The sequence below is a fragment of the Pagrus major genome, chromosome 10, assembly GCF_040436345.1.
Source record: "Pagrus major chromosome 10, Pma_NU_1.0".
Classification (NCBI taxonomy): Eukaryota; Metazoa; Chordata; class Actinopteri; order Spariformes; family Sparidae; genus Pagrus; species Pagrus major.
The window spans coordinates 1,111,619-1,255,361 of NC_133224.1; the positions used below are offsets into that span (position 1 = coordinate 1,111,619).

A 143,743-nucleotide genomic window follows, 5' to 3' on the forward strand; every position below is an offset into this window, starting at 1 on the left:
AAGAACAGTGACATTCAGTGTTAATGACAAAGTTATAATGATAAAGCCACATAAAATTGAATCACGCTGTTAAAAACAGTATAACATCAAAATATCAAAATATAGTTTAGCAACATAATATAACTTGGGAAACAGTGTAGAGAAGACAGTGTTTAGTGTACCAAAATGGCATACATGCTCAATCCCATTACAAAAAGAAAGAAAAGAAAGAAAAGTTAAGTCAAATTCTTTGTTTTGGCCATAGATTTTGCACTGTGGGACTTGGTAATAGGTATTCATTACAATTTCATAGACAAAACAGTTATAGATGATTTGACAGTATTATTGTCAGGTCAATCAATGTTCAAAACAAAACAAACAAAACTACAAACTAGCAATGACCTATGTTTATCATACCAATTAGAAAATACAACCTAACAACCACCTCAAATAACCTCAAAGCATCATAGTAACCTCCTATTAACACCTTGAACACCCAATCAACAACCACCCTAGCAACACCCCAGCAGCTACCCACAACATGGTAAACAATTTCCAACCACCTTACAACCTAGCAAACATCCCAAAACCTGGTAAACATTATAGAAACAACCTTGCAACACTCTGACAAATGCCTCACAACCAAACCAAAATCATAAACACCAAGCAACACCAAGGCCATTTACATGATTACCGTGATTTCTTTCAAAATGTGACGATGGCTTATGATTCACATTAGTTTAGCATTAGCATCACATTACACAGATACTTGAAATTTACACCGAAATGATTCAAAAAACAGTTTGTTGCTTGCAAATTGGGATAAATCCATAATCCTGCTGACAAACAAACAGCACCGAAGATATAATATATATATATATATAACAAACTCAATCTGTGTGGTGGCTGATGTTACCCCAAAACAAGGTCCACAATTGAGTAGATTTTATATCTGACATTATAAACTAAGCGGTACCTACTGTACCAGTCCAAGAGAAAGAAAGCCACATCTGGGTTAGGGGTCAGTCCCTTTTCTTCTTCTAGTGCTCTCCACCTTGGCAACGCAACGCCGATACAAACTCTGGTGGAGTTGCACCTTTTTCATTGTCCGTTATTATTGGGGTTTTTGTTGTTTGACCGCTCAATGCCAGCAGAGACCAGGACAAACAAAACCGTTATGTAGCGTGCTAACCACCTACTCTCTTTGGCCAATGAGCCACTGCTCACTGCTGGGTGAACGCATCACTAACTGTGTCGCCACCGACACCCAGTGTGCATCTTTGCTATTACAGCAAATGCAAGGGCTTTCATCAGTGGGCCATAGGCTTAATCATCATTGTGTCACCTCATTCGGGGATAGATAGTGACTTAACAGATATTTATTTACATGAAAATCTTCCCGATTATTACTTTAATCATATGACACGATCTCAAACAACTCTCACCTCCTGTATGATAAAAATTTACATGGGTCCAATATAAGTCCAATATATTCTGAATTCTCCCATCACATTTACTTTCTTCATATGTAATCCAATGCTTATATTTACTCACTATTATAACAGCAACATGAAAGTATTCCTGCCCTGTGTAGATACAGCAGAGGTAACACCGAACTACTGGGCAGACTAAACCAGAGTGTTGAAGCACTTAATATGCAGCCAACACTTGAGCCCAGTGGTGAGAAGTTCAGGGCGGCAGAAACAAAGAGCGCTATGAACCACGACCACAAAACTCCCATTATGGTTGTAATTGTGAGGAATGCCTTCTCCTTTGATTGGTCCACACGCTTCTTGTCCCGCCCCCCATCCCCTGGTCCTGGACGAATCAGAACACGGAGAATGGAAAGGCTGCAGAAGGAGATGGCAGCTAAACAGACAATCAAAGGACAGAAATATGGGACAGTGGGTAAAATTGGATAGTACAGGTATGTTATGCCCACCCATGCTAAGGATAGCAGCCAAACGCAACCAATGGTTATGTTTCTGATCCTGACCCCACGCGCCTTTCTTAACCCCAGGTAGGTGATGGGGTGAACAACAGCAAGGTATCGTTCAACACAAGTCAGGAGGTGAAAGAAGCTTTCTCCGTAGAAAGTGATGGAACATAGACAGGTTGCCACTATCATCATATCTGGCAGATCAGTGAAGTAGCCAGAAAAATAGAGGACTGACCCCAGGCCCCAGATCAGATCCATGGCAGCCATGTGGTAGGTGAAGATGTCAGAGTGGCTGGTTGAAGTGAATGAGCGTTGTTGCCGCCATCGCTGGTGCCCCAGATGGAGGACAACGATGGAGAGAGGGAGGAGGAGGATGGCTCTGGTGAGTTGAAAGGCAGCAGTTATGGATATATAAACGGCAGAATTGGTGCAATGGTAGACTGAAGAATTGAGGGGGGAGTTGGAGGAGGAAGAGTTGACCGACATATCTACTGTATGCAGCTGGAGGCCTGAGGAGGACAAGAAATGGAATTGTGCTGTAAAACAACCTCTGAAAAGTTGCCATAAAACAAAACCAACGACAAAACACATCCTTTGGCAACAACACAAACAATTGATCATATTATTGACCCTTTGTACACTCTTCACTTTTGATTAATTCAGATATACGATTTATTTCTTTGTTGGACTTTCACAGTAGGAAGACATGCTAATATTCCCAGCAAATGAGGCATTTTAGCAAATCTAGGGGTCTACAGCCAAGGTTGTCACTGTGAATTTGATGCTAATATCAGTGTGCTAACATACCGATGTTTAGTAGGAATAATAGCTTATTTTATAATTTTATCATGATAACTTTTGCAACATTATAACAATAATAATAAGGTGGAGGCTGATGGGAGTATCATTGGTTTACCTGACACATGACCTGACCTGATGATGGCACTAGATGGAAAATGAAGGGATGTCCACAGTTACTGCAAATCATCCTCAGCCGGGGCAAGAATGGACTAAAATTGGTGACAATCTATCCGATGGTTGTTGAGACATTTTCACGAAAATCATAAAACTTCATGGTGGCACTGCAGGGAAAGCCATAGGATCACCAAAATGAGGCAGATTCTTGTGATAAATTTATAATTATACATAATAATAATAATCTTTTAATACATCAACATACAATACTACATATTCTGTAAACAATATAGATGCTATTAACCTCTGTAGGAATGACACTAAGGCAGTCGGGAGTATCGTTGACGTACACTGTGGAACGGAACGCAGCTCATGTCTGCACACAAGCTGATGGAAATTCAACCAATGGTTGTTGAGATCTTTCAGTCTGGACCAAAGTGGTGGACCAACTAACCAAGATATATTTTAGCACGGCTCAGATCATTAATGGACACCCACCTTGTCAAAAGTGTTTGTGGTCGTCCTTCTCCTGCATCTCCAACCTCACTGACTGCTGCTCACAGCTTTTTGGTCCCTATACAATAATGTTTGTGTTGGTAGGTGTGGATAATTTATGATCATCTGTCAGAGTTACAGATGGGAGCAGGATGTGTTTTGCATGTTTTAAAACAAAGTACATGACAACTCAGGACAATAAATCACAGAAGGCAAATTCTCAAACGCGCCGACTGCAGAGCAGCAACACAGTCGAGACGCTACAGCAGGGTGGAAACAGGATTTATGGCTTGAAATATGTCAGCATCTCTAACTACTAGGGCCTGGGTACAGTGGTCAGTCGTGTGTGGGACCTTCATCCAGGAGACAGGGGTTCATGTCCAGTCTGGACGGAGGATTCTTTCCCAAACCTAAACAAACTGGGAACGAAGGTAATAAGGTATTAGAAAGACTTTTTGACAGGTGGGCAGGTTTAACCTTTTTCAAATCTGATAGAAAGCCTGGGACCGGACCGGTAATACCAACTTACACCACTGGATGTCACACGAGACTTGTCTTCTCCCGAGATGAACATAATGAGAGCCTATGAATGAGAGTGTTGCAGCACTACACATCTTCAGAAACACATTTTGCTGAGTTGTTATTGTGATATAAGTGAAAGTTTTCAGTTTTACAGGAAGGTGCAGCCTATTCTGATCAGGTGTGCAAAGCTGGGAAGGGTTGCATGGCCTCATGTGAAATGACTTCAGTTCTAACATCAAGCTGATAATAAAATAAGACCTCAGCTTTGTGAATCTGGAGTGAAGATGGCAGCAGCGAGATTTCAAGTTGTCATGTCCATGAATCTTGCAAGTCAGTGATTCTTCCACCACACTTTCCTGACAATGTTTCACAATAAACTCTTTGTTTGTTTGTTTATTTTATTATTCTGTAATAAATGTGATTCAAAACTGAGAATTATCTGGGATATTGGCAGACCTCGAGCCTCGTTTTTATTGAATGTGAACGTCAGCATCTTTGATCCACAACTTCTGTTTTGGATAACAGCCGCAACCATCCTCATGAAACAAGCACTCATAAACCCACACCGCCACAGCAGCTGGCCCTCTGTGGCAAAGTGTAGGATTAATGAGGGCGGTGTGGGCAGGAACAAACCCAAACTAATCCCACGTGGGCCCTTTGTCAGCTAGTATGTTCTGGGCCCACAGCCCTTTTGCCCTCTTGAGGCCTGTATGAGGGTTGTCTGTTGGCAACCCACTGTGGACTTGTCAACAGCGCAGGTCAGGGATAATCAAAAGCTTTTCATTTAAAGTCCACATTTAAATGTTGATAACAACAATGTAAAAAGACATTTAGAAAGAGTCAATAATAAAGACTTTTTAACAGAATAAGATATTTTTTTTAGGTAACTTGTATCTGTTTTTCTAGTTGTTAACAGTCAACATATATTTTTTACAATCAATGTTGGAGTCACAATATTCACTGAAACACAAGAAGTCAAATGTAACATCTGCCCCAATGAGTAATACATATAAATACCCAGGACCACAATACACTCACAGGAATATAGAAACAGTTAAAACAATTTAATATCATTAAATAATGAATTCCAGTTTAAGTTTTAAGTTTATAGCCTTGGTGGCAAAACTCTGACAAGTGAGACATCATGCTAACTGATTTCCATGTTTTAGGACTACGAACTACAGCATCTGGACCATTTGATGTTAAGTCTCCGGAGGATGAAGTCTGTGAAGCTTTATTGTCCTTAAATAAAAAAAATAAAAAATCCAACATTCATATAATCAGCGCTGTCACAAATCTCCATTGGTATTTATAGTATCAATTCATAGTTGATTTGAATCGATAAAATCCACAAATAAATGTAAAATGTCAAGATTTAAACAACTTATTATTACCTGGAGTTAAAAGTTGAGTTTAGTATAAACAGCCGAGTCACTGACAGCGCCCAGCGAGCTGCAGGCCAGTCAGGCCCAGCTAGCTAACAGTCCACTGTGGCAGAGGAGCGGTGATGTCCACAGCTTCACTTCATGCTCCTGGTTGAAGGTTAATACGAGTAAGTGTGTTTTTAATACAACACTAATTCAATGCACTTTGTAATTAGCAAGTTTAATGTGCTAATCGCGATTAGCGCGCTAGTATGCTAACCCGCTAATCGCGATTAGCGCGCTAGTATGCTAACCCGCTAATCGTTAGCATCGCGCTAGCACGTTAGCAACATATCGCCCTCTCAGTGTGGTAAGTTATCAGTCCACATTTCTGTGTATTGCAGTATCTTTGGTGTTGTTAGCCAAAACATGAAGGTAAAACCACCTCAGAATGATAACGTTTATGAGCTTTAGTTCGATTAAAGTGACTGAGAAGACATTTGCGTTAGCTAGCAGTGCTAGCAGGTGAGTCAGCAATTGGTTTTGCGGCCATTAGCTCCCAAGCCAGGACCCAGGCTCGTTTAAATTTTGGTAAGCTAATTTTTAATTTACCTGCAGTGAATATAGTGTATGTATGTGTGATAAACTAATGGGAGGTTTTTATCCAGACTTAATTTATAGGGTAATGCTTAAGAAGATCAATGAAAATGAACCTTTTGTGGTTAAAACGTGTGTTTTACTTTAATTGTTTTCTAGAATGTCACATTATAGAAAAGTATATTATCTGTGATTGCATTACTTTGAAACATAAGAACAGCCTCATAAGCCAAGAGACACTGAATAAATCAATTTAAAGTATTTCAGGTACAAAAGTGACTGCTGAGTGAAGGGAGAAAAAACTGTTGGTAACAAGTGAAAACACTTTCTTGGCCATTTCAGGGATACTGCCTGACTTTTATCTATACAAGTTAACAAAAAGCCCATAAAAAACTATTTTAAAGTACTTGGCAAAATCAAAAAGTTACTTTGTGATTTACTTGAACTCTTCTCTAGAAAGCAAGGTTACAAGGTAAATGTATTGTCATTTTGAAAAAACACAAGGAAACTATGTTTGATTCCTCCGTGCTACATCTATTTTAGAAAATGGAGTCTCACGGCCTGGGAAACGAAGCTGGTCCGTAGTCTGGTGGTATGGCAGATGGCAGCATGGTGAACAGACTGTGGATGGGGTGAGTCCTTTAGTTTTTGTCTTTTATACCCCTTTCCCACTGGTCAAAAATCCCACTTAACCCGGCTAAGATTGGGCTTTTGTGTGCAATAAGAATGTGTAAACTTGGCATTTACATCTGGGTCAGTTGACTCTGCACTACACACGAGTTTTTAAGTGGGGATGGGGTCAATAGGTGATTTTTAGTGGGTTGACCTGCATTTAAAAAAACAATTAATAAAAAACTCATTTTGGTGGAAAAGTGGTATTAGTATCCTCACTTCACGAATGTCACTGATGCTCTGTAGAAGAGTGCCAGTGATGTTTATGACAACCTTCCTGTCAAGTGCTGTAAAGGAACCATGCCAGTTTGTGATGTTTCCAGTCAGGATGCCTTCTATAGAGTGGTATAGTAATAAGTCCTGTTTACAGAAAACATAGTAATTGTGTAGTAAGCTTTTTTACTTTTACCAATTTAATTTATGCTTTGAAAATCACAAAAGTGGCCTTCATGTGTGAAGATTATCTTGCTGAACAAAAAATGTATATATATATATACATATATATATATACACATATATATATGTATATATATATATATATATATATATATATATATATATATATATATATATACATATATATATATATATATATATATATATATACATATATATATATATATACATATATATATATATATATATATATATATATATATATATGTATAGGGCGATGCTAATATCAGGGTTAGCCTGCAAAAATAAATCTTTTTAACCGGGTGGTGATATGTGATGGCCGAGGTAGGTTCTCAGTGACGGTAAGTGACAAAATACAAGTTACTATAATGACTCGCCATCCGCCGACAGAGTGAGTCTGAAGTGACTTTGCTAGCAGCACAGCTTCTTTTTGGGGAGGGTTGTGTCTTGGATCTTTCAAGAATTATACCCTGTTTAAGACACGTAAGTAGTTGATCCTTTACTGATTTTTAATGCAAGTTTTAGCTAGCGACATTAGCAGGTAAAGCAGCGATTATTTTAATCCATTAGCTCCCATGCCAGGACCCAGGTAACTTTGGTTAATGTAGAGTAATACCCCCTGGTTGAGGAATTAATGCAATATACAAAAGGTTAAGCGTGTATGTGTATTCAATACAGCACCAATTTGATACAATTTATAATTAGCAAGCTAGGGGGCTAATTGCAATTTGTGCATTAGCATGCTAATGGGTTAATCATGATTAGCGCGTTCGCATGCTAGCAACATTCGTGTAGCTGTCAGTGTGGTAGCAGTCCTCATTATTCTGTGTTGCAGTATATTATGTGTTGTTAGTCAAGACCTAAAGCTAAAACTACCCCAGTATGATAAAGTGTATTAGTTTTTAGTTGATTAAAGGGATTGCAGAGTCATTTGTGTTGACAATTTTTTTAGGCCATTTTTGTTATGTTAGTGTGATAAGCTAATGAAACGTTTTTGTACAAAACTTAATTTATAGTTAGCCTTGGAAATACAATGAAATTGTATTGTTTGTGTTAGTCTGTTTGTTGTAATGCTACGTTATATAAACATATTTTATATGTGATTGCAGGTAATGCATTATTGTGGAAAAGAAGAACAACTTTGGTAAGCCAAGAGATGCAGAATATATTCATTTAAAATATTTCACATACAACAAAAATATGACAAAAAACCCCTGTTGGTAATGAGTGAGGATTCACAAAGAACAATTCACTTGGCCATTTTAGGGAAACTGCCTGTTCCTTAACTTTTTTCTTTAGAAGTTGACAAGGAGCACTATACCAAATCAAAAGTTGGTATAATGACCAGCTGTGGACCAAACAGGCAAGTGTGTTTGCTATTGATCATCAATTTAGTGTAGTATACACTTTATAATTAGCAAGCTAGGGCACTACTTGCAATTAGTGCAATAGCATGCTAGCGGGTTAATCGTGCTAGGGTCATTAGTATAGCTCTCAGTGTGGTGGCAGTCCACATTACAGTGCAGTGTATTTCATGCTGTTAGCTAAGACCTGAAGCTAAAACAACTCCAGTGTAGTGAAGTTAAAGCAGTTTTTTTTTTTTTTTTATTAAAGTGAGGAAACGACATTTGTGTTAGCTAGTGGTACAAGCAGATGAAGCAACAATTTATTCTAGGCCATTAGCTCCCAAGCCAGGACTCAGGCTGGCATTGTATACTTTTTGGTGTAAGCTCAGTTTTTGGCTGGCCTGCAACAGTGGGGCCAGTCCTACAAACATAGTTTGAGGAAAGTAGAACTGAGGAAGCCTCTTGGATGAGAGGTAACCTAATTCCCTGTAACTCATTCCTAAGTCATCACGAGCTGACAAGGAAATATTTGGTGGGTCTTGGATACTGCTGACAACGAAATACATCAACCAGACCATTTTGTTCGTCCGTCCAAGGTAAGTGAAATGTTTCATTTGACTGAATGTGCTTTAATTTAACTTAACAGTGTTGTGGCTTTTTTGTTGACAAAACTGTGACTAGTCCACAAACTCTGGCATGTCCATGATATAACCTTTTTTGCCTACAACAGTGCAATCATGTCATGTGATCTGCTACTTAAGTAGACGTTACAACAAATATTACTGGGACCACAACAAAAAATCAGAGCACCATTTGAGGGAAAGTGTCTATTAGTAAACTTTTTTCTTTACAAATTAACAAGGAGCACCAGTTAGCAAAAAACAACGCAATCGCATTGTTTACTTTCTTTCATCTGCCATGAAAGTTGCATTTTATGTGTCCACTTGTTTGTTGGTTGGTTGGATTGTCAGCAGGATGACACAAAATCTACTGAACAGTTTTCCACAAACCTTGGAGGGGAATGGGCTGCAGCCTTAAATAGACCCCATTAACTTTTGGCAATGATCCGGAAAAAAGGGACAGATTCAGTCATTTTTTGTGACCTTCTTTAAAGTTGCAAGATTGGGTAAATTTAAATTGTGGTGAAGCATTCATGGGTGGTTTATAATTTAGGGTGATGCTGGGCTATCAAGTTTTATTTTAGGTTAGGTTTGACTGAATGAAAGGGGACTGTTGGGCCTTGGCACACTGAGTGCTATTCTAGTTATTATTATGATTCATAGTATCGACTAACCATTCAGTCTCCTATATTTTGTTTTATTAACAATTACACAAATATTTGCCATATTTAATAGCATTTTTTTTTTTCCTGAAACCAGGATTTTATTAAAACAATGAACTACTTCATATGTGATCATTCTTTCTTAGTTACACAGATTTGATGTATGATCTACACAAAGCTGTGAACAGAATAAGACACTGACATGTTCTCAGAAATTAACTCAGTTAAATTAATTCAGTTTGGCAGTTTCTGAAGTCGATATGTAGAGAGTGTGTGGGAAAAGCAACAGCTTCCAAAAATGAAAGGGTGCCGTCTGTAGACAAACACTGGACACAAACAGTACATTGAGGCATGGCATTGGACAAAATCTACCACCACAATTGTAATGAAGAATGACAACAGCAAAACAACCTTTCTATCACTGATGCAAATCCCCCCCCTCCCCGAGACCTTATTTGAGAAATATCTTAATTGAGATAGTTAAATAGTACATTATGTTTCAACTACAGATATAGTCATAGTTGAGGAATTTGAGCTAAATATTTTCAGAGTAACAATACAATAAAAACATTTTTTGAAGCAGGGATAAAACAAGGCATAAATGATTGGATTTAAGGTTGAATTGAAGTAACCCAACCAAACAAATGCTTCAAAGATAGCAGCAGGTGTGCTGAAGCCTGTGAAGGCATCACTTATTGAATTTATGAAAAAGGGCATCCAACAGAAGATGAATGCACCAAGCACAATACCCAGAGTCTTTGCAGCCTTGCATTCAGACTGTTTAGTCAGCCCACCTCTTCCTCTGTCATTTGAACAATTACCCATATTTCCAATCTTTTTTACATGTTTTTTCGCCACAATAAATATTTGAGTGTAAAGACAAATCATTACAGTGCAGGGAAAGAAGAAGCAGAAAACATTGTCCATGATTCCCCAAAGAGGGTTAAAGAGAAGGTTACAACTGCCAAGGCAGTTTATTGATGCCACATAATCCTCTATCCCAGCTACATTTGCCTTTGAATAAAGTACTCCATAAGAGTAGACAGCAGCCAGTGCCCAGCTGACACATACCATAATCATTGCCACTGACATTGTGATTTTTCTAGAATAATGCAGAGGATTGCATATTGCTTGATGTCTGTCAACAGCAATGCAAATTAGGTGGAAGATAGAAATAGTGGTGAGAAACAGATCAAAACTGGAGTGCAGCAGACAGAAGTCCTCACCATAGAACCAGCAGCCATAAACAGTCCGGATGGCGCTGAAGGGCATCACAATAACACCCACTAGTAGATCAACCAGAGCAAGAGATAAAATGAGCACATTGGTAGGACTATGCAACTGCTTAAAATGACATATTGACACAATGACAACAGAGTTCCCTAAAATGGTAACCAGCATGCCTAAAGCAAAAAGCAAATACAGGGCAAAGTTACTCCACACACCTAACTGTACAGTAACACACGAGGCATTGCTGCTTGGGAAACAGTACTGCTCTTGAGAATAGTCAGCAGTCATCATAAAGAGATATGCCAAAACCTCAGAGATAAACCTGACAGAACCCAGAGAGGGTGGAAATCTCTGTCTTGTAATCACAGTCACAGCAAAGAGGCCACCTGAAAGTCACCTGACACACTTAGACATCCAATCAAAAGCCTCCTATTAACATCCATGGAAAATAGTCCTAGAAACTTTTTTTTTCATTTACAACATGCAGTAATGGCTGAAATAACAATTAAAAGTTTAATTGAGATAATGTTTTTGTTTTGAGTAGAAGACATTGAATGTGCAAATGAATGAGTGAATTTGCCGAATTCCACAAAGAGCAGACAGGAAGTAACACACCAAAACAACATTGAAACATCCGGTTAATTTTCAGCACAACAAGCAGTGATGGCTCAAATAGACGTATGTCGTCTTAAAAAAGACTGACAAGAAACAAACAAATCCTTGTTTCCTTCACATTCATTCATTTTGTAATATTTGTTCAAGTGGTGAGAAGAGCCACAGTTTAATATATAACCTCAATTAAGTTAATAGGTGCTGTCTGTAGACAAAGACTGAAAAAAACCCAAAACACATGATGCAATAAGGCTATATTTTTAAAAAAGTTCTACATTTCTAAAAGCATTAATATTGTTTCAAGTGTAAATTGGTCAAGGGGCATTATTTTAATATAACTAGGAATTGAGTATACAAGGTATTATTTTTCAATTTAAGTACTGAAAAACTCAACATAAAAAAGTGATGGACAACCTGGTTTTGGAGTCACTTACAGGACGCACAATCCAAGGTTGTAAAGCTGAGAATGAATGGATCTGTGAACAAAGTTCAAAGAATTTTGTTTGGCTGATGTATTAAAGATTAAAATTTCCTTGAAGACACATTTTAATTAGAGATAGACCGATATGTTTTTTTCAGGGCCGATACCAATACCGATTATTAGTAGTCAAGGAGGCCGATAACCGATATTTGGAGCCGATATTCATCTGCAGTAAAAGAGAAAATATTAATATTAAACAGCAGATTTGCAACATAGACATCTTTGTTTTAAAATTCTAACAAAAAGTGCAGGGTGTTACCAGGGTCAGCAGCATCTCATAAATAAATAGTTCCCTGAAGTTTTATAAAGTAAATAAAACAGCTAAATAAAATTTGCACAGAAATGTGAGTCTTAAATCAATTAGTAGTCCCAATTGAGCAGCACCAGATTGTGGTGCAAAAAGCAGAGTTGTTCAGCGTGCTCTCCAGTGAGACGGCTTCTCTTGCTCTCATAAATTCACTGAGACTTCACTGAAGACGCACTCACTTGGGACTGATGAGGGTGGTGCACAAAGAAACTTTCTTGCTTGTTTCGCAAGTAGCTTGAAGCGCCCTTCATTCTGTCTCCACCACTGGAGTGGGTCCCCTTTACGCCTGTCGATCACTGGCTCCTTGAGGTACAGATGTAGCTCATCCTCAACGCAGCTATTGGCCAGCAGGTCACCAGTGTGAGGTGCCAGCAGAGAACTCAACATCTCATCAACACGGCTGCGGAAGGATGTGTGTTCTCTCCGTTGCCTTTTGTGGGTGTTTCCGTCATTCTCTTGTGTCCCATATGCAGCTGCCTGCTCCTCCATACTGGCTCCTTCTGTGGCAGCATGCTCCTCTCGAGTGGTCTGTTGTGTGGCAGCGTCCTCTTCCTCTTTCAACCATCCTTTGGCCTTGCTCAATGTCGTGGCAGAGGAGAATGCATGACTTTTATAACTTTTTGAACTTCTTGCAGCTTCTCAGTTCGGTAATACTTGTCACTTTTCAGTGCATATCGTGGCTCTGCTGCAGCCATGAGGCGCTTAAAGCCAACATCAGACACCACCGTGAACAGTTGGTTGTCAGTGACTATCATCTCTAGGACTAGTTTGTCCATTAGTTTCGACCTGTCATCTGAGTTTGTCCACTTTCTTTGTTTCTGAAACATGTCTATTGTTGGCTGAGATGAAGTTGCCTCATCCTGATGAGATTCAGATTCCTGTTTCTTCTGTGCTGTTTCATACAACTCAGGGTGATGAATCCTAAGATGGGACCACAGGTTTGAAGTATTTTTGTTTTTCCCCGTTGTTGCTCCCATGCTGACACCTTCATTGCATGTATTACAGACTACCTTCCCTGGTGTTGGTTGAGTGTAATACTTCCATACTGCACTTTTAAATTTAAGTCTATCCATCTGCAATAAGGGTTTGAAAGAAACAGAGAGAGTTAAAAGTGGGGCCACATGCTGACATATGCTCAACTCATCATGCTTAATTTACTACAGCATTTGGGAAGCCTGTAATTGATTTTATTATGTAAATGTTATATTTAAACAACATGTGATAGTAGGGACCCTGTCATTCAAAACTAGGCTGCTACATTACTTACGATTAATGTAACTATAGCTGAAAAAATAGTACAATAGCAATAGAAGAGACTATTCATCCCTGAACACCATGCAGTTCATGTAGGCTTTATGATGCAGTTACAGTATCTAACAATATGTCATTTTCTGCTGCTTGGGATCTCAATCAGCACAGAAAAAGGTCAAGTAAAATAACTTGGTAGTTAAACAGCCAATATTGCCCTACAGTTTTCTCTCAGACAGACGGTGCTTTGCTGTTAGTTTCTGCAGCTTCTCATGTGGCTTACACACACACACACACACACACACACACACACACACACACACACTATTCTCTATCCATCCCCTCAATGTGCTTCCCTGCAATAAAACTAACTGTATTTTACTCTCTCTCACACACACTTCTTACTTTTATCACTGACTATTTCCCTATCAATATTATCAGCAACCTTGTTTCAAGTGATTAAACCGTTAAAAACACTAAACAGCCTGCAGCATCTTCTCTTTAATAATCAGTGTTTAGGAACAGACAGCTGCCGCTAACGTATTGGGCCTCACAGTAACGTCGGTAGTCGTGAGTTGTAGAGTTTCGCTACAGTCTGCTGAGAAGGAGAAAGCGGACTACCGTTAACGCTAATGTTACGCTAAAAGCTAATCAGCCTTCACCTCAACGTGCTTCCCTGCAATAAAACTGGACTGAATTGAGTTCATTAGGTTTTTACTCTCTCACTCACACACACACAGACTTCTACTATCACAGACTATTTCCATATAGATATTATCAGCAACCTTGTTTCGAGTGATTAACAAGCACGTCTGGAGGGACTGCGAGCGAGCAGAGCTGCCGCTTATGTTTATATAACGTTAATGGGCTCACAGTAATGTTACTAGTAGTTGTTGATAGTTGTTGATTATAGAGGACTGGGATGTTTATTACAATTTCGGGAGAGTCTGCTGTCTTAACTTACCTACGAAACAAAGCCCCCAGGAACAGCGCCGGACTTTGAATCCAGTGTTACATGGTAGCAAAACTTTTTCTCCTCTCCGCTGTTTGTGTGAGCACTGTGCAATGCACAGCTTTCACTGCTGATTGGCTGTTACCCGTGCCGTGGCTCTGCATGTAACCAATCAGATGGTGCTGTGGGTGGGACAATGCTGGAGACAGAGTAGTGACAGCAGACAGAGAGGTGCGGCTGCATCAGAGCCAAAATAACCCAGTTTTAAATTGATCTCTTATCGGCCGTCGGATTAAAGAATCAAGGCGGATGCCGATATGCGTCAAAATGCCGAATATCGGCGCGGATAATCGGCCCGGCCGATAATCGGCCTATCCCTAATTTTAATTATTAGGCTGACATATAACTGCATGTTATTTAAATTACTCATAAATATTGACTAAATGGACATACAGTGTGTTGTCTTGTAAACACTCACACAGAAAGACAAACATGATGGCCCAGTAATAAAGCATGTTGTTAAACAAAATGTACCATTAATATCATAATAAAGACAGTGGTTTGTAATTATTGATGACAACTGCAAAACAGAGGCCTCTCTGCAGCTTAAGCAAATGCATACCTTACAACTTGTTTCAAAAATATATTATCTGAAAATGTTAAACAGTAATGTTTTTGTGCTAAGGTGTCATTTATCAGATAAATTCATTGTTGAAGAATTTGAGCTGAATATTTTCAGAGTGATTATACAATGAAAACCTTTTTTGAAGGAGGGATAAAACAAGGCATAAATAATGGGGTTACAGGCTGAATTGGAGTAATTCAACCAGTAAAATCCCTCCATTAGCATACCAGGTATTGTCAAGCCAATATTTCCTAGAACATAGTAAGGCATCAACGCTTTTAATTTAGCCTACTATTTTGTTTATTATTTTCTAATGGCACTTGTTGAGCAGAGGCAGCTAAATGTAAATTAAAGTCAGTAAGACTGACTGGTGTGATGGGTCTTCCCCTGTTTTCCTCTGTGGAATCACCTCAACAGTCCCACAGAGAAAAATATATGTATATATACGAAAATTGTCTTGGCAGAGTGGATTCAGCTGAAAGCATATTTTACCAATGCAGGGTTGTGTGCTACTTCAAGTCAATGTTTTGGGGGCCTGTAGGAAAGGTTATCTCACACTTAAAGGATCCACAATCCAAGGTTGTAAAGCTGAGAACCAATGGATCTGTGATGGAAATACGCACAAAGTTCCAGAAAAGCTAACTTTTGAAGGGATAGAACAGGTGAACAGGCAACAAGAGAATTGCTGGATTAGTGTTTGAGGGATCTGTGAAGAACATGACAACAGCTGCACAACTGGAGTTTTGAGTAACAGGAATTGAGGCTAGAAACATTAACTGATAATTCAAACTCTGTAAAGTATCAGATTAAACAAACTTCAAAGAATTTTGCTTGGCTGATGTTTTAAAGCTTTTATTGTTCTTCATGACACATTTTGATTATTAGGTTGATATATAACTGCATGCTATTTAAATTACTCATCTTATACACTGATCAGGCATAACATTATGACCACCTGCCTAATATTGTGCTAATATACAGCTCTGACCTGTCAAGACATGGACTTAAGACCTCTGAGGGTGTCCTGTGGTGTCTGGCACCAGGGCGTTTTATAGTGGATCCTCTGGGTCCTGTATGTTGGGGGGTGGGGCCTCCATGGATCAGACCTGCTCCAGCACTTCTTACAGATGCTTGATCAGATTGGGATCTGGGGAATTTGGAGGCCCGGTCAACACCTTGGGCCCTTTATTGTGTTCCTCGAGCTGTTCCTGAGCAGTGTTTGCGGTGTGTCAGGGCACATTGTCCTGCTGGGGGGCCACTGCCATCGGGTAATGTTGTTGAGGGGGTGTACTTGGTCCACAACAGTGTTTGGATGGGTGGTGCTTGTCAAGTGGCATTCACATGAATGCCAGCACCCAAGGTTTCCCAGCAGAACATCGCATTGTGATGAGATGATCAATGTTATTCATGTCATCTGTCAGTGGTTTTAATGTTGTGGCTGATCGGTGTAAGCAGTTCTGCATACCCTGTAACAGCATTAATATATGAATCAAGGGGAATTATTTTAATATAATTATGAATTGAGTATAGAAGTCATTATTGCTAGGTGTTTTTTAAGTACTGAAAAGCTTTACATGAAAAGTAGTGTGTAAACACTCACACAGAAAGAAAAGCATGATGGCCCAGTAATAAAGCATGTTATTAGACAAAATGTACCATTACTATCATAATAAAGACAGTGGTTTGTTATTATTGAAGACAACTGCAAAACAAAGGCCTTTCTGCAGCTTACGCAAATGCATGGAGTGTAGATGTGTCATTTCACAGATAAATTTATAGTTGAAGAATTTGAGCTGAATATTTTCAGAGTGATTATGCAATGAAAACATTTTTTGAAGGAGGGATAAAACAAGGCATAAATAATGGGGTTACAGGCTGAATTGAAGTAACTCAACCAGTATAATACTTCCAAGAGGAAAGGAGGAATGCGGAAGCCAGTGAGGGGATCAATAATAAATTTCATAAATAAAGGCATCCAACAAAAGATGAATACACCAAGCACAATACTGAGAGTCTTTGCAGCCTTGCACTCAGACTGTGTAACCAACCCACCTCTCCCTCTGTCATTTAAACATTTGTTCTTATCTCCAATCTTTCTTACATGCTGTTTAGCCACAATAAATATTTGAGTGTAAAGACAAACCATTACAGTGCAGGGAAAGAAAAAGCACAATGCACTGCTCAAGATTCCCCAAAGTGGGTTAAAGTAAACGAAACAACCACCAAGGCACATTATTGATTCCATTAAATCTTCTAACCCTGCCACGCTGGCCTTTGAATAAAGTACTCCATAAGCATAGACAGCAGCCAGTACCCAGCTGACACATACCATAATCATTGCCACTGACATTGTGATTTGTCTAGAATAATGCAGAGGATTACATATTGCTTGATGTCTGTCGACAGCAATGCAAATTAGGTGGAAGATAGAAAGAGTGGTGAGAAACAACTCAAAACTGACATGCAGGTGACAGAACATATCACCATAGAACCAGCAGCCATGAACAGTCCGGGTGGCACTGAAGGGCATCACAATCACACCCACTAGTAGATCAACCAGAGCAAGAGATAAAATAAGCACATTGGTAGGACTATGCAACTGTTTGAAATGACATATAGACAACATGACAAAAGAGTTCCCTAAAATGGTAACTAGAATGCCTGAAACAGTCACCAAATAGAGGACAAAATTGGTCCCGAAACTGAACTGTTCCATAACACATGAGGCATTGCTGCCTGGAACACAGTACATGAACTGCTCTTGAGAAAAGCCATCAGTCATTATGAACCCAAACACATATGCCAAAACCTCAGAGATAACCCAACAGATCCCAACAGAGAGAGGACAGGGGAAATGGGATAAACACGCTGACATCTCTGTGTTGTCATCAAAGTCACATCAAAGAAGCCACCTAAATAATTACTGGATACGCTGTGCCATCCAATCAAAGGCCTTCTATTAACATACATGTAAAATAGTTTAAGCAACATTATTATGTCATCATATTTGCAGTTTGCACAATATTGATCTAAATAATCATTAATAGTTTCACAAGGAAAACCATTTGGTTTTGAGTACTGAAGAAGTATAATTTTAAAATATGTCATATGTTACATTTATACATATACACATTTTAATTGCATTTTTGTTGATGTACACTGCACACTGAATGTACGTTTGTAAATAGTCAAACTGAGCTCCAAAATACACTCTGCTATAAACTGAACTGTTCATAAATTGGGAGCGCTGTTGGAGTTTACTGTTAATTTTCTTTTGAAAGCTCTGTTCTCTGGGCCTTTCTGTCTGAAACAGAGCAGCAGAGAGCAAAGAAAAGCTAGTGTTTCATGACCAGGTGAAATGGCAGCCACAATTTTAAAAAAACAACATTTTCGTCAGAATTTGAGGAAACTTTGTTGACGTTATGTCAAAAATGTCTATGTATTGTGTTGCAGAGTTGGTTGAAGTTAGCATAGAAAGCAGTTAGCCACGGCCTGCACTGACTCGGGGCAACAGCACGATAGCGCCCCCAGAGTTTCAGCTAGGACATGGTGCTCACAGCAAGTTCTTTATATTTGACACGCTCTTAACTTGTAGTGTAATGAATGAATAACATAACTTACAAAATGTCAATAAGTAAATATTCTTACACTTATTTAATATGATAAACAAAAGAAAAATACATCCATACACCCTCTGAATTCAGGCTTTTCTCTTCTACTGAACTAAGACAAGCTTAATTCCAGGGTCTATATGCTAACCCATCGGCCCTGACTGTACTAACTGCATTTTGGCTGTTAGAGGGTTAACCTGAAGACTCATATGTTAACATCTGAGTAGGAATTCCCTCACCTTTGGATTTTCTGAATGCAATAGTGTGATAAACTGGCTGGATATCAGCTGACTGCAGGAAAGTAGCCTGATGACCTGGCAAGATACAACCTTAGAGGCTACAGGACTAGACATGGACCCCGGCTGGTTACTGGGTGATTGAGGCACGTCTGTACTCCTCTTGGGAATGTATTCTTTCTGCATTTCAGTTTCATCTGGGGGTGGGATGGGTCTTCCCCTGGTTCCTGTGTGAGTCTCAGAGATTTATGGAGTATTATCATCCTCATCCGATTCTCCTAATAACTTTTTGAAGTCAGTTCCTCATGATTTCCATTGTTTTCCAGCCTTTTCCTTGTTTGACATCTTGTGATCCTTTTAATCATCACTTACTTGAAATATATAACAGCCATATCTGTTTTATTTGAGGAGGCAAAAATAGTAACACGTTCCAGGGGGTAGAGCATGTGTATGTGAGGCAGGCTTAACTGACACATGAAGTTTCAAATTTTTATTTGATTAAAGCACAAATCTGGTGGCTTCTGGCAAAAAATGACAGCTTGGGTTACTGCAGTGGTCAAAAAAGCCTAAACTAGTAAATGAGGTCGAAACTGGACATATACATGACAGTATCAGCTATCTCAGTGGACAAACTAAGTTGAAATCAGTGAATGAAGCCTACAATAGACATATGTTGTCTATTGAAAAAAATGTTTGACAAGAAACTGATATAAATCCACGTTTTCCTTCACATTTATTCTGTTTGTCATGTTTCTGGAGTAGAAATGTGTTTCTTTGAGCTTCTGGAATAGAACTACAGCTTCATACATAACCTCAAGTTAATATGTCCTGTCTGTAGACAAAGACTGAAAACAAAGCAAAATACATCATTTTGTAATGCTCATTTTTCAAAAAAGCCCTACATTTACTCTAACAGTATTAATGTATGAATTGGTACAAGTGTAAATTTATCATGGTGCATTATTTTAATATAATTAGGAATTGAGTATACAACTTGTTATTGTATATAAAGGTGTTTTTTAAATTCAAGTACTGAAAAAGCTTTATTTGAAAAACAGCGTATAAAACAATCACACAGGAGGACAAACATGATGTCCCAATATTTAAACTTGTTGTTAGACAACATGTAGCATTGATATCCTAATGAAGACAGTGGTGTCTTTAATTTAATTATTGTTTATTGATGACAAGTGCAAACCAAGGCCTTTCTGCCACTGATGCAAATGCATGCCTAACACCTTGTCTAAAAATATCCTATTTGATAATGTTAAACAGTTAATTTTTTGAGTGTAGATGTGTCATACTCTATTATTAAGAAGAAGGATCGGGTTGCCAGATTGTAAAAAAAATCACCTTAGCTGGTATTTGCCTAATTTGGAGAAATCTTATTTTGTAAATGTTGGTGATAAATTAATAAATCGTAGGTTTCTCACAATAAACCATCCAGACAGCAGCTGTGAATGTACGTGAATAAGTTGTTAATAAAAGAGATTCAAGTAACCGAGCCAGTAACTCAGCTTATCTTAAGGGGCATTATTTTAACATAATTGGGAGTCGACTATATGCCTTATTATTGCCAGGTGTTTTTCAAATTCGAATACTGAACATTTTTCCATGAAATGTAGTGTGTAAAACAATCACATAGAGAGGCAAACATAATGGCCCAGTAATAACGCATCTTGCATACATCATTAATATTGCAACTCAGATTATTGTGTTATAGTGGTTTGTGAAGAAAAAACATGTATTGTTTTATGACAACTGCAAAGAAAAGACTTTTATTTGCTGATGCAAACACTTGTCTTTCACCTAATTTAAAAAATGGCTTATTCGAAATCATTAAAAAATGCATGTTGTCGGTGTAGATTCGTTATTTAACAGTTATATTCATATTTGAAGAATTTGAGCTGAATATTTTCAGAGTGATTATGCAATGGAAACATTTTTTGAAGGAGGGATAAAACAAGGCATAAATAATGGGGTTACAGGCTGAATTGAAGTAACTCAACCAGTATAATGCTTCTAAGAGGTAAGGATCAATGCGGAAACCAGTGAGGGGATCAATGATGAATTGCATAAAAAAGGGCATCCAACAAAAGATGAATACACCAAGCACAATACTGAGAGTCTTTGCAGCCTTGCCCTCAGAGTGCTTAACCAACCCACCTCTCCCTCTGTCATTTGAACTATTGTTCTTATCGCCAATCTTTCTTGCATGGTGTTTAGCCACAATAAATATTTGAGTGTAAAGACAAACCATTACAGTGCAGGGAAAGAAAAAACACAAAGCACTGCTCAACATTCCCCAAAGTGCGCTAAAGTAAACAAAACAACCACCAAGGCAAAATGATTCTGTTATATCTTCTAACCCTGCCACGTTGGCCTTTGAATAAATTACTCCATAAGCATAGACAGCAGCCATTGCCCAGCAGGCACATACCATAATCATTGCCACTGATATTGTGATTTTTCTAGAATAATGCAGAGGATTGCATATTGCTTGATGTCTGTCGAAAGCAATGCAAATTAGGTGGAAGATAGAAAGAGCTGTGAGAAACACCTCAAAACTGAGATGCAGTTGACAGAACGTATCACCATAGAACCAGCAGCCATGAACAGCCCGTGTGGCACTGAAGGGCATCACAATAACAGCCACTAGTAGATCAACCAGAGCAAGAGATAAAATGAGCACATTGGTAGGACTATGCAACTGTTTGAAATGACATATTGACACAATGACAAGAGAGTTCCCTAAAATGGTAACCAGCATGCCTGAAACAAACACCAAATAGAGGACAAAATCTGTCCAAAAACCTTTCCGTACTGCAATACATGAGGCATTGCTGCCTGGAACACAGTACATAAGCAGCTCTGGAGGCAATGAGGCATGAGTCATCCTAAACCCAAAGACATATGCCAAAACCTCAGAGATAACCCAACAGAACCCAACAGAGAGAGGACCTTGGTAGAAACATACTGAAACCTCTCTCTTCGATGTCACAACATAGAAGCCACCTAAATAATTATTGGATACTCTATGCCATCCAATCAAAGGCCTCCTATTAACATACATGTAAAATAGTCCAAGCAACATTATTATGTCATCATATTTGTAATTTGCACAATATTGATCTAAATGACCATTAATAGTTTCACATGGAAATGATCTTAGTTTTGTGTAATAGAGAAGTATAATTTTAAAAGGTGTGAATAGTTACTAACATAAATATCAGAATGTTTAAGTTCTGGATAGATGAAGCACACCGCACACTGTAGGTGTGTTTGTAAAAAGTCAATCTGAGCAGCAGGTTGTACTCCGACACAAACTGGACCCATTGTAAACTCAGAGCACTGTTGTAATATACGGTTAGGTTATTCAGAGGACCACATTCTCGGATTGGCAAAGCACAGTCTCGGCAGTCCGTCTAAGGAGATGGACCCGCAGAGGGCCAAGAGCAGTCAGTGTGTCATGGACAGCTGAAATGGCATGTCTAGCCAAATGTATGACTGATGGGCAAATGAAGTAAAGCAACTCAACACACATGCTTGGATATGGAACAGCAAAATCCTAGATGTTATCCTTAACTGAGATAAGATAGGATTTCATTCTCAGGAAGTTTCCGTAATGAGGCCCCAGGTGTCTTTAACAACAATTTCTAAGACCTACATTTTGTTTTAAGAAGAAGTTGGCAGATATTTGCCATATTTAAGTGTTTATTTCCATAATGTAAATTTATGTCATAAAAATAATCATCCACTTAACATGTGACTATTCTTTATAAGCACAAACAAACGGTTTGATATTTGATCAACACAAGGTTGTGAATAAAATTATGAGTTAATCTCAAAGACACTCAAAGACATACTGAATCTCTACTTCTGTCTGGGCACAATGTGGTTTAATGACGTAATCGCAAAAATGAGCATGCTACAGCTTCCAATATGCAAGTATTTTCAAACCATTCCAATCCATGTTTGCTTTCATGTTCTGTCAGTTTGTAAAGATTCTCAAGTAGAAATTTTTTGATGCCATATAAGGAATTACAGCTTCCTTCACAGCAGTAGTCAAGATAAACCTAAATCAGTATGTACTGTAACCTACTAAAGTGAACGGGTGCTGTTTCTAGACATAAACTGAGACCAAACAAGGCGAGGCAAAACACACAACAGAGTAAGGCATAATATTTAAATATAGCCCAGCAATATTTGTGCATCGCTACAGGGGAAAGTGTTGAAGAGGCATTGATTTCAGTACAATTTGAAATTGACGATACAAATTCAACTGAAATTTCTGAAATTAGTTGCACAAAAGAGGTTTCCAAAGAAAATTGAACATGTAATTATTGATGACAGCAACAGAACTAAGACCTTTTTTATTGCTGGTGCAAATGCATGAACAAGACCTTGTTTCAAAAACAATATTTGAACATATCATAGTCATGTTTGAGTATGTCATTTAACAGATAAATTCATAGTGCAAGAAGTTGAGCTAAATATTTTCACAGTGATTATGAATTGAAAACATTTTTTGGAGGAGGGATAAAACAAGGCATAAATAATTGGGTTTAAGGTTGAATTAACCTCTTCCTTTGTCAGTTGATCATTTGTTCACATCTCCAATTTTTCTTACATGCTGTTTAGCCACAATAGATATTTGAGTGTAAATACAAACTATAATAGTGCAGGAGAAGATCTGAGAGCTGCTAGGGTCTCTGACCTCAAAGAGTCGCCATGGGAGAAAGCAGAGCTTGTAGCTTATGGAGATGATGAAATCAAGCATCTGTGTAGTCACTTCAAAACAGTCACAAAGAGAAAAATATCTGTGAATGGGAAAATTTTCTTGGCAGAGTGGATTCAGCTTAAGGCATGTTTTCCCAATGTAGGGTTGTGTGGATCTGTGATGGAAATCAGCATAAATGTCCAGAAAAGCTTACTTTTGAAAGGATGGAACAGGTGAACAGGCAACAAGAGAATTGCTGGATTTGATGAAACAAACCTTAAAGAATTCTGTTTGGTTGATGTATTTAAGATTTTAATTTTCTTTAAGACACAGTATAATTATTAGACTGACATATAAGTGCATGGTATTTAAATTACTCAAAATATGAGGTGACTAAATGGATATATAGTGTGTTGTCTTTTCAAAAAAAAGACTGGCAAGAAACAAATGTAAGTCCATGTTTTCCTTCATTTTAGTTCCATTTGTAATGTTTGCTGTAGTAAAAATGTGTTTCCAAAGGCTTCTGGGAAGAACTACAGCTTCATACATGACCTCCAAGAAGTCAAAAGGTGCTCTCTGTAGACAACGACCGAAAAAAATGCAAAACACGTGATGCAGTAAGGCTTACATTTCAACAAGGTTCTACATACCCTGTAACAGCATTAATACATGCATTTTTACAAGTGTAAATTGATCAAGGGGAATTATCTTAATATGATTAGAAATTGAGTTTAGAAGTTATTATTGCAAGTTGTTTTTTAAATGCAAGTATTGAAAAGCTTTACATCAAAAATAGTGTGTAAACACTCACACAGAAAGACAAACATGATGGCCCAGTAATAAAGCATGTTGTTAGACAAAATATACATTTCATATCATAATGAAGACAGTGGTTTGTTATGATTGATGACAACTGCAAAACAAAGGCCTCTCTGCAGCCTATACAAATGCATGCCTTACACCTTGTTTCAAAAATATATTATTTGAAGATGTTAAACAGTTAATTTTTTGAGTGTAGATATGTCATTTATCAGATAAATTCATAGTTGAAGAATTTGAGCTGAATACTTTTAGAGTGATTATGCAATGAAAACATTTTTTGAAAGAGGGATAAAACAAGGCATAAATAATGGGGTTACATGCTGAATTGAAGTAACACAACCAAGCTATTACTTCAGAGAGCAGACCAGGTATTCTGAAGCCATTGAGAGGAACAATTATTGATTGCAAAAACCATGGCATCCAACAAAAAATGAATACACCAAGCACAATACTGAGAGTCTTTGCAGCCTTGCATTCAGACTTTTTAAACAACCCACCTCTTCCTCTGACATTTGAACAATTGTTCTTATCTCCAATCTTTCTTACATGCTGTTTAGCCACAATAAATATTTGAGTGTAAAGACAAACCATTACAGTGCAGGGAAAGAAGAAGTAGATAGCACTGCCCAAGATTCCCACAAGTGGGTTATATAAAACAAAACAACTGCCAAGGCACTTTATTGATTCCAATAAATCTTCTAACCCTGCCTCATGGGCCTTTGAATAAAGTACTCCATAAGCATAGACAGCAGCCAGTGCCCAGCTGACACATACCATAATCACAGCCACTGACATTGTGATTTTTCTAGAATAATGCAGAGGATTGCATACTGCTTGATGTCTGTCGACAGCAATGCAACTTAGGTGGAAGACAGACAGAGTGGTGAGAAACCACTCAAAACTGACATGCAGTTGACAGAACGTATCGCCATAGAACCAGCAGCCATGAATAGTCCGGGTGGCACTGAAGGGCATCACAATAACACCCACTAGTAGATCAGCCAGAGCAAGAGATAAAATGAACACATTGGTAGGACTATGCAACTGTTTGAAATGGCATATTGACACAATGACAAGAAAGTTCCCTAAAATGGTAACCAGCATGCCTAAAAGAAACACCAAATAGAGGGCAAAATCTGTCCAGAAACCTAACCGTATCATAACACATGAGGCATTGCTGCCTGGAACACAGTACATAAGCAGCTCTGGAGGCAATGAGGCATGAGGCATCCTAAACTCAAAGACATATGCCAAAACCTCAGAGATAACCCAACAGAACCCAACAGAGAGAGGAACTTGGGAGAACCATACTGAAACCTCTCTCTTGTAATCAATGTCACAACATAGAAGCCACCCAAATAATTATTGGATACACTGTGCCATCCAATCAAAGGCCTCCTATTAACATACATGTAAAATAGTCCAAGCAACATTATTATGTGATCATATTTGTAATTGCACAATATTGATCTAAATGACCATTAATCGTTTCACATGGAAATGATTTTAGTTTTGTGTAATAGAGAAGTATAATTTTAAAAGTTGTGAATAATTACTAATATAAATATCAGAATGTTTAAGTTCTGGATAGATGAAGCACACCGCACACTGTAGGTGCGTTTGTAAAAAGTCAATCTGAGCAGCAGGTTGCACGCCGACACAAACTGGACCGTTCGTAAACTCAGAGCATTGTTGTAATATTCGGTTAGCTTATTTAGAGGACCACCAGTCAGTGTGTCATGGACAGCTGAAATGGCATGTCTAGCCAAATGCATGACTGATAGGCGAATGAAGTAAAGTAACTCAACACACATGCTTGGATATGAATTACAGAGGTCATTTTGTGTTTCTAGATTTAGATTGGAGGGATTGGAAGTTATTTTGTTGAAATGTTAACATTAGATAGCTTACCTAACCCAACATTCCACTATACTAAGCAGACATATTCAGCTAATTTTGCTTATCATTGCAGAAAATAAAAATCCTGTGTACCAATTTTACATGGTCTATTGATTTGAAAGTTAACATGCTAACCTCAGTGTTGGCTTCCTCAAAAGGCTAACAACAGAGTTAGCTACTCTCATAGTTAAAGTTTGAGAAATGTTCCCATTATTTCAGTGTACATGTTGGTTATTATCTTCGTTGTCGTCATACAGACCCAACAACAGTCAGTGGCAGTTATATGGATCTTAACTTTAGATATTCTCAAATGAGGATGGTTTTGTAGTAACTAATTTCTTATCCCCCAATAACATAGGATGGTATATTCCTTAAAGCAGTTTGGAAACATGTTTCTGGAACACCAAAAATCCTAGATGTCATTCGTAACTGATATAAGATAGGATTTCATTCTTGGGAAAGTTTCTGACTGGCTGGATATTAGCAGGCTTCAGAAAACTATCCTGATGACCTGGCGAGATACAAACTTAGAGGCTACAGGTATAGGCATGTGGGTCAGTGACATATACACCAGAAAAAAGTGTTTTTTCAAAAACTTCAAAAACAGGCATAAAAATGATTGACTTTTGTTCCATTAACTCTCATCTGTATAGAAACATATGTTGTTTTTAGATTCTCAATTGGAATCAGAAGTTATGTGACAAAATGTTGCATTAGTGCCTAAAATCGTCATATGGTGTGACATGAAAATAATTGTATATAAAATGAAAATGGATTATACCTTTCTTAAGTTACTCACTTTATCAAAGTCCTTTATCATAACTAAACTGTGATCCATTATAGTTTTGTGAAAATTAATTAAATTTGTGTATTATTTTCTAAATCATTGCTCAATGTGAGACCTATGGCGTCAGTCTTTCAACGTATTTTCTATTTATTGTGACAAACCTTGCTATAAAATTATAAAAATATTTGTGACTCTTGCTCAAACTATTTTCTATGTATTCCATGAACATTTTCACATTTTATCATTAATAAAAGTATGTTATTTTCACAATTTGGAATGTCACACCACATGATATAGTGTCACACCATATGATCATGTCGCCATGTGTCAATGCAAAACATGTATGAACCTACCTATTGGTGAGTACTGATCACTCATATGGCAGGAAATATTAATTAGGGTTGAGATGAGATGAGATTCTCTGCATTTCACAACTGCGTTCCTCTTAGTTGCACTGCCTACAGTGTTCTAGTCCAATGATATTTTAGATATCATGTATTGCCAGGCTTCAAGAAATCTGCCCCAAGGCCTTTTGAATCAACAATGAAAGCACCCTCTAAATACCTCCCTCAGACCTTCCTATTGGTCAGCGAATGGAAACAGACCGTTGTCGTTTACTTTTCTTTTCTTTGCCTCAGCAACTCCTCTCTCCTCGCAGGGTGTCATTATTTGCCTCAAGCTGACAAAAGAAAAGGGACTGTATGGTTTAAGACGAAGACAAAACATTGTTTAGACTTAAACAGCATTCTAAGGTTTCTGTGAAAGGGTCTGCTGTGTCTGTCTGATAAACTAGAAATCTGTATCACCGAATAAAACTAAACTAAACTAAACACAATCTATTGTGGATAATTACAGCTTTTATGTGATGATGGATGCAAACAAATGTTTAAAAGGACAAAACATACATTAGACTTTGTTATTTATTGTTATATCTGCAGGAAATTACAATTTGTATCATATGGTGTGACAGTCAAAATCATATGGCGTGACAGGCAGACAGGTCACACCATATGATAAAGTGTCACACCATAGTATGTTTTCTGCACTTAGCACAACCTTGAGTCTTGTAGCTACACATTAACATGCTAACAAGATGCTAGCTATAACAAAGCAACATAGATTTACATGTAATTATGACAAAAAAAATAAAATTTCTTTTGCATTTCTATGAAAAATGTGTCACACCAAAAGACATCTGGAAGTGGGACTTTTGTCAGAGTGCCAACAAAATCTGATTTATTGAACACATAAAAATGATAACTGACCTCAGAAACCTGTCATTGTCTGGTATTGATAGTATTGAACAACCTTGCTGAAGAAGGACCTCTCATTCCCAAGGATGTCAAAACAGTTGCCCGTTGAAATATCCCAAAATAGTGTCACACCATGTGATTTTGATTTGTGGGACAAAATCTTTTTGATCAGAACTGACTCAAAACATTATGCTTGGACTTTGAAAAGAATAGGCTCACAAATAGACATCTGTATTATTTTTCTGTATTGTTTTGAGAATTTTTGCATTTATTTTTCTTAGCTTTATTCAAGTTCTTACTTTGAGAAACGAGTGTCGGACAGTCACACCACATGAGTTTTGTTGTGTTTGGTTGACAATTCTGAAAAAATAAGTGATGAACTGTTTTAATGTTGAGTATGTTCACATAAAGCATACTCTTCTGCACAATATTGAGAGGGTTTTTGACAAATATATTTTATATTTATACATGTTTGACACTGAAGACAGCAAAATTGCCATGTCACGTCACACACCCATGTACCCATCCTGGTTACTTTATGGTTATTGAGGCAGGTCTATACTCCTCTTGTGACTGTATTCTTTCTTTCAGTTTTATGTGGGGGTGGGCTGGGTCTTCCCCTGGCTCCTGTGAGATTTCTGGACAGATTCAAGTATCCAGAGCCAATGACTCGCATTATCATCCTCATCTGATTCTGACAAATAACAGTTTGATAACAGTTTGAAGTCAGTTCCATATGATTTCCATTGTTTTCCAGCTTTTTTCTTGTGATCCTTTTAATCACCACTTACTTGAAAGATATAATAGCCATATCTGTTTAATTTCTCCCCCCCCACCGCCCCACCCCAAAAAAACAAAAACAAAAAAACGTATATGCACTTGTATGTTCTTACCCCTAGCACTTAAATCATAGCACTTACGTACTTAAGGTATCCTTGATAAATAGCAGCTCCTATGCTCAGACGAGGGCTTGAAGCCAAAAATCGACATATGCATATACATGACAGCATCAGCTATCTCAGTGGACAAACTAAGTGTAAACCTGAATGAAGCTCAAAATAGACATATGTTGTCTATTGAAAAAATTATTTGACAAGAAACTGATATAAAACCACATTTTCCTTCACATTTATTCTGTTTGTAATGTTTGTGGAGTAGAAATGTGTTTCTTTGAGCTTCTGGGAAGAACTCCAGCTTCGTACATAACCTCCCAAAAGTCAATAGGTGCTGTCTGTAGACAAAGACTGAAAACAAAGCAAAATACATGATTTTGTAATGCTCACATTTCAAAACAGCCCTACATTTACTGTAACAGTATTAATGTATGAATTGGTACAAGTGTAAATTAATCATGGTGCATTATTTTAATGTAATTAGGAATTGAGTGTACAAGTTGTTGTTGTATATTAAGTTGTTTTTTAAATTCAAGCACTGAAAAAGCTTTATGTGAAAAATAGTGTATAAAACAATCACACAGGAGGACAAACAGTGATTTGTTTCAAAAAATGCAAATAGTTATTGATGACAAGTGCAAAACAAAGGCCTTTCTGCCACTGATGCAAATGCATGCCTAACACCTTGTCTAAAAGATATCCTATTTGAAAATGTTAAACAGTTAGTTTTTTGAGTGTAGATGTGTCATTTAACAGATAAATTCATAGTTGAAGAATTTGAGGTGAATATTTTCAGAGTGATTATGCAATGAAAACATTTTTTGAAGGAGGGATAAAACAAGGCATAAATAATGGGGTTACAGGCTGAATTGAAGTAACTCAACCAGTATAATGCTTCCAAGAGGAAAGAATCAATGCGGAAGCCAGTGAGGGGATCAATGATGAATTGCATAAAAAAGGGCATCCAACAAAAGATGAATACACCGAGCACAATACTGAGAGTCTTTGCAGCCTTGCCCTCAGACTGTTTAACCAACCCACCTCTTCCTTTGTCATTTGAAATATTGTTCATGTCTCCAATCTTTCTTACATGCTGTTTAGCCACAATAAATATTTTAGTGTAAAGACAAACCATTACAGTGCAGGGAAAGAAAAAGCACAAAGCACTGCTCAACATTCCCCAAAGTGCGCTAAAGTAAACAAAACAACCACCAAGGCAAAATGATTCTGTTATATCTTCTAACCCTGCCACGTTAGCCTTTGAATAAATTACTCCATAAGCATAGACAGCAGCCAGTGCCCAGCAGGCACATACCATAATCATTGCCACTGATATTGTGATTTTTCTAGAATAATGCAGAGGATTGCATATTGCTTGATGTCTGTCTACAGCAATGCAAATTAGGTGAAAGATAGAAAGAGTTGTGAGAAACACCTCAAAACTGAGATGCAGTTGACAGAATGTATCACCATAGAACCAGCAGCCATGAACAGTCCGGGTGGCACTGAAGGGCATCACAATAACACCCACTAGTAGATCAGCCAGAGCAAGAGATAGAATGAGCACATTGGTAGGACTATGCAACTGTTTGAAATGGCATATTGACACAATGACAAGAGAGTTCCCTAAAATGGTAACCAGCATGCCTGAAACAAACACCAAGTAGAGGGCAAAATCTGTCCAGAAACCTAACTGTACCATAATACATGAGGCATTGCTGCCTGGAACACAGTACATAAGCAGCTCTGGAGGCAATGAGGCAGGAGTCATCCTAAACCTAAAAACATATGCCAAAACCTCATACTGAAACCTGTCTCTTGTAATCAATGTCGCAACATAGCAGCCACCTAAATAATTATTGGATACACTGTGCCATCCAATCAAGGGCCTCCTATTAACATACATGTAAAATACCAACATTATTGTCATCACATTTGTAATTTGCACAATATTGATCTAAATGACCATTAATTCACATTGAAATGATTTTAGTTTTGTGTAATAGAGAAGTGTAATTTTAAAATAATGTGAATAATTAGTAACATAAATATCACAATGTTTAGGTTCTGGATAGATGAAGCACACTGTATGTGTGTTTGTAAGTGGTCACTCCAAGCTGCAGGGTGCACTCCGACACAAAATGGACCGATTGTAAACTCAGAGCACTGTTGTAATATACGGTTAGGTTATTCAGAGGACCACATTCTCGGAGTGGCAAAGCGCAGTCTGGGCAGTCCGTCTAAGGAGATGGACCCCACAGAGGGCCAAGAGCAGTCAGTGTGTCATTGACAGTTGAAACGGCATGTCTGGCCAAATGCATGACCAATGAGCAAATGAAGTAAAGTAACTCAACACACATGCTTGGATAAGAATTACAGAGGTAATTTTGTGTTTCTAGATTTAGATTAGAGGCATTGGAAGTTATTTTGTTGAAATGTCAACATTAGTTAGCTTACCTAATCCAACATTCCACTAGACAAGCAGACATATTCAGCTAATTTGGTTATCATTGCAGAAAATAAAAATACTGTATACCAATTTTACATTGTCTCGTGAATTGAAAGCTAACATGCTAACCTCAGTGTTAACTTCCTCAACAGGCTAACAACAGAGTTAGCTCCTCTAATAGTTCCCAGTATTTCAGTGTACCTGTTGGTTATTATCTTGGTTGTCATCGTCATACAGACCCAACAACAGTCATTGGCAGTTATATGGATCTTAACTTTGGACATTCTAAAATGAGGATGGTTTTGTAGTAACTAATTTCTTATCCCCCAATAACATAGGATGTTATATTCCTTAAAGCAGTTTGGAAACCAAACCAAAAATCCTAGATGTCATCCTTAACTGATATAAGATAGGATTGCATTCTTGGGAAAGTTTCTGTAATGAGGCCCCAGCTGTCATTAACAACAATTTCTTAGACCTACATTTTGTTTTAGGAAGAAGTTGGCAGATATTTGCCATATTTAAGTGTTTTTTCCTATAATGTAAAATTAAGTTAAAAAAAATAATTATCCACTTCACATGTGACTATTCTTTATTAGCACAAAAAAACTGTTTGGTATTTGCTCAACACAAGGTTGAGAATAAAATTATGAGTTGATCTCAAAGACACTTAAAGACATACATATATCAGTTTGTAAAGATTCTTAGGTAGAAATGTGTTGATGTCATGTAAGTAACTACAGCTTCCTTTACAGCAGTAGTCAGGATAAACCTAAATCAGTATGTACTGTAACCTACTAAAGTGAACGGGTACTGTTTCTAGACAAAAAGTGTGACAAAACAAGGCGAGGCAAAAAACACAAGAGTAATGCATAATATTTAAATATGGCCCAGCACTATTTGTGCATTGTTACAGGGGAAAGTGTTGAAGACACATTGATTTCAATACAGTTCGAAGAAAACTGAACATGTAGTTATTGATAACAAAAGCAGAACTAAGATCTTTTTTATTGCTGTTGCAAATGCATGAACAAGACCTTGGTTTAAAAACATTTGAAAATATCATATTCATGTTTGAGTGTGTCATTTAACAGATAAATTCATAGTGGAAGAATTTGAGCTAAATATTTTCAGAGTGATTATGAATTGAAAACTTTTTGGAAGGCGGGATAAAACAAGGCATAAATAATTGGGTTTAAGGTTGAATTAACCTATTCTTTGCCATTTGATCATTTGTTCACATCTCCAATTTTTCTTACATGCTGTTTAGCCACAATAGATATTCGTGTGTAAATACAAACTATAACAATGCAGGAGAAGATTTGAGAGCTGCTAGGGTCTCTGACCTCAAAGAGTAGCCATGGGAGAAAGCAGAGCTTGTAGGTTATGGAGATGATGACATCAGGCATCTGTCTAGACACTTCAGAACAGTCACAAAGAGAAAAAATATCTGTAAATGGGAAAATTGTCTTGGCAGAGTGGATTGAGCTCAATGCATGTTTTCCCAATGTAGGGTTGTGTGCTATTTAGATGTTTTGGGGGCCTGTAGGAGATGTTATCCCACATAAAGATTTGTATTTGCTTTAAGACACATTTTAATTATTAGGCTGCCATAAAACTGCATGATATTTAAACTAACCAAAATATTAGGTGACTAAATGGACATACAGTGTGTTGTCTTTTAAAAAAAAAGACTGGCAAGAAACAAATGTAAGTCCATGCTTTCCTTCATGGTAGTTCCAATTGTGATATTTCTGAAGTAAATATGTGTTTCTAAAGGCTTCTGGGAAGAACTACAGTAAGAAGTAAAAAGGTGCTCTCTGTAGACAACGACTGAAAGAAATGTACACATAATGCAGTACGGCTTACATTTCAAAAAGGTTCTACATACCCTGTCACAGCATAAATATATACATTTTTCAAGTGTAAATTGATCAAGGGGAATTATTTTAATATAATTATAAATTGAGTAAATGACAAAATGTACCATTAATATAATAATGAACAGTGGTTTGTTATGATTGATGACAACTGCAAAACAAAGGCCTCTCTGCAGCTTAAGCAAATGCATGCCTTACACCTTGAAAACTCAAAAATATATTATCTGAAGATGTTGAACAGTTCATTTTTTGTCTTGACATTTGTCATTTATCAGATAAATTCATAGCTGAAGAATTTGAGCTGAATATTTTCAGAGTGATTATACAATGAAAACATTTTTTGAAGGAGGGATAAAACAAGGCATAAATAATGGGGTTACAGGCTGAATTGAAATAATTCAACCAGTAAAATACTTCAGATAGCAGAAAAGGTATACTCACGCTAGCGAGAACACCAATCAAATGTAGCACATATAAAGGCATACAACAAAAGATGAATACACCAAGCACAATACTGAGAGTCTTTGCAGCCTTGCTTTCAGACTGTTTAACCAACCCACCTCTCCCTCTGTCATTTGAACAATTGTTCTTATCTCCAATCTTTCTTACATGCTGTTTAGCCACAATAAATATTTGAGTGTAAAGACAAACCATTACAGTGCAGGGAAAGAAAACGCACAAAGCACTGCTCAAGATTTCCCAAAGTGGGTTAGAGAAAATGAAACAACCACCAATGCACTTAAATAATTCCAAATCTTCTAACCCTACCTCATTGGCCTTTGAATAAAGTCCTCCATATGCATAGACAGCAGCCAGTGCCCAGCTGGCACATACCATAATCATTGCCACTGACATTGTGATGTTTCTAGAATAATGCAGAGGATTGCATATTGCTTGATGTCTGTCGACAGCAATGCAAACTAGGTGGAAGATAGAAAGACTGGTGAGCAACACCTCAAAACTGAAATGCACATGACAGAATGTATCACCATAAAACCAACAGCCAGTAACAGTCCGGGTGGCACTGAAGGGCATCACAATAACACCCACTAGTAGATCAACCAGAGCAAGAGATAGAATGAGCACATTGGTAGGACTATGCAACTGTTTGAAATGACATATTGACACAATGACAAGAGAGTTCCCTAAAATGGTAACCAGCATGCCTGAAACAAACACCAAATAGAGGGCAAAATTTGGCCAAAAACCTAACCGTACCCCAATACATGAGGCATTGCTGCCTGGAAAACAGTCCAACAAGTCTGGAGGCAACGGATGAGTCATAGTATAACAAAATATGTATGTCAAATCCTCAGATATCACCCAACAGACCCCAACAGAAAGAGGACCTTGGGAGACGCATGCTGAAACATCTCCCTTGTAATCAATGTTGCAACATTGAAGTCACCTAAATAATCATCAGATTCACTCCGCCATCCAATCAAGGGCCTTCTATTAACATACATGTAAAATAGTCCAAGCAACATTATTATGTCATCCTATTTGCAATTTATTCAGCATTGATCTAAATAACCATTAATAGTTTCACATGGAAAATAATTTTGTTTTGAGTAATAAAGTATAATTTTAATTGATACCATATATTTATTGTAATACTAACTAGTAGTATTACTTTTACTTCAAAGTGCACTGTGCTATAAACTGGATTGTTTGTAGATTTGGAGCGCTGTTGGAGTATACAGCTCGGTTATTCCGAGTACCTCACTCTGAGAGCCACAGAGTCCACTCCTCGCCCTTCTGTCTGTGATGGAGCAGCAGATTACCAAGGGCAGTTTCATGAACACCTGAAATGGCAGTGCTAGCTAAATGTATGACTGATAGGTGAACTGATGATGCGAATCACATAAGTGATTTTGATTTCGTGTATTTAGATTTGAGGTAGTCATTGTTGTCATCATGTTGTATTAAAATGTTTACAGTGTTTAGCTAACTCAACATTAGATTAGATGAGATAAAGTAACCGGGCCGATTGACGTAGATCCATATTCCTCTCGTGACTGTCATCTCTTTGAATCTCAGTTTAATGTGGGGGTGGGCTTGGTCTTCCTCTGGCTCCTGTGTGAGTTTCAGAGATTTATTGACAGATTCAAGTAACCGAAGCCAGTAACTCAACTTATCATCCTTATTTGATTCTAACAATTAACTTTTTTGAAGAGAGCTTCTTCTGATGTCAATTGTTTTCTAACCTTTTTCTCATTTGACAGCTTGTGATCCTTTTAATCACCACTTTCTTGAAAAATATAACAGCCATATGTGTTTTATTTGAAGAGCCAACAAATAACAGTATCTAGGAGGTAGAAGGTGTGTATGTGAGGCTGATGCATGTGCAGACTGATCACAGCAACACATTAAACTGATTGAAGTGGTCATGCAGGATATGATTAACATGTTGGACAGTGACGTTGATGTGTCAGCCCCCAATTTGAGAGCTGCTCGGGACTCTGACCTCAAAGAGTAGCCATGGTAGAAAACAGAGTTTGTAGCTTATGGAGACCATGACATCAAACATCTATGGAATCACTTCAAAACAGTCCCACAGAGAAACATATTTGTAAATGGGAAAATTGTCTTAGCAGAATGGATTCAGCTGAAGGCATGTATTGCCAATGCAGGGTTGTGTGCTACTTCAAGTGGATTTTTTTGGGGGCTTGTAGGAAAGGTTATCCCACATTCAGATTTTACATGATGTGGCGTTGGCTACTCCAGTCTGTCCAGCTGTTTGTGAGAGGGCATTCAGCTGTCTGAACAGAGTCAAGACAGATTGGAGGTCATTTCTCCAAGTCGATGGATGGTCTTGGAGTCACTCAAAGGACCCACAATCCAAGGTTGTAAAGCTGAGAACCAATGGATCTGTGATTGAAATTAGCACAAAGGTCCAGAAAAGCTAACTTTTGAAAGGATAGAACAGGTGAACAGGCAACAAGAGAATTGCTGGATTTGTGTTTGAGGGATCTGTGAAGAACATGACAACAGCTGCACAACTGGAGTTTTGAACAACAGGAATTGAGGCTAGAAACATTAACTGACAAAGAATTTTGTTTGGTTGATGTATTAAAGCATTTAATTTTCTTCATGACATATTTTGATTATTAGGCTGGCACGTAACTGCATGGTATTTAAATTATTCATGATATAAGCAGTTCTACATACCCTGTCACAGTTATCACTTATCATCATATGCTATTATATTGTGCTTGATACCATAAAAAAAGGAATATTAAGACATACAAATATAAACATTGAATAAGTCATATTTAGAGTCATATTTAAAGAAATGCGTTCAAAATCTTTTTTATTGTCCATCGGTGATATTGATCATCTGGGATTTGTCTTTCAAAAAACTATTTTAGCCAGATGTGAAAATCAATCAATCTCACTGTAAAGAGTAAAAATAATGGATGTTTCAGGTTTCATGTCAGGTGATCTACAGAAACGACTGATTCACAGCGTTTCATTGTCACAACCTTTTTTTATAGAAGGCTTTGGTTCATGTGTGTCATGCAGTTTTCTGCATTGCATGTTATTCTACATTATGTTTAGTTTTCTTTGTCTAATGTGAGACGTGACTGTATGTGATTTACAGCAGTAGGTGGTATGACCAGATATTACAGGCTTTATGGTTAGAGAAGGTACTGATATATGCATTTTTAAAAGTGTAAATTGATCAAGGGGAATTATAATTATGAATTGAGTATAGAAGTTATTATTGCTAGTTGTTTTTTAAATGCAACTACTGAAAGGCTTTACATAAAAAGTGTGTAAACACTCACATAGAAAGAAAAACATGGCCCAGTAATAAAGCATGTTGTTAGAAAAAATGTACCATTAATATCATAATAAAGACAGTGGTTTGTTATTATTGATGAAAATGTCAAAACAAAGGCCTCTTTGCAGCTTACACAAATGCATGCTTTACACCTTGTTTCAAAAATATATTATTTGAAGATGTTAAACAGTTCATTTTTTGAGTGTAGATGTGTCATTTAACAGATAAATTCATAGTTGAAGAATTTGAGCTGAATATTTTCAGAGTGATTATACAGTGAAAACATTTTTTGAAGGTGGGATAAAACAAGGCATAAATAATGGGGTTACATGCTGAATTGAAGTAACCCAACCAAACTAATACTTCCAAGAGCAGAACAGGTATTCTGAAGCCAGTGAGGGGATCAATAATTGCTTGCATAAACAAAGGCATCCAACAAAAGATGAATACACCAAGCACAATACTGAGAGTCTTTGCAGCCTTGCATTCAGACTGTTTAACCAACCCACCTCTTCCTCTGTCATTTGAACTGTTCTTATCTCCAATCTTTCTTACATGCTGTTTAGCGACAATAAATATTTGAGTGTAAAGACAAACCATTACAGTGCAGGGAAAGAAAAAGCACAAAGCACTGCTCAAGATTCCCCAAAGTGGGTTCGAGTAAACAAAACAACCACCAAGGCACATTATTGATGCCATTAAATCCTCTAACCCTACCTCATGGGCCTTTGAATAAAGTACTCCGTAAGCATAGACAGCAGCCAGTGCCCAGCAGGCACATACCATAATCATTGCCACTGACATTGTGATTTTTCTAGAATAATGCAAAGGATTACATATTGCTTGGTGTCTGTCGACAGCAATGCAAATTAGGTGGAAGATAGAAAGAGTGGTGAGGAACCACTCAAAACTGACATGCAGATGACAGAACATATCACCATAGAACCAACAGCCATGAACAGTCCGGGTGGCACTGAAGGGCATCACAATAACACCCACTAGGAGATCAACCAGAGCAAGGGATAAAATGAGCACATTGGTAGGACTATGCAACTGTTTGAAATGACAAATTGACACAATGACAAGAGAGTTCCCTAAAATGGTAACCAGCATGCCTGAAACAAACACCAAATAGAGGGCAAAATCTGTCCAAAAACCTTTCCGTACTGCAATACATGAGGCATTACTGCCTGGAACACAGTACATCAGCAGCTCTGGTGGCAACGAATGAGTCATCCTAAACCCAAAGACATATGCCCAAACCTCAGAGATAACCCAACAGAATCCAACAGAGAGAGGACGTTGGTAGAACCATACTGAAACCTCTCTCTTGTAATCAATGTCACAACATAGAAGCCAACTAAATAATTATTGGATACACTATGCCATCCAATCAAAGGCCTCCTATTAACATACAATTAAAATAGTCCAAGCAACATTATTATGTCATCATATTTGTAATTGCACAATATTGATCTAAATGACCATTAATAGTTTCACATGGAAATGATTTTAGTTTTGTGTAATAGAGAAGTATAATTTTAAAAGTTGTGAATAATTACTAATATAAATATCACAATGTTTAAGTTCTGGATAGATGAAGCACACCGCACACTGTAGGTTCGTTGGTAAAAAGTCAATCTGAGCAGCAGGTTGCACGCCGACACAAACTGGACCGTTCGTAAACTCAGAGCACTGTTGTAATATACGGTTAGGTTATTCAGAGGACCACATTCTCAGAGTGGCAAAGCGCAGTCTGGACTGTCGGTCTAAAGAGATGGACCAGCAGCGGGCCAAGAGCAGTTAGTGTGTCATGGACAGCTGAAACGGCATGTCTAGCCAAATGCATGACTGATAAGCGAATGAAGTAAAGTAACTCAACACACATGCTTGGATATGAATTACAGAGGTAATTTTGTGCTTCTAGATTCAGATTGGAAGTTATTTTGTTGAAATGTTAACATTGGTTAGCTTACCTAACCCAACATTCCACTATATTAAGCAGACATATTCAGCTAATTTGGTTATCATTGCAGAAAATAAAAACAGTGTATACCAATTTTACATGGTCTATTGAATTAAAAGCTAACATGCTAACGTCAGTGTTAACTTCCTCAACAGGCTAACAACAGAGTTAGCTCCTCTTATAGTTAAAGTTGAGAAATGTTCCCATTATTTCAGTGTACATGTTGGTTATTATCTTCGTTGTCACTGTCATACAGACCCAACAACAGTCATTGGCAGATTTATGGATCTTAACTTTAGAAATTCTCAAATGAGGATGGTTTTGTAGTAACTAATTTCTTGTCCTCGAATAAAATAGGATTTTATATTCCTTAAAGCAGTTTGGAAACATGTTTCTGGAACACCAAAAATCCTAGATGTCATCCTTAACTGACATAAGATAGGATTTCATTCTTGGGAATGTTTCTGTAATGAGGCCCCAGCTGTCGTTAACAACAATTTCTTAGACCTACATTTTGTTTTAGGAAGAATTTGGCAGATATTTGCCATATTTAAGTGTTTTTTTCGATAATGTAAATTCATGTAATAAAAATAATTATCCACTTCACATGTGACTATTCTTTATTAGCACAAACAAACTGTTTGATATTTGCTCAACACAAGGTTGAGAATAAAATCATGAGTTGATCTCAAAGACACTCAAAGACATACTGAATCTCTGCTGCTGTCTGGGCACAATGTGGTTTAATGACATGTTCTCAAAAATGAGCATGCTACAGCTTCCAATATGCAAGTATTTTCAAACCATTCCAATCCATGTTTGCTTTCATGTTCTGTCAGTTTGTAAAGATTCTTAAGTAGAAATTTTTTGATGCCATATAAGGAATTACAGCTTCCTTTACAGCAGTCGTCAGGATGAACCTAAATCAGTATGTATTACAACCTACTAAAGTGAACGGGTGTTGTTTCTAGACAAAAGCTGAAACAAAACAAGGCGAGGCAAAACACACAACAGAGTAAGGCATAATATTTAAATATAGCCTAGCAATATTTGTGCATTGTTACAGGGGAAAGTGTTGAAGAAGCATTGATTTCAATACAGTTCGGAATTGATGACACAAGTTAATCATAGCTGTTTCTGAAATTCAAAAACTGGAACATGTAACTGATGTTTCTGAAATTAGTTGCACAAAAGAGGTTTCCAAAGAAAATTGAACATGTAATTATTGATGACTTTAGCAGAACTAAGACCTTTTTTATTGCTGTTGCAAATGCATGAACAAGACCTTGTTTTAAAAACATTTGAAAATATCATATTCATGTTTGAGTGTGTCATTTAACAGATAAATTCATAGTTGAAGAATTTGACCTGAACATTTTCAGAGTGATTATGAATTTGAAAACATTTTTTGAAGGAGGGATAAAACAAGGCACAAATATTTGGGTTTAAGGTTGAATTAACCTCTTCCTTTGTCATTTGATCATTTGTTCACATCTCCAATTTTTCTTACATGCTGTTTAGCCACAATAGATATTTGATTGTAAATACAAACTATAACAGTGCAGGAGAAGATTTGAGAGCTGCTAGGGTCTCTGACCTCAAAGAGTGGCCATGGGAGAAAGCAGAGCTTGTAGCTTATGGAGATGGTGACATCAAGCATCTGTGTAGTCACTTCAAAACAGTCCCAAAGAGAAAAATATCTGTAAATGGGAAAATTGTCTTGGCGGAGTGGATTCAGCTTAAGGCATGTTTTCCCAATGTAGGGTTGTGTGCTATTCAGATGTTTTGGGGGCCTGTAGGAGATGTTATCCCACATTCAGATTTTACATGATGTGGTGTTGTCAATACCAGTCTCTTCAGTTGTCAGAGTAGAGACAAGACAAAATGGAGGTCATTTCTGCAAGTACATGGATAAGCTGGTTTTGGTGTCACTTAAAGGACCCACAATCCAAGGTTGTCAAGCTGAGAACCAATGGATCTGTGATGGAAATCAGCACAAATGTCCAGAAAAGCTAACTTTTAAAAGGATAGAACAGGTGAACAGGCAACAAGAGAATTGCTGGATTTGTTAAAACAAACTTCAGAGAGTTTTGTTTGGTTGATGTATTAAAGATTTAAATTTTCTTTAAGACACATTTTAATTATTAAGCTGACATATAAGTGCACGGTATTTAAATTACTCAAAATATTAGGTGACTAAATGGACATATAGTGTGTTGTCTTTTCAAAAAAAGACTGGCAAGAAACAAATGTAAATCCATGTTTTCCTTTATGTTAGTTCCACTTGTAATGTTTCTGTAGTAAAAATGTGTTTCTAAAGGCTTCTGGGAAGAACTACAGCTTCATACATGACCATAAGAAGTCAAAAGGTGCTCTCTGTAGACAACAACTGAAAAAAATGCAGAACACATGATGCAGTACAGCTTTCAAAGAGGTTCTACATACCCTGTAACAGCATTAATATATGCATTTTTCAAGTGTAAATTGATCAATGACAATTATTGTAATATAATTAGGTATTGAGTATAGAAGTTATTATTGCTAGTTGTTTTTTAAATGCATTTACTGAAAAGCTTTACATGAAAAGTAGTGTGTAAACACTCACACAGAAAGAAAAGCATGGTTGCCCAGTAATAAAGCATGTTGTTAGACAAAATGTAACATTAATATCATAATAAAGACAGTGGTTTGTAATTATTGATGACAACTGCAAAACAAAGGCCTCTCTGCAGCCTATGCAAATGCAAATTACAACTTGAAAACTCAAAAATATATTATCTGAAGAGGTTGAACAGTTCATTTTTTGTGCTGAGATGTGTCATTTATCAGATAAATTCATAGTTGAAGAATTTGAGCTGAATATTTTCAGAGTGATTATACAATGAAAACATTTTTTGAAGGAGGGATAAAACAAGGCATAAATAATGGGGTTACAGGCTGAATTGAAGTAACCCAACCAATAGAATACTTCCAAGAGGAAAGCAGGAATCCGGAAGCCTGTGAGGGGATCAATAATAAATTGCACAAATAAAGGCATCCAACAAAAGATGAATACACCAAGCACAATACTGAGAGTCTTTGCTGCCTTGCATTCAGACTGTTTAACCAACCCACCTCTCCCTCTGTCATTTGAACAGATGTTCTTATCTCCAATCTTTCTTACATGCTGTTTAGCCACAATAAATATTTGAGTGTAAAGACAAACCATTACAGTGCAGGGAAAGAAAAAGCACAAAGCACTGCTCAAGATTCCCCAAAGTGGGTTAAAGTAAACAAAACAACCGCCAAGGCACTTTAATGATTCCATTAAATCTTCTATCCCTGCTACATTAGCCTTTGAATAAAGTACTCCATAAGCATAGACAGCAGCCAGTGCCCAGCTGACACATACCATAATCATTGCCACTGACATTGTGATTTTTGTAGAATAATGCAGAGGATTACATATTGCTTGATGTCTGTCGACAGCAATGCAAATTAGGTGGAAGATAGAAAGAGTGGTGAGAAACAACTCAAAACTGACATGCAGATGACAGAATGTATCACCATAGAACCAGCAGCCATGAACAGTCCGGGTGGCACTGAAGGGCATCACAATAACACCTACTAGTAGATCAACCAGAGAAAGAGATAAAATGAGCACATTGGTAGGACTATGCAACTGTTTGAAATGACATATTGACACTAAGACAAAAGAGTTCCCTAAAATTGTAACCAGCATGCCTGAAACAAACACCAAATAGAGGACAAAACTGGTTCCAAAACCTTTCCGTATCATAATACATGAGGCATTGCTGCCTGGAACACAGTACAGCAACAGCTCTGGAGGCAATGAGGCATGAGTCATTCTAAACCCAACGACATATGCCAAAACCTCAGAGATAACCCAACAGAACCCAACAGAGAGAGGACCTCAGGAGAACCATACTGAAACCTCTCTCTTATCATCAATGTCACAACATTGAAGCCACCTAAATAATCATCAGATTCACTGTGCCATCCAATCATTAACCTACAATTAAAGTAGTCAAGCAACATTATTACGTCATCATATTTGCCATCTATTCAGCATTGATCTAAATAACCATTAATAGTTTCACAAGGAAAATAATTTTGTTTTGAGTAATAAGGTATAATTTTAATTGATGCCATATATTTCTTGTAATACTAACTAGTAGTATTACTATGACTTCAAACTGCACTGTGCTACAAACTGGATTGTTTGTAGATTTGGAGCGCTGTTGGAGTATACAGCTCGGTTATTCCGAGTACCTCACTCTGAGAGCCACAAAGTCCACTCCTTGCCCTTCTGTCTGTGATGGAGCAGCAGATTACCAAGGGCAGTTTCATGAACACCTGAAATGGCAGGAGCTAAATGTATGACTGATGATGCGAATCACAGAAGTGATTTTGATTTTGTGTATTTAGATTTGAGGCATTCGTTGTTGTCATCATGTTGTATTAAAATGTTTACATTGTTTAGCTAACTCAAAGTTAGATTAGGTGAGATAAAGTAACCGGGCCGATTGACGTAGATCCATATTCCTCTCGTGACTGTGATCTCTCTGAATCTCAGTTCAATGTGGGGGTGGGCTTGGTCCTCCTCTGGCTCCTGTGTGAGTTTCAGAGATTTATGGACAGATTCAAGTAACCGAGCCAGTAACTCAACTTATCATCCTTATTTGATTCTAACAATTAACTTTTTTGGAGGCAGTTCCTCCTGATGTCAATTGTTTTCTAACCTTTTTCTCGTTTGACAGCTTGTGATCCTTTTAATCACCACTTTCTTGAAAAATATAACAGCTATATTAGTTTTATTTGAAGAGCCAACAACAGTATCTAGGAGGTAGAAGGTGTGTATGTGAGGCTGATGCATGTGCAGACTGATGACAGCAACACATAAACAACCTGATTGAACCGGTCATGCAGGATGTGATTAACATGTCGGACAGTGACGTAGATGCGTCAGCCCCCATTTTGAGAGCTGCTAGGGTCTCTAACCTCAAAGAGTGGCCATGGGAAAAAGCAGAGCTTGTAGCTTATGTAGACCATGACATCAAGCATCTATGGAGTCACTTCAGAACAGTCCGACAGAGACAAAAGTTTATGAATCGGAAAATTCAGCTGAGGGCATGTTTTGCCAATGCAGGGTGGTCTGCTATTTCTGGTGCATGTTACAGAGGCTACGAGGAGAGGTTTGCCCTCATACTGATGCTACATGATATGATAGTTGCTATCCCATTCTCCCCGGCTGTATGTGAGTCGAGATTTAACTGACTAAGCAGAATTAAGATAGATAGGAGGTCATCTCTTAAGTAGTGATGATGGACAAGCTAATGTTGGTGTCACTTGTGGGAATTGAGGGTGGACGCAACTGACTAATAACTGAGAACTAATGACACTGATAATACAATTCTTACATCAGATTCAAATTTTGTACAGTATGAGATACAATGAACTACAAAGTGTCTTGGTTGGCCAATGTAATAAATCCTTTTAACATTATTTTTGTCACATTTTCATTTTTAAGCTGACCTGTAACTGTGTAGTACCTTATTTGCCCAAAATATATTTTACACTTTCTGCACTCTTATCATTGCGTAACCCCCAAAACTGAACAGAAGTTGACTGTAGACATAGATTTACAAGACATATACATGAATTCATGTGCTACCATTTCTGAGAGCTTCTGGGAAGAAATGTCCGCATCCATTACTGCAGTAGTCAAACAATGAGGCCTAAAATGGACAAATGCATATACATGACAACTTCAGTTACTTCCAATGGGCAAACTTCCAAAAGCTTCTGAGAAGAACTACAGCCTCCTTCAATTCAGGCGTCAAAGTGAGCTTAAAACAGTACATAACTCTTTAAAGTCATTAGGTGCGGTCTGAAGACAAAGACTGAAATAATAACAAAACAAATTACACTTTTAGAAGCTTTATTTTATAGTGTGGGAAAATACATGATAGATAATGCATAATCTTTTTTAAAACAGCCCCTATGTACCCTTTGGAGCATTAATGTATGAATTGTTACAATTGTAAATTGATCAAGGGGCATTATTTGAACATCATTGGGAATCAAATATACGCGTTATTATTGCCAGGTGTATCTCAGAATCAAATAATGAACTGTGAAATATAGTGTCTAAAACAATCACATAGAGAGACAAAAATAATGGCCAGTAATGAAGCATCTTGCATGCATCATTAATATGCAAGTGGTTTGTGAAGAAAAAAACATGTATTTTTTGATGACAACCAGAAAGAAAGTCTTTAATTTGCTGATGCAAACACTTGTCTTTGACCTAATTTAAAATATGGCTTATTTGAAATCATTAAATAATGCATGTTGATGGTGTAGATACGTTATTTAACAGTCATATTCAGATTTGAAGAATTTGAGCTGAATATTTTCAGAGTGATTATACAATGAAAACATTTTCTGCAGGAGGGATAAAACAAGGCATAAATAATGGGGTTACAGGCTGAATTGAAGTAACCCAACCAAATTAATACTTATATGAGCAGACCAGGTGTACTGTAGCCACTGAGGGGATCTATTATTGAAACTGTAAAGAAAGGCATCCAACAAAAGATGAATGCACCAAGCACAATACTGAGAGTCTTTGCAGCCTTGCACTCAGACTGTTTAACCAACCCACCTCTTCCTCTGTCATTTGAGCACTTGTTCTTATCTCCAATTTTTCTTACATGCTGTTTAGCCACAATAAATATTTGAGTGTAAATACAAACCATTACAGTGCAGGGAAAGAAAATGCAGATAGCACTGCCCAAGATTCTCCAAAGTGGGTTAGTGAAAACGAAACAACCACCAAGGCACGCTATTGATGCCATTAAATCTTCTAACCCTGCCTCATTGGCCTTTGAATAAAGTACTCCATAAGAGTAGGCAGCAGCCAGTGGCCAGCAAGCACATACCATAATCATTGCCACTGACATTGTGATTTTTCTGGAATAATGCAGAAGATTGCATATTGCTTGATGTCTGTCGACAGCAATGCAAATTAGGTGGAAGATAGAAAGAATGGTGAGGAACCACTCAAAACTGACATGCAGATGACAGAACATATCACCATAGAACCAACAGCCATGAACAGTCCGGGTGGCACTGAAGGGCATCACAATAACACCCACTAGTAGATCAGCCAGAGCAAGAGATAAAATGAGCACATTGGTAGGACTATGCAACTGTTTGAAATGACAAATTGACACAATGACAAGAGAGTTCCCTAAAATGGTAACCAGCATGCCTGAAACAAACACCAAACAGAGGGTTAAATCTGTCCAAAAACCTAATGGTACCGCAACACATGAGGCATTGCTGCCTGGAAGACAGTACATGAACTGCTCTTGAGAATAGTCATAAGTCATTAACAAAACAAACTAACATTTTCGACAGAATTTGAGGAAACTTTTTTGAGGTTATGTCAAAAATGTCTATGTATTGTGTTACAGATTTATTTGAAGTTAGCATAGAAAACAGTTAGCCACGGCCTGCACTGACTCGGGGCAACAGTACGATAGCGCCCCCAGAGTTTCAGCTAGGACATGGTGCTCACAGCAAGTTCTTTTCATTTGAAATGCTCTTAAGTTGTAGTGTAATGAACGAATACCATAACTTAAAAAATGTCAATAAGTAAATATTCTTACACTTATCTAATATGCTAAACAAAAAAAAATACATCCGTACACCCCCTGAATTCAGGTTCATCTTCTACTGAACTAAGACAAGCTAAATTCCAGGATCTATATGCTAACCGATCGGCCCTTACTGTACTAACTGTGCATTTTGGCTGTTAGAGTGTTAACCTGAAGACTCACATGTTAACATCTGAGTAGGAATTCTCTCACCTTTGGATTTTCTGAGAGCAATAGTGTGATAAACTGGCTGGATATCAGCTGACTGCAGGAAACTAGCCTGATGACCTGGCAAGATACAAGCTTAGAGGCTACAGGACTAGACATGGACCCCGGCTGGTTACTGGGCGATTGAGGCAGGTCTGTACTCCTCTATGAATGTATTCTTTCTGCATTTCAGTTTTATGTGGGGGTGGGCTGGGTCTTCCCCTGGTTCCTGCGTGAGTCTGTATTTATGGACAGATTCAAGTATCCGGAGCCAGTATTATCATCCTCATCCGATTCTCCAAGTAACTTTTTGAAGTCAGTTCCTCATGATTTCCATTGTTTTCCAGCCTCTTTCTTGTTTGACATCTTGTGATTTTAATCACCACTTACTTGTAACAGCCATGTCTGTTTAATTTGAGGTATTTGAGGTAGAACGTGTTTGTGAGGCAGGCTTAACTGACACATCTCTCATCTCATCTCATTATCTACCGCTTTTTCCGGAGGGTCGTGGGGATGTTACTGCTTTATCCCCTTTTTTCAGGGGGTTGCGGGGGTTACTGGAGCCAATCCCAGTTTCTCTATGGGCGAAGGCCAGGGTACACCCCTGGACGAGTCGCCAGCTCATCGCAGGGCCCCTTCTGATGGCAGAGGCCACCACACAAGGTGCCATCTGCACATCAGGAGCAATTTTGAAGTTTACTATCTTGCTCAAGGATACTTCGACATGTAGCTCAGTTCCGCCCAGGGGAGCCGGGATTTGAAACCAGCAACCTTCTGATCACTAGTCACCTGCTCTACCCACTGAGCTACAGCCGCCCCTAACTGACACATGAAGTTTCAAATTTTTATTTGATGTAAGCACAAATCTGAGGGCGTCTGGGAAAAAATGACAGCTTGGGTCACTGCAGTGGTCAAAAAAGCCTAAACTAGTAAATGAGGTCGAAACTGGACATATACATGACAGTATCAGCTATCTCAGTGGACAACCTAAGTGTAAATCAGTGAATGAAGCATGAAATAGACATACGTTGTCTATTAAAAAAATATTTGACAAGAAACTAATATAAATCCATGTTTTCCTTCACATTCATTCTATTTGTAATGTTTCTGGAGTAGAAATGTGTTTGTTGAGCTTCTGGGAAGAACTACAGTACATAACCGTACATAACCTCCAAAAAGTCAATATGTGTTGTCTGTAGACAAAGACTGAAAATAAAGCAAAACACATGATTTTGTACTTTTCAAAACAGCCCTACATTTCCTGTAACAGCATCAATGTATGAATTGTTACAAGTGTAAATATATCAGGGTGCATTATTTTATGGAATTGAGTATACAAGTTGTTATTGAAAACAAAGGTGTTTTTTAAATTCAAGTACTGAAAAAGCTTCATGTGAAAAACAGCGTATAAAACAATCACACAGGAGGACAAACTGGTTTGTTTAAAAAAAATGCAAATATTTATTGATGACAAGTGTAAACCAAAGGCCTTTCTGCCACTGATGCAAATGCATGCCTAACACCTTGTCTGAAAAATATCCTATTTGAAAATGTTTAACAGTTTTGAGTCTAGATGTGTCATTTAACAGATAAATTCATAGTTGAAGAATTTGAGCTGAATATTTTCAGAGTGATTATACAATGAAAACATTTTTTGTAGGAGGGATAAAACAAGGCATAAATCATGGGGTTACAGGCTGAATTGAAGTAACTCAACCAGTATAATACTTCCTGGATGTAAAGATGAATGCGGAAGCCAATGAGGGGATTAATAAAAAGTTGCATAAAAAAGGGCATCCAACAAAAGATGAATACACCAAGCACAATACCCAGAGTCTTTGCTGCCTTGCCCTCAGACTGTTTAACCAACCCACCTCTTCCTCTGTCATTTGAACTATTGTTCATGTCTCCAATCTTTCTTACATGCTGTTTAGCTACAATAAATATTTGAGTGTAAAGACAAACCATTACAGTGCAGGGAAAGAAAAAGCACAAAGCACTGCTCAACATTGCCCAAAGTGGGTTAAAGTAAACAAAACAACCGCCAAGGCAAAACGATTCTGTTATATCTTCTAACCCTGCCACGTTGGCCTTTGAATAAAGTACTCCATAAGCATAGACAGCAGCTAGTGCCCAGCAGGCACATACCATAATCATTGCCACTGATATTGTGATTTTTGTAGAATAATGCAGAGGATTGCATATTGCTTGATGTCTGTCGAAAGCAATGCAAATTAGGTGAAAGATAGAAAGAGTGGGGAGAAACACCTCAAAACTGGTGTGTATGTGACAGAACATATCGCCATAGAACCAGCAGCCATGAACAGTCCGGGTGGCACTGAAGGGCATCACAATAACACCTACTAGTAGATCAGCCAGAGCAAGAGATAAAATGAGCACATTGGTAGGACTATGCAACTGTTTGAAATGACATATTGACACAATGACAAAAGAGTTCCCTAAAATGGTAACCAGCATGCCTGAAACAAACACCAAATAGAGGGCAAAATCTGTCCAGAAACCTAACCGTACCATAATACATGAGGCATTGCTGCCTGGAAAACAGTCCAACAAGTCTGGAGGCAACGGATGAGTCATAGTCAAACAAAAGACATATGCCAAAACCTCAGAGATAACCCAACAGAACCCAACAGAGAGAGGACCTTGGGAGAAACATACTGAAACATCTCTCTTGTAATCAATGTCACAACATAGGAGCCACCTAAATAATTATTGGATACACTATGCCATCCAATCAGAGGCCTCCTATTAACATACATGTAAAATAGTCCAAGCAACATTATTATGTCATCATATTTGTAATTTGCACGATATTGAACTAAATGACCATTAATAGTTTCACATGGAAATGATTTTAGTTTTGTGTAATAGAGAAGTATAATTTTAAAAGGTGTGAATAGTTACTAACATAAATATCAGAATGTTTAAGTGCTGGATGGATGAACCACACTGCACACTGTATGTGCTTTTGTAAGTATTCTCTTCAAGCTGCAGGATGCACACCGACACAAACTGGACCGTTTGTAAACTCAGAGCACTGTTGTAATATTCGGTTAGGTTATTCAGAGGACCACAATTTCGGCGTGGCAAAGCGCAGTCTGGGCAGTCTGTCTAAGGAGATGGACCCACAGAGGGCCCCCACCCCCCATAAGACGGGGGTCGTCACAGGATCTCCATCACAACAACATAATACCAACTAAAATGAAAACTACACAATCAACGAAATACTACAATTATTACAGTATACTTACAATCTGCCAGTTCCAATATCCATTCCCCAAAACAGCAACATCCCAACCTATAAGGGCTATTTTCAATGAATACAGAGGGGAAGGGAGAACAGGAGTGGAACAGGTTCCTACTCCATCACTGGAGCCCGAGACAGTGCATCTGCAACCACATTATCATGGCCTTTAATGTGTCGGATGTCCAGATTATAAGACTGCAGGAACAGCAACCACCTAATCAGCCTCTGATTGGAGCACCACAAAGAATGTAAAAAGGTTAGTGGATTGTGGTCTGTGTAGACCACAACAGGTGCCACACCAGACTCCATATAAACCGCAAAGTGCTGCAGGGCCCAGACCAAAGCCAGGGCCTCCTTCTCAACCACGGAGTAGTTAACCTGGTCTCGGTTAAACTTCTTAGAAAAGAAACTGACTGGTCTGTCAACTCCCTGCTCATCTGCCTGCATCAACACCGCTCCTGCTCCTACATGGCTTGCATCCACCTGTAAAACAAAAGAACAGTCAAAACGGGGTGCAGCCAGCACTGGTGCAGAACACAAAAGACACTGAGACAAGACAAGACAAACTGAGCCCTGGCCTTCAGCAAGTCAGTGAGTGGTGCCACCACAGATGAAAAATTCCTACAGAAGCACCGATAATATCCAACCATCCCCAGAAATCTCATGAGCTCTTTCTTCATAATAGGCTGTGGAAATTTCTCAATTGCCAACACTTTGGCACGCACAGGAGCCACCTGCCCCTGTCCCACCACCCGACCCAGGTAAGTCACAGTAGCATGAGCCAACTCACACTTCGCTAGATTTACTGTGAGCTTTGCCTCGGCCAGCCGATCAAACAGCACCCTAACCCGCTGCATGTGAGAACACCAAGAGTCACTGTAAACCACCAAATCGTCTAATTAAACCGCACACCCAGTCAGCCCAGCCACCACACGATTCATCAGGCGTTGAAACGTGGCTGGTGCGTTCCTCAACCCAAACGGCATCACCTGATAAGAATACAGCCCAGAAGGAGTGATAAAAGATGCCACTTCCTGTGCTCGTTTGGACAAGGGCCCTTCAGCAGATCAAATTTGCTGACATATCTGGCAGCACCCACCTGGTCTACACAATCCTCCATGCGAGGCAGTGGAAAGGAGTCTGGCTTTGTCACCTTGTTAGCCTTCCTGAAATCTGAGCAAAACCTACGTGTTCCATCACTCTTAGGCACTAAAAGGCAAGGAGAAGCCCAGCTTGAAAAGGAAGGCACTGCAATATCATTTTCAAGTATATTCAACCTCAGCATCTGAATATTTACGCTTCTCAGGAGAAACTCTATAAAAATGCTGACAAACAGGTGGTGTCTCACCCACATCAATGTCATGTTCGACCCAATCGGTGCGGGACGGCACGTCACCAAACAAACCAGAGTATTTCAAAATCAGCTCCTCAAATTCCAGAGCTTGTGCTTCTGGCAAACGGCCAACCAACCCCTTAAGATTCTTCAAGGTCTCTGAATTTTTCAACCAGCCTGACAACACCCCCTCATCAGGCTCAAGAACATCATCCAGACACTCACCTGAAACCACTCCCACTGTACCAACTACCAAGGCAGGACTCACTGCCACTGACCCCTGCAGGTCAGCACCGGATGCACTGGAAGAGTGAGCATAGTAGGGTTTAAGCAGATTCACATGAAACAGTTTAACTGACTTCCTCTGACCAGGAGTTGAAATTAAATAGTTTTAGTCTGAAATACGTTTAACCACTGTATAAGGACCCATAAACTTTACCTGGAAGGGTGAACTCACCAATGGACACAGAGCCAAAACTTGATCGCCCTCACTAAACTCACGCAGCTTAGTTCTGCGATCATACCCCTTCTTCATTTTAGCCTGTGATGTAGCCTACATTTGCTTTGCCAGCTCCCCAGCGCTGTATAGCCTATGCCTAAACCCATTTACATAGTCAATTAAGTTAGTGGGTGGATCTGATCCCTTCCATCCATCCTTAAACACAGACAGTGGACCCCGTTCAGTATGACCAAACACTAAATCATTTGGGCTAAACCCTGTGCTTTCTTGCACTACCTCCTGTGCAGCTAACAGCAACCAGGGGAGCCCATCTTCCCAGTCCCCATCAAGTTCAGTACAGTACGCACGCAAGTGTTTGATGAAAGTGCTCTAGAGCGCCTTGACTCTGAGCGTGATAAGCTGAAGACTGGTTATGTCTAATTCCCAGGAGTTTTAACACTTGGCTCAACAGGTGCAAGGATTAAAAAAATTAGATTCCTGGTCACTTTGGATCACTCTAGGGATGCCAAAGACAGAAACAAACTGTGTCAGGGCCCTAACCACAGCTCTTGCTGTAATGGTACGCAAAGGATAAGCTGCTGGGTACCTGGTGCTCTGACACATAACCGACAGCAAATACTTACAACCAGACCTGGCCTTGGGCAGTGGCCCCACACAATCAATGAGCAAGTACTCAAATGGCTGACTGATAGCTGGAATCGGCTGCAGTGGAGCTGGTTTAATGACCTGATTTGGCTTCCCAGTTAGCTGACTACAGTTTTTAATGTGAGAAGAAACATCCTTTTTAAGTCATGGCCAGAAGAAATGACGCAAAATCCTGTCATGGGTTTTATGGACACCCAGATGCCCTGACCCATCATGGGCCAACTTTAATACATAACCACGAAATTTGGATGGAACTACCACTTGAAAAATGGGATCCCCAACAAAATCCTCCCCATGTAGCACCCACTTTCTTATTAAGATACCATCCTGGAGAAAGTAACCACTGGCAATGCTTTTCACCTCCCGGGATGTCAGCACAGACCCAAATAGCTCATCCAAAGATCGGTTAGCTCTCTGGTCCCTCTGCAGTTCACTGTGGGATACAGACAAAGGAGAATCAGGCAAACATGGCAAAACAGTATCACTCTTCCCGTCTGCTAAACATGGCAAAACAGTGTCAATCTCCCCATCTGTCCCCTTGGACTCAGCACGACTCATTGCCTGTGTAACTACACATGCAGGAAAAACTTGAGGAAAGCGCACTGCACTTTCATCAGGATGTTCTGTCCCTGCAGGAGACAGGGAGACTACTAGAAGGCGCCCTGCACTTTCAGGCCAAAGGAGAGAGACAGACTGCTGGAGGTGGTGAACACTTAGCCCAAACACGACCGCCTGCCAGATCATTGCCCAGAACTATAAAAAAAACCCTCTATTGGCAATGCTGGCCTCACACCCTTCGTAACCTCGCGCTGCACCAATTCACAGTCCAAGTTCATCTTATGCACTGGGACAGGCACTACATCCAAGCCCATTCCTCGCATAAGGATTCTGTCCCCAGTATCAGTCTTCTCAGAGAAAGACAAAACGAATTCCAAAACATATGAATCAAAAGCACCTGTATCTCTCAAAATCTTAACAGGCACTTGAGTGTCACTACCAACCTGTGATACAAACCCATCTGAGATAAAAGGCAGATAGCACTCATCAGTGGCACCAGTCATGCCAGATTCCCCCCACTCACATTGCCACGCCCCCATATCCCCAGGGCCTGAAACACTCGCTGCCAGTGCAGCAGGTTTTACATGCCCGCCTCCAGCATGCGTCTTCTTAGCTTTTAGCATTGGGCAGTCCGACTTCCAATGGCCTGCCTCACGGCAATAGTTACGCACGTCCTCTCCCTTCCGAGGTGCTGCCCGGAACCCCTTACCTGAGGAAACGCCAAAACTAACAGGTGATCTACCACCCTCCTTTCGCCCAACAGGCTCCCTTCCAGGCTCACCAGGCCAGCCCTTATGAATGAGCACATACTCATCAGCCAGCCCTGCAGCCTCAGCAGCAGTTGTAACCTTATGCTCATTGAGATATGTGGCAACCTGACTGGGCAGTGTCTTTAAATTGCTCCAGGATGACTTTCCCTGTCAACACGCACTGCAGCAGCAATGTTCGGTCAGAATCTGACCAGCCTCTTGCCTCTGCAAGCTGCTCAAACAAAAGAAAAAAACGCATCCGGATCTCTTTCATTGAATTTAGGCAGGAGACACAGACTACTCACTACGTCAGGGGACTTTGATGGTGAAGATGAACCATCCCCCCCTTGCCAAACCTCCCCAGACAGCTTACTCTCGCTGACTAACCCCAGCCTAGTAGCCTGCAAGTCTGTCTTTGCCTGCTCTGTCTCACGCCGCAAGCGTTCAATTGCAACTTGCTTCTCAAGCTCCATCCTTTGCTTTTCCATCTCCATCTTTTGCCTTTTTCTACTTCCCACTGCTGTTTGTCCTTCTCATGAGCTAGCTGTAACAACAGCAATTATTTTTGCTGCTCAAAAGTTAAATTACTTAATGGAACCCTAAAGGACTGTGCTGCCTGTGGCTCACCAAACTCTCCTTGTTTAACCACCAGCACCCCTTTACCAATCAACTGCATCTTTACCAGAGCCTTCACATTACCTTAATGTTTATCACTAAGACCACTCAAATCAACGTCATACTTCTCAGCAACCTTCAACAGTTGGTCTTTAGTACAACCGTCCAAAAACTCCTCGCACGGCAAGCAACAAGTCCTCTATACCTGTCATAGTGCGCTACAAATACACTAGGCCCAGAAGACAAAACAACAGAACCACCAAACAGTGATACCAAGGTAACAAAAATACATTTAAAATGTCCCCCACACTAATGTGAAGTCCCCCTCCAACTAAACTGCCTATCCAAAAACTAATCTACCTCACTATGCCTAGTCTTCATGCAGATTAGCGGTGGGTTATTTAAACACTCAAACCAGCAACCCAGTTAAGCCCCCAGCATGCTGGTTACTCACCTACAGGCTGTGGACGTGTCCCCGAGACCACTGCTCCAACCGCACACTACACAAAAATAACAAACTAAAACAAAAAAAACCCCAATGAGCCCAAATGGACCACATTGCTCGGCCTAACCAGGGAAACTCCACAAAAGCCACACCTGCCCACTCAGGCCAACACATGAGGCTGCTGGACAAAAAAACTCCCCAGACTGAACCAACTATCAAACCAAACCCAACAACCAAATCAGCTATCTCAAAAAATGCAGCTCCCAAACACAAAAACAAAAACCAAACAAAACCCTACCTCAGAGGGCCACCACACACCGGCCTCCAACAAAGCAAAGTAGATCCCGGATGAGCCCCCACTTGTCACAAACTGGGCCGCACGGCCATGACAAAAGAAGGAGATGCACACAGGAGACAATTAACTAAGTATTTATTGAAGGTAAGTAACCTAAAGTAGGTAACCTAAACTAATCATGGCGTGTGTAGTCAGTGGAATCAGCGGTGTAGGTGGATGCATGAGTGGAGAAGTGTGTGTGTAATGTTGTAAGGAGTACAGAAACCCAAATGCCAAACAAAAGCCGAACAAGGTGTCTCTGGGAGGAGAGCAACCCTACTGAGCTCCAGAAGAGAGTTACAAGCACCCAGACTCTCAAAGCCCAGGTGGTGCCAATGCTGCTGATGACCCTGCTGATGTCAGAAGAGGGAGAGAGAGCAGGGAGGGTCGTCACAGTATGTCTTGCCAAATGTATGACTGATGGGTGAATGAAGTAAAGTAACTCAACACACATGCTTGGATATGAATTACAGAGGTAATTTTGTGTTTCTAGACCAAATTCCACAAACCCTCAAACTTATCAACACTTGAGGCTACACACCAACGATTGAAATGATTAGTCAGCTCCCTTACAAACTCCATATGTGACTGATTAGCCCTCAGCAGGGAAACCACAACGACAGAAGGAACCCCGTGCTCACAGACGCAGAGCTGGCCAGCTCTCCACCGTTCCCCACCAGAGCAGCGTCATCACCTCTCTGCGGAAGGAGAGGGGGATCCCATGCAGCTGGGTAGAGCACGGCTGACGCAGGAGGAACGACGGAGACGACAGCTGGAAGGAAGGTGCTTCTACTGCGGAGAGGCTGGTCACCTCGTCATCACCTGTCCAGCCAAGCGATCTATGGCGGTGAGTCAAGTCGCGGCTTCAGGTCCCATTTCACGCACTCTGACAAGAGTTAAGGTAATGCACCACACCGTCACAGATCTTGGTGCGCTCATTGACTCAGGAGCTGATGAGAGTTTGATGGACTGGGGCTTAGCAGAAGAATTGGGCATCAAGTCTGAACTTTTAGCTAAGCCCATCAGGGCCCAAGCACTAGATGGGAAAGAACTATTTTTCATCACACACATCAGTGAACCCCTCCACATGCACATTAATGACCACGCATTCGCTTTTACCTATTCAAATCATCCTCTCACACTCTGATTTTGGGACAACCATGGCTATTTCACCACAACCCCCAGGTAGACTGGAGATCCGGAGAAATCAAAGGGTGGGGGGAAGACTGTGTCAAAGACTGTTTTTTTCGGTTCAGCCCGGAGTAAAGATGTAGCGGAAGTTAATCTGTTTTCTGTCAACCCTGTCACAGAATGCAAGTACCCGGACCTGAACTCTGTGCCCTCCTGCTACCACCAGCTCCACGAGGTTTTTAGTAAGACCAAAGCCATGTCCCTTCCCCAACACCGCCCATACGACTGCGCCATTGATCTGATCCCAGGTTCCACCATACCCAAGGGTCGCCTGTACTCTGTCTCCGGACCGGAGAGAGAGGCCATGAGGGAGTATCTCACAACTTCATTGAAAGCGGGCCTAATCCGTCCCTCATCATCACCAGCAGGCGCTGGGTTCTTCTTCGTAGACAACAAGGACGGGTCCCTGAGACCCTGCATAGACTATAGCCAACTGAATGATCTTACAATTAAGAATTGTTACCCTCTTCCCCTCATGTCCTCTGTTTTCGATCAACTCCAGCAGGCCAAAGTGTTTACAAATTTAGACCTTCGCAATGCCTATCACCTGATCCGCATAAGAGAGGGGGACGAGTGGAAGACTGGATTTAATACCCCTAGTGGTCAGTATGAGTACCTGGTCATGCCATTCGGGCTCACCAACACCCCCGCCGTTTTTCAAGCCATGATCTATGATGTATTGAGAGACTTCCTTGACCATTTTGTCTATGTATATTTAGATGACATTCTAATTTATTCTCCAGACATTGACACACATCAAGACCATGTGACCAGGGTTCTTAAAAGGCCGTTGGAGAACCATCTGTACGTCAAAGCAGAAAAAAAGTGTATTTCATGCCGACACTGTCTCCTTCCTGGGATTCATCATAGCCCCTGGAAGAGTACAGATGGACCCGGCTAAAATTAGCGCTGTGGCTGAGTGGCCCACACCTGATAGCCGCAAAAAGGTTCAGCAGTTCTTGGGGTTTGCTAACTTTTACAGGTGGTTCATCAGAGGCTTTAGCGCAATAGCTGCTCCCCTCCATGCTCTTACCTCCACTCAGGTGCTGTTCCATTGGTCTCCAGAGGCAGAGAAGGCATTCCAAGATCTCAAGCGCCGCTTCATTTCGGCTCCCATCCTCACCATGCCAGATCCACAGCGTCAGTTCGTGGTCGAAGTGGATGCATCCAACAAAGGGGTCGGAGCCATCCTCTCTCAACGCTCGGAACAGGATGGTAAAATGCACCCCTGCGCCTTTATGTCACGACGACTGTCCAAGGCAGAAAGGAACTACGATGTCGGTAACCGGGAACTGTTGGCGGTTAAACTCGTCTTAGAAGAGTGGAGGCACAGGCTAGAGGGGGCCAACCACCCGTTCATAGTCTGGACAGATCACAAGATTCTCGAGTATATCAGTTGAGGCATGTTCAGTCTGCGCTCGTAACAAGACATCCTCTGTGTCCCGCATGGGTCTATTGCAGCCACTTCTTATCCCCTCCAGATCGTGGTCCGACATATCCATGGACATCGTCACGGGTCTCCCGGTATCCCAAGGTAATACTGCTGTCCTCACAGTGGTGGACCGATTCTCCTAGATGGTTAGATTCATTGCTCTGCCAAAGATGCCCTCCGCCAAAGAGATGGCGGAGATCATGATGAACAGTGTTTTCAGGGTTCACGGCTTCCCGAAAGACATCGTCTCTGACTGGGGGCCCCAGTTCGTGTCCCGGTTCTGGAGGGAGTTTTGCCGGCTCATCGGAGCTAAGGCCAGCCTGACCTCGGGGTATCACCTGGAGGCCAACGGCCAGACCAAACGCCTTAATCAACAACTGGACCAGTGCCTGATCTCCCAGAATCCCTCGACATGGAGCAAACACTTGGTCTGGGTTGAGTATGCGCATAATTCTTTGCCAACATCTGCCACAGGCTTCTCTCCTTTCAAATGTGTTTATGGTTATCGACCCCCAGTCTTTCCAGATAATGAACCGGAGGTGTCTGTCCCCTCTGCCCATGCCATGATTCGATGTTGTCGCCGCATGTGGACAGCTGCCCACCAGGTGCTGATCCGACAGGGGGATCAGGTCAAGAAGGCGGCAGACCGCAAGAGACGGCCTGCTCTCGCGTATCAGCCAGGCCAGAGAGTGTGGCTCTCGGCCAAAGACTTGCACCTCAAAGTCCCCTCCAAGAAGCTGGCGCCACAGTTCGTGGGTCCGTTTCCCATCACCAGGGTCGTCGGCCCCGAAGCAGTACGTTTTCGTCTGCCTCAGTCCCTTCGCGTACACCTGACTTTTCATGTAAGCCAGGTGAAACCAGTCAAAGAGAGTCCTCCGTTGGAGCGTTTTTTGTTGTTAAATTTTTATAGTTCTGTCCTCGTAAGAGTAAAGTAGTTTTCAGCCTTTTCTTTTCCTCCCTTTGGAGCGATTTTCTGTTGTGTTTTGGTTTTGCTTTGATAATCTCTGTGTTTTGTTTTTTTGTGTTTATTTCTGGATTTTCCTGTTTGCCAAGTTACTAGAGTTCTATAGCCTATTTGGCTGTCACTCTATCTTAAGAGCAGATAAGTGATATTTCAGAATAAAAGACTGCTTGAACTGTTCTCGCTATGCATCTGAGTCCTCCTTTCAGCCCAGGCCTGACAGACACAAGTTAATCATAGGTGTTTCTGAAATTCAAAAACTGGAAAATGTAACTGATGTTTCTGAAATTGGTTGCACAACAGAGGTTTCCAAAGAAAATTGAACATGTAATTATTGATGACTATAGCAGAACTAAGATCCTTTTATTGCTGGTGCAAATGCATGAACAAGACTTTGTTTTAAAAACAATATTTGAAAATATCATATTCATGTTCGTGCCATTTAACAGATTAATTCATAGTGGAAGAATTTGAGCTCGGTATTTTCAGAGTGATTATGAATTGAAAACATTTTTTTAAGGAGGGATAAAACAATGCATAAATAATGGGGTTTAAGGTTGAATTAAACTCTTCCTTTGTCATTTGATGATTTGGTCACATCTCCAATTTGTCTTACATGCTGTTTAGCCACAATAGGTATTTGAGTATAAATACAAACCATTACAGTGCAGGGAAAGATTTCGGAGCTGCTAGGGTCTCTGACCTCAAAGAGTAGCCATGGGAGAGAGTAGAGCTTGTAGCTCATGGAAACCATAACATCTAGCATCTGTAGACTCACTTCAAAACAGTCCCACAGAGAAAAATATCTGTAAATGAGAAAATTGTCTTGGCAGAGTGGATTCAGCTGAAGGCATGTTTTGCCAATGTAGGGTTGTGTGTTACTTCAAGTGGATGTTTTGAGGGCCTGTAGGAGAGGTTATCCCTCATTCAGAGCAGAGTCAAGTCAGGTTGGAGGTCATTTCTGCAAGTAGATGGAGAAGCTGGTTCTGGAGTCCCTTAAAGGACCCACATTCTGAGGTTGTAAAGCTGAGAACCAATGGATCTGTGACGGAAATAAGGTCCAGAAAAGCAAACTTTTGAAAGGATAGAACAGGTGAACAGGCAACAAGAGAATTGCTGGATTTGATAAACAAATGTTTTTTTGGTTGATGTTTTAAAAATTTAAATATTCTTTAAGACACATTTTAATTATTAGGCTGACATATAACTGCATGGTATTTAAATCACTCAAAATATTGACTAAATGGACATATAGTGTGTTGTCTTTTCAAAAAAAGTCTGTCAGGAAACATGTCCATGGTTTCCTTGTAATATTTCTGTAGTAAAAATGTGTTTCTAAAGGCTTCTGGGAAGAACTACAGCTTCATACATGACCTCCAAGAAGTTGAAAGCTGCTCTCTGTAGACAACACTGAAAAAAGTGCAGAACACATGATGCAGTAAGGCTTAAATTTCAAAGAGGTTCTACCCTGTAACAGCATTAATATGTGCATTTTTTCAAGTGTAAATTGATCAAGGGGAATTATTTTAATATAATTTTGAATTGAGTGTAGAAGTTATTATTGCAAGTTGTTTTTTAAATGCAAGTACTGAAAAGCTTTACATGAAAAATAGTGTGTAAACACTCACACAGAAAAACAAACATGATGGCCCAGTAATAAAGCATGTTGTTAGACCAAATGTACCATTAATATCATAATAAAGATAGTGGTTTGTAATTATTGATGACAACTGCAAAACAAAGGCCTCTCTGCATCTTATGCAAATGCATGCCTTACACCTTGTTTCAAAAATATATTTTTCGAAGATGTTAAACAGTTAATTTTTTGAGTGTACATGTGTCATTTATCAGATAAATTCATAGTTGAAGAATTTAAGCTGAATATTTTCAGAGTGATTATGCAATGAAAACATTTTTTGAAGGAGGGATAAAACAAGGCATAAATAATGGGGTTACATGCTGAATTGAAGTAACTCAACCAGTATAATACTTCCCAGAGGAAAGAATTAATGCTGAAGCCAGTGAGAGGATTAATTATTGAATTCATATAAAAGGGCATCCAACAAAATATGAATACACCAAGCACAATACCCAGAGTCTTTGCAGCCTTGCCCTCAGAGTGCTTAACCAACCCACCTCTCCCTCTGTCATTTAAATAATTGTTCTTATCTCCAATCTTTCTTACATGCTGTTTGGCCACAATAAATATTTGAGTGTAAAGACAAACCATTACAGTGCAGGGGAAGAAAAAGCACAAAACACTAGTCAAGATTCCCCAAAGTGGGTTAAACAAAACAAAACAGCCGCCAAGGCAAAATGATTCTGTTATATCTTCTAACCCTGCCACACTGGCCTTTGAATAAAGTACTCCATAAGCGTAGACAGCAGCCAGTGCCCAGCAGGCACATACCATAATCATTGCCACTGATATTGTGATTTGTCTAGAATAATGAAGAGGATTGCATATTGCTTGATGTCTGTCGACAGCAATGCAAATTAGGTGGAAGATAGAAAGAGTGGTGAGAAACAACTCAAAACTGACATGCAGATGACAGAACGTATCACCATAGAACCAACAGCCATGAATAGTCCGGGTGGCACTGAAGGGCATCACAATAACACCCACTAGTAGATCAGCCAGAGCAAGAGATAGAATGAGCACATTGGTAGGACTATGCAACTGTTTGAAATGACAAATTGACACAATGACAAAAGAGTTCCCTAAAATTGTAACCAACATGCCTGAAACAAACACCAAGTAGAGGACAAAATCTGTCCAGAAACCTAACCGTACCATAATACATGAGGCATTGCTGCCTGGAAAACAGTCCAACAAGTCTGGAGGCAACGGATGAGTCATAGTCAAACAAAAGACATATGCCCAAACCTCAGAGATAACCCAACAGAACCCAACAGAGAGAGGACCTTGGGAGAAACATACAGAAACCTCTCTCTTGTAATCAATGTCACAACATAGAAGCCACCTAAATAATTATTGGATACACTGTGCCATCCAATCAAAGGCCTCCTATTAACATACATGTAAAATAGTCCAAGCAACATTATTATGACATCATATTTGTAATTTGCACAATATTGATCTAAATGACCATTAATAGTTTCACATGGAAATGATCTTAATTTGGAAATGAATTAATTTTGTACTCCTCGTATAGTTAAAGTTTGAGAAATGTTCACAGTATGTCAGTGTACATGTTGGTTATTATCTTCGTTGTCATGGTCATACAGACCCAACAACAGTCAGTGGCAGTTATATGGATCTTACCTTTAGAAATTCTCAAATGAGGATGGTTTTGTAGTAACTAATTTCTCATTCCCCAATAACATAGAATGTTATATTCCTTAAAGCAGTTTGGAAACATGTTTCTGGAACACCACAAATCCTAGATGTCATCATTAACTGATATAAGATAGGATTTTATTCTTAGGAAAGTTTCTGTAATGAGGCCCCAGGTGTCTTTAACAACAATTTCATACATTTTGTTGTAAGAAGAAGTTGGCAGATATTTGCCATATTTAAGTGTTTTTTTCTATAATGTAAATGTATTCAATAAAATAATTATCCACTTCACATGTGACTATTCTTCATTAGCACAAATAAACTGTTTGATATTTGAGCAAAACACACAACAGAGTAATGCATAACATTTAAATATAGCCCAGCAATATATGTGTATCGTTACAGGGAAAAGTGTTGAAGAAGCAGGGCCGGCTCTAGGCATAGGCGATATAGGTGGTCGCCTAGAGCGCCATCTGCTGGAGGAGCGCCGCCAGTCACCCTCGAGGGAGAAAAAAAAAAACAATAATAATTTTCGATGCCTATTGGCGCCCTCCCTTCGTGTTCTGTCTTGAAAATAATAAATATTAACAAAATAAAGAAACAGATAAACAATGACATGTTTCTGACTGGTGGTGCTGAGTCATGTGACGTGTGGTCATTGGCTGCGCACCTCAGAGGGTCAGATATGTGTCACAGAGTTCAGGTCACGTCACGTCAAGTGACAGACAGGTTATGTTTTGATATTTTGCAAGATGAAACGGCCGTCAAAGCACTCGGGTGCGCAGTACCGAAAGAGAAGAAAAGAGGAGGAGAAGAAGAAGTCCCAATATAAAGGTAACATTATGTCATCTTTTTTTAAATGCCGTTTTGTGTGAAGACGTTTCATTTGTATTCGCTTGCTAGCTAGGTTGAAATAAAGCAACGCTGGCTTAACACGCTAGACAATGACACTGATAGCTACTAAGAAGGATAAATGAATCATGAATCAAAGTAGAGGCCGCAGGTTGTACTCTTTGTTGTTTATTGTGAAATGGTCCACAGCACTCTGAAGCATGTAAGTTTAGCCAATTGTTTGTGGTCTCTTACGCACTGCTATGTTGTTGTCGTTATGATTATTATTAGCATTATTATTGTTGTTGTTGTTATGATTACTATTATCATTATTGTTGTTGTTGTTGTGACTGAATGGCACAAGCTTGTTAGCAATTAGAGTACATTTAGGTTTTAAGCAAATAAAATAAAGTTGATTTGTACAGTACCTACTTTATATTAAACCTTATTAATTAATTTATTAAATGAAGTAGAATGACACAACAAACTTAACAGTATGGATGTACTCTATGTCTGAATACAGCTACAAGTCAGGCCTTATGCAGCAGCAGCGCTACCACATCAACCACACCACCCACCTCATAAAGTCAGCTTGAAGCAGGTGAGTTATGTAATTGCATGTTACAGCTGCAGTCACATTACTGAACAATACTATGGTTATTCATAATTTATCCTCAATATGTGTTTATTGCCTGATGTGCTGTTATTTGTAAATCACTGTGTGACCTTACTGAAGGATTAATAGGTGTCTAGGCACTTGTCATTTAATGACACAATAGATGCCTTTGCTGCAAGGAAGTCCAGGCGTGTAGAATTTAGTTGAAATCTAGTTGAAACACATGCTGGAAAGAGTGACTTGAAAGTTCATTGTTGTTGTTCAAATAAAACTGTTGTGAGTGTTCAGATGGTTCAGATTTTGTCATTCAGTTGTATGATGGTGTTCTTTTCCTTTTTTGGGGGGGCGGCGGGGCGTAATCTCGCCTAGGACACCAAATGGGCTAGAGCCGGCCCTGTGAAGAAGCATTGATTTCAATACAAATTGATGATACAAGGTGATCATAGGTGTTTCTGACATTCAAAAACTGGAAAATGTAACCGATATTTCTGAAATTAGTTGCACAAAAGATGTCTTTAAAGGAAATTCAACATGTATTTATTGTTGACAATAGCAGAACAGAGACCTTTTGATTGCTGGTGCAAATGCATGAACAAGACCTTGTTCTGAAAAGAAAATATATTCATGTCTGAGTGTGTCATTTAAGAGATAAATTCATAGTGGAAGAGTTTGAGCTAAATATTTTCAGAGTGATTATGAATTGAAAACATTTTTTGAAAGGGGGATAAAACAAGGCATAAACAATTGGGTTTAATGTTGAATTAAAGTAACCCAACCAAACTAATCCTTCCAACACGGGACCAGGTGTGCTGAAGCCAGTGAGGGGATTGCTTATCGAAGCCATGAAAAACGGCATCCAACAGAAGATGAATGCACCAAGCACTATACCAAGAGTCTTTGCATCCTAGCACTCTGTTTTATCATCACACCTCTTCCTTTGTCGCAGTATGTTATACCATCGAGAAAGTTTAGTTTTTGTCCGTCATTTTGGCCCAACATCTAAGTTATTTCATTAATTTTCTTAAGGCACTGGGAGCTCGATGAGCCTGTGCAACTGACCGTAGCACTTAAAATATTATATGTATTATTTTTAATTACTGTACATTTTTTATTTACCAGTTTGAAAGGTTCCAGGGGTTGGAAATGAGTTTTTTGCTAATTTCATCATATGGTGGATTATAATTTAAAGGCTCACATTTGTGCTGTTTTCAGATTCGCTCCACACATTTTGACCTGACATCTAAATGATCTTATACACTTTCTTATGTCACTAGCAGGTGGATGAGCATTCATATGCAGTCCATCATTTTAAAAGGACAGTTTGTTAAGGATTTAATTTCAAAGGCTACATTTGTCCTGCATTGAGTTTTACTCTGTTTTAATTTAGCCTGCCATTTTGTTCATTACTGGCACTTGTTGAGCAGAGACAGCTAAATGTAAATTAAAGTCAGAAAGACTGTCTGGTGTGATGTGTGCAGTGTTTTTGGAAGTATCACTCATGATATACAGGTGTATGATTCAACTTCTTTCATTGTCTCGTGGTAAATAAAAAAATCTGCAATGTATCATTTTATCAAATCACAATTTGTAGAATTGCAGTACTTAAAAGGGAATCACAATATGTATCTAACAGGCATCACAGGCATCACAATAGTATCGTATCATGCTAACCCATAGGCCATTACAGTTCTAACTGTGCATTTTGACTGGTAGAGTGTTGACCTAACTCAATAACTCAATAACTCCTATTATCATCCTCATCTGATTCTGACAAATAACAGTTTGAAGTCAGTTCCATATGATTTCCATTGTTTTCCAGCCTTTTTCTTGTGATCCTTTTAATCACCACTTACTTGAAGGATATAATAGCCATATCTGTTTAATTTCTCCCTTCCACCCCCCCCACCCCCCAAAAAACAAAAAAAACGTATATGCACTTGTATGTTCTTACCCTTAGCACTTAAATCATAGCACTGACGTACTTAAGGTATCCTTGATAAATAGCAGCTACTATGCTCAGACGAGGGCTTGAAAACTGTTTCTGTTTTTTCATTCTTACTTTATCGACAGTGATATGTTGTGGTTTCTTTCTTGTGACATATTTACTTATTGTACGTCCCTTTGGACAAAAACATCTGCTAAATGCCCTAAATGTAAATGTGAATTTGAGGAGGCAAGAAATAATAATGTCCAGGGGGTGGAACACACATGTTCCATCCCCTGCCTCCAGCCCCATGTAAGGCAGGCTTCACTGACACATGAAGTTTCTAATTTTTATTTGATGAAAGCACAAATCTGGGGGCTTCTGGGAAACAATGACAGTTTGGGTTACTGCAGTGGTCAAAAAAGCCTAAACTAGTAAATGATGGACATATGCGTATACATGACAGCATCAGCTATCTCAGTGGATAAACAAAGTGTAAACCTGAATGAAGCCTAAAATGGACATATGTTGTCTATTGAAAAAATAATTTGTCAAGAAACTGATATAAATCCACGTTTTCTATCACATTTATTCTGTTTGTAATGTTTGTGGAGTAGAAATGTGTTTCTTTGAGCTTCTGGGAAGAACTACTACTACACTAACCTCCCAAAAATCAATAGGTGCTGACTGTAGACAAAGACTGAAAACGAAGCAAAATACATGATTTGGTAATGCTCACTTTTCAATTTACGTGAATAACAGCCTTTAAAACAATCACACAGGAGGACAAACATAATGGCCCAATAATTAAACCTGTTGTTAGACAACATGTAGCATTGATATCCTAATAAAGACAGTGATTTGTTTAAAAGAATGCATATAGTTATCGATGACAAGTGCAAAACGAAGGCCTTTCTGCCACTGATGCAAATGCATGCCTAACACCTTGTCTGAAAAATATCCTATTTGAAAATGTTAAACAGTTCATTTTTTGAGTGTACATGTGTCATTTAACAGATAAATTCATAGTTGAAGAATTTGAGGTGAATATTTTCAGAGTGATTATGCAATGAAAACATTTTTTGAAGGAGGGATAAAACAAGGCATAAATGATGGGGTTACAGGCTGAATTGAAGTAAGTCAACCAGTATAATGCTTCCAAGAGGAAAGGATCAATGCCGAAACCAGTGAGGGGATCAATGATAAATTGCATAAAAAAGGGCATCCAACAAAAGATGAATACACCGAGCACAATACTGAGAGTCTTTGCAGCCTTGCCCTCAGAGTGCTTAACCAACCCACCTCTTCCTCTGTCATTTGAACTGTTGTTCATGTCTCCAATCTTTCTGACATGGTGTTTAGCCACAACAAATATTTGAGTGTAAAGACAAACCATGACAGTGCAGGGAAAGAAAAAGCACAAAGCACTGCTCAACATTCCCCAAAGTGGGTTAAAGTAAACAAAACAACCGCCAAGGCAAAACGCTTCCATTAGATTCTCTATCTGTGCCTCATTGATCTTTGAATAAACTACTCCATAAGCGTAGATAGCAGCCAATACCCAGCAGACACATACCATAATCATTGCCACTGATATTGTGATTTTTCTAGAATAATGCAGAGGATTGCATATTGCTTGATGTCTGTCGACAGCAATGCATATTAGGTGAAAGATAGAAAGACTGGTGAAAAACAACTCAAAACTGGTGTGTATGTGACAGAACATATCACCATAGAACCAGCAGCCATGAACAGTCCGGGTGGCACTGAAGGGCATCACAATCACACCCACTAGTAGATCAGCCAGAGCAAGAGATAAAATGAGCACATTGGTAGGACTATGCAACTGTTTGAAATGACATATTGACAAGATGACCAAAGAGTTACCTAAAATGGTAACCAGCATGCCTGAAACAAACACCAAATAGAGGGCAAAATCTGTCCAAAAACCTTTCCGTACTGCAATACATGAGGCATTGCTGCCTGGAACACAGTCCAACAAGTCTGGAGGCAACGGATGAGTCATAGTATAACAAAATATGTATGTCAAATCCTCAGATATCACCCAACAGAACCCAACAGAAAGAGGACCTTGGGAGACGCATGCTGAAACATCTCCCTTGTAATCAATGTTGCAACATTGAAGTCACCTAAATAATCATCAGATTCACTCCGCCATCCAATCAAAGGCCTTCTATTAACATACATGTAAAATAGTCCAAGCAACATTATTATGTCATCCTATTTGCAATTTATTCAGCATTGATCTAAATAACCATCAATAGTTTCACATGGAAAATAATTTTGTTTTGAGTAATAAAGTATAATTTTAATTGATACCATATATTTATTGTAATACTAACTAGTAGTATTACTTTTACTTCAAAGTGCACTGTGCTATAAACTGGATTGTTTGTAGATTTGGAGCGCTGTTGGAGTATACAGCTCGGTTATTCCGAGTACCTCACTCTGAGAGCCACAGAGTCCACTCCTTGCCCTTCTGTCTGTGATGGAGCAGCAGATTACCAAGGGCAGTTTCATGAACACCTGAAATGGCAGTAGCTAAATGTATGACTGATAGGTGAACTGATGATGCGAATCACAGAAGTGATTTTGATTTTGTGTATTTAGATTTGAGGCATTCGTTGTTGTCATCATGTTGTATTAAAATGTTTACATTGTTTAGCTAACTCAAAGTTAGATTAGGTGAGATAAAGTAACCGGGCCGATTGACGTAGATCCATATTCCTCTCGTGACTGTGATCTCTCTGAATCTCAGTTCAATGTGGGGGTGGGCTTGGTCCTCCTCTGGCTCCTGTGTGAGTTTCAGAGATTTATGGACAGATTCAAGTAACCGAGCCAGTAACTCAACTTATCATCCTTATTTGATTCTAACAATTAACTTTTTTGGAGGCAGTTCCTCCTGATGTCAATTGTTTTCTAACCTTTTTCATAAACAACCTGATTGAACCGGTCATGCAGGATGTGATTAACATGTCGGACAGTGACGTAGATGCGTCAGCCCCCATTTTGAGAGCTGCTAGGGTCTCTAACCTCAAAGAGTGGCCATGGGAAAAAGCAGAGCTTGTAGCTTATGTAGACCATGACATCAAGCATCTATGGAGTCACTTCAGAACAGTCCGACAGAGACAAAAGTTTATGAATCGGAAAATTCAGCTGAGGGCATGTTTTGCCAATGCAGGGTGGTCTGCTATTTCTGGTGCATGTTACAGAGGCTACGAGGAGAGGTTTGCCCTCATACTGATGCTACATGATATGATAGTTGCTATCCCATTCTCCCCGGCTGTATGTGAGTCAAGATTTAACTGACTAAGCAGAATTAAGATAGATAGGAGGTCATCTCTTAAGTAGTGATGATGGACAAGCTAATGTTGGTGTCACTTGTGGGAATTGAGGGTGGACGCAACTGACTAATAACTGAGAACTAATGACACTGATAATACAATTCTTACATCAGATTCAAATTTTGTACAGTATGAGATACAATGAACTACAAAGTGTCTTGGTTGGCCAATGTAATAAAGCCTTTTAACATTATTTTTGTCACATTTTCATTTTTAAGCTGACCTGTAACTGTGTAGTACCTTATTTGCCCAAAATATATTGTACACTTTCTGCACTCTTATCATTGCGTAACCCCCAAAACTGAACAGAAGTTGACTGTAGACATAGATTTACAGGACATATACATAAATTCATGTGCTACCATTTCTCAGAGCTTCTGGGAAGAAATGTCTGCGTCCATTACTGCAGTAGTCAAACAATGAGGCCTAAAATGGACAAATGCATATACATGACAACTTCAGTTACTTCCAATGGGCAAACTTCCAAAAGCTTCTGAGAAGAACTACAGCTTCCTTCAATTCAGGCATCAAAGTGAGCTTAAATAATAATAACAAAACAAATTACACTTTTAGAAGTTTTATTTTATAGTGTGGCAAAATACATGATAGATATGCACAATCTTTTTTAAAACAGCCCCTATGTACCCTTTGAGAGCATTAACATCTGCTTTGTTGTTGTTGTTAAGTGTAATTTGATCAAGGGACGTTATTTGAACATAATTGGGAGTCGACTATATGCCTTATTATTGCCAGGTGTTTTTCAAATTCATATAATGAACTATGAAATATAGTGTGTAAAACAATCACATATAGGGACAAACATAATGGCCCAGTAATAAAGCATCTTGCATGCATCATTAATATTGCAACACAGATTATTGTGTTATCGTGGTTTGTGAAGAAAAAACATGTACTTTTTTATGACAATCACAAAGAAAAGACTTTTATTTGCTGATGCAAACGCTTGTCTTTGACCTAATTTAAAAAATGGCTTATTTGAAATCATTAAATAATGCATGTCGACAGTGTAGATTCGTTATTTAACAGTTATATTCATATTCGAAGAATTTGAGCTGAATATTTTCAGAGTGATTATGCAATGGAAACATTTTTTGAAGGAGGGATAAAACAAGGCATAAATAATGGGGTTACAGGCTGAATTGAAGTAACTCAACCAGTATAATGCTTCCAAGAGGAAAGCAGGAATGCGGAAGCCAGTGAGGGGATTAATTATTGAATTCATATAAAAGGGCATCCAGCAAAAGATGAATACACCAAGCACAATACTGAGAGTCTTTGCAGCCTTACACTCAGACTGTTTAACCAGCCCACCTCTCCCTCTGTCATTTAAACAATTGTTCTTATCTCCAATCTTTCTTACATGCTGTTTAGCCACAATAACTATTTGAGTGTAAAGACAAACCATTACAGTGCAGGGAAAGAAAAAGCACAAAGCACTGCTCAACATTGCCCAAAGTGGGTTAAAATAAACGAAACAACCGCCAAGGCACATTATTGATTCCATTAAATCTTCTAACCCTGCCACACTGGCCTTTGAATAAAGTACTCCATAAGCGTAGACAGCAGCCAGTGCCCAGCTGACACATACCATAATCATTGCCACTGACATTGTGATTTTTCTAGAATAATGCAGAGGATTACATATTGCTTGATGTCTGTCGACAGCAATGCAAATTAGGTGGAAGATAGAAAGAGTGGTGAGAAACAACTCAAAACTGACATGCAGATGACAGAACATATCACCATAGAACCAGCAGCCATGAACAGTCCGGGTGGCACTGAAGGGCATCACAATCACACCCACTAGCAGATCAGCCAGAGCAAGAGATAAAATGAGCACATTGGTAGGGCTATGCAACTGTTTGAAATGACATATAGACAACATGACAAAAGAGTTCCCTAAAATGGTAACTAGAATGCCTGAAACAGTCACCAAATAGAGGACAAAATTGGTCCCGAAACTGAACTGTTCCATAACACATGAGGCATTGCTGCCTGGAACACAGTACATGAAATGCTCTTGAGAAAAGTCATCAGTCATTATAAACCCAAACACATATGCCAAAACCTCAGAGATAACCCAACAGATCCAAACAGAGAGAGGACAGGGGAAATGGGATAAACACAATGACATCTCTGTGTGGTTATCAAAGTCACAGAAAAGAAGCCACCTAAATAATTACTGGATACGCTGTGCCATCCAATCAAAGGCCTTTTATTAACATACATGTAAAATAGTTCAAGCAACATCATTATTTCATCATATTTGCAATTTTCACAATATTGATCTAAATAATCATTAATAGTTTCACAAGGAAAACCATTTAGTTTTGAGTACTGAAGAAGTATAATTTTAAAATATTTCATATGTTACATTTATACATATACACATATTTTTTGCATTTTTGTTGATGTACATTGCACACTGAGTGTACGTTTGTAAATAGTCAATCTGAGCTCCAAAATACACTCTGCTATAAACTGAGCTGTTCATAAATTGGGAACGCTGTTGGAGTTTACTGTTAATTTTCTTTTGAAAGCTCTGTTCTCTGGGCCTTTCTGTCTGAAACAGAGCAGCAGAGAGCAAAGAGAAGCTAGTGTTTCATGAACAGGTGAAATAGCAGCCGTTGCTGTAAGGTATGGCCACAATTTCAGTTTCAAACATTAAAAAAACAAACTAACATTTTCGACAGAATTAGAGGAAACTTTGTTGAGGTTATGTCAAAATATCTATGTATTGCGTTGCAGAGTTGTTTGAAGTTAGCATAGAAACCAGTTAGCCATGGCCCACAATGACTCGGGGCAACAGCACAATAGCGCCCCCAGAGTTTCAGCTAGGACATGGTGCTCACAGCAAGTTCTTTATATTTGACACGCTCTTAAGTTGTAGTGTAATGAATTCATTCATTCATCTGCCTCCGCTTATCCGGGTTTGGGTCGCGGTGGCAGCAGGCTCAGTAGGGAGCTCCAGACCTCCTTCTCCCCAGCAACACTTTCCAGCTCCTCCGGGAGGATGCCCAGGTGTTCCCAGGCCAGATGAGATGTGTAATCTCTCCAGCGGGTTCTGGGTCTGCCCCGGGGTCTCCTCCCAGTTGGACATGCCCGGAAAACCTCCAAGGGGAGGCGACCTGGAGGCATCCTGATCAGATGCCCGAACCACCTCAACTGGCTCCTCTCGATGCGAAGGAGCAGCGGCTCTACTCCGAGCTCCCTCCAGATGTATGAACTTCTCACCCTATCCATAAGGCTGAGCGCAGCCACCCTACGGAGGAAACTCATTTTGGCCGCTTGTATCTGCGATCTTGTTATTTCGGTCACTACCCACAGCTCGTGACCATAGGTGAGGGTTGGAAAATAGATGGACCGGTAAATCGAGATCTTCCTTGCGGCTCAGCTCCCTCTTCACCACGACGGTCCGGTACAACGCCATCCATTCTCCCATCACTCGTGAACAAGACCCCGAGATACTTAAACTCCTTCGCTTGGGTCAGGAGCTCACTCCACAACTGGAGGGGGCAATCCACCATTTTCCGGCAGAGAACCATGGCCTCAGACTTAGAGGTGCTGACCCTCATCCCGACCGCGTCACACTCGGCTGCGAACCGCCCCAATGCCTGCTGGAGGTCACGGGCTGAGGAAGCCAACAACACCACTTCATCCGCAAAAAGCAAAGATGCAATTCTGAGGTTCCCATACTGGACACTCTACTCACCACGGCTGCACCTTGAGATCCTGTCCATGAATATCACAAACAGGATTGGAGACAAGGGGCAGCCCTGACGGAGTCCAACCCAGTCGTAAGCCTTCTCCAAGTCCACAAAACACATGAAGACTGGATGGTCAAACTCCCATGAACCCCCCAGCAATCGTGCAAGGGTGAAGAGCTGATCCACTGTTCCACGGCCAGGACGGAATCCGCATTGTTCCTCCTGAATCAGAGGTTCAACGATCGGACGGACCCTCCTTTCCAGCACCCTGGAATAAACTTTCCCAGGGAGGCTGAGCAGTGTGATACCCCGATAATTGGAGCACACCCTCTGGTCCCCCTTTTGGAAAATGGGAACCACCACCCTGGTCTGTCACTCCAGAAGTACCATCCCTGACCTCCATGCGACACTGAAAAAACGTGTCAGCCATGACAGCCCAACAATGTCCAGAGCCTTCAGCATCTCGGGGCGAATCTCATCCACCCCTGGCGCCTTGCCACTGGGGAGCTTCTTGACTACCTCAGTGACCTCTGCCAGGGATATGGACGAGTCTTCCGCCGAGTCTTCAGACTCTGCCTCAGTTACAGAGGATGTGTTAGCTGGGTTCAGGAGGAAGGAAGGAAGGAAGAAGGAAGGAAGAAAACTTTATTTATCCCCAAAGGGCAATTCAGTTTCTACAGTGGTTAACACCGTCATAAAAAACATTCATACGACATAAATCATACATACAGGTCCTCAAAGTGTTCCTTCCACCGCCCAACGTTATCCCCAGTCCGGTTCAGCAGGTCCCCTCCCCGACTGAAAACAGCCTGGGCTGAGGCCCCCGGTACCAGTCTGCTGTTTCAGGAGACCCCTGGGCCAGCCAAGCCCGAAAGGCCTCCTTCTTCAGCTTGACGGCTTCCTTCATCGCTGGTGTCCACCAGCGGGTCCTTGGGTTGGCGCCCTGACTGGCACGATGACCGTCTGACCACAGCTCTTCGCGGCCGCCTCTACAATGGAGGCTCTGAACATGGTCCATTCGGATTCCATGTCCCCAGTCTCCCCCGGGATGAGGGAAAAGTTCTTCCGGAGGTGAGAGTTGAAGACCTGACGGACCAGGGCCTCCGCCAGATGTTCCCAATTCACCCTCACTACTCGTTTGGGTTTCCCAGGTCTGTCCGGCAGCCTCCCCCGCCACCTGATCCAACTCACCACCAGGTGGTGATCAGTTGACAGCTCCGCTCCTCTCTTCACCCAAGTGTCCAAGACATACAGTCGAAGGTCCAATGATACGACCACAAAGTCTATCATCGACCTTTGGCCTAAGGTGGCCTGGTACCAGCTACACTTATGAGCCACCCTATGCTCGAACATGGTGTTTGTTATGGCCAATCCATGACTCGCACAGAAGTCCAATAACAAAACCCCATTCGGATTCAGATCGGGCAGGCTGTTCCTCCCAATCACCCTCCTCGAAGTTTCCCCATTGTCACCCATGTGAGCATTAAAGTCCCCCAGAAGAACTATGGAGTCCCCAGGTGGAGCCCCTTCCAGGACACCACCCAAGGACTCCAAGGGCCGGGTATTCTGAGCTGCTGTTCGGTACATACGCACAAACAACAGTCAGAGCCTTCCCCCCAGCGACCTGCAGTCGCATGGAGGCGACCCTCTCGTCCCTCGGGGCGAACTCCAACACAGCGGCGCTCAGCCGGGGACTTGTGAGTATCCCCACACCCACCCGGCGCCTCTCACCCATGGCAACTCCGGAAAAGGAGAGAGTCCAGCCCCTCTCAAGGAGTTTGGTTCCAGAACCGGTGCTGTGCGTGGAGGTGAGCCTAACTATATCTAGTTGGTAACGCTCTACCTCCCGCACCAGCTCCGGTTCCTTCCCCACCAGAGAGGTGACATTCCACGTACCGAGAGTTAGTCTGCGTAGCCGGGGGTCAGGATGCCCAGGCCCCCCCCTTCGCCCACTGCCCGATATACATTGCACCCGACCCCATCGCTCTCCCCTGCGGGTGGTGAGTCCACAGGGGCACGGCCCCACGTTGCCCCCATGGGCCAAGGCCTGGCCACCAGACGCTCGCCGGCGAGCTCCACCCCCAGGTCTGGCTCCAGGGGAGGGCCCCGGTGCCCCCATACTGGGCGAGGTACTCTTTGCCTGTAGCTGCCGATTCATAGGGTCATCTTGAACCGCTTTTAGTCTGGTCCCTCCCCTGAGACCAATTTGCCTTGGGAGACCCTACCAGGAGCTAATGCCCCAGACAACATAGCTCCCAGGATTACAGGGACACACAAACCCCTCCACCACGGTAAGGTGGCGATTCTTCGGAGAAGTAGTATAATGAATGAATAACATAACTTACAAAATGTCAATAAGTAAATATTCTTACGCATATTTAATATGATAAACAAAAGAAAAACACAACCATACACCCTCTGAATTCAGGTTTTTCTCTTCTACTGAACTAAGCTTGCATCAACAAAGGCATCCAACAAAAGATGAATACACCAAGCACAATACTGAGAGTCTTTGCAGCCTTGCATTCAGACTTTCTAATCAACCCACCTCTTCCTCTGTCATTTGAACAATTGTTCTTATCTCCAATCTTTCTTACGTGCTGTTTAGCCACAATAAATATTTGAGTGTAAATAAAAACCATTACAGTGCAGGGAAAGAAGAAATAGATAGCACTGCCCAAGGTTCCCACAAGTGGGTTAAAGTAAACAAAGCAACCACCAAGGCATTTTATTGATTCCAATAAATCTTCTAACCCTGCCTCATGGGCCTTTGATAAAGTACTCCATAAGCATAGACAGCAGCCAGTGCCCAGCAGGCACATACCATAATCACAGCCACTGACATTGTGATTTTTCTAGAATAATTCAGAGGATTGCATACTGCTTGATGTCTGTCGACAGCAATGCAAATTAGGTGGAAGACAGAGTGGTGAGAAACCACTCAAAACTGACATGCAGAAGACAGAACATATCACCATAGAACCAGCAGCCATGAACAGTCCGGGTGGCAGTGAAGGGCATCACAATAACACCCACTAGTAGATCAGCCAGAGCAGGAGATAAAATGAGCACATTGGTAGGACTATGCAACTGTTTGAAATGACAAATTGGCAAGATGACAAGAGAGTTCCCTAAAATGGTAACCAGCATGCCAGAAACAAACACCAAATAGAGGGCAAAATCTGTCCAGAAACCTTTCCGTGTCAAAATACATGAGGCATTGCTGCCTGGAACACAGTACATCAGCAGGTCTGGAGGCAATGAGGCATGAGGCATGAGGCATCCTAAACCCAAAGACATATGCCAAAACCTCAGAGATAACCCAACAGAACCCAACAGAGAGAGGACCTTGGGAGAAACATACTGAAACCTCTCTCTTGTAATCAATGTTGCAAAATAGGAGCCACCTAAATAATTATTGGATACACTATGCCATCCAATCCAAGGCCTCCTATTAATATACATGTAAAATAGTCCAAGCAACATCATTATGTCATCACATTTGTAATTTGCACAATATTGATCTAAATGACCATTAATAGTTTCACATGGAAATGATCTTAATTTGGAAATGAATTAATTTTGTGCTCCTCGCATAGTTAAAGTTTGAGAAATGTTCACAGTATGTCAGTGTACATGTTGGTTATTTTCTTCGTTGTCGTCGTCATACAGACCCAACAACAGTCAGTGGCAGTTTTATGGATCTTACCTTTAGAAATTCTCAAATGAGGATGGTTTTGTAGTAACTAATTTCTCATACCCCAATAACATAGAATGTTATATTCCTTAAAGCAGTTTGGAAACATGTTTCTGGAACACCACAAATCCTAAATGTCATCCTTAACTGATATAAGATGGGATTTTATTCTTAGGAAAGTTTCTGTAATGAGGCCCCAGGTGTCTTTAACAACAATTTCATACATTTTGTTGTAAGAAGAAGTTGGCAGATATTTGCCATATTTAAGTGTTTTTTTCTATAATGTAAATGTATTCAATAAAATAATTATCCACTTCACATGTGACTATTCTTCATTAGCACAAACAAACTGTTTGATATTTGAGCAAAACACACAACAGAGTAATGCATAATATTTAAATATAGCCCAGCAATATTTGTGCATCGTTACAGGGAAAAGTGTTGAAGAAGCATTGATTTCAATACAAACTGATGATACAAGGTAATCATAGGTGTTTCTGACATTCAAAAACTGGAAAATGTAACCGGTATTTCTGAAATTAGTTGCACAAAAGATGTCTTTAAAGAAAATTCAACATGTATTTATTGTTGACAATAGCAGAACAGAGACTTTTTGATTGCTGGTGCAAATGCATGAACAAGACCTTGTTCTGAAAAGAAAATATATTCATGTCTGAGTGTGTCATTTAAGAGATAAATTCATAGTGGAAGAATTTGAGCTAAATATTTTCAGAGTGATTATGAATTGAAAACATTTTTTGAAGGAGGGATAAAACAAGGCATAAACAATTGGATTTAATGTTGAATTAAAGTAACCCAACCAAACTAATCCTTCCAACACGGGACCAGGTGTGCTGAAGCCAGTGAGGGGATTGCTTATCGAAGCCATGAAAAACAGCATCCAACAGAAGATGAATGCACCAAGCACTATACCAAGAGTCTTTGCATCCTAGCACTCTGTTTTATCATCATACCTCTTCCTTTGTCGCAGTATGTTATACCATCGAGAAAGTTTAGTTTTTGTCCGTCATTTTGGCCCAACATCTAAGTTATTTCATTTATTTTCTTAAGGCACTGGGAGCTCGATGAGCCTGTGCAACTGACCGTAGCACTTAAAATATTATATGTATTATTTTTAATTACTGTACATTTTTTCATTTACCAGTTTGAAAGGTTCCAGGGGTTGGAAATGAGTTTTTTGTTAATTTCATCATATGTTGGATTATAATTTAAAGGCTCACATTTGTGCTGTTTTCAGATTCGCTCCACACATTTTGACCTGACATCTAAATGATCTTATACACTTTTTCATGTCACTAGCAGGTGGATGAGCATTCATATGCAGTCCATCATTTTAAAAGGACAGTTTGTTAAGGATTTCATTTCAAAGGCTACATTTGTCCTGCATTGAGTTTTACTCTGTTTTAATTTAGCCTGCCATTTTGTTCATTACTGGCACTTGTTGAGCAGAGACAGCTAAATGTAAATTAAAGTCAGAAAGACTGTCTGGTGTGATGTGTGCAGTGTTTTTGGAAGTATCACTCATGATATACAGGTGTATGATTCAACTTCTTTCATTGTCTAGTGGTAAATAAAAAAATCTGCAATGTATCATTTTATCAAATCACAATTTGTAGAATTGCAGTACTTAAAAGGGAATCACAATATGTATCTAACAGGCACCACAGGCATCACGATAGTATCGTATCATGCTAACCCATAGGCCATTACAGTTCTAACTGTGCATTTTGACTGGTAGAGTGTTAACCTAAAGACTCATGAGTTAACATTTTAGTAGGTCTTCTCTTGTGTGGATTTTCTGGGTGCAATACTGTGATAGACTGGCTGGATATTAGCAGGCTTCAGAAAACTATTCTGATGACCTGGCGAGATACAATCTTAGAGGCTACAGGTATAGGCATGTACCCTGGCTGGTTACTGGGAGATTGAGGCAGGTCTATACTCCTCTTGTGACTGTATTCTTTCTTTCAGTTTTATGTGGGGGTGGGCTGGGTCTTCCCCTGGCTCCTGTGAGATTTCTGGACAGATTCAAGTATCTGAGCCAATAACTCGCATTATCATCCTCATCCTCATCTGACAAGTAACAGTTTGAAGTCAGCTCCATATAATTTCCATTTTTTTCCAGCCTTTTTCTTGTGATCCTTTTAATCACCACTTACTTGAAAGATATAATAGCCATATCTGTTTAATTTCTCCCTCCCACCCCAAAAAAACAAAAACTTAAAAACGTATATGCACTTGTATGTTCTTACCCTTAGCACTTAAATCATAGCACTGAGGTACTTAAGGTATCCTTGATAAATAGCAGCTACTATGCTCAGATGAGGGCTTGAAAACTGTTTCTGTTTTTTCATTCTTACTTTATCGACAGTGATATGTTGTGGTTTCTTTCTTGTGACAGATGTACTTATTGTATGTCCCTTTGGACAAAAACATCTGCTAAATGCCCTAAATGTAAATGTGAATTTGAGGAGGCAAGAAATAACAATGTCCAGGGGGTGGAACACACATGTTCCATCCCCTGCCTCCAGCCCTATGTGAGGCAGGCTTCACTGACACATGAAGTTTCTAATTTTTATTTGATGAAAGCACAAATCTGGGGGCTTCTGGGAAACAATGACAGTTTGGGTTACTGCAGTGGTCAAAAAAGCCTAAACTAGTAAATGATGCCAAAAATGGACATATGCATATACATGACAGCATCAGCTATCTCAGTGGACAAACAAAGTGTAAACCTGAATGAAGCCTAAAATGGACATATGTTGTCTATTGAAAAAATTATTTGACAAGAACCTAATATAAATCCACGTTCTCCTTCACATTCATTCTGTTTGTAATGTTTCTGGAGTAGAAATGTGTTTCTTTGAGCTTCTGGGAAGAACTACAGCTTCGTACATAACCTCCCAAAAGTCAATAGGTGCTGTCTGTAGACAAAGACTGAAAACAAAGCAAAATACATGATTTGGTAATGCTCACTTTTCAAAACAGCCCTACATTTACTGTAACAGTATTAATGTATGAATTGGTACAAGTGTAAATTAATCATTGTGCATTATTTTAATATAATTAGGAATTGAGTGTACAAGTTGTTAGTGTATATAAGGGTGTTTGATAAATTCAAGTACTGAAAAAGCTTCATGTGAAAAACAGCATATAAAACAATCACACAGGAGGACAAACATGATGTCCCAATAATAAAGCGTGTTGTTAGACAACATGTAGCATTGACAGTGACAGTGGTTTGTTTAAAAAAATGCAAATAGTTATTGATGACAAGTGCAAAACAAAGGCCTTTCTACCACTGATGCAAATGCATACCTTACACCTTGTTTAAAAGATATCCTATTTGATAATGTTAAACTGTTCACTTTTTTAATTGTGTAGATGTGTCATTTAACAGTTAAAATCATAGTTGAAGAATTTGAGCTGAATATTTTCAGAGTGATTATACAATGAAAACATTTTTTGAAAGAGGGATAAAACAAGGCATAAATGATGGGGTTACAGGCTGAATTGAAGTAACCCAACCAAGCTAATACTTCAGAGAGCAGAACAGGTATTCTGAAGCCAGTGAGAGGAACAATTATTGCTTGCATAAACAAAGGCATCCAACAAAAGATGAATACACCAAGCACAATACTGAGAGTCTTTGCAGCCTTGCATTCAGACTTTTTAATTAACCCACCCCTTCCTCTGTCATTTGAACAATTGTTCTTATCTCCAATCTTTCTTACATGCTGTTTAGCCACAATAAATATTTGAGTGTAAAGACAAACCATTACAGTGCAGGGAAAGAAGAAGTAGATAGCACTGCCCAAGACTCCCACAAGTGGGTTAAAGTAAACAAAGCAACCGCCAAGGCATTTTATTGATTCCAATAAATCTTCTAACCCTGCCTCATGGGCCTTTGAATAAAGTACTCCATAAGCATAGACAGCAGCCAGTGCCCAGCTGACACATACCATAATCACAGCCACTGACATTGTGATTTTTCTAGAATAATTCAGAGGATTGCATATTGCTTGATGTCTGTCAACAGCAATGCAAATGAGGTGGAAGACAGAAAGACTGGTGAGAAACCACTCAAAACTGACATGCAGATGACAGAACGTATCGCCATAGAACCAGCAGCCATGAACAGTCCGGGTGGCACTGAAGGGCATCACAATAACACCTACTAGTAGATCAGCCAGAGCAAGAGATAAAATGAGCACATTGGTAGGACTATGCAACTGTTTGAAATGGCATATTGACACAATGACGAGAGAGTTCCCTAAAATGGTAACCAGCATGCCTGAAACAAACACCAAGTAGAGGGCAAAATCTGTCCAGAAACCTTTCCGTATCATAACACATGAGGCATTGCTGCCTGGAAAACAGTACAGCAACAGCTCTGGAGGCAATGAGGCATGAGTCATCCTAAACCCAAACACATATGCCAAAACCTCAGAGATAACCCAACAGAACCCAACAGAGAGAGGACCTTGGGAGAACCATACTGAAACCTCTCTATTGTAATCAATGTTGCAACATAGGAGCCACCTAAATAATTATTGGATACACTATGCCATCCAATCAAAGGCCTCCTATTAACATACATGTAAAATAGTTCAAGCAACATTATTATGTCATCATATTTGTAATTTGCACAATATTGACCTAAATGACCATTAATAGTTTCACATGGAAATGATTTTAGTTTTGTGTAATAGAGAAGTATAATTTTAAAAGGTGTGAATAATTACTAACATAAATATCAGAATGTTTAAGTGCTGGATAGATGAAGCACACTGCACACTGGAGGTGAGTTTGTAAAAAGTCAATCTGAGCAGCAGGTTGCACGCCGACACAAACTGGACCGTTCGTAAACTCAGAGCACTGTTGTAATATACGGTTATGTTATTCAGAGGACCACATTCTCAGAGTGGCAAAGCGCAGTCTGGGCAGTCTGTCTAAGGAGATGGACCCGCAGAGGGCCAAGAGCAGTCAGTGTGTCATGGACAGCTGAAACGGCATGTCTAGCCAAATGCATGACTGATGGGCGAATGAAGTAAAGTAACTCAACACACATGCTTGTATATGAATTGCAGAGGTCATTTTGTCTTTCTAGATTAAGATTGGAGGTATTGGAAGTTGAAATGTTAACATTGTTTATCTTACCTAATCCAACATTCATTTATTCATTTATGGACAGATTCAAGTATCCAGAGCCAATGACTCGCATTATCATCCTCATCTGATTCTGACAAATATCAGTTTGAAGTCAGTTCCATATGATTTCCATTGTTTTCCAGCCTTTTTCTTGTAATCCTTTTAATCACTACTTACTTGAAAGATATAATAGCCATATCTGTTTAATTTCTCCCTCCGACCCCCCCACCCCCCAAAAAACAAAAACAAAAACAAAAACAAAAACAAAAACAAAAAAAACGTATATGCACTTGTATGTTCTTACCCCTAGCACTTAAATCATAGCACTTATGTACTTAAGGTATCCTTGATAAATAGCAGCTCCTATGCTCAGACGAGCGTTTGAGGCCAAAAATTGACATATGCATATACATGACAGCATCAGCTATCTCAGTGGACACACTAAGTGTAAACCTGAATGAAGCCTAAAATATATGTTGTCTACTGAAAAAATAATTTCTCAAGAAACTAATATAAATCCACATTTTCCTTCACATTCATTCTGTTTGTAATGTTTGTGGAGTAGAAATGTGTTTCTTTGAGCTTCTGGGAAGAACTACAGCTTCGTACATAACCTCCCAAAAGTCAATAGGTGCTGTCTGTAGACAAAGACTGAAAACAAAGCAAAATACATGATTTGGTAATGCTCACTTTTCAAAACAGCCCTACATTTACTGTAACAGTATTAATGTATGAATTGGTACAAGTGTAAATTAATCATTGTGCATTATTTTAATGTGATTAGGAATTGAGTATACAACTTGTTATTGTATATAAAGGTGTTTTTTAAATTCAAGTACTGAAAAAGCTTTACATTAAAAACAGCGTATAAAACAATCACACAGGAGGACAAACAGTGATTTGTTTCAAAAAATGCAAATAGTTACTGATGACAAGTGCAAAACGAAGGCCTTTCTACCACTTATGCAAATGCATGCCTAACACCTTGTCTGAAAAATATCCTATTTGAAAATGTTAAACAGTTCATTTTTTGAGTGTACATGTGTCATTTAACAGATATATTCATAGTTGAAGAATTTGAGGTGAATATTTTCAGAGTGAATATGCAATGAAAACATTTTTTGAAGGAGGGATAAAACAAGGCATAAATAATGGGGTTACAGGCTGAATTGAAGTAACTCAACCAGTATAATACTTCCAAGAGGAAAGAATTAATGCGGAAGCCAGTGAGGGGATCAATGATGAATTGCATAAAAAAGGGCATCCAACAAAAGATGAATACACCGAGCACAATACCCAGAGTCTTTGCAGCCTTGCCCTCAGACTGTTTAACCAACCCACCTCTCCCTCTGTCATTTGAACTATTGTTCATGTCTCCAATCTTTCTTACATGCTGTTTAGCCACGATAAATATTTGAGTGTAAAGACAAACCATTACAGTGCAGGGAAAGAAAAAGCACAAAGCACTGCTCAACATTCCCCAAAGTGGGTTAAAGTAAACAAAACAACCGCCAAGGCAAAACGATTCTGTTATATCTTCTAACCCTGCCACGTTGGCCTTTGAATAAATTACTCCATAAGCATAGACAGCAGCCAGTGCCCAGCATGCACATACCATAATCATTGCCACTGACATTGTGATTTTTCTTGAATAATGCAGAGGATTGCATATTGCTTGATGTCTGTCGACAGCAATGCAAATTAGGTGGAAGATAGAAAGAGTGGGGAGAAACACCTCAAAACTGGTGTGTATGTGACAGAACATATCGCCATAGAACCAGCAGCCATGAACAGTCCGGGTGGCACTGAAGGGCATCACAATAACACCCACTAGTAGATCAACCAGAGCAAGAGATAGAATGAGCACATTGGTAGGACTATGCAACTGTTTGAAATGACATATTGACACAATGACAAAAAAGTTCCCTAAAATTGTAACCAGCATGCCTGAAACAAACACCAAATAGAGGGCAAAATCTGTCCAAAAACCTTTCCGTATCATAACACATGAGGCATTGCTGCCTGGAAAACAGTCCAACAAGTCTGGAGGCAACGGATGAGTCATAGTCAAACAAAAGACATATGCCAAAACCTCAGAGATAACCCAACAGAACCCAACAGAGAGAGGACCTTGGGAGAAACATCCTGAAACCTCTCTCTGGTAATCAATGTCACAACATAGAAGCCAACTAAATAATTACTGGATACACTATGCCATCCAATCAAAGGCCTCCTATTAACATACATGTAAAATATTCCAAGCAACATTATTATGTCATCATATTTGTAATTTGCACAATATTGAACTAAATGACCTTTAAAAGTTACACATGGAAATGATTTTAGTGTTGTGTAATAGAGAAGTATAATATTAAAAGTTGTGAATAATTACTAACATAAATATCAGAATGAATAAGTGCTGAATAGATGAAGCACACCGCACACTGTAGGTTCGTTGGTAAAAAGTCAATCTGAGCAGCAGGTTGCACGCCGACACAAACTGGACCATTCGTAAACTCAGAGCACTGTTGTAATATTCGGTTAGGTTATTCAGAGGACCACATTCTCAGAGTGGCAAAGCGCAGTCTGGGCAGTCCGTCTAGGAGATGGACCCGCAGAGGGCCAAGAGCAGTCAGTGTGTCATGGACAGCTGAAAAAAAATGTCTTTGTTTTCAGAAGAAGTTGGCAGATATTTGCCATATTTAAGTGTTTTTTTCAATAGTGTACATTTATGTTGCGAAAATAATTATCCACTTCACATGTGACTGTTCTTCATTAGCACAAACAAACTGTTTGATATTTGCTCAACACAAGGTTGAGAATAAAATCATGAGTTGATTTCAAAGACACTCAAAGACATACTGAATCTCTGCTGCTGTCTGGGCACAATGTGGTTTAATGACATGTTCTCAAAAATGAGCATGCTACAGTTTCTAATATGCAAGTATTTTCAAATCATTCCAATCCATGTTTGCTTTCATGATCTGTCAGTTTGTAAAGATCCTTAAGTAGAAATTTGTTGATGCCATTTAAGGGACTACAGCTTCCTTTACAGCAGTAGTCAGGATAAACCTAAATCAGTATGTACTGTAACCTACTGAAGTGAACGGGTGCTGTTTCTAGACATAAACTGAGACCAAACAAGGCGAGGCAAAACACACAACAGAGTAAGGCATAATATTTAAATATAGCCCAGCAATATTTGTGCATTGTTACAGGGGAAAGTGTTGAAGAAGCATTGATTTCAAAACAATTCAGAATTGACGATACAAATTCAACTGAAATGTCTGAAATTAGTGGCATAAAAGAGGTTTCCAAAGAAAATTGAACATGTAATTATTTATGACTTTAGCAGAACTAAGACCTTTTTATTGCTGGTGCAAATGCATGAACAAGACCTTGTTTTAAAAACAATATTTGAAAACATCATATTAGTGTTTGAGTGTGTCATTTAACAGATAAATTCATAGTGGAAGAATTTGAGGTAAATATTTTCAGAGTGATTATGAATTGAAAACATTTTTTGTAGGAGGGATAAAACAAGGCATAAGTAATTGAGTTTAAGGTTGAATTAACCTAATCTTTTGTCATTTGAACATTTGTTCACATTTAGCCACAATAGATATTTGAGTGTAAATACAAACTATAACAGTGCAGGAGAAGATTTGAGAGTTGCTAGGGTCTCTGACCTCAAAGAGTGGCCATGGAAGAAAGCAGAGCTTGTAGCTCATGGAGATGATGACATCAAGCATCTGTGTAGTCACTTCAGAATGGTCACAAAGAGAAAAATATCTGTAAATAGGAAAATTGTCCTGGCGGAGTGGATTCAGCTTAAGGCATGTTTTCCCAATGTAGGGTTGTGTGCTATTTAGATGTTTAGGGGGCCTTTAGGAGATGTTATCCCACATTCAGATTTTACATGATGTGGTGTTGTCAATACCAGTCTCTTCAGCTGTTTGTGAGAGGGCATTTAGCTGTCGGAGTAGAGACAAGACAGAATGGAGGTCATTTCTGCAAGTAGATGGACAAGCTGGTTTTGGTGTCACTTCAAGGACCCACAATCCAAGGTTGTAATGCTGAGAACCAATGGATCTGTGATGGAAATCAGCACAAAGGTTGAGAAAAGCTAACTTTTGAAAGGATAGAACAGGTGAACAGGCAACAAGAGAATTGCTGGATTTGATATAACAAACTTCAGAGAATTTTGTTTGGTTGATGTATTAAAGATTTTAATTTTCTTTAAGGAAAACTGTAGTTATTAGACTGCCATGTAACTGCATGGTATTTAAATTACTCAAAACATTAGGTGACTAAATGGACATACAGTGTGTTGTCTTTAAAAAAAAAAAAAGACTGGCAAGAAACAAATGTAAGTCCATGTTTTCCTTCATTTTAGTTCCAATTGTAATGTTTCTGTAGTAAAAATGTGTTTCTAAAGGCTTCTGGGAAGAACTACAGCTTCATACATGACCTCCAAGAAGTCAAAAGGTGCTCTCTGTAGACAATGACTGAAAAAAATACAGAACACATAATGCAGTAAGGTTTAAATTTTAAAAAGGTTCTACATACCCTGTAACAGCATTAATATGTGCATTTTTCAAGTGTAAATTGATCAAGGGGAATTATTTTAATATAATTATGAATGGAGTATAGGAGTATTATTGCAAGTTGTTTTTTAAATTCAAGTACTGAAAAGCATTTCATGAAAAATAGTGTGTAAACACTCACACAGAAAGACAAACATGATGGCCCAGTAATAAAGCATGTTGTTAGACAAAATGTACCATTAATATCATAATAAAGACAGTGGTTTGTTATGATTGATGACAACTGAATTATCTGAAGATGTTGATCATTTTTTGTGCTGAGATGTGTCATTTATCAGATAACTTCATAGATGAAGAATTTGAGCTGAATATTTTCAGAGTGATTATACAACGAAAACATCTTTTGAAGGAGGGATAAAACCAGGCATAAATAATGGGGTTACAGGCTGAATTGAAGTAACTCAACCAGTAAAATACTTCCTGGATGTAAAGATGACTGCGGAAGCCAATGAGGGGATTAATAAAAAGTTGCATAAAAAAGGGCATCCAACAAAAGATGAATACACCAAGAACAATACTGAGAGTCTTTGCAGCCTTGCATTCAGACTGTTTAACCAACCCACCCCTCCCTCTGTCATTTGAACAATTGTTCATGTCTCCAATCTTTCTTACATGCTGTTTAGCCACAATAAATATTTTTGTGTAAAGACAAACCATTACAGTGCAGGGACAGAAAAAGCACGCAGCACTGCTCAACATTCCCCAAAATGGGTTATACACAGCAAAACAACTGCCAAGGCACTTTAATGATTCCATAAAATCTTCTAACCCTGCCAGGTTGGCCTTTGAATAAAGTACTCCATAAGCATAGACAACAACCAGTGCCCAACAGGCACATACCATAATCACAGCCACTGACATTGTGATTTCTCTAGAATAATGCAGAGGATTGCATATTGCTTGATGTCTGTCGACAGCAATGCAAATTAGGTGGAAGATAGAAAGAGTGGGGAGAGACACCTCAAAACCGGTGTGTATGTGACAGAACGTATCACCATAGAACCAACAACCATGAATAGTCCGGGTGGCACTGAAGGGCATCACAATAACACCCACTAGTAGATCAACCAGAGCCAGAGATAGAATGAGCACATTGGTAGGACTATGCAACTGTTTGAAATGACATATTGACACAATGACAAGACAGTTCCCTAAAATGGTAACCAGCATGCCTGAAACAAACACCAAATAGAGGGCAAAATCTGTCCAGAAACCTAACCGTACTGCAACACATGAGGCATTGCTGCCTGGAACACAGTACATCAGCAGCTCTGGAGGCAACGAATGAGTCATCCTAAACCCAAAGACATATGCCAAAACCTCATAGATAACCCAACAGAACCCAACAGAGAGAGGAACTTGGGAGAAACATAATGAAACCTCTCTCTTGTAATCAATGTTGCAACATAGAAGCCAACTAAATAATTATTGGATACACTATGCCATCCAATTAAAGGCCTCCTATTAACATACATGTAAAATAGTCCAAGCAACATTATTATGTCATCATTTTGTAATTTGCACAGTATTGATCTAAATGACCATTAATCGTTTCACATGGAAATCATTTCAGTTTTGTGTAATAGAGAAGTATAATTTTAAAAGTTGTGAATAATTACTAACATAAATATCAGAATGAATAAGTGCTGAATAGATGAAGCACACCGCACACTGTAGGTGCGTTTGTAAAAAGTCAATCTGAGCAGCACGTTGCACGCGGACACAAACTGGACCGTTCGTAAACTCAGAGCATTGTTGTAATATTCGGTTAGGTTATTCAGAGGACCACATTCTCGGAGTGGCAAAGCGCAGTCTGGGCAGTCCGTCTAAGGAGATGGACCCGCAGAGGGCCAAGAGCAGTCAGTGTGTCATGGACAGCTGAAAAAAAAAATTCTTTGTTTTCAGAAGAAGTTGGCAGATATTTGCCATATTTAAGTGTTTTTTTCAATAGTGTACATTTATGTTGCGAAAATAATTATCCACTTCACATGTGACTGTTCTTCATTAGCACAAACAAACTGTTTGATATTTGCTCAACACAAGGTTGAGAATAAAATCATGAGTTGATTTCAAAGACACTCAAAGACATACTGAATCTCTGCTGCTGTCTGGGCACAATGTGGTTTAATGACATGTTCTCAAAAATGAGCATGCTACAGTTTCTAATATGCAAGTATTTTCAAATCATTCCAATCCATGTTTGCTTTCATGATCTGTCAGTTTGTAAAGATCCTTAAGTAGAAATTTGTTGATGCCATGTAAGGGACTACAGCTTCCTTTACAGCAGTAGTCAGGATAAACCTAAATCAGTATGTACTGTAACCTACTGAAGTGAACGGGTGCTGTTTCTAGACATAAACTGAGACCAAACAAGGCGAGGCAAAACACACAACAGAGTAATGCATAATTTTTAAATATAGCCCAGCAATATTTGTGCATTGTTACAGGGGAAAGTGTTGAAGAAGCATTGATTTCAAAACAATTCAGAATTGACGATACAAATTCAACTGAAATGTCTGAAATTAGTGGCATAAAAGAGGTTTCCAAAGAAAATTGAACATGTAATTATTTATGACTTTAGCAGAACTAAGACCTTTTTATTGCTGGTGCAAATGCATGAACAAGACCTTGTTTTAAAAAACAATATTTGAAAACATCATATTAGTGTTTGAGTGTGTCATTTAACAGATAAATTCATAGTGGAAGAATTTGAGGTAAATATTTTCAGAGTGATTATGAATTGAAAACATTTTTTGGAGGAGGGATAAAACAAGGCATAAATAATTGAGTTTAAGGTTGAATTAACCTAATCTTTTGTCATTTGAACATTTGTTCACATTTAGCCACAATAGATATTTGAGTGTAAATACAAACTATAACAGTGCAGGAGAATATTTGAGAGTTGCTAGGGTCTCTGACCTCAAAGAGTGGCCATGGAAGAAAGCAGAGCTTGTAGGTCATGGAGATGGTGACATCAAGCATCTGTGTAGTCACTTCAAAATGGTCACAAAGAGAAAAATATCTGTAAATAGGAAAATTGTCTTGGCGGAGTGGATTCCGCTTAAGGCATGTTTTCCCAATGTAGGGTTGTGTGCTATTTAGATGTTTAGGGGGCCTTTAGGAGATATTATCCCACATTCAGATTTTACATGATGTGGTGTTGTCAATACCAGTCTCTTCAGCTGTTTGTGAGAGGGCATTTAGCTGTCGGAGTAGAGACAAGACAGAATGGAGGTCATTTCTGCAAGTAGATGGACAAGCTGGTTTTGGTGTCACTTCAAGGACCCACAATCCAAGGTTGTAATGCTGAGAACCAATGGATCTGTGATGGAAATCAGCACAAAGGTTGAGAAAAGCTAACTTTTGAAAGGATAGAACAGGTGAACAGGCAACAAGAGAACTGCTGGATTTGATAAAACAAACTTAAAAGAGTTTCATCTGGTTGATGTATTAAAGATTTTAATTTTCTTTAGGACACATTTTAATTATTAGGCTGCCTTATAAATGCATGGTAATTAAATTACACAAAATATTAACTAAATGGACATATAGTGTGTTGTCTTTTCAAAAAAAGACTGGCAAGAAACAAATGTAAGTCCATGTTTTCCTTTATGTTAGTTCCACTTGTAATGTTTCTGAAGTAAAAATGTGTTTCTAAAGGCTTCTGGGAAGAACTACAGCTTCATACATGACCTCCAAGAAGTCAAAAGGTGCTCTCTGTAGACAACAACTGAAAAAAATTAAAACACATAATGCAGTAAGGCTTTAATTTCCAAAAGATTCTACATACCCTGTAACAGCATTAATACATGCATTTTTTCAAGTGTAAATTGATCAAGGGGAATTATATTAATATAATTATGAATTGAGTAAATGACAAAATGTACTATTAATATCATAATAAAGACAGTATGATTGATGACAACTGCAAAACAAAGGCCTCTCTGCAGCTTAAGCAAATGCATGCCTTACACCTTGAAAACTCAAAAATATATTATCTGAAGAGGTTGAACAGTTCATTTTTTGAGTGTAGATGTGTCATTTATCAGATAAATTCATAGTTGAAGAATTTGAGCTGAATATTTTCAGAGTGATTATACAATGAAAACATTTTTTGAAGGAGGGATAAAACAAGGCATAAATAATGGGGTTACAGGCTGAATTGAAATAATTCAACCAGTAAAATACTTCAGATAGCAGAAAAGGTATACTCACGCTAGCGAGAACACCAATCAAATGTAGCACATATAAAGGCATACAACAAAAGATGAATACACCAAGCACAATACTGAGAGTCTTTGCAGCCTTGCATTCAGACTGTTTAACCAACCCACCTCTCCCTCTGTCATTTGAACAATTGTTCTTATCTCCAATCTTTCTTACATGCTGTTTAGCCACAATAAATATTTGAGTGTAAAGACAAACCATTACAGTGCAGGGAAAGAAAACGCACAAAGCACTGCTCAAAATTTCCCAAAGTGGGTTAGTGAAAATGAAACAACCACCAATGCACTTAAATAATTCCAAATCTTCTAACCCTACCTCATTGGCCTTTGAATAAAGTCCTCCATATGCATAGACAGCAGCCAGTGCCCAGCTGGCACATACCATAATCATTGCCACTGACATTGTGATTTTTCTAGAATAATGCAGAGGATTGCATATTGCTTGATGTCTGTCCACAGCAATGCAAATTAGGTGAAAGATAGAAAGAGTGGTGAGCAACACCTCAAAACTAAAATGCAGATGACAGAACATATTGCCATAAAACCAGCAGCCAGTAACAGTCCGGGTGGCACTGAAGGGCATCACAATCACACCCACTAGTAGATCAACCAGAGCAAGAGATAGAATGAGCACATTGGTAGGACTATGCAACTGTTTGAAATGACATATTGACACAATGACAAGAGAGTTCCCTAAAATGGTAACCAGCATGCCTGAAACAAACACCAAATAGAGGGCAAAATTTGGCCAAAAACCTAATCGTACCCCAATACATGAGGCATTGCTGCCTGGAACACAGTACAGCAAGTCTGGAGGCAACGGATGAGTCATGGTGTAACGAAAGACGTATGCCAAAACTTCAGATGTCACCCAACAGAACAGAAAGAGGACCTTGGGAGACACATGCTGAAACATCTCCCTTGTAGTCAATGTTGCAACATTGAAGTCACCTAAATAATCATCAGCTTCACTGTGACATCCAATCAAAGGCCTTCTATTAACATACATGTAAAATAGTCTAAGCAACATTATTACGTCATCATATTGATCTAAATAACCATTAATAGTTTCACAAGGAAAATAATTTTGTTTTGAGTAATAAAGTATAATTTTAATTGATGCCATATATTTCTTGTAATACTAAGTAGTAGTATTACTATGACTTCAAAGTGCACTGTGCTACAAACTGGATTGTTTGTAGATTTGGAGCGCTGTTGGAGTATACAGCTCGGTTATTCCGAGGACCTCACTCTGAGAGCCACAGAGTCCACTCCTCGCCCTTCTGTCTGTGATGGAGCAGCAGATTACCAAGGGCAGTTTCATGAACACCTGAAATGGCAGTGCTAGCTAAATGTATGACTGATAGGTGAAATGATGATGCGAATCACAGAAGTGATTTTGATTTTGTGTATTTAGATTTGAGGCATTCGTTGTTGTCATCATGTTGTATTAAAATGTTTACATTGTTTAGCTAACTCAACGTTAGATTGGGTGAGATAAAGTAACCGGGCCGATTGACGTAGATCCATATTCCTCTCGTGACTGTCATCTCTGTGGTCTCTTGGTCTTCCTCTGGCTCCTGTGTGAGTCTCAGAGATGTATTGACAGATTCAAGTAACCAAAGCCAGTAACTCAACTTATCATCCTTATGATAATGATGACCTTTAAGTTCCTTTTGATATCAATTGTTTTCTAGCCTTTTTCTAGTTTGACAGCTTGTGATCCTTCTAATCACCACTTACTTGAAAAATATAACAGCCATATGTGTTTTATTTGAGGAGGCAAGAAATAACATGTTCCAGGGGGTAGAGCATGTGTATGTGAGGCAGGCATAACTGACACATGAAGTTTAAAATTTTTATTTGATGAAAGCACAAGCTAATGTTGGTGTCACTTGTGGGAATTGAGGGTGGACACAACTGACTAATAACTGAGAACTAATGACACTGATAATACAATTCTTACATCAGATTCAAATTCTGTACAGTATGAGATACAATGAACTACAAAGTGTCTTGGTTGGCCAATGTAATGAAACCTTTTAACATTATTTTTGTCACATTTTCATTTTTAAGCTGACCTGTAACTGTGTAGTACCTTATTTGCCCAAAATATATTGTACATTTTCTGCACTCTTATCATTGCGTAACCCCCAAAACTGAACAGAAGTTGACTGTAGACATAGATTTACAGGACATATACATAAATTCATGTGCTGCCATTTCTCAGAGCTTTTGGGAAGAAATGTCTGTGTCCATTACTGCAGTAGTCAAACAATGAGGCCTGAAATGGACAAATGCATATACATGACAACTTCAGTTACTTCCAATGGGCAAACTTCCAAAAATATTTTGAGAAGAACTAAAGCTTCCTTCAATTCAGGCGTCAAAGTGAGCTTAAATCAGTACATAACTCTTTAAAGTCATTAGGTGCGGTCTGAAGACAAAGACTGAAATAATAACAAAACAAATGACACTTTTAGAAGCTTTATTTTATAGTGTGACATAATACATGATAGATAATGCATAATCTTTTTTAAAACAGCCCCTATGTACCCTTTGAGAGCATTAACATCTGCTTTGTTGTTGTTGTTAAGTGTAATTTGATCAATGGGCATTATTTCAACATAATTGGGAATTGAGTATATGTCTTATTATTGCCAGGTGTTTTTCAAATTCAAATAATGAACTATGAAATATAGTGTGTAAAACAATCACATATAGGGACAAACATAATGGCCCAGTAAAAAAGTATGTTGCATACATCGTTAATATTGCAACACAGATTATTGTGTTGTTGTGGTTTGTGAAAAAAAAAACATGTATTCTTTTTAGGAGAACCACAAAGAAAAGACTTTTATTTGCTGATGCAAATGCTTGTCTTTGACCTAATTTAAAAAATGGCTTATTTTAAATCATTAAATAATGCAGTGTACAGTGTAGATTCGTTATTTAACAGTTATATTCATATTCGAAGAATTTGAGCTGAATATTTTCAGAGTGATTATGCAATGGAAGCATTTTTTGAAGGAGGGATAAAACAAGGCATAAATAATGGGGTTTAAGGTTGAATTGAAGTAACCCAACCAAATTAATACTTCTATAAGCAGACCAGGTGTACTGTAGCCAGTGAGGGGATCGATTATTGAAACTGTAAACAGGGGTATCCAACAAAAGATGAATGCACCAAGCACAATACTGAGAGTCTTTGCAGCCTTGCACTCCGACTGTTTAACCAACCCACCTCTTCCCCTGGCATTTAAGCATTTGTTCTTATCTCCAATCTTTCTTACATGCTGTTTAGCCACAATAAATATTTGAGTGTAAATACAAACCATTACAGTGCAGGGAAAGAAAATGCAGATAGCACTGCCCAAGATTCTCCAAAGTGGGTTAGTGAAAACGAAACAACCACCAAGGCACACTATTGATGCCATTAAATCTTCTAACCCTGCCTCATTGGCCTTTGAATAAAGTACTCCATAAGAGTAGGCAGCAGCCAGTGCCCAGCAGGCACATACCATAATCATTGCCACTGACATTGTGATTTTTCTAGAATAATGCAGAGGATTACATATTGCTTGATGTCTGTCGACAGCAATGCAAATTAGGTGAAAGATAGAAAGAATGGTGAGAAACAACTCAAAACTGGAATGCAGGTGACAGAATGTATCACCATAAAACCAGCAGCCAGTAACAGTCCGGGTGGCACTGAAGGGCATCACAATAAAACCCACTAGTAGATCAACCAGAGCAAGAGATACAATGAGCACATTGGTTGGACTATGCAACTGTTTGAAATGACATATTGACACAATGACAAGAGAGTTCCCTAAAATGGTAACTAGCATGCCAAAAAGAAACACCAAGTAGAGGGCAAAATTGGTCCCGAAACTATACTGTCCCACAACACATGAGGCATTGCTGCCTGGAAAACAGTACATGAACTGCTCTTGAGAAAAGCCATCAGTCATCATGAACCCAAACACATATGCCAAAACCTCAGAGATAACCCAACAGAACCCAACAGAGAGAGGACAGGGGAAATGGGATAAACATGCTGACATCTCTGTGTTGTTACCAAAGTCACAGCAAAGAAGCCACCTAAATAATTATCGGATACTCTGTGCCATCCAATCAAAGGTCTTCTATTAACATATATGTAAAATAGTTCAAGCAACATTATTATGTCATCATATTTGCAATTTGCACAATATTGATCTAAATGACCATTAATAGTTTCACAAGGAAAACAAATTAGTTTTGAGTATTGAAGAAGTATAATTTTAAAATATGTCATATGTTACATATATACGTATACAAATGTTTTATTGCAGTAGTATAATGGAGGACTATAACATTCATTTTTTCAACGCATTGCTCTCTGGGCCTTTCTGTCTGAGATGTAGCAACAGAGAGCTAAGAGAAGCCAGTGTTTCACGACCAGGTGAAATGGCAGTTGTAGCTATGAGATATGGCCATAATTTTAGTTTAAAACAATATAACATTTTTGACGGAATGTGAGGAAACTGTGTTGACATTATGTAACATAAGTCTGTGTATTGTGTTGTAGAGTTGTTTGAAGTTAGCATGCAAACCAGGTAGTCCCAGCCTGCCCTGTCTCGGGGCGATAGCTCCCTATATTTTCATTTAGGACATTATGCTAGCCGCAAGGTTCTCTAAGTTTCACAAGCTCTTAATTTGTAGTGTAATAAATGAACAAAATAACTCAAAACAATTATTCTTACACACATTTACATACTAAAGAAAAAAAATTACAGCCATACACTCTCTGAGTTCAAGTTTTTCTCTTCTATTAAACTAAGATGGGCTTAATTCCAGGGTCAATGTGCTAACCCTAACCCTAACAATAATAACTGTGCATTTTGACTTAACCTGAAGACTCATATGTTAACATTTTAGTAGGCCTTCTCTCATGTGTGGATTTTCTGGGGGTGCAATACTCTGATAAACTGACTGGATATCAGCTGACCATGGGAAACTTGCAGGATGACCTGGCGAGATACAATCTTAGAGGCTACAGGATGTACCGTGGCTGGTTACTAGGCGGTTGTGGTAGGTCTATACTCCTCTTGTGAATGTATTCTTTCCTCATCTCAGTTTGAATCCTGTGTGAGATTTATGGACCGATTTAATTATCTCGAGGCAGTAGCTCGCGTTATCGTCATCCGAATCTGACAAGTAACTGTTTAAAGTCAGTTCCTCATGATTTCCACTGTTTTCCAGCCTTTTTCTTGTTTGACAGCTTGTCAGCCATATCTGTTTTGTTTAAGGGGGCAACAAATAGCAGTGTTCAGAGCTGGACGATGTCTATGTGAGGCAGGCTGAACAGACGCATGTGCAGACTGATGACCTCAACACAAACACAGAGTGATTGAAGCGGTTATACAGCCCATGATTAACATGTTGAACATTGATGTAGATGTGTCAACCCCCATTTTAACAGCTTCTGACCTCAAAGTGGGGACATGGGAGAAAGCAGAGCTTTAATCTTATGGAGACCATGACATCAAGCATCTGTGGAGTCTCTTTGAACCTGTCTTACAGAGAAACAAGTTTATAAATAAGGAAAATGTCTTAACAAAGTGGATTCAGCTGAAGGCATTTATAGCATTGCAGGGCGGTGGGCTATTTCTATTGAATGTTATCCTGGAAAGGTTTCCTGACATTCTGATTCCATGTTGTGTTGGCTCGCCTAATCTCGTCAGTTGCTTATGAGAGGGCATTCAGCTGTCTAATTAGAATAAAGAGAGATTTTAGATCATCTCTGCAAGTAGAGATGGTGGACAAGGTGATTTAGGCATTACTTAAATGATCCACAGTCCAAGTTTGCAATGCTGAGGACCAATTGATCCCTGGTGAAAATCAGCACAAAGGTCCAGAAACCAAACTTTGAAAAGGTTAGAACAAATGAACAAGCAACCAGTGAATTGCTGCATTTACTTTTCAGGAATCTGTGAGGAACACATGAACACTACTGGAGTTTTGTAAAGCAGTAATTGAAACAAGACACGTCAACTGATAATACATAAGATTAAAACTCTGTGAATATGAATGAATTTTATTGGATAAAACAAACAACAATTTTGTTTGGTAAATGTCATAAAGCTTTTACATTTTTAATGACACAGTCAATTATTAAGTTGACATATAACTGCATAATAATGAAATTAGTCAAATATAAGGTGACTAAATAAGTTGTATCCTGATCAGTGTGTAACCCCCATAAGTGAACAGGTGCTGTTTGTAGACACAGATTGACACAAAATTTAAATTGTTTTCCTTCATTGTTTTTTGAGCTAGAAATGCATTTCAAGGTTTTTTTTAGAAACAATGAATGCTTTGATTATTGCAGTAGTAAAAAATAAATAAATAAAAATGCCTAACACAAATATTAATTAGATTGCGAGTCACTAATGGGAACAAAACGAACAAGCCCCCATTTTGTCATAACCTGGCTCTAGGCCATGACAAAAAAATGGTAAAGGACGTGGAGTGCAAAAATGAATATATACAATTTATTATAGTCATAAGAAACTAAACAAACTGCAACATGAGATGTGTATGTCAGTAGCATCAGTGGATGTGGATATGTGGAGAGATGGTGTGGTGTAGGTGTTTGTGGAGCAAAACAATAGTTAAACAAAACCAAAGAGATGGAGGCACAGGTGAGGGCGATGATAGAGAGAGCCCCAGCCCGGTTATTTTGTCTTCCAGAGCAATGGGCCCAGGTGCTCCAGATCTGGCTGTTACTGCAATCAGCTTCCTCTGGTAACCTCCGAGGGAGGTAGGTAGAGGGTGTCAATAACAAACCTACTCAAACACTCATAACCAGCAGCAGGGGCCGTCACATCCAGTAAATGAGGCCTAAAATGGAACTATCCTGTCTATTAATAGAGACTGACAACAAACAAAAATAAATTCATGTATCCTTCACATTCATTCATTTTCGTATGTTTCTGGAGTAGAAATGTCTTTCTTCAAGCTTCTGGGAGGAACTCAAAATTAGTATATAACCTCACAAAAGTCAACAGCTGGTGTCTGTAGACAAAGACTGAAAAAAAAGCAGAACAAATGATACAGTAATGCTTTTGCCCTACATCCCCTTTAACAGCAGCATTAATGTATGCATTGTTACAAGTGTAAACTGATTATGTGGGATTTTTTCAATATCATTAGGGAACTGAGTATACAACTTATTACTGCTAGGTGTTTTCGAATTCAAATACTGACAAACTTGAAGTGCAAAATAAAACATTCTCACCGAATGAAAAAAAATAAAACAAAAACATAATGGCCCAGTAATAAAGCCTGCTGTTCAACAAAATGTTCCATTAATAATGTAATAAAGACTACTGGTTTGTAATGGTGTCATTATTGATGACAACAAGAAAACCACGGCCTTTCTACAGCTGATTCAATTGCATGCCTTACAACTTGTTTTAAGAATATCTTACGTGAAAATATTAAATAGTAAATCTGTGTGTAGGTCATTAAACAGATAAATTCATAGTAGAGGAATTAGAGCTAAATATTTTCAGAGTAATTATGCAATGAAAACATTTTTTGAAGCAGGGATAAAACAAGGCATAAATAATTGGGTTTAAGGTTGAATTAAAATAACCCAACCAAACTAATCCTTCAAAAACAAGAAAAGGTGTGCTGAAGCCAGTGAGGGGATCAGTTATTGAATTCATAAAAAAAGGCATCCAACAGAAAATGAATGCACCAAGAACAATACCCAGAGTCTTTGCAGCCTTGCATTCAGACTGTTTGATCAACCCACGTCTCCCTCTGTTATTTGAACAACTGTTCTTATCTCCAATCTTTCTTACATGCTGTTTAGCCACAATAAATATCTGAGTGTAAAGACAAACCATTACAGTGCAGGGAAAGAAAAAGCAGAAAATACTGTCCAATATTCCCCAAAGTGGGCTAAAGGGAATATTACAAATGCCAAGGCAGTCTGTTGATGCCATTAAATCCTCTAACCCGGCAACAATGGTTTTTGAGTAAATTAGTCCGAAAGAGTAGGCAGCAGCCAGTGTCCAGCTGACACATACCATAATCATCGCCACTGACATTGTGATTTGTCTAGAATAATGCAGAGGATTGCATATTGCTTGATGTCTGTCGACAGCAATGCAAATTAGGTGGAAGATAGAAAGAGTGGTGAAAAATAGATCAAAACTGGCATGCAGCTGACAGTAGGCATCACCATAGAACCAGCAGCCATAAATTGCTGTGATGGCACGGATGGGCATCACAATCACACCCACAAGTAAATCAGCCAAAGCGAGAGATAAAATGAGCACATTGGTAGGGCTATGCAACTGCTTGAAATGACAAATAGACATAATGACAACAGAGTTCCCAAAAATGGTAACCAGCATGCCAAAAACAAACACAAAATAGAGGGCAAAATTAGTCCAAAAACTGAACTGTACCATGACACATGTGGCATTGCTGCCTGGTACACAGTACAACAACTGCTCTTGAGGAATGTCATGAGTCATCATAAACCCAAACACATATGCCAAAACTTCAGAGATCACCCAACAGAACCCAACAGAGAGAGGACCTTGGGAGAAACATGCTGAAACCTCTCTCTTGTAATCAGTCACACCATAGAAGCCACCTAAATAATTATCGGATACACTGTGCCATCCAATCAAAAGCCTCCAATTAACATAGATGTAAAACAGTCCAATACACTACACTACTCAGAATATTTTCAATATGCACACTAATTAACTAATTAACAGTTCATAGTTTCACAAAAACTTGTCAATAATTACTCACATAAATATACAAATTTTAAGTGCTGGAAAGATGAAGCACACTACACTGAGGCTGCATTTGTAAATAGTCATTTTGAACACCAGTTTGTGCTCTGACACATCCTGGACCGTTCGTAAATTCAAAGTGCTGTTGTAATATCCATCCATCAATCCATCCATATTCCAGACATCCTTCATCTCAGGCCAGATATATATAATACCTCCAGTGGGTTCTTGGTCTTCCCTGGGGTCTCCTCCAAGTTGGTCGTGCCTGGTAAATATCCAAGGGGAGGCGACCAGGAGGCATCCTAGCCAAATGCCCGTACCACCTCAGCTGGTTCCCTTCAACATGAAGGAGCAGCAGCTCTTCTCCGAGATCCCCGCAGATGTCTGAACTCCTCATCCCATCTCAAGACTTAGCCCAGCAATGGAGGAAAGTAATTTTGGCCGCTTTTATCTGCGATCTCATTCTTTCAGTCACTACCCACAGCTCGTGGCTGTAGATGAGGGTCGGAATGTAGATCGACTGGTAAATTGCCTCAGCTCCCTCTTTACCACGACAGTCCGGCGCAGCACCCGTAGTACTGCTGACGCCGCACCAAACCACCTATCTATTTCACACTCCATTTTCCCATCACTCGTGAGCAAGACTCCGAGATACTTAAAAACCTTTGCATGGGGCAGAAGCTCACCCTCTACCCCTCGCTTTGGTCATATAGGGACTGGATAGCCCGTAGCAAAGGACCTGGTGGCACATACTCCCGCAGTACCCCCCACAATACTCCTCGGGGGACACAGTCGAAGGCCTTCTCCAAGTCTACAAAACACATGTAGATTGGTTGGGCAAACCCATATGTGTGGAGCATAAATGGGGAAGTTGTTTAACAGAGTGGATTCAGCTGAAGGCTTTTTTGCAATGCAGAGTGGTGTGCTAATTCTATTGCATGTTATGGAGGCCAGTAGGAGAGTTTTGCCCGTATTCTGATGCTACATGATGTAGTCGCTGAAGCTGTATATGAGAGGGCATTCAGCTGTCTAAGCAGAAACAAGACACATTGAAGGTCATTTCTGCCAGCAGAGATAATGGACAGGCTGATTTTTGTGTCACAATCCAAGATTTAAATGTGAAAGAGCCAGTGGATGAGGAAATCAGCACAAAAGTCCAGAAAACCAAACTTTGAAAAAAATAATACAGGGAAACAAGCAACCAGTTAATTGCTGGATTTGTTTTTTAGGGATCTGTGAAGGGCATGACAACAGCTGCACAACTGGGGTTTTGTATACCAGGGATTGAGGCTAGACATATTAATTGATAATACTGAAGATTCAAACTCTGAAGTATCAGATAAAAACAAACAACAAAGAATTTTGTTCGGTTCATGTAATAAAGCTTTTAATTTTCTTTATGACACATTTCAAATGTTAAAAACTTACATTTAACTGCATAGTAATTAAATTACTCAATATGTAAGGTTACTAAATATGTTGTGTCCTGATCAATGTTATCCACAAAAGTGAACAGGTGCTTTCTGTTGACAAAGATTGTCAAGACTTTGTCATAAATGTTATCCTTCATATTCATTCAATATCAAATTTTTCTGAGCTACTTTCTAGGGGCTTCTGGGAAAAGAAGACAGCTTGGGTTACTGCAGTAGTCAGAAAAGCCTAAACTAGTAAATGAGGCCTAAAATGGACAAATGCATAAACATAACACCATCAGCTACCTCAATGGACAAACTTAGTGTCAATCACTGAATGAGACTGACATGAAAAAAGACTGAGAAGAAACTAATATAAATACATGTTTTCCTTCACATTCATTCAATTCAGTTTCTGGACTAGAAATGTGTTTCTTCAAGCTTCTGGGAAGAACTCCAGCTTCATACATAACCTCCTGAGAGTCAATCGGTGTTGTCTGTAGACAAACACTGAAAACAAAGCAGAACACATGATGCAGTAATGCTTAATTTACAAAATGGTTCTACAATCTGTTTTAACGTTGATATATGCATTGTTAAAAGTGTAAATTGATCAAGGGGCTCTATTTTAATATCACTAGGAATTGAGTTTACAAGTTATAATTGCTAGGGTTTTTTTTCTTTAATTCATGTACTGAAAAGCTTTACATGAAAAATAGTGTGTAACATGATCACACAGAAAGACAAACATGATGGTCCAGTAATTATGTTGTCAGACAAAATGTACCATTACTACTGTAATAATGTATTTCTTTTGAAAAACACAAATTCATGTTATTATTGATGGCAACTCTATTGAGTATAGATGTGTCATTTAACAGATAAATTAATAGTTGAAGAATTAGAGCTAAATATTTTCAGAGTGATTATGCAATGAAAACATTTTTTGAAGGAGGGATAAAACAAGGCATAAATAATGGGGTTACAGGCTGAATTGAAGAAACCCAACCAATATAATACTTCAAAGAGCAGACCAGGGATGCGGAAGCCAGTGAGGGGATCAATTATTGAATTCATAAAAAAGGGCATCCAACAAAAGATGAATACACCAAGAACAATACCCAGAGTCTTTGCAGCCTTGCACTCAGCCCTGATCAACCTTCCTCTGCCTCTGTCATTTAAACAATTACTCATATCTCCAATCTTTCTTACATGCTGTTTAGCCACAAAAAATATTTGAGTGTAAAGACAAACCATTACAGTGCAGGGAAAGAAAAAGCAGAAAGCACTGTCCAATATTCCCCAAAGGGGGCTAAGATAAATGTTGCAAATGCCAAGGCAGTCTATTGATGCCATTAAATCCTCTAATCCTGCAACAGTGGTTTTTGAGAAAAATAGTCCAAACGAGTAGACAGCAGCCAGTGCCCAGCTGACACATACCATCATCACAGCCACTGACATTGTGATTTTTCTAGAATAATGTAGAGGATTGCATATTGCTTGATATCTGTCGACAGCAATGCAAATTAGGTGCAAGATAGAAAGAGTGGTGAAAAATACATCAAAACTAGTGTGTATTTGACAGTAGGTATCACCATAGAACCAGCAGCCATAAATTGTTGTGATGGTGCAAATGGGAATCACAATCACACCCACTAGTAGATCGACCAGAGCAAGAGATAAAATGAACACATTGGAAGGACTATGCAACTGCTTGAAATGACATATTGACACAATGACAACAGAGTTCCCTAGAATGGTAATCAGCATGCCTGAAACAAACACCAAATAGAGGGCAACACTGGTCAAAAAACTGAACTGTTCCACAGCACACGAGGCATTGCTGCCTGGAACACAGTACATTAACTGCTCTTGAGAAAAGTAATCAGTCATCATAAACCCAAACACATATGCCAAAACTTCAGAGATCACCCAACAGAACCCAACAGAGAGAGGACCTTGGGAGAAACATGCTGAAACCTCTCTCTTGTAATCAGTCACACCATAGAAGCCACCTAAATAATTATCGGATACGCTGTGCCATCCAATCAAAAGTCTCCTATTAACATACATGTAAAATAGTCCAAGCAACATTATTATGTCATCATATTTGCAGTTTCACAAGGAAATAATTTGGTGTTGTGTAATGAAGATGTATAACTTTAAAATATGTTATACTTATATAAATGTTGAACAAATGTTAATTGTTGTATTGTTGATACACACTGCACACTGAGTTTACAATTGTTAATAGTCAATCCAAGCTTTAAATCGCACTCTGCCATTAACTCAACCGTTCGGAAATTCGGAGCGCTGTCTGAGTATACTGTTGGGTTATTAAGAGCACCACGTTCTGAGAGCACTCTGGGCCCTTCTGCCTGAGATGCTGCAGCAGAGCACCAGGAGCAGCCTGAGTGTCATGAACAGTTGAAATTGCAGTCCTAGTTTAATGCATGATTGATGCATGAATTAACCGAAATAATTCAGCACTCGTCAATGCTTAGATATGAATCAAAGAGTTAATTTTTTTTTTCTGAATTTAGGCGAGCAGTGTTGGTCGTTGTTGATGTGGTGTGTTAAAATGTTAACCTTTAGCTAACTTAAAGGGGCCCTATGTAACAATTTGCAGTGATTTACAGATGTTAATTATTTTTTATTGGCCATGTGTGAGCAGATTGTAAGATGACGTGAAGAAGGACACCTTCCCAGTCTCTTTTGATTGCCTATACAAGCCTATGGACGATTTATTTAAGTTGTTTTCATGCAGGTTATCGAGTACCTTGTCTGTGTGTCTCTCTCCACTCCGCTAACAGAGAGCAACAGTAGCTAATGTTAATTTAGAAATTAAGTCCTCTGAGATAAACAAATGATTGACTTCCACCACCCAAAACAGAATTTCCAGAACCTCTTCAATGGTATACTCATATTTATTATTTATTGATAACAATACACTGCCCACACTGGTTACAATTACACTGTTTATATTTGTACATTATGTATATATGATTTTATTTCTATTTCTGCTCTAGCTATTCTTCTTACCTTTTTATTATATTGTTTATTTTTCATTATTATTATTATTGTTTATTGTTATATTGAACTGTCCTTTGGCTGCTGTGACGCACATTTTTAATGACACAGTCATTATTATTGAGTTGACATATTACTGCATAATAATGAAATTAGTCAAATATAAGGTGACTAAATAAGTTGTATCCTGATCAGTGTGTAACCCCCATAAGTGAACAGGTGCTGTTTGTAGACACAGATTGACACAAAATTTAAATTGTTTTCCTTCATTGTTTTTTGAGCTAGAAATGCATTTCAAGGTTTTTTTTAGAAACAAAAAATAAATAAATAAAAATGCCTAACACAAATATTAATTAGATTGCGAGTCACTAATGGGAACAAAACGAACAAGCCCCCATTTTGTCATAACCTGGCTCTAGGCCATGACAAAAAAATGGTAAAGGACGTGGAGTGCAAAAATGAATATATACAATTTATTATAGTCATAAGAAACTAAACAAACTGCAACATGAGATGTGTATGTCAGTAGCATCAGTGGATGTGGATATGTGGAGAGATGGTGTGGTGTAGGTGTTTGTGGAGCAAAACAATAGTTAAACAACACCAAAGAGATGGAGGCACAGGTGAGGGCGATGATGGAGAGAGCCCCAGCCCGGTTATTTTGTCTTCCAGAGCAATGGGCCCAGGTGCTCCAGATCTGGCTGTTACTGCAATGAGCTTCCTCTGGTAACCTCCGAGGGAGGTAGGTAGAGGGTGTCAATAACAAACCTACTCAAACACTCATAACCAGCAGCAGGGGCCGTCACAACCAGTAAATGAGGCCTAAAATTGACCTATCCTGACAAAAAACAAACATAAATTCATGTATCCTTCACATTCATTCATTTTCGTATGTTTCTGGAGTAGAAATGTCTTTCTTCAAGCTTCTGGGAGGAACTCAAAATTAGTACATAACCTCACAAAAGTCAACAGCTGGTGTCTGTAGACAAAGACTGAAAAAAAGCAGAACAAATGATACAGTAATGCTTTTGCCCTACGTCCCCTTTAACAGCAGCATTAATGTATGCATTGTTACAAGTGTAAACTGATTATGTGGGATTTTTTCAATATCATTAGGGAACTGAGTATACAACTTATTACTGCTAGGTGTTTTCGAATTCAAATACTGACAAACTTGAAGTGCAAAATAAAACATTCTCACCGAATGAAAAAAAATAAAACAAAAACATAATGGCCCAGTAATAAAGCCTGCTGTTCAACAAAATGTTCCATTAATAATGTAATAAAGACTACTGGTTTGTAATGGTGTCATTATTGATGACAACAAGAAAACCACGGCCTTTCTACAGCTGATTCAATTGCATGCCTTACAACTTGTTTTAAGAATATCTTACGTGAAAATATTAAATAGTAAATCTGTGTGTAGGTCATTAAACAGATAAATTCATAGTAGAGGAATTAGAGCTAAATATTTTCAGAGTAATTATGCAATGAAAACATTTTTTGAAGCAGGGATAAAACAAGGCATAAATAATTGGGTTTAAGGTTGAATTAAAATAACCCAACCAAACAAATGCTTGAAAGACGAGAATAGGTGTGCTGAAGCCAATGAGGGGATCAGTTATTGAATTCATAAAAAAAGGCATCCAACAGAAAATGAATGCACCAAGAACAATACCCAGAGTCTTTGCAGCCTTGCATTCAGACTGTTTGATCAACCCATGTCTCCCTCTGTTATTTGAACAACTGTTCTTATCTCCAATCTTTCTTACATGCTGTTTAGCCACAAAAAATATCTGAGTGTAAAGACAAACCATTACAGTGCAGGGAAAGAAAAAGCAGAAAACACTGTCCAATATTCCCCAAAGGGGGCTAAAGGGAATATTACAAATGCCAAGGCAGCCTGGTGATGTCATCAAATCATCTAACCCGGCAACAATGGTTTTTGAGTAAATTACTCCAAAAGAGTAGGCAGCAGCCAGTGTCCAGCTGACACATACCATAATCATCGCGACTGACATTGTGATTTGTCTAGAATAATGTAGAGGATTGCATATTGCTTGATATCTGTCGACAGCAATGCAAATTAGTAGGAAGATGGAAAGAGTGGTGAAAAATAGATCAAAACTGGCATGCAGCTGACAGTAGGCATCACCATAGAACCAGCAGCCATAAATTTCTGTGATGGCACGGATGGGCATCACAATCACACCCACAAGTAAATCAGCCAAAGCGAGAAATAAAATGAGCACATTGGTAGGACTATGCAACTGTTTGAAATGACATATAGACACAACGACAACAGAGTTCCCTAAAATAGTAACCAGGATGCCAAAAACAAACACAAAATAGAGGGCAAAATTAGTCCAAAAACTGAACTGTACCATGACACATGAGGCATTGCTGCCTGGTACACAGTACAACAACTGCTCTTGAGGAATGTCATGATTCATCATAAACCCAAACACATATGCCAAAACTTCAGAGATCACCCAACAGAACCCAACAGAGAGAGGACCTTGGGAGAAACATGCTGAAACCTCTCTCTTGTAATCAGTCACACCATAGAAGCCACCTAAATAATTATCGGATACGCTGTGCCATCCAATCAAAAGTCTCCTATTAACATACATGTAAAATAGTCCAAGCAACATTATTATGACATCATATTTGCAGTTTCACAAGGAAATAATTTGGTGTTGTGTAATGAAGATGTATAACTTTAAAATACGTTATACTTATGTGGCAAGAGGAGGGTAGAAAAAGGTGTGTGTACCAACAACGCCACCTGGGGAGTTGCGCCCCAGGAAATAGTTATAATAATTTTAATGTAATAATTTTTGTAAGGTCACGCAAGGTCCAAAATTACCACAGGGCAAGAGACTGTTGTAGAAAATATATACAGAAATACTTTATTTTGCAAATCAATAAAATTCACAAATTAACAACTGTTGCACGTCATGAAACCACTTGGGCCAAGGGAGGGGGAATGAATGGATGAGTGGACGGAGCTGAGGCTTACCACGGCGGCCCAGAACCAAAATCAAGGGAGGAGGAAAAACTAAATCAGAACACCCGTGGCACTGCACACACACGCAACTGAGGATCTGTGAGGAAAACCCACCACCAGGGGTTGGGTCGCCGCCTTGGGCCCACAGCGCCTGTCCATAAACAGAGAGGGAAAAATGAAAACGGCTTCAGTGATTAACAGCTCACACACACACACACGCACACGCACACACGCACACAAAGTAATAAAAGAAACTGAAACCAAAATACCAATACACATAATAACCTACAAACATACAAGACAAATCACATTAACAAAGTAATTGATAAATCAATAGTATTTAGTGGCAATTCCGAGTCCAGGCGCGAGCTCAATGAAAAGCGCAATGGCCACGGGCAGTCAACCGGGCCACACAGCGCCGCACAACCCAAGGACGAAAACAGGTCCAGAAGAGGCCACAACGAGTCAATGAGACCAGAGCAGAGCCAAAAACAGCAGTGCAGTCCAGGAAGCTGCAGCAGTGGGTTAAGCTACTTCGGCCTCACCGGCACAGCATCACAGAGGACGAGAGGAGGAATACTCCAGGCTGCAGCATAAAATCATTACAATCAGCCAGAAGCGGAGCAACAGATTATAAAAGAAAAAGGCGGACAACGCCAACTTACCACACGGAGGCACAATCACACCCAGAGGGGCTACCAGCGGGACAACCCGGCCCCACGCCACCACAGTCTGTGCAGAGAGAAGACTGTCACCATTACGCATTTCGGCACATTGAATGGGAGAAAGAAGCAACTGTGCGCTTTACCTGTGCGCTGCGGGAGGAAACGCGCACCGCAACAGCAGGTGCGCCAAGAAGCACGACAGCACCAAACCACAGCCACGCCACCACAGTCTGTGCAGAGAGAAGACTGTCACCATTACGCATTTCGGCACATTGAATGGGAGAAAGAAGCAACTGTGCGCTTTACCTGTGCGCTGCGGGAGGAAACGCGCACTGCAACAGCAGGTGCGCCAAGAAGCACGACAGCACCAAGCCACAGCCACGCCACCCAAGCTTCACCACGGCAGGCCACAGCCACCACCAGGGACCAGCGGATCCGGAAAAGGAGAGAGAGAGGCGCGCCAGGTATGGACACTCTATATAGCGGCGCGGTGCCGCCCATCAATCAGTGCTCCCAATAGCACAACACAGCGCCCTGCTGCGAGAGGGGGTACACAGTGCTCCGGCCACACTTATATAAATGTTGAACAAATGTTAATTGTTGTATTGTTGATACACACTGCACACTGAGTTTACAATTGTTAATAGTCAATCCAAGCTTTAAATCTCACTCTGCCATTTACTCGACCGTTCGGAAATTCGGAGCGCTGTCTGAGTATGCTGTTGGGTTATTCAGAGCACCACGTTCTGAGAGCACTCTGGGCCCTTCTGCCTGAGATGCCGCAGCAGAGCACCAGGAGCAGCCTGAGTGTCATGAACAGTTGAAATTGCAGTCCTAGTTTAATGTATGATTGATGCATGAATTAACCGAAATAATTCAGCACTCGTCAATGCTTAGATATGAATCAAAGAGTTAATTTTTTTTTCTGAATTTAGGCGAGCAGTGTTGGTCGTTGTTGATGTGGTGTGTTAAAATGTTAACCTTTAGCTAACTTAAAGGGGCCCTATGTAAGAATTTGCAGTGATTTACAGATGTTAATTATTTTTTATTGGCCATGTGTGAGCAGATTGTAAGATGACGTGAAGAAGGACACCTTCCCGGTCTCTTTTGATTGCCTATACAAGCCTATGGACAATTTGTTTAAGTTGTTTTTATGATGCTGGACTGTGGATTTCTTTGTGAAGGACTCGGGGTGGATTTTCATGCAGGTTATCGAGTACCTTGTCTGTGTGTCTCTCTCCACTCCGCTAACAGAGAGCAACAGTAGCTAATGTTAATTTAGAAATTAAGTCCTCTGAGATAAACAAATGATTGACTTCCACCACCCAAAACAGAATTTCCAGAGCCTCTTCAATGGTATACTCATATTTATTATTTATTGATAACAATACACTGCCCACACTGGTTACAATTACACTGTTTATATTTGTACATTATGTATATATGATTTTATTTCTATTTCTGCTCTAGCTATTCTTCTTACCTTTTTATTATATTGTTTATTTTTTACTATTATTATTGTTTATTGTTATATTGAACTGTCCTTTGGCTGCTGTGACACATAAATTTCCCCGTTTGCAGGACTAATAAAATCATTTCTGATTCTAATACTACCAAGCAGACAAACTTAGCTAATTTCCCTGATATCTTCTGGGTGGTATAGACTTCGCAAAGTAAGTAAAATCATCCACCACAACAAACATCTATTTGATTGTATTGACAAGAAAAGTCTCAATGATTTGGAGGCATTTATTGTGTCAGTGGAGAGGAAATATTATATACCCCCTTATACATGGTCTGGGAAATTTAAGCTCATAGGTTAACAGTGTTTGCTTCTCCAACAGACTTAGTTTGTTTCTACTGCAGTAATGATTTGAGCCGCATTTCAATCATAATATTTCAGTGTTCATGTTGTCCCCCATCTTTGTTGTCATTGTCATGTAGACCCAATAGTAAGTGGCAGGTATTTTGACTGTAGGACAGGGTCAACTCCATCCTAACTTGGAATGGACTCCCAACATAAGAAATTCTTAAGTCAGAATGTTTCTGTAATAGCTAAATCCTTATGTCCCGTTAAGATAGGATTTTTTTTTACTTAATGCAGTTAGGAAACATGTTTCTGTAATACCAAAAATCCTAAATGTTATCCGAAACTGAGATAAGATCAGATTTCAGTCGTTTCAGAATCTTTCTGTAATGACGCCCCCAGGTATCTTGGGCAAACAATTGGTCAAAGGCTGTTGAGCTTTATTTTATGAAGAAATAGATATCTGCCATGTTTAAGTGTTATGTTTTTATATTAAAACAATTTTAGAAAAACAATTATCCACTTTATATGTGACTATTATTTGTTGGTAATAGCAAAATTGGTAATAACATGTCTTTGATATATGATCAATTCTAAGCCGTGAACAAAATTATGAGTTGATCTCAAAGACACTGAAAGACTGACTGAATCTCTGCTGCTCTCTGGGGATGCTCTCTTAATGTGATTTAATGACATGTTATTAAAAAAGGCTTGCTACAGCTTCCTCTATTCAAATATTAGTCCATGTTTTCCCCTCATATTCATTCAGTTGAGTGTGGTGCTGTCTGAAGACAAAGTTGACAAGACAAAATTGTGAAGAAACGAGAAAGTATGTATTTAGAAGCCTTATTTTGGGGGGTGACAAAACACATAACAGAATAATAAACAGTATTTAAATATATATCCATTTTTATGTGTAAAGCGTAATTTGATCAAGAAGCAATATTTTAATACAGCTATACATCTTATTATTGATGTGTTTTTTCAAAATCAAATCCTGAAAAATTTAACATTACAAATATGTTGGACAAAACACACTGCCACTGTAATAAAGATTTTCTTATAATAGCTGCACAACTGAGGTTTTTGAATTAGAAAAACATGCAAATGCATTACCAAGACTTTGTTTTTTTTTTTTAAAAAAAGAAGTTATTTGAAAATGTTACAGTACAGTACATTTTTGTAATGTAGATGTTTCATGTAACAGATATATTCATGGTTGAGGAATTTGAGCTAAATATTTTCAGAGTTATAATACAATGAAAACATTTTTTGAAGCAGGGATAAAACAAGGCATAAATAATGGGGTTTAAGGTTGAATTGAAGTAACCCAACCAAACAAATGCTTCAAAGATGGCAGCAGGTGTGCTGAAGCCTGTGAAGGCATCACTTATCGAAGTTATAAAAAAGGGCATCCAACAAACGATGTATGCACCAAGCACAATACCTAGAATCTTTGCAGCCTTGCACTCGGACTGCTTTATCAACCCTCCTCTTCCTCTGTCATTTGAACAGTTGCTCATATCTCCAATCTTTCTTACATGCTCTTTAGCCACAATGAATATTTGAGTGTAAAGACAAACCATTACAGTGCAGGGAAAGAAAAAACAGATCACACTGTCCAAGATTCCCCAAAGGGGGTTAAAGAGAAGGTAACAACTGCCAAGGCAATTTATTGATGCCATATAATCCTCTAACCCTGCTATATTGGCCTTTGAGTAAAGCAATCCATAAGAGAAGACAGCAGCCAGTGCCCAGCTGACACATACCATAATCATTGCCACTGACATTGTGATTTTTCTAGAATAATGCAGAGGATTGCATATTGCTTGTTGTCTGTCGACAGCAATGCAAACTAGGTGGAAGATAGAAAGAGTGGTGAGAAACACATCCAAACTGGAGTGCAGCAGACAGAAATCCTCACCATAGAACCAGCAGCCATAAACAGTCCTGATGGCGCTGAAGGGCATCACAATAACTCCCACTAGTAGATCAACCAGAGCAAGAGATAAAATGAGCACATTGGTAGGACTATGCAACTGTTTGAAATGACATATTGACACAATGACAACAGAGTTCCCTAAAATGGTAACTAGCATGCCTAAAGCAAAAAGCAAATACAGGGCAAAGTTAGTCCCCACACCTAACTGTGCCTTAATACACGAGGCATTGCTGCCTGGAAAACAGTACTGCAACTGCTCTTGAGAAAAGTCCCCTGTCATCATTAACCCCAAAATATATGCCAAAACCTTCAATATAACCAAACAGAATCCAACACAGAGAGGATCTCGGAAGAAACATTGCTGAAATATCTGTCTTGTAATCACAGTCACAGCATAGAAGCCACCAAAGAATGGTCTGACCCACTGTGCCATCCAATCAGAACCCTCCTATTAACATAAATGTAAAACAGTCTCAGAAACATTTTTATAATATTTGGAGGGTGCACAATAATGACCAACATCAAGATTTTATGTGGAAAGTAATTTTGTTTTGAGCAAGAAGTAATTTTTTAAGATGTCATAAATTATTTGCATAAATGTACAGATATAAGGTGCTGCATAGTTGAAGCACACTGAACACTGATGGTACGTTCATATATGCACTATAAGCAAAATGCGGAGTGTTGAAATGCGGAATGTGGTTTGACTGTGGTTGCATTATCCATACATGTGCTATCCTATAGGCCATTATGGTTGTAACTGTGCGGTTTGGCAGTTAACACCTTATGTTCATATCTAACTGTGAAAATAGTGGTCAATTAATTTTTTTCCATGACCAAGAAGAGATGATGAGCAAAAAATAGATATTTTATAATAGAGATCTTGACAACATTTATTTTTATTTTTTATTATGACACTGGACGGGACTAAAATAATAGTTGTGGGCTATTGGACATACAAATTTGCATGATTCTTTGCACCAATTATACATCTAGTCTGTAAAAATTTAAAGAATGTGTCCCCATCATTGATTCAAGTTTACAGATTGATGTGACGTGTTCTGATTCTCAGAATCCCAAGAGATGCTGTCCCAAACCAACAGTGGTAAATCACAACAACATGATGGCGTTAACATGAAAGAATTTGGTCATAAGAATGAAATGATCTATGGGCACACTTCATTCATAATTCAGCAGAGAGGAAAACACAATTGGATTTCCAATTCTGATTGTAGACAGTATACCATTGTTTAACCATCTCTAGTCTCTTGTCTCTCTTTAGGTGGTAGTGATGACGGTGGTAAGGGTACAATTAGATTTCTTTTCTTTTCTGATCTGAGTTGTTCCCGATTCTCCCTTTTGCCAAGGTTACAGACATTACTCGCTTGCCTGGCTGAGAAGTCACTCCTTTAACATGATGAAAATAATATTCTTGTCCTGGAGCACTTGAGCTACGGCTTTTTTCAGCAGCACGTTTGTATACCTCAATCCGTTCTGCTCACTTTTCCGTATATCCACTCAGAGACATGGCTTCACCCCTTGCAACCGGGCCAAATAAAAGGACTTCAAATGTGGGTGATAAAATCTGTCTCTAGCTTAGCTAACACGACCCGTTTCATCATGGAGGTGTTTTATGGCAATGGATCTATTTTTTTTTTTCTTGGAAGACCAATTGCCATCTCTGCATTGTCTTTCCGCACAGCAGTCCATTTTCCATCTGAAATTTTCCACACTGATTAAGGAGCCTCCTTACCGGGCCACTGCCACCTTTCATGACATGAATTGAGGACAGAGGGCATTGAGGGCAGTGTGTGCTTCCTATAGTTGTATACTTTATTATTTGTCTCTCTTTGAGCCTGCTCAAGTTTTTCATGACATATGGTTTAGCCAGGGTCCGAGTTTGTAGGGCCCTGAGCTTTCCTGTGACCAATTTAAGACAGCATGACTGCCTTTGTTATGTCCTTCAGGGAATTGCATTATATGAGGGGTTCTGTAACTCCGCTCAACCCTTTGACATCAACACAAGATAAGAGTACTAAAAGGTGATATTGTGTCAGTTGTAAGTGTGAGCCTGTCCCTTCTTGTCATGCCACCATAGCAGCATCTTTTGCTCATCCATTCTTGAAGGTATTGGTTGGAACTCTGTGGCATCCCTGTAACTGGAAATAATCCTGGGACTACTTCCAGGGTCACCATTGTAACAGTCGCACATGTAGTTGCAGCAGCCAATAGCTTCCAAATGGCCTGGTCACAAAGGTTGCAGGTCGCAAAACACGAGTTGCGTTGCACTGCTTTATTTTGTTGTTGAAGCCTACAATTGCTTTTTTTAAAATTCTTGTTAGGCAAGCATCAAATCAGTATCAGTAATCAGTATTGGATCAGTACCTGCACAGTTCAGGTATCAGAATTGGGACGGAAAAGATGGTATTCAGAACTTATCGATCAATGGGAACAAAATGGCACATTTTTAACCAGTTTTACAACCATTTTCTTACCAACCACTTCATTTCTGCAAGAGGACCCAGGTGTCTGAGTCATCTACTTTTCATCAATTTATTCTGTGTTGTCTAAGTGTTAAGTGTTGTCTCTGAAATGTCAGATTTAAAAATTATACCTGAAGTGAATAATCGAAATGCCTTTCTGAACCAGCTATAATAAAAGGCATAGATTATAGGGTTCACAGTAGAATTAAAGTAGCCCACCCACAACAGTGTGTAGAACAGTGCTGGTGGTGTTGAGTAATTGATAAAGGGATCAATAGTGTTACACACAAAAAAAGGAGTCCAAAAGGAAAGAAACGCCCCCATTATGATAGCAAGTGTTTTAGTGGCTTTTGTCTGGGTTGTATTAGATATGCTTGTTGAATTCATACAGCTTGTTTTCTGTATGCTGCGCAACTGTCTCTGTGCCACAAGCAAAATCTTCAGGTAAACACCAAGCATTATAATTCCTGGAATGTAAAAGGAGAGAACTGATGAGACTGTACTTGACAGGCCACTCTGAAACAAAACACATCTTCCTTCACAGGCGATGTGGTTATAGTAGAAGTCCTCAATCCCCCAAATATTTAACTTCAGAAAAATCATTCCAAAGCCTATGAGAGCTGAAATACTCCAACTGAGCAGAATCATGATCAACACAGCATTAACAGATATCTTTCTTCTGTATAGTAGAGGTTTGCAAACAGCATAGTGTCGGTCAAGTGATATGAATGCCAAATTTAGTATTGATGCTGTACACAACATAACATCAAAACTCATATAGACTTGACAGAATTCATCACCAAAATACCAGCAGGACTCCACACATTGAATCATACTGGGCAACATGATGAACAACCCTAAAAGAAGGTCAGACACAGCCAGAGAGACTATCAGGTAATTGGTTGGAGTATGGAGCTGCTTAAAATAGGCTATTGAGACGGTGACCAAAAGGTTTCCACACACTGTGAGGATGACCGTGCCTCCTAGAATCATGTAGAGGGCGATGCGTATGGGCAAGGGATAGATGGTCTTTAGACAGGAACTGTTTCTGGACTCATAGCAGAGTACTGGCTCCATCTGTTCAGAGGGGAAAAGGAATGATATATTCAGGAATGGAATAAAATGTGCTGGTGCTACAAACATCCATATTTCTTTTTCTTTTTTTTTCTTTTTGTTTTATAAAATCTGCACTAAAACTGGAATAACCCAAGATTACTTTGTAAATTGGGCTTCATTTCTTTTCTTCTCATAGATCGTAGCTCAGTGGCAGCTAGAACAAAATAAAACTTAAATTGTTACTATATGCATGTCATCAATAAACCACTTATAAATTCAATAAATCCTCATCAATAAACCACTTAGAATTGTTATAAGATGGAACCAAAGGTAGATCAGGGAAGGGTGAGAATGACAAAACATAACACTTTCATCAGGGCATGAGGAACAGGCAGCTATTTATTTGAAATCTCTGAAAAACCCTGAAACAAGTTGAAAAAAATGCAGGGATGGACAGTCAATTCCTTGACCCTTAAATATGTATTTTTAGACTGATTTACATCTTCAATCATGCTATGAACCATTAAAGATCAGTAAGAATTTGAATGCATGCAGAAGGTCACCGAGGCAGTAATGTGAAATCCTTTGTCACCTTTTGTCACTGGTGTGGTTCTTCTGACTGGAGAGACGCCATAAAGTGACATTACTTGATGCTTTGAATTGGAGCCTCTCTCTCTCTCAAATAAAAATGTTAAACAGTGCTGCAAATCCTACACCTGTAAACTGTGCTGAAAAGTGTCAACTCGGAGCGGGAAACCTAATTTTCTTCTGCTTTGGACAAAACTCAAAATGGTTAATTGAAACAATCTGAAACTCTTCTTCATACAAACTGAATAGTAAACTGAAAATTGGTAAAAACACGAACATAGAGCCTCAGCTGTTTATGTAGTTTGGACTCTATTGATGTTCCCATGCATCTTAGACCAGCAATATTTTCTCTGAAACTATCAAGAACACCTTAGCCAGCTCACTTAACCCATAAGAACCCAGACCCATTTTAGAACATTTAAAGTACGACATTTACAGATTTAAGGACATTTAAAGTGTTTGTTACAAGTGTGTCACCATGGGTTAAAATACATTTTGCAGCACTGTTTTCATTAAAAACTGTGATGACCATTAGGTAGCTTTCTCAAAGCATATTCAGACAGTTGTGTTTCAATCCCACGCTTACCTTCCATAGTTACCTGGGCAGTAGGGCCACGGCAGAATTTGCCTCAAATGGGGTCAGTGTCAGCTTTTCCTCTATCGGGCTCTCTGTCTCTCTGGCCATTAGAGTAAGACCTTTAAATAATAGACCCTGTGGGAGTTAGGTTGGACAGACTGTCCCAGTGGATAATGTACAATTGGAGGTGAATATCCCTTCACCATTCGTTGTATAAAGATTTGAGTTTTAAAAGTGAGTTTTGAAAGTGCAGCCTATGGTTTTAAAATGATTAAATTATAAAAAATGTAAAAGCTACGATTTAAAAGTGTGTGGTGACCAAATGCCTTATGCTTGCAAACATACCAACCATTTGGTAGGATATTCTGTATTTTTCTTCTCAACAACAAACCCCATGGAAAGACCAATAACTGCCTATGAGTTTATTTTAGCAGCATGTATTGCTCATCCATTCTTGAAGCTATTGGTTGGAACTCTGTGGCATCCCTGTAACTGGAAATAATCCTGGGACTACTTCCAGGGTCACCATTGTAACAGTGGCACATGCAGTTGCAGCAGCCAATAGCTTCCAAATGGCCTGGTCAGAAAGGTTGCAGGTCACAAAACATGAGTTGCATTGCACTGCTTTATTTTGTTGTTGAAGCCTACAATTGCTTTTTTTTAATTCTTGTTAGGCAAGCATCAAATCAGTATCAGTAATCAGTATTGGATCAGTACCTGCACAGTTCAGGTATCAGAATTGGGACGGAAAAGATGGTATTCAGAACTTATCGATCAATGGGAACAAAATGGCACATTTTTAACCAGTTTACAACCATTTTTTTTACCAACCACTTCATTTCTGCAAGAGGAATACCCAGGTGCCTGAGTCATCTACTTTTCATCAATTTATTCTGTGACAAGTGTTGTCTCTGAAATGTCAGATTTAAAAATTATACCTGAAGTGAATAATCGAAATGCCTTTCTGAACCAGCTATAATAAAATGCATAGATTATAGGGTTCACAGTAGAATTAAAGAAGCCCACCCATACCAGTGTGTTGAACAGTGCTGGTGGTGTTGAGTAATTGATAAAGGGATCAATAGTGTTACACACAAAAAAAGGAGTCCAAAAGGAAAGAAACGCCCCCATTATGATAGCAAGTGTTTTAGTGGCTTTTGTCTGGGTTGTATTAGATATGCTTGTTGAATTCATACAGCTTGTTTTCTGTATGCTGCGCAACTGTCTCTGTGCCACGAGCAAAATCTTCAGGTAAACACCAAGCATTATAATTCCTGGAATGTAAAAGGAGAGAACTGATGAGACTGTACTTGACAGGCCACTCTGAAACAAAACACATCTTCCTTCACAGGCGATGTGGTTATAGTAGAAGTCCTCAATCCCCCAAATATTTAACTTCAGAAAAATCATTCCAAAGCCTGAGAGCTGAAATACTCCAACTGAGCAGAATCATGATCAACACAGCATTAACAGATATCTTTCTTCTGTATAGTAGAGGTTTGCAAACAGCATAGTGTCGGTCAAGTGATATGAATGCCAAATTTAGTATTGATGCTGTACACAACATAACATCAGAACTCATATAGACTTGACAGAATTCATCACCAAAATACCAGCAGGACTCCACACATTGAATCATACTGGGCAACATGATGAACAACCCTAAAAGAAGGTCAGACACAGCCAGAGAGACTATCAGGTAATTGGTTGGAGTATGGAGCTGCTTAAAATAGGCTATTGAGACGGTGACCAAAAGGTTTCCACACACTGTGAGGATGACCGTGCCTCCTAGAATCATGTAGAGGGTGATGCGTATGGGCAAGGGATAGATGGTCTTTAGACAGGAACTGTTTCTGGACTCATAGCAGAGTACTGGCTCCATCTGTTCAGAGGGGAATAAGAATGATATATTAAGGAATGGAATAAAATGTGCTGGTGCTACAAACATCCATATTTCTTTTTCTTTTTTTTACTTTTTTGTTTTATAAAATCTGCACTAAAACTGGAATAACCCAAGAATACTTTGTAAATTGGGCTTCATTTCTTTTCGTCTCTTAGATCGTAGCTCAGTGGCAGCTAGAACAAAATAAAACTTAAATTGTTACAATACACATGTCTTCAATAAAACACTTATATATTCAATAAATCGTCATCAATAAACCACTTATATATTCAATAATTCAATTTATTTGAAATCTCTGAAAAACCCTGAAACAAGTTGAAAAAAATGCAGGGATGGACAGTCAATTCCTTGAACCTTAAATATGTATGTTTAGACTGATTTACATCTTCAATCATGCTATGAACCATTAAAGGTCAGTAAAAATGTGAATGCATGCAGAAGGTCACCGAGGCAGTAATGTGAAATCCTTTGTCACTTTTTGTCACTGGTGTGGTTCTTCTGACTGGAGAGACGCCATAAAGTGACATTACTTGACGCTTTGAATTGGAGCCTCTCTCTCTCTCAGATAAAAATGTTAAACAGTGCTGCAAATCTTACACCTGTAAACTGTGCTGAAAAGTGTCAACTCGGAGCGGGAAACCTAATTTTCTTCTGCTTTGGACAAAACTCAAAATGGTAAATTGGAACAATCTGAAACTCTTCTTCATACAAACTGAATAGTAAACTGAAAATTAGTAAAAACACGAACATAGAGCCTCAGCTGTTTGGACTCTATTGATGTTCCCGTGCATCTTAGACCAGCAATATTTTCTCTGAAGCTATCAAGAACACCTTAGCCAGCTCACTTAAAATACATTTTGCAGCACTGTTTTCATTAAAAACTGTGATGACCATTAGGTAGCTTTCTCAAAGCATATTCAGACAGTTGTGTTTCAATCCCACGCTTACCTTCCATAGTTACCTGGGCAGTAGGGCCACGGCAGAATTTGCCTCAAATGGGGTCAGTGTCAGCTTTTCCTCTATCGGGCTCTCTGTCTCTCTGGCCATAAGAGTAAGACCTTTAAATAATAGACCCTGTGGGAGTTAGGTTGGACAGACTGTCCCAGTGGATAATGTACAATTGGAGGTGAATATCCCTTCACCATTCGTTGTATAAAGATTTGAGTTTTAAAAGTGAGTTTTGAAAGTGCAGCCTATCGTTTTAAAAATGATTAAATTGTAAAAAATGTAAAAGCTATGATTTGAAAGTGTGTGGTGACCAAATGCCTTATGCTTGCAAACATGCAAACCATTTGGTAGGATATTCTGTATTTTTCTTCTCAACAACAAACCCCATGGAAAGACCAATAACTGCCTATGAGTTTATTATGAGCCAGGATATATAATAAAATTAACTTAAAAGTTGGTTTAAGTTTCAAATATAACATTTTACCTACCCCCCTACTGTCAGTTTTGCACATGAAGGGCAAGGTAAAGCTTGGCGACAAACAGTTCATATATCATGACATAGAATGACTTTCCGACTGTTGTTAGTATTGTCGAAAGGTCACAGTTTGGTTAGGTTTAGGCACCAACTACCTCGTTATGATTAGGAAAATATTATACCCTGGGTTAAGATAACTATCTTCAGTGTTGTAACTCAGTAACAGAAGTTGTGTAAGTGACATAACTTACATCACAAACAGTAGTCAGTAAGTACATCACTCACTCACATTATGTAAGTGACTAATTTACGGATATCAACTTACATACCAGTTGAACCAGTTCAAGCATCACGTTTATTCCCCTCGACCCACCACCATGTGAATTCCAGGAAATCAGAGTACAATCAAGTGAAACTAAAATATCCCAATATCCCTAAGTACTTTTGAACATTTTAGAAACATGGCTGTCAGTTATCGTGAGGGTGAGGGCCTTTACAGGTCCACTTGTTCTGAAATATACTGAGTCTAAGCGGGTCTGTATGGGTATCCTTATACTGCCACAGGACTGTGTTTGTTCTGAGTGTGCTCAGTATCTGCTCTATGTGGTGTGCCATATTGAAAGACAAACTTCAAAATTTGATTCAAAGATATTATCGTTATATGTAAAGATTTATGCGTGTATAAATTTGATAGCTTGGGATGTGGTTAGCTATACATGTTCAGCTTGTGGTTTCAAGGGAAGTACAGCTGGGAAAGCAAGGAAAGAAAGAATTTGCACAGTAGGAGGTAAAATGGTTTGAGATACACTACATATTCATTATATCTTATATATTATATATGATCCCTTACTTCTTCTCAGTTGTATGTCTCTATCTTGTAAGAAAAAGTAGGATCAAATGTAGAGAAAACAAAGAAAAGGCCAGAAGTTTCTACACAATCAGTCATCATGCCACTTCTATTATTATTTAATTTTTTTCCCCAAACTAAAGTTGTTTTGTTCCTTGATGGAAACATGTTATGATAAAAGTATAATTTTAGTCTGTGCCTCATGCAGTAATTAATGCAGCATAAACACCAATTAGAAGTGTGAATGATGGTCTTGTGGGGGTGCAGATAGATGTCATCATCCTCTGACTTCTCACACCTCCAAGAACTGGGATCTCATTACCGCTGTCCGTATTCTGGCACCTCCTCAACAAGGGAGCTCATTATTTTCCTAAGTTTTGGAGAATGGCTTCAACTGCATTCTCATATGGCAAACAAAGTTGTGACCTGTCGCTTAATTCAAAAGCATTAACATTAGGCAAGAAAGAAATATTATTGACGAGACAATTTATCTTTAGTTTTGAATTTATGTTTTTTGTAAACACTTTATATTAAGGTCTTTGTAATAGGCACTAGTGAATAGATAATGCCCTTTAAATGTCCTTAAGATACTTATCACCATTATTATGTGTTGAGACTATTGAAGTGTTAATAATGGCAAATAAAACATGTTAACTGTTGGATAATAAGACATTTCTAAGTACTTAAAAGCCACTTTTTTGTGTCCAGGTGAAAGCAGTCTGGCTGATTGAGGATAACCTGTAAGAGGAGGTAGGGCACTAGGCTCTGTCTTTCTCCATTCCACCTTCTGACCAGAGTCGCTGTGGTATTATGTTTTGTTTTATGTTTATCTGATGGGAGCTGTATTTCCGTTTTCGGGGCTTTGTTTCAGTTGCATCTTTGTGTGAAGGTACAGGGTTAATCCCAAGCTCTGACGGCCCTGGTCGTTGGTCTGGGGTTGATTGTTTTGAGGTTTTTCCTCCGTTTGATTGTGGTTTATTTAATAAATGTGGCCTCTTTCTACCTGCAGCTTGACTTGGTTTTTTGGTTTTTTATGTTAGACCTCTATTGTATACTTTCTGTAGGGGGTCGTAACAGATAATACGGCTAGTTTCTGCAGTACCACGATTTGAATATCATGCTAATCACGGAGAATTACAACAATATTATACATCATACTACCACGATATCAGTATTCTACAGAATTGTGTAGATATTATTCAGCAACTTTACTGATTAGTGCAATCAAAAGTTCATTATCTTACAACTCTCAACCTTCCTCAACACTAAAAAAATAATTTACAAACTTTAGTCTTACACAACCAGGCATTAATTCAAATCTGACCAACAATGTAACGATTTGTAGTGATGGTTCATTTAATCAGTCCATTAAGATGAACATTTGAATGGACTCAAATGACTCATGAACAAAAGAGTGTCTATTCATATCAGTCATTTAGCCCGGCACACCTGTCTGTTTGCAAGTGAATAGCTGTCTTGTCATCACATCGTGTCACTCCAGTTTTGGATGTGTGTGTCCTTTTTGCAACCTACTTAACTGAAATCTTGTCCACTTCTGTATGACGAAAGCTAAAAGGCCTTTGAACTGACTGCATTCCAGGAAATAGCTCGCTAATGATACTCTGTACGGTCTTAGTCCTTCAGAATGACTGTTTCCTATTACACAGTTCATAAAAGAATATCAAAAGCACTCTTGGAAAGCACACTAGCTAGCTAATTTGTGGTCTGATAAACCATTACCCGAAATTCAGTGCTCCATATTGCTATATCCAGTAGTGGTCCACTATAGGGACCCACATTAGCATGGTTTCGCCGGGAACCCAGCTGATATGTAAGTTATACGAAAGTGGACTATATTTCCCATCAGATTTCTCACAAGAAAAAAGAATGGAGTTAATCCAATAATCAGTGCGAAAAAAATATTTATAAATCAATCCTTGCACAAACTAGTCATTTTCAATTAGCCTCAGCAGTACTTGCTAATCAGTAAATATGAGAATACAAATATGCTAAATGGTGCAGGATTGAGCATGCTTACCATGAGTAAAGAGGTGCTACAGGTGTTCATTCTTGGTCTATTACTATTCATATTATATATAATTTACATTATTCTTCCAAGAGAGTACTGCATTGTCTATTTACGCTTATATATATATATATGGCTCCACAACCATCTTCGTTCTGCTTTTGATCCTTTCCAGATATTCCTTCTTTATCAAACTTATTTTGTAATCAGATAAGAACAAAACATGCTATTCTTGACATTTACCTGTGGCTCTGATTATCCTAAAACTTTAAATGATGACCCATATTACTCTTCCTGATTTAAACACAGTGTGAAAGTCAAAACCACATAAACCGAGACCGAGTCATGACCAAACCAAAGCAGGAGAAGATGATGTCTTAGACGATGACCGTAACCAGTGTGAGTCCCACAATGCATGACACACTTAAAATAAAATGTGGAAGCTGTAAACCAGTGACACATTAACAAATTAATCTGATCTCATGAAATCACCAAAGACAAATGAAAATTCCTCTTCATTCACCTCTTTTATTGTCATATACATAAATGTTAATGTATAAGTGTACCATGAGAAATGTGTTGATAAAAAATAATAAAAAAGCATTCAGGGGTGAATTTTGTGTGTGGGAAATTTGACTTTGTTTTCTATGAACAACAAATGCAAACAAGAAGGAACTGAAATCAACTATCACTCCTTTTCCATGTTATACCATCGACCAAACACAATGCAATTTTTTGAACAAGCATCAGGTTTTCTGGGTGAAACCTTCATTAGTCACAAGTGTAGTATGTGTCAAACAATTATTCAATACAGTGATATCCCTGCAGCTGTGGTCTCAAAATAAATTCCAGTCATCTTTGTCTGGGACCGATACAAGACAGAGTGAAAATGTGGTCAATATCAAGACCGAGATCTTCGAAATGTGATCTTGAGGCCAAGAGCAAACTTGAGCACTCCAACACTACTTAAACAAATGACAACATCTTGTAAACTAAGATTCAAAGTCAACCACAAAATCTAAAACAGTTATTTGAGCTATTTTCAAATATTTGAACTTATGGTACAATGTTCACACATGTAATCAAAGCCTCATCCAGAACCAGTGTGTTTATAAAATTGTAAGTTTCCTGCCCGGTGTAGAAACAGCAGAGGTAACACCAATCTACTGGGCAGAGAAACCCACATCATGAACAACATCACTGTACATATGTCACTAAACACAGAGTAAGTGTACATCACATTGGCAGTCAGATTCCCCCCAAAGCTGAAAAATAATACTCCCATTATAGCCATGATGGAGTGGAAAGCGCTCTGCTTTGATTGGTCAACACGCTCCCTTGTCCCACCCACTTCCCCTGGCCCTGGGCGCTTGAGAGCACAGAGAACCGAAATGCTGCAAAAAGAGACGACAATTAAGGATAAAACCATAATGCTTGAATACAAGATGAAACGGAACTCATATTTGCTTAGATAATTATAGGCCATCCACCCGAAGCTCAGTACCCAAACACACCCAATGATAGTGTTTCTGATCCAGACCCTGCCCGCCCGTCTTAGTCCCATGTAGGTGATGGGGTGAACCACAGCCAGGTAGCGCATCACACAGGTCAGGAGCTGTAACAGAGCCTGTCCGAGGAAGGTGAAAGAGCAGACAGAGAGCCCCACAGGCATCATCTCTGGAAGCTTGATGTAGCGGCCACAAATAAACAAGGTGATACCCAAGACTTCATTCAGCTGCATGGCGATGGAGTGATAGGTGATGATGTCGCAGTGACTTGTTGCAGACATGGAAATAGAGCGCTGTTTCTTCCATCGTTGGTAACCCAGGTAGAGGACATGGATGAGGAGAGGGAGGAAGAGGATGTAGGTGGTGGAGAAAGTAGAGAGGATAAATATGCTCATTCTGAAAGTAAAGCACTTGTAGACAGGATTGAGGGAGAAGTTGGAAGAGAGGTGAGGGGGAAGAAGGGAGAGGTCAGCAAAGGAAGAGGAGTTGACTGACATGTTTACATGGAGGTCTGAAGAGGAAAAGGAGAACAAAGAGGGGAGTTGAAGACAGATGGAGACACAATGTTAAAACCAAACGCAGAGAGAATAAATCTCATTCAGAAAAGGTTGTTCAGTAATCATCAAGAGGTTATTCAGTGTCAACAGAAAGTTCAAAAACAATTGCCCAAAAGCTTAACTAAACATAACTTGAACTAGTGATCAAGGGTCTGACTCATTTGTGTTTAGCTGGATGTTAACTGAGCTATCTCACCTTCAAGAGTCTCTGGACTGTAACAAATCTGATAAAGCATACTTGTCTGTCAAATTACTTTGTAAATGCTGTTTTTTTAAGGTGCTTCATCAATAAAGTTAGTATTATTATTATAACTATCCACTTTATTGAGTATGTTTGCATGCAATGATTCATGAAAGTAGTTGTTAACAAAACAATTTCATGGATGATCATAAAAATGAACCAAAAAAAACAATTTTCATAATGTTCTTGAAAGACACACGTTTAAATTCGCTTAAACTAATGATTTCTCAAGTAATACTAATTTAGAAAGAAAATGTAAAAACATAAAGCTTGAAACTTGAAAGAACATAGCACAATTGTAAAAATTGAAAAACACAACACTCACACATTAATAACTAAATCTTCATCTTTCGAAGGACACCCACCTTAGCAGACGTTCCTTGTGATGGCCCTTTGCTGCGACTCCAAACTCTGACTGCTGTTCACTGGTAACTGATCCGAAATTTATTTTATACATATCTGTGATTAAGGTGTGTGTGTGTGTATGTGAAAGAGAGTCAATTATAATGCTCTGACAAACAAATGACAGCATGACCAGGGCTCTTTTGAAATTCATATTTTATTATCCTTTTCTATGGTAAATTACATCAGGTAAATGTATTTTTCCTCATATTGCAAGAGAAGTCAGATCGTAGGTGAGCAGCACCATTATTTGAATATCATACCGATCATCCCTGTTCATCATCTGTGCTGCATGATCTGTGCCGAGATTGTACAACGAAAACACAAACAACACAACGTAAACTATGAATTTATTCCTTTGCTCAAACACAGTAATGTCAAACATCATGATACTACAATGTAATTAAACCACCTTTTCTAAACACTAATTTGCAAACTTTGCAATCATTAACTATGGTTCATTTAATCAGTCCATTAAAATGAACATTTGCCAGGACTCAAATGACTCATGAACAAAGATGTGTATTCAAATCAAATCCTGTCATTTAGCCCAGCACACCTGTCTGTGAGTGAATGGCTGTTTTCATCACATCTGACCCCAGAACAATATTTCATACCAGATTATTTCACAAGAACAGATCTGTGTGTACATATATATATATATATGTATATGTGTGTGTGTGCGTGTACATATATATATATATATATATGTATATATATATATATATATATATATATATATATATATATATATATGTATACATGTATATACATATATATATATATATATACACCGATCAGCCACAACATTAAAACCACTGACAGGTGATGTGAATAACATTGATCATCTCATCACAACGCGATGTTCTGCTGGGAAACCTTGGGTGATGGCATTCACGTGAATGCTACTTGACAAGCACCACCCATCCAAACACTGTTGTGGACCAAGTACACCCCCTCATCACAACAACACTTCCCGATGGCAGTGGCCCCCCAGCAGGACAATGTGCCCTGACACACTGCAAACACTGCTCAGGAACAGCTCGAGGAACACAATAAAGGGCCCAAGGTGTTGACCAGGCCTCCAAATTCCGCAGATCCCATCTGATCGAGCATCTGTAAGAAGTGCTGGAGCAGGTCTGATCCATGGAGGCCCCACCCCCCAACATACAGGACCCAGAGGATCCACTATAAAACGCCCTGGTGCCAGACACCACAGGGCACCCTCAGAAGCCTTAAGTCCATGTCTTGACAGGTCAGAGCTGTTTTGGCTGCACAAGGGGAACTTTCACAATATTAGGCAGGTGGTCATAATGTTATGCCTGATCGGTGTATATATAAATATATTGTAGGAGCCTAAATGCAGTTTTCTTGTTGATAGAATAATTTAAGTTCATTAGAAGGAATAAGGATTAGAATATTTACATTATTTACAGTTTTATACATATGGTTTGTTTATAGTCACAATAAGTACGAGTTTGGGTAATTTCAATATTTGTGGACAGCTGAAATTGTCCTTTATCCAGTTTATTTGTGGTACTTTATAGTGGACGGATGTATTTTGTTTTGGGCAGACTGCACCTTTAATGGGTCACTCTCGCGAGTGTTTGGCAGGTAATGTGAATTTTGTGGTCAGTCAGGACAAGCAGGGAGTGGAGCCATATAGTTTTTGATCGCTCTCTCTCAAGTACATTCTCTCATTACGTGTATAGGACGCGATTTGTTTTTAATTTTGTGACAATTTAGTTTTTGTATTTTTCCTGCATTTTTCTGAAGTAAACATTTCAAGTTTACCTACAAGTCTCAGTGGATTCTTTGGATGTGGACACGAGGGAGATTGATAAGAGCGTGAGACTTAGACTTCACCTACATATATATATATATATATATATATATATATATATATATATATATATATATATATATATATATATATATATATATATATATATGTGTGTATACATAATATAAAAAGAATGTACTGCAAAATTTACTGATTAGTGTATGCATAAATTCATAATCGTAAACATCTTAAACTCTCCTAAATACTCAAATGAATTTGCAAACTTTAAAAACTGTCTGAAAAACTAGTGATTAACAGTTGAATTTACATTGGTGCAACAATATAGCAATCTTTTACTATGGACTCCAATCAGTCACAAACAAAGAGATGTTTATTTGGCTAAACACTTAACCTCATAGTGTGAACTAAATTGTAACATTTTTCAATTCCTCAATTTCTAAGAGAAAAAATGAAAGTAAGCCTCTCCTTTTCTGTAGTATGACATTAGATGTCTTGGTGTCTTTCAGGTGTCGTAATACAGGAAAAAGAAAAGGTAAAGGTGAACTCAAGTCTGCCATATCTGTCATTTTTTCTTTATCAGAAGACCTTGTTGTTATCTTTCTGACTTAACTCTAACTCCACACTAGCTAGAGGTGTCTGAGTGTTGTGTAAAACTGGGTTACTGTCAGACTGAATAATGACAATACATTGCTCATGGTATTACCATTCAGTCTGATTGTCAGGCTACATAATGTGGTGTTCTGGCACTGACCAAAGGATTGGTTAGTTCTGCCTTTAAGGTGATTTGGGTGTAAGATTAATGTCTTTAGATGTTGATGTGGTCATATTTCCTCCTGGAACCTTAGAACCAGAAGCGATTAGTGAGAGGGTTTTGAAGTTGGTCTCAGGTTTTTTTCTGAACAACTAAATGGTAATTGTCCTGCTCTGTGTAGGAACAGCAGAGGTAACACCAAACTGCTGGGCAGACCGAACCACATTCCAGATATCACCACCAAACACTGAACACTATAGCTCAGCAGTGGCGAATCACCTAGAACAAGACAAACAAGGTATCCAACAAACCACAACAACAGCACTCCCATTATGGCCATGATAGAGTGGAAAGCCCTCTGCTTTGATTGATCAACCTGCTCCCTGTCCCCACCCACTTTGCCTGGTCCTCGGCGAATCAGAACCCAGAGAACAGAAAGGCTGAGGAAAGAGACGACAATGAAGGGGAACACCAAAAGACAGCAAACTGGGATAACAGGTAGATAAGGGAAGTAAAAAGCTGTTATACCCATTGATCCAAAGGACAACAGCCAAACACACCCAGTGCTGATGTTTCTGATCCTGACCCCGCCTGCCCTTTTCAACCCCAGGTAGGTGATAGGGTGAACTATGGCAGTACCGCTCCACACAGGTCACGATGTGAAATAATACCTCTCCAAAGAAAGTGATGGAAAAAAAAACAGAAACCCACTTTCCTTATGTCTTGGAAATCAGTGGAGTGGCCATAGAAGTAGATGGGAAAACCGATGAGAGAGGGACAATAAAGAAGAAATGAGGATGTGTAGAGAGAGTTAATAAAAGTCTATTTTTAAACAAAGGCTCCCTTTCTTTACATTTAGAAATATCATGGTGGTAAGACCTAGCAAGGGTTCATTATTCCCAGCTCACATGCGTTGGTGCAATATACAACAAAATATATCATGTTATTCAGCTGATTAACGGTAACCAAAAGTAACAAAGGCAAGGAAAAAGAAGACTGAAAGCTAGAAATAAACAGTTTATCAGGCAACAAGAACATACACAATATGTTTTCGTGATAGACACTTGAGAGGAACAATATGCTTGTTTACAAGAAAACTCAAACAAGTCATTCTGTGTCATGATAACAGTTACTACAAATGCATCATTAGAAGAGCAAATCCTGGACAGAAATTATTGGAAACACCATTTCACACCCAAAAGGAGCATAATTATATTGTTCTGGAAACAAAAAAGGGATGAATTTTTTGGCCACACGGTCAAGTCTTTTTTAGAGAATGTACCAAATACATCTGAAATCAATTCTCACACAAAATATGAATATTTATATGACAAACTTACATGAGTAAAAAGTTTGTATGTGTATTGACCATTATAAGTATGAGGGGAGTAAACTGCAACCACATCTTCCACAGTGATGATATGAATTTCCCTTCAAATAATGAATGAAGTAAATTAGGTTTACATTAGCATTTGACAAAAGCAAAGGAAAAGTCAACCTTATTGCCATTTAGTTGTGTTATATAGTGATAACATTAAAAATAAGCCAATATTAGCATTTAAATACGAAATGTTATTATTAATACACCCACCTTCACTGACTGCCTTGAGTGGTCCAAATATGTAATAACTAATACATGCTTGTGTTCTTTGGTGTGTAGGTGTGTGTGAAAAACAGATGAGAGGACTGTGGTATGTTTTGCATGTTGCACATATAAACAGATGAAGTTTTTATGATACTTTTTACAGTAAATTGCCACAGGCAAATGACCTGTTTTGTAGTTCCACAAGGAGGTCAAAGCTCAGAGTCAGCTGCAGACTGCTGGTTGTAGCTTGACACTTAGCATACAGACATGTTTTTAGCATCAATCTTGTCATCTAATTTTCAGCCGGAAAATGAATGTAGATTTCCTCAACTATCTACACCTTTATGGTTTTTAGCAGTGTTTGTTTACATTTTGGCAATTCTGTTGAAATCACCTGTACTTTGGACAAAAAAGTTCAATGATTAGAAAAAAAGATCAAAAGTGAAAGAGCACTGTTACAACCCTACAACATGTTTGCAACACATTTCCAAATATAAACATGGTTATCATGACTGCCACATGAATCTTGACATAAAGCTTTTGGTGGCATTGTTGTCTGTCAACTTGAGATGCTTCAAAAAGCGACCCTACTTCATTACCTTTCAAACACCGAATCAGTGCCAATGGTGTTGACATTAAGGAAGAATATGCCATTAAGAAAATTTGCCTGTTACAAGTTATAGTCCAGAGTCACACAAAATAAGTAGCTGGATTTGCAATATGCAAAAACTCTGCTGTCCTGCGCATGTCATTCTGCAACATTATACAACATACTAACACATTAGGACCAGACTACAGTGAACAGCTGTCACTGATTTTATTTTGGAGACTCAGATGATGAGAAACAACTGCTGACAAGGTGGGTGTGATTTAATACCTTTTCAAATAACTTTATGCCCATAAATATCCAAAATACCGATGGGAACATTCATGTCTCTCCATGATTATGACCATTTACATATTTTTGAACAAACAACATTAATTTGGTTTAATTGGTGTTATCGCTCAAATAACATTTTCAGTCGACGTACAATAACATTAATCTAAAACAGTGGTGCTAAACCTTTTTTGGGACAGCAACCCCCTATCCATCATTTTCCCCCTGATTATTAAGCTGATCCCCAGCAAGTAAAAAAAACAAACATGTTAACCAGCAAGCTTGTCTGACCAGTGTGACGCGATTGCTTTCTTGCAGGGAGAGTCTTTTCTTCTCTAAATACCTTTGATTCTATGTAGTTAGGATGGCATAACGTAGAAAATAATTGTTATGCTGTATGTTCGACAACAACTAAAGTTATTGGCTTAAACATTGATTTAAACTTGCATGTTTTAGAAATTCCCCACAGTTTTTTTCCCCAAGATTTAATTGATGTTGCAGACCAGATTATTTTGCAAAGTAGCTGCAAGTTTCAACTTGTCTGGTCATGAATCTAGTAAGAGGGATGGTAAGGGGTGTAAACGCCCCTCAAGAACACCTCACTGTCCCCCGAGCAAAAATGTTGCTTCCAGCGCTCCCCTCTGTTCTCTACCGTTGCATTTATCTGGCATTAGGTTAATAATAATTTGGGATGACCATCCAATATATTATACGAGTATTAACACAGTAGGAATGTATCCGATGTAGACGGTCAGAGGAAAAGCTAGAGTGATCTGATAGCAAGGTTTGTATGCATTTTTTGAACATTTGAAAGGACATATTCAGGAGCGTGTTAATTTGCTATTTAACAAATGATCACATTTTTTCCTGTGACTTGTATTGACGCTGTTTTTCTTCTCTCACCTTCTTCTGCCTGTCTAATTATCCATACAAAGAGACATGTCAATCAATTCCTCCTTCAACTCCCTTCATTCTACACTTGAATGCTTCAATTCAAGCATTACCATCTTTACAGCCTTCTTCATCAGCTGCATCCTCCTCCTGCCTCTCTTCATCCTCGTCCTCTATGCAGGCTACCAAAAATGGAGGAAACAGCGCTCTGTTGCCACAGCACTGATTACTAGTCACTCTGACATCTGCACCTATAACATGGTTGTCCTGGAGCTGATCGGTTTCTTGGGGTTTTCCTTCTTCTATTATGGCATGTGCACTAACCAACACACTGTAGTGATAGTAGGGCTGTACATCTACTCCATTGTTCCACCCGGACGGACTCTATTTCACCTTGTGACCTGTGTCGAGCGCTACCTGGCTGTTGTTCACCCTATCACCTACCTGGAGCTGAGACAGTCGGGTGGAGTCAGAAATATCAGCATTGTGTGTGTTTGGCTGTTTAGTTTTGTATTACTGGGTATAACAATTTTCATTAACATCAGTTTTTATTTCATCATCATCTGTAGTTTCTTGTTTGTGGCCCTCTCCTCAACTGTCGTCTCTTTCTGCAGCATTTCTGTTCTCTGTGTTTTGATTCGTCCAGGGCCAGGGGAAGTGGGCGGGAACAGGGAGAGAGTTGACCAATCAAAGCAGAGAGCTTTCCACACCATCATATCAATCATGGGAGCTTTGTTGTTGAAGCTCTTCAGCGACCTGGTTGCCATTGTAATAGAAATGTTGTCGGTGTTCAGCTACAGAGAGAGTTGTTTAGTGTGGCTGTCTGCAGAGTGGTTCGCTCTGCCCAGCAGTCTGGTGTTACCACTGCTGTTTCTTCACCGGGCAGAAAAACTGCCAGGTTGTAAACACAACACTGAATCAGGTTGAGAGTTAAACTAAAGTGCCTGTAAAAAAATCATCAAGCACTAATTTTAAAAACGATCACCTTTTTTGTCTGGCACCCTGTCCTACAACATTTAACTAATAAAAAAAGACTCTAAAAAGAAATTATTTAAAATCGAAAAACTGGAATAACAGGCTTGGAAACATGATCTTCATATTTCATTGTGAATGGCAGCTGACTGCTCTTCTTAAGCCCATCCACAGGTTTATAGATTTTTTAAATATAAAAATGTTGTCAGGGTGGTTGCTGGTGTGTTACAAAGTATGTAAATGGACCTCTTCTAGAATATTGCCAAGTTGTTACTAGAGTTTTATAGATGGTTGTGTAAGGTGTTAAGCACCAGTGTCTTGTCAAGTGTTCCACTGTATATTGTTGTTATATTTATAGATAGTTAAGTTATATTGTATATGTTACTGTGTTGTTGCCAGGTTGGTTTTACATTCCACATTCTGCATTTGACAGAGGTTTTTAGTGCACACAATGGCAGAGTTATGAAACCAACAGGAAGGAACTACAATACAACTTCATCACATACGACCTGTTATGTTACATTTTCTTCAATAAATAATTATGAGAAAACACTTTTACGAACTGAATTGAATTGTTTTATTCATGATCAACGTCTTGCTACACTTTGAGAATTAATAAGGACTATGGCTACACTTTATTTGAAGGGGTGTGGATGAGGCTGAAGATATACTTGCTTGTAACAGTGTGTTTAGGTATGCATGAGGGCTGGCTCACGTGTCCTGTGTGTGAAAGGGTCAGGAGTCAGGAAGCATGTCAGTGGCAGCAGCGACAACAATGGGACAACAAACTAACGTGTGCCATCTAGTGGTATTTGAACCACTACATTCAAGACACACCCGGTTGTACACAAACATGTGGTTCAACAGCAACTATGTCTCCGGCCTCAGACTGACATGACACCTGTACATGGGTACATGATATTTATATGTATATATATTCATTACTGGTATTTATTGGTATCTGGTCCACAAATATACTCTATGGTACTGTTGGATTGAGTGTTGTTTGTGGTGCTCATAAATCAGAGTGATGAACAGCTGCAGGACTGTGGGGTTTTTTTGCATGTAGAAAAACAAAGGGTTTCGTCACTGCATGTTGAACATCACAGCAGCCAAATTTTCATTTTACATGATTCCTTTGCAGGGCACAGGGTCATCTGCTAAAGAGCAGCACTCATAGTTGGTTGGATGCTGGGAATCGGAGCCAAATGTCACTCTTGCCCATTCAATCAATAGTTGAGAAAATGTGTTCAGTCGATGGAAAAATAACACAGAATATCGCAGTACCTTTTCTAACTTTTCTAACTCTCCAAAGTCACCAAACTGCCTACTACCTCTTCTCATCAGGCTCAGGCACAAACACACAGCAGAGTACACCATTATCTGTATCTGTTCTCATAATCAGTGGCACTAACTGGAAAGTGTTGATTTAAGCCAGAAATTGATATGGATTGATCAGAAGTTGCTAAATGTTTTACTTATTAGAAAACGATTTACAGAACAGACTCATCATTTATATTCAGACTGATGTTTTTTGAACACAAGTTTGATAAACTTCAGTCATTGTCTTGGTGTCTTGCTTCTACTGTTATGGAGCCTACACTGTTAAACTAATTGAACTACATGGTCTCACCTGGACAGACTCTGTTTCACCTCCTCACCTGTGTGGAGCGCTACCTGGCTGTTGTTCACCACCTCACCTACCTGGGGCCGAGACAGTCGGGCAGAGTCAGGATCAGAAATGTTAGCATTAGGTTTGTTTGGCTGGATCAGCAGGTCTATCACAGATCAGTGTTGATTTTTTTATAATGTTTAACTTTTTGTTCTCAACTGTTGTCTCTGTCTGTAGCCTTTCTGTCCTCTGCATTCTGATTCATCCATTCGTTGAGCGGAAGCTAAAGATGACACTTTGTAGAAACTTGATAAAACGCATGGGTATTGTAGTATTTAGACCCATTCACTGCACCAAACTGACTAAACTGAAAAAATGATTTATCTCAAAGGACAGAAGGGTGTTTTGTGGATACTTGTGTTTCTATGTTGAGTAACATAAAGATTAAATAAAATTGAAATTGAATGCTGGTTCCATTAATTGTGTCATGTGTCTTATGAAAAAGTGTGCAGAGGTGACTTTGAGTCTATGTGCTAAGCTACGCTAAACGTTGATAAGTCAGCAAATGAGCAAAAAACCCAAATTGTCAACGCTGTAAAATTCAAATGAAAATCAATGATAATTAAACTGTGACAAATATAACATGCTGATGTTTAGCAGGTAATATTCACTTTGACAGTGACAGTGTAGAGTCAGGAGAGTCACAATGACGGTATTAAATTTATCAAAAACCTTCGACAGGCTGGTTGTGCTAAATTAAAGAGTTAAAAGATCACCAAAGTCATTGAGACTCATTATCTGGGAACTTGACTTAATAGAAGATGAGACTCATCGATTTTTTCATTATTTTAGCAAAACAAAATGTTACATGTTCTAGTAGGCTTTTTAAAAAATCTGGTTCCCTTTTGTTTTATCAGCTATAATCTCTAACTGCTTGAGATGATATGAGATTTCTGGAAGTTTTTATTTAATTCAGCAGAAAGTGTTTATGCTCTGATTGGTTGAAAAGTGGAAAAAGTGGCACAAAATATGCAACAAATTTCACAAAAGCAAAGTCCTACTCTTATCTGTATCTCTCTTACACACAAACACCTTAAAGAACACACACATACAAACTCATAGCACACATGTATTAATATATCTATACTGGACCAGAGAGCAACCACATGCTGAGAGTGGCATTGCAAATGTATAATTGCACAAATGTATAGTGTATAGGTACATATTAAATATTAATAATTGGCCATATTTTTATGTATTGTGAACTTTAAAAAGAATGTCCCAAATTAACAATTTGACTGGCAGCATGGCAGAAATAAAAACTATACGTTTTAAAAAGTAACATACCCTAGCAGCACAAAGTGTTGATAAGTGTTACTAGTGAATATACAGCTTAAACAGGCAAAACCAATAAATAAGTTTTTAAAAGAAAACAAAAATCATAACAGTTAAATAGGCTCCCACTCTCTCAGGTTCATTAACATCCAGGTCTAATCTTCTTTTTCTGAACTGCACTTGAAATAATGATAAATAATAATAAACATTGTTAATATAGCACACAAAAATGTTGGAAAGTGCTTTCCATGAAAAAATAAAATAAAATGATACAGCATGACAATTAAAAAATTCAAAGTACAGAGAATTAAAGAAAAAGATTTTGAAAACATGCTGTAAAATATACAAATAATCCACATAGATTAGATAAAATAAACTTAAAGTTTAAGACTTACTATTTAATTTTACGCTACACTTAAATGGAACATAGATCTCAGTGTCATCTGCATAACAAAGGTATATAATGTTGTGTTGATGGTTAATGTGACCGAGAGGGGGACCTCATATACATAAATAAACAGCAAGCCAAATATAATATGCAACAACCAAAATATGAATTGCACCTCAAATTTGTATATACAGCAACCCATACATGACCTCAAATAAAAATATAAAGCACTTAGTATTTTAAATGTGTTTGTTGTTTGTTTCTGTGTATCTGTTTGGTAAATTGTGAGAAAAAGAGAAGAAATTTTAAGCTTGTTTATTTTCCTGCAGTGACAGCGCCCCCTATATTGATGTATTCTAGCTCCAGTCTTTGGTGCCAACTGATCATGTCAGTACTGCAGTTTGAATGGGGAAATATCCATGTGGGTGGGCACTACAAATAGTTTGTGATATTACCTGAATGTGAATGTGATGTTCTACCTTTCGTCTCTGCTGTCTAAAAATCCTCCACATTTTCTTGCTGTTAGAGAAATGTTTGAGCCAGCCACAACCCCTCAACTCATTCATTTGCTTGCTTACATGGATTCTTTATATGGAGTGAACAACATGATGTGCTTTTAAAAAGTTGAAGTTTTTAGTTATTTACATTATTAAAAATGTAAGCGGGATTTGTGAATGAGGTTTTCAAATATATCATGAGCCCTGTTTCATTTCGGCTCACGATATACTTGATTCCTTATCCTGATCTAGTGTTGGGCCTACAACATGCCAGTTTTCCTGTCTTCTGTAGAAACAGCAGAGGGATGACCAGGCTACTTGGTATAGTCAGAAAGATTCCAGAATCGATCCACACACACAAATCTTCATGACTAATCGACTCCAAAAAGATAAACCCAAAACTAACCATAATCCCAACAAACCTCAACAGCAGCACCCCCAATATAGCACAGATGATGTGGAAAGCTCTCTGCTTTGATTGGTCAACCCGCTCTTTGTTCCCGCCCACCTCCCCCGGCCCTGACCTAGTTAAAACACACAGAACAGAAAGGCAGCTGAAAATTATAACAATTATTGAGACACCACATATGCAGAGCAGTGGAATCGCAGCAAAATTTGGCATGTACAGTTTTGTTATGCCCATCCATGCAAAACACACCAACCAAACACACAAGATGCTGATATTTCTGATCCTGACCCCGCCTGTTTCTCTCAGGTGCATGTATGCGATGGGGTGAACAACAGCCAGGTAGCGATCGACACAGGTCAGGAGGTGAAACAGAGTCTGTCCAGGGAAAGTAACGCAGGATATGAACACTCCAAACATTAACAACATCACACTATTAGTGTAGATGCCCAAACAATAGATGAATGATCCCACAACACCCAAAATCTCTAAAGTGACGATGTGGTAGGTGAAGATGTCAGAGTGGCTCGTTGATTGGCCTGCAGGCCCAGAGCTCTGATTCCTCCATCGCTGGAAACCCATGAAGAGGATGAGGATGTAGAGGGGGAGGAGGAGGAGGACATTGATGAAGGTGTACGTGCTGAAGAGGACAGTGCTGGCTATGTTTTTCAGGCATCCCTCATAGAAAGAAGAGATGAAGGAGTTGGAGTAGTGGATGGGAGGGGGGACAAGGGTAACATTGAGGGAGGATGAGGAGTTGACGGTCATGGCCTGTGGAAGAGAACAAAGAGAGTAAAGGGAGACAAAATATAGAACAACTTAATGTCCTTCAGAAAGTTGCACTGCAAGTTATCACTCTCCCGTCTCCTCATCTGCTCCCTATCTTTCTTCGTTTGCCATAGCAAAACGTTTAACAGCACCTAACTTTTTATTTCTGTTACATTACAGTGCTGCTAAGATGATAAATTGGTAAGATATGTATACACATATATATATATGTTCCAATTGGCACGGTATCAGTATTGGTAGTGAAGCATTTTAATGACTATAAATGTTAAACCAGTTCTGATCTTATGCTGTTGTGAACAATCATTGAACAGAGAGAGGAAGTTAGTTGGTTGCCTTATCAACAGTGGATTTTATCAAAAAAACATCACTTCATGATACATAAAAGGCCACTCGTTGACTATCGAATAATTATTTAGAAAATTTAAAATGATTATGAATCAATTAGAGAACATTAAAAGAGACAAACCTTGTCAGGGTTTCGTCCTTTTCCCCCTGAATTGATGAAGCTGTGTCCCTTTCCTGCGTCTCCACAGACTGCCATACAATGGTTTACCTGTCAGAGAGTTGAAGTGGGTGTGTCTAGAGTATGTGGAAAACAAACATTGGAGGACATTGCATTTACAAAACAATCAATCAAGTCTGATCTGTACCCTCATGGCCGGGGGAATGAACTTTCCATTTGCTGACTCCTGGTATGGACTGTGTCTGGACAGGTTCAACTTGAGTCAACAAATGTAGATAAACAAAAGCTATCATAAAATATAGCAATATATTGGGCATTCTTTAATGAGCATTCAATCATTATTTAACTGTTTTGTGGCTGTTATTTGAAATTGTTATGGTCCATCACATGCTCACACTTAATAGTTGCTGAATCACATTCATCTAATTTCGGAATTAAATCTTACAAGACTGTTTACCAGTGTCGTGAAGCCAGTTGGTCCTCCAAGATGTTTCCTGGCATGAAATTTGGCTTTGTTTGTGTTTATAGACCCAGTGGCTGATGGTCACCATGGGAGAACCCATGGGACCCTGTGGTGAGGATTACTGCCATATGTCAGGAGGAGGGTTTTGGCCTTGGTTGCCATGGAGAATAATGTTAACTCTTTTTTAAGACTATTTTTTGAGACGATTGTTGTTGAGACATCAGACAGTAGTAGCGATTTCGAAAGGGGAATTGTTAAGATTGCAAGGATCTAAATTTGTTTTCTTAAAGAGTAGTTGAAAAAGGCAGATTGTAAATGGGATGGGATCAATGAACTATTTATATTGTAAAATAAACAGACCAAATGTATTAATATCTGTATAAAGTTAGTGGGTATAATATCCTTTGGCCACCATGAAGGTTATAAAATAAAATAAATGTAGAACATATTTTGTATAAACTGCAAAGGTAACACTGAACATGGTCATTATAAAAAAACAAGTAAAACCTTTACAATTGCTTAACGACTGGTAAGCAATTGTTGACCATTTATTGTTGATGTTTATTATAAAGTGTTACCCAGTGAAGAAATAATTATATATTGGAAAAGCCCTTATTTTCTAATTTAAGTACATGATAATATCTCCATAGTTAGCACAACTTGGCTGACTCACCTAAAGTGGGCTTTTGTTTCTCTACTCTCAGTCAATCCAAAAATGACATTACAATATAGGTGACCTGTCTGCTGTGAACACATGTCTTGATAATGATGGTTGATGGTCTTGTGGTGTTTGTGTCTGCACTGGAGGGAAATAGGCAGGTTGTTTGCATGTCAAGCCACTGATTCATTTTAATTTTTCCAAGAGCCAGTGTTTGTTCCAGCAAAATATTCTGACAAATGCTTTGTCATTTTCTTTTTTTAGTTTTAAAACATTTAAGAAGTGTTTATGGTTTTGTGGATAAAATATACAAAATATATTATCCCAAATATAGCCCAAATCTGGTAGAATCAATATCAAACAAATCAACCACAGTCATGAGGTTAACCCTTGGCCCTGCTGGGTAACTTTCCCCTCGTCATCAGGTACATGTAGGTGTGAATGAACTTGAAATGACACGCAATTTGTTTGAATGAATTAGAATAACTGAGTTGCTGGCAAGGGGCCTGCTGAAGCCGAGTGTGCCGAATAGCAGGCAGTCAGACAAGGTTGTTCACTTGACGTTGCTCCGGCAGCTCTGCTCGCCTCCACTGCCTGACGTGGGTGGAAAGCTAGCAGGTGAGTCTGCAGATTTGTTGTCGTTGTAGAGTAAGACAGCTGCTTTGTAGAGAGTTGTTGTTAGTTACTTTTCTATCTACGGTGTAGAACCCAAAATACTTCCACAAACTACTTCTAAGATGCTTTGGTGTGGCGTGATTGTCTGCTCAGGACGACTTTGCTTAGTGTCCTCTGTTTATGTAGAAAACAACATAGCATTACTAGCTGAATTGATAAGTCAAGGCCGTGTAGTAGGTCAAGCTGATAGTGAAGTTTTAGAGCGCCATCTCCTGGATCATAGGGCAAACTTATTAAAATGGTCTGTTGCACTTATAGACTGTAATTTTTTATTTAAAACAGGTCATTACATTCAAATATCAACTTTTCCTCCCACTTTTGAACAAATGTGGGAAAGTGGCAGGGAAAGTTGACACATGTAACCGTGGAAGGACACCCAACCTCGTGGTAGCACAGTAAGCACTGGGGCAGTTCAACAGCTTTATACTACTACTTTATAATATTTGTTGTTAACACTAAAGTTTTAAAATCAAATATGCTTGGTAGGTGAATTTGAAGCCCTGATTCCAATAATGAGATAAAACACACAGCAGCAGCAGATCTACCTGTATGAGCATCCATCAACCTGCTCTTTGCTGCCATCACCTGGACCACACTGATGCAATACCTGAAAATAAGGGCACATCAATATAACAAAATCTATGATACAATACTACTATAGTACTACCACAATAATACAAAAAGGACACATGACTTTATCACACATGAAATAGATTTGTAATATTTATATTATGAAGGTGATCCCCAGTTAAATTAAAGCATATACATATACAAGTACATGTGCATGTTTTATCACAAATAAGACATCTTTCTACACGTATGAAAAAATAACTTAATGTTTAACATCACACGTGAAAAACATTTCATGAATTCACATATACAGTTGTTTTTCACGTGTGAAACAACATTTAACAGAATAAATTAAACTGATTTGAGCGCATGTGATTATCAGATATTAAATAACAATTATTAAACTTAAATGTTAAAACATAACAGCTGAAACCATTTGGACAGGTAAGATGACATGTTAACAACTATGTCACTGGTTGTAACACATGTGTAAACAACTGTTTTACCGGTAATAATGTAATATCACACGAAAAACAACTATTTTATATAAATGTAAAACAATTATTGAACAGGTAATAATACATGTGAACATGTCTGAAACTGATCAGATTTAACAAGACATAAATTAGATTTAAATATGTCCAGCTGTCACTCACCTGTGTCCTCAGGTAGCTCATTGGACAAATTTACAACAATGCAAACTTAGAGAGAGTGCCCTTGAGCCAAAAATTGTACACAGTGTAATGGCAAGTGGAATCACATCCTATACATTGTTACTGTATAGGATGTGACTGTAACTGTTACCTGTGCAGTAAAAATCATACGTGAAAATGCAATCTGGCAACAACACAGAAACATTTTGGAACACCTAACAAGACAAACTTTAACACACGACCAACCACCATGTACAACATAAAAATCAACTAAATCAAGCAAACACCCCATTTATTGTCTCCAGCCCCGAGTGAACGACCTAGGCCCAATCACACCCCTGATTGGGTCTAGGTCAATACACCCCTTGCGCTTACCATTAAGTCCTACCCCTCCATTTTGTGCATTCAATTTCAGGTAGGATGTCCTGATTCTTGGCCCTCCAAATGGAGGTTTTTCAGAGGCACATCTCAAATTGACTGTTATGAGAACTCTCTGACGTCTCAATGTTTCATGGTCCTTTTCTCTATATCAAGCATGAGACAATCACTACTAGTTTGCTGATTTCTCAATAACTAACTAGCTAGCTAGCTAACGTGATATTGTTATTTGTGATTTCTGCATTACAGTCCCGCACTAGATGTATTTCATTGTCGTTCCCCCTCTTTGATGGTATATACTGCCTGACATTTAGTCCAGCAGTGAAGTTGCTGCGTTTGGTACCAGGGATTATGGGCACGACTTCTCGCTAATCCTTACGCATCTTGATAATACCAGGATGTGAAACACCACCACATTTTTGGTATTGATCTAAAATGTAACCATAGCGTTTATGTCAAAAACTGTCTCGTACCAATTGTTTCTTCGGATTTGTAATCTTGTTTACTTATTTTTTCATCATAGTTTCTGATTTTACTTAATATCGTATCATTGTCATATAGGTACTGAAAATCAAAATTGTACAGGAATTAGTATCAAAAAGTTGCACTAACTGTGTGTAATTAGCACAACAATTTTGAGATATTACGTTAATTTTAATGATGATTTTCTGGAGGAACTTTAGTCCAACCCTCACCCTGACTCAATGTTGTGTTTACAGCCTGGTAGTTTTCCTGCTCGGTGTAGAAACAGCAGAGGCAACACCAGACTGCTGGGCAGATTGAACCAGAGTACAGACCACATCATTAAACACTTGTCAGTGAAGCTAAACAGTGATGAAGTATATAGTGCAGTGGAAACCAGGTTGCTCAAGAACCTCAACAACAGAGCTCCCATGATTACCACGATTGTATAGAAAGCCCTCTGCTTTGATTTGTCAACCTGCACCCTGTTCCCGCCCACTTCCCCTGGCCCTGGACGAATCAGAACGCAGAGAACAGAAAGGCTGCAGAAAGAGGCGACAGTTGAGAAGAAGACCAAGGACACAATGTTAAAATAATTATTCATGAATAGACCCTGTAATCCAAAGCTAAACAGCCAAACACACCCAATGATGATATTTCTGATCCTGACTCCACCCGACTGTCTCAGCCCCAGGTAGGAGATGGGGTGAACAACAGCCAGGTAGCGCTCGACACAGGTGAGGAGGTGAAATAGAGTCTGCCCAATTGAGATGGTGAGGTAGATGTACATCCCTACTATCAGTGCAATTTGTTCATTAGTGTAGATACCATAAAAGAAGATGCAGAGCCCCAAGAAACCGATCAGCTCCAAGCCCATCATGTTAAACGTGAAGATGTCAGAGTGGCTCATCATTGCTGCCATGGCCACAGAATGCTGTGTCCTCCATCGTTGATAGCCCACATAGAGGACGAGGATGAAGAGCGGGAGGAAGAGAATGGAGCTGATGAAGAGGGCTGTAAAGACGGAAATGCTCCTTCTGGAGTTGTTGCATACATCAAGTGTAGTATGGAGAGAGGAGTTGGAGGAGGAATTGACTGACATGTCTGTATGGATGACTGGATGGACAGATGATGAAGAAGAAGACTGAGAAAGGGCGAAGAACAGCATCAATACAAGTTAAAAGAAAAATATATGAAAAAATGTGTTAAACGTCAGCTTGCAAATTTGAGCTTGAATGTGTCCCTTTACATGATCAACAAATGCATTCAACATAGACCCACACACATTTAACAGTCATATGAGAGATAATTATTGCAAAGTTTTCCATATTCGTAACCAGACAGTCCAAAATGGGGCTGGCTGGATGGTGTGCTCCCACAGAATGCAAAGCAAGGATTTGGCTCATTGAGATTAAATATAATGTCAATACAAAGATGTGAATAGTACAGATTTGCGTGTCTTTGCACCATAAGACACAAAGGTTGCAGCGTGAATGAAGCAATTATGCAAAATTTGTGCATTAATGCGCAACAATATTATTAAGGCAATGCCAGATAAATGTACCAACATGACTTGACATTATTCTACGATGTCACACTGTTAAGTTGTGGCTTTAAAAGGCTTTGTATACTTTCAACTGCATTTTTTGGGTTACTGCTTTGGAGAGCCTTCAGCATATTAAGTGAACATCAAATTGTATGTAAAATACTAAAAATGTTATTTTCAATCACCAATTAAATGACACCAAACTGAAGTCATTGTTGTTTGGTCAGGAGAAAGTATTTGGTTATAAAAATGAAGCCGCATGAATTTTCCCACCTTGTTGGTGATCGTCCTTCTGCGACTGCTGTTCACTGGTTCTTGGTCCAAATATACAATAATACTCATCTGTGTATGCAGGTGTGGCTTATTAATGATGTCAGTGTCTCAGATTGACAGATAGAGGCAGGAGGTGTTTTGCATGTTGTATAATAAAGTTATGATGACTGCAGTCTATAAATCACAGAAGGCAAATTTTGTTCAAATGAACATGACAGCAGTGCAGAACAACATCATGATGATAAAAACTTAGTGGTAGTGTACTGTTTCTTTATTCCTAGAGAGTGTAGCAAGATTTTAGATGAAATAAAATTGAGTCCAGCCTGTACCGCTGTAATGATTGTTTATTGCAGAAAAAGGTTAAGAAAAATCAGGTCATGTGGTCTGACAGAGCTGTGATGGAGAGAATAAAAGTTAGGAGTTATAATTAGGTCAATGATTAATAAAGCCTTTGAATTCAAGTTCAAGGCCATTGGTTTTATAACCCCTTCAACTTTCAGTGTAATCACACTCAGCTACTTGGTGTGGAAAATGATGAGCAGGAGGCTTGATTATCTGATTAGGCTGCAGTTTATTATTTGAACAGGAACAGAATATTGACTGGTCAGTTACACAGTTGGTTCAACACATGTTGCTCTCACACAGTATAGTTGGGAATATCTCTCATGGACTGGTGACGTTTCAAAACTGCCAGTGGCATTTATTTAGTACCTCTTAGTGAGAACGCAGTTGAGACAATAAATCTACACAGATACACAATAAATTATGGCAAGGGGAATCATATACTATAGAAAAT

The 143,743-nt window shown here is 38.9% G+C and overlaps 22 protein-coding genes and 3 pseudogenes across 22 annotated transcripts; all 25 read right to left on the reverse strand.

Moving 5' to 3' along the window:
- Window positions 1-10,020: 10,020 nt before the first annotated feature.
- On the reverse strand, window positions 10,021-11,046 carry LOC141004007 (trace amine-associated receptor 13c-like). The gene has a single exon (XM_073475508.1). The coding sequence runs from the start codon at window positions 11,044-11,046 to the stop codon at window positions 10,021-10,023; it is 1,026 nt and encodes a 341-aa protein (XP_073331609.1).
- A 5,693-nt stretch (window positions 11,047-16,739) lies between these two features.
- Window positions 16,740-17,765, reverse strand: LOC141004009 (trace amine-associated receptor 13c-like). Its single transcript, XM_073475511.1, has one exon. It carries the CDS (start codon window positions 17,763-17,765, stop codon window positions 16,740-16,742), a length of 1,026 nt encoding a protein of 341 aa, XP_073331612.1.
- Window positions 17,766-20,700: 2,935 nt separating this feature from the next.
- On the reverse strand, window positions 20,701-21,726 carry LOC141004010 (trace amine-associated receptor 13c-like). The gene has a single exon (XM_073475512.1). The coding sequence runs from the start codon at window positions 21,724-21,726 to the stop codon at window positions 20,701-20,703; it is 1,026 nt and encodes a 341-aa protein (XP_073331613.1).
- Window positions 21,727-24,573: 2,847 nt separating this feature from the next.
- Window positions 24,574-25,602, reverse strand: LOC141004011 (trace amine-associated receptor 13c-like). Its single transcript, XM_073475513.1, has one exon. The coding sequence runs from the start codon at window positions 25,600-25,602 to the stop codon at window positions 24,574-24,576; it is 1,029 nt and encodes a 342-aa protein (XP_073331614.1).
- A 4,347-nt stretch (window positions 25,603-29,949) lies between these two features.
- Window positions 29,950-30,975, reverse strand: LOC141004012 (trace amine-associated receptor 13c-like). Its single transcript, XM_073475514.1, has one exon. It carries the CDS (start codon window positions 30,973-30,975, stop codon window positions 29,950-29,952), a length of 1,026 nt encoding a protein of 341 aa, XP_073331615.1.
- A 2,822-nt stretch (window positions 30,976-33,797) lies between these two features.
- Window positions 33,798-34,817, reverse strand: LOC141004014 (trace amine-associated receptor 13c-like). Its single transcript, XM_073475516.1, has one exon. It carries the CDS (start codon window positions 34,815-34,817, stop codon window positions 33,798-33,800), a length of 1,020 nt encoding a protein of 339 aa, XP_073331617.1.
- A 2,716-nt stretch (window positions 34,818-37,533) lies between these two features.
- Window positions 37,534-38,556, reverse strand: LOC141004015 (trace amine-associated receptor 13c-like). The gene has a single exon (XM_073475517.1). It carries the CDS (start codon window positions 38,554-38,556, stop codon window positions 37,534-37,536), a length of 1,023 nt encoding a protein of 340 aa, XP_073331618.1.
- A 3,548-nt stretch (window positions 38,557-42,104) lies between these two features.
- Window positions 42,105-43,133, reverse strand: LOC141004017 (trace amine-associated receptor 13c-like). The gene has a single exon (XM_073475518.1). The coding sequence runs from the start codon at window positions 43,131-43,133 to the stop codon at window positions 42,105-42,107; it is 1,029 nt and encodes a 342-aa protein (XP_073331619.1).
- Window positions 43,134-45,657: 2,524 nt separating this feature from the next.
- Window positions 45,658-47,782, reverse strand: LOC141004018 (trace amine-associated receptor 13c-like; annotated as a pseudogene).
- A 953-nt stretch (window positions 47,783-48,735) lies between these two features.
- LOC141004019 (trace amine-associated receptor 13c-like) lies at window positions 48,736-56,726 on the reverse strand. Its single transcript, XM_073475519.1, has 6 exons — window positions 56,705-56,726; window positions 56,206-56,386; window positions 51,984-52,060; window positions 51,525-51,634; window positions 50,725-50,908; window positions 48,736-49,733 (listed from the first exon to the last, which is right to left on the reverse strand). The coding sequence occupies exons 1-6, from the start codon at window positions 56,724-56,726 to the stop codon at window positions 48,736-48,738; spliced, it is 1,572 nt and encodes a 523-aa protein (XP_073331620.1).
- Window positions 56,727-60,988: 4,262 nt separating this feature from the next.
- LOC141004020 (trace amine-associated receptor 13c-like) lies at window positions 60,989-61,945 on the reverse strand. The gene has a single exon (XM_073475521.1). It carries the CDS (start codon window positions 61,943-61,945, stop codon window positions 60,989-60,991), a length of 957 nt encoding a protein of 318 aa, XP_073331622.1.
- Window positions 61,946-64,261: 2,316 nt separating this feature from the next.
- On the reverse strand, window positions 64,262-67,846 carry LOC141004022 (trace amine-associated receptor 13c-like). The gene is made up of 2 exons (XM_073475522.1): window positions 67,006-67,846; window positions 64,262-64,290 (listed from the first exon to the last, which is right to left on the reverse strand). The coding sequence occupies exons 1-2, from the start codon at window positions 67,844-67,846 to the stop codon at window positions 64,262-64,264; spliced, it is 870 nt and encodes a 289-aa protein (XP_073331623.1).
- Window positions 67,847-70,221: 2,375 nt separating this feature from the next.
- On the reverse strand, window positions 70,222-73,820 carry LOC141004025 (trace amine-associated receptor 13c-like). Its single transcript, XM_073475524.1, has 5 exons — window positions 73,713-73,820; window positions 73,301-73,489; window positions 72,919-73,009; window positions 72,652-72,837; window positions 70,222-71,201 (listed from the first exon to the last, which is right to left on the reverse strand). Exons 1-5 carry the CDS (start codon window positions 73,818-73,820, stop codon window positions 70,222-70,224), a joined length of 1,554 nt encoding a protein of 517 aa, XP_073331625.1.
- Window positions 73,821-75,360: 1,540 nt separating this feature from the next.
- Window positions 75,361-76,189, reverse strand: LOC141004026 (trace amine-associated receptor 13c-like; annotated as a pseudogene).
- Window positions 76,190-77,292: 1,103 nt separating this feature from the next.
- LOC141004027 (trace amine-associated receptor 13c-like) lies at window positions 77,293-81,049 on the reverse strand (annotated as a pseudogene).
- A 1,778-nt stretch (window positions 81,050-82,827) lies between these two features.
- LOC141004028 (trace amine-associated receptor 13c-like) lies at window positions 82,828-83,847 on the reverse strand. The gene has a single exon (XM_073475525.1). It carries the CDS (start codon window positions 83,845-83,847, stop codon window positions 82,828-82,830), a length of 1,020 nt encoding a protein of 339 aa, XP_073331626.1.
- A 2,809-nt stretch (window positions 83,848-86,656) lies between these two features.
- LOC141004030 (trace amine-associated receptor 13c-like) lies at window positions 86,657-87,682 on the reverse strand. The gene has a single exon (XM_073475526.1). The coding sequence runs from the start codon at window positions 87,680-87,682 to the stop codon at window positions 86,657-86,659; it is 1,026 nt and encodes a 341-aa protein (XP_073331627.1).
- Window positions 87,683-90,427: 2,745 nt separating this feature from the next.
- On the reverse strand, window positions 90,428-91,447 carry LOC141004031 (trace amine-associated receptor 13c-like). The gene has a single exon (XM_073475527.1). It carries the CDS (start codon window positions 91,445-91,447, stop codon window positions 90,428-90,430), a length of 1,020 nt encoding a protein of 339 aa, XP_073331628.1.
- Window positions 91,448-93,563: 2,116 nt separating this feature from the next.
- Window positions 93,564-94,589, reverse strand: LOC141004032 (trace amine-associated receptor 13c-like). Its single transcript, XM_073475528.1, has one exon. The coding sequence runs from the start codon at window positions 94,587-94,589 to the stop codon at window positions 93,564-93,566; it is 1,026 nt and encodes a 341-aa protein (XP_073331629.1).
- A 3,540-nt stretch (window positions 94,590-98,129) lies between these two features.
- Window positions 98,130-99,029, reverse strand: LOC141004034 (trace amine-associated receptor 13c-like). The gene has a single exon (XM_073475531.1). It carries the CDS (start codon window positions 99,027-99,029, stop codon window positions 98,130-98,132), a length of 900 nt encoding a protein of 299 aa, XP_073331632.1.
- Window positions 99,030-101,704: 2,675 nt separating this feature from the next.
- LOC141004035 (trace amine-associated receptor 13c-like) lies at window positions 101,705-102,697 on the reverse strand. Its single transcript, XM_073475532.1, has one exon. It carries the CDS (start codon window positions 102,695-102,697, stop codon window positions 101,705-101,707), a length of 993 nt encoding a protein of 330 aa, XP_073331633.1.
- Window positions 102,698-105,294: 2,597 nt separating this feature from the next.
- LOC141004036 (trace amine-associated receptor 13c-like) lies at window positions 105,295-106,251 on the reverse strand. The gene has a single exon (XM_073475533.1). The coding sequence runs from the start codon at window positions 106,249-106,251 to the stop codon at window positions 105,295-105,297; it is 957 nt and encodes a 318-aa protein (XP_073331634.1).
- A 3,860-nt stretch (window positions 106,252-110,111) lies between these two features.
- LOC141004037 (trace amine-associated receptor 13c-like) lies at window positions 110,112-111,445 on the reverse strand. Its single transcript, XM_073475534.1, has 2 exons — window positions 110,614-111,445; window positions 110,112-110,131 (listed from the first exon to the last, which is right to left on the reverse strand). Exons 1-2 carry the CDS (start codon window positions 111,443-111,445, stop codon window positions 110,112-110,114), a joined length of 852 nt encoding a protein of 283 aa, XP_073331635.1.
- A 2,410-nt stretch (window positions 111,446-113,855) lies between these two features.
- LOC141004038 (trace amine-associated receptor 1-like) lies at window positions 113,856-114,848 on the reverse strand. Its single transcript, XM_073475535.1, has one exon. The coding sequence runs from the start codon at window positions 114,846-114,848 to the stop codon at window positions 113,856-113,858; it is 993 nt and encodes a 330-aa protein (XP_073331636.1).
- A 2,032-nt stretch (window positions 114,849-116,880) lies between these two features.
- On the reverse strand, window positions 116,881-117,574 carry LOC141004041 (trace amine-associated receptor 1-like). The gene is given in 2 exon segments (XM_073475537.1): window positions 116,881-117,408; window positions 117,410-117,574. Coding segments are annotated over 2 exon segments (693 nt in total).
- Window positions 117,575-143,743: the final 26,169 nt, after the last annotated feature.

What these genes read in the sequence shown, in the direction of transcription:
- LOC141004036 (XM_073475533.1), bottom strand. Translation starts at nt 106,251, where the DNA reads ATGGTACAGTTCAGTTTTTGGACTAATTTTGCCCTCTATTTTGTGTTT.
- LOC141004035 (XM_073475532.1), bottom strand. Translation starts at nt 102,697, where the DNA reads ATGTACTGTGTTCCAGGCAGCAATGCCTCGTGTGCTGTGGAACAGTTC.
- LOC141004010 (XM_073475512.1), bottom strand. Translation starts at nt 21,726, where the DNA reads ATGACTCATGCCTCATTGCCTCCAGAGCTGCTTATGTACTGTGTTCCA.
- LOC141004028 (XM_073475525.1), bottom strand. Translation starts at nt 83,847, where the DNA reads ATGACTCATCCGTTGCCTCCAGACTTGTTGGACTGTTTTCCAGGCAGC.
- LOC141004025 (XM_073475524.1), bottom strand. Translation starts at nt 73,820, where the DNA reads ATGAAGGAAGCCGTCAAGCTGAAGAAGGAGGCCTTTCGGGCTTGGCTG. An exon ending in TCGCATGGAGGTCAGGGATG is followed by an intron (nt 73,010 to 73,300) that starts GTACTTCTGGAG and finishes GACTTGGAGAAG; the next exon opens with GCTTACGACTGGGTTGGACT. An exon ending in TCTCGGGGTCTTGTTCACGA is followed by an intron (nt 71,202 to 72,651) that starts GTGATGGGAGAA and finishes ACTGTGTTCCAG; the next exon opens with GCAGCAATGCCTCATGTGTT.
- LOC141004019 (XM_073475519.1), bottom strand. Translation starts at nt 56,726, where the DNA reads ATGGTTGTCCCAAAATCAGAGT. An exon ending in GGTTGTCCCAAAATCAGAGT is followed by an intron (nt 56,387 to 56,704) that starts GTGAGAGGATGA and finishes TTGGCTGGACAG; the next exon opens with GTGATGACGAGGTGACCAGC. An exon ending in TGGAGGATTGTGTAGACCAG is followed by an intron (nt 50,909 to 51,524) that starts GTGGGTGCTGCC and finishes TTTGTTTTACAG; the next exon opens with GTGGATGCAAGCCATGTAGG.
- LOC141004007 (XM_073475508.1), bottom strand. Translation starts at nt 11,046, where the DNA reads ATGACTGCTGACTATTCTCAAGAGCAGTACTGTTTCCCAAGCAGCAAT.
- LOC141004038 (XM_073475535.1), bottom strand. Translation starts at nt 114,848, where the DNA reads ATGGAGCCAGTACTCTGCTATGAGTCCAGAAACAGTTCCTGTCTAAAG.
- LOC141004020 (XM_073475521.1), bottom strand. Translation starts at nt 61,945, where the DNA reads ATGGTACGGTTAGGTTTCTGGACAGATTTTGTCCTCTACTTGGTGTTT.
- LOC141004009 (XM_073475511.1), bottom strand. Translation starts at nt 17,765, where the DNA reads ATGACTGATGGCTTTTCTCAAGAGCAGTTCATGTACTGTGTTCCAGGC.
- LOC141004011 (XM_073475513.1), bottom strand. Translation starts at nt 25,602, where the DNA reads ATGCCTCATGCCTCATTGCCTCCAGAGCTGCTTATGTACTGTGTTCCA.
- LOC141004037 (XM_073475534.1), bottom strand. Translation starts at nt 111,445, where the DNA reads ATGCTAGTTACCATTTTAGGGAACTCTGTTGTCATTGTGTCAATATGT. An exon ending in TTATCCCTGCTTCAAAAAAT is followed by an intron (nt 110,132 to 110,613) that starts GTTTTCATTGTA and finishes CTTTGTCTTCAG; the next exon opens with ACAGCACCACACTCAACTGA.
- LOC141004014 (XM_073475516.1), bottom strand. Translation starts at nt 34,817, where the DNA reads ATGACTCATCCGTTGCCTCCAGACTTGTTGGACTGTTTTCCAGGCAGC.
- LOC141004015 (XM_073475517.1), bottom strand. Translation starts at nt 38,556, where the DNA reads ATGACTCATTCGTTGCCACCAGAGCTGCTGATGTACTGTGTTCCAGGC.
- LOC141004031 (XM_073475527.1), bottom strand. Translation starts at nt 91,447, where the DNA reads ATGACTCATCCGTTGCCTCCAGACTTGCTGTACTGTGTTCCAGGCAGC.
- LOC141004034 (XM_073475531.1), bottom strand. Translation starts at nt 99,029, where the DNA reads ATGCTGGTTACCATTTTTGGGAACTCTGTTGTCATTATGTCTATTTGT.
- LOC141004032 (XM_073475528.1), bottom strand. Translation starts at nt 94,589, where the DNA reads ATGACTGATGGCTTTTCTCAAGAGCAGTTCATGTACTGTTTTCCAGGC.
- LOC141004030 (XM_073475526.1), bottom strand. Translation starts at nt 87,682, where the DNA reads ATGACTCATTCGTTGCCTCCAGAGCTGCTGATGTACTGTGTTCCAGGC.
- LOC141004017 (XM_073475518.1), bottom strand. Translation starts at nt 43,133, where the DNA reads ATGACTCATGCCTCATTGCCTCCAGAGCTGTTGCTGTACTGTGTTCCA.
- LOC141004022 (XM_073475522.1), bottom strand. Translation starts at nt 67,846, where the DNA reads ATGACTCATCCGTTGCCTCCAGACTTGTTGGACTGTGTTCCAGGCAGC. An exon ending in TATCATTGATCCCCTCACTG is followed by an intron (nt 64,291 to 67,005) that starts GTTTCGGCATTG and finishes GCTTCTTCACAG; the next exon opens with GGCCGGCTCTAGCCCATTTG.
- LOC141004012 (XM_073475514.1), bottom strand. Translation starts at nt 30,975, where the DNA reads ATGACTCCTGCCTCATTGCCTCCAGAGCTGCTTATGTACTGTGTTCCA.